Raw genomic sequence first — 115,354 nt, forward strand, 5'->3', positions numbered from 1 at the left:
TTGGGAATTAAGTTCAAGATTTAAAAATAAACTAGGACCCCCAAAATCAGGCTCTTCAATAAATACTTTTTTCAAGTTCTTAGAGGGATTTCAGTGCTGAGAAGAAATCATAGGAAGCTAGATGCCTCATTTGTTTAGATGTTCTGGAAAACATCACTAGGCTTCCAGCTGAAATAAAAGGCTTTTAGAAATTTCACCCTAAATTGCAATGAAGAAAGAATTGCAACATCAGCCGTAAGGAACCCATTAGCTCTCTTGACATCTTCAGAGAAATAAAGCAGTTGTCAGAAACAGTTTACCTTCCACAACCTCTTTAGAGAAAACCAACAACTAAAAAGCCTGTGAAATACAAATGCAGTGTATCTTACACCTGCTTATGCTTGTGGCTTTGTAGGAGTCAAAGCAGCAGAAAGTTAATGTAAAGTAGGGGAAGATTCTGAGTTGAAGCAAGGGCTTCCTTCCAATGACTGCAGTGCTCCCATCCAACTCAGGGCACCACTGTATTCCAAGGAGTCAGGGAAGAGTGGTCCCTTCATTGGATTGTGCATTATCTACATAGGTCCTGCCATGAACAGAGCAGAGAAATGTCAGCCTGTGCCCAACCAAGATCCACTTACTGTAAATGTGTGGTTTTATCAATTTCTATTGCACAAATGTTTAATAGATCCATTTGAGTATGCAGGGATAATTAAGAAAAAAAGGGGGATTTTATTTGGTGCTAATTCACCACATGCAAATTCCAGCTGTTTACTGTAGACCTACCACCAAGCATACACTTCTTCCCACAGCTCATCAGAAAGCCTCTTGCTGGTGAAAGTGGTTAATCCACAACATTTTTGTTGCTGAAGCCAAGACTCCCAAATGGGGGGTTTAAGTTACTAATGACAAAAAACTTGCATTCTTTAACTAGTGAATACTGTAAGCGTTTGTCCATTTACAGAAAACCACCCTAGAAGTGGTTGCTGGCAGAAAAATTGGACCAGAATAGAAGAAGCTGTTACTAGGCAGGACAGAGATGCATGAAGCAAAGCAGCAGCAAACAACAGGCTAGGAAAAAATCCTGTTATCTGGCAGCATGGGACAGCCAAAGTAAGCGACAAGTTCCTTAGTGCCCGCCAAGCAAAAGCCTTGTGCTAAAATATCCTCCTGTGCCTTGGCCAACTTGCTGCATCTGACCCCAGGCTGGAAACAAAGCCTGGCCTTACGCCTCAGTGTGATGCCTCATGCCACCACACCACAAAAGAAATGGCTCCTTTAATAACTAGGCTTGAGGTTTTGTATTATTCCTGCCCCAGAAGCAACCAAAACTTCCAGCCAGCATTAGAGCTTTATGGTGCTGGTTTCTCTGCAAAGAATGCACTGCCGTGAGTTATTTGCAATTTATGGAAAACCAAATAGAAAAACTCCAGGGGAAAAAAAGAGAAGAGTGAATTGAGCAAGTGCAAAGCTGCTCTATGGGCATACAAACCTGAATCTGACTAATATATTATCAGTAAGATCTGACATCATCATAGACTGTTCTGTGATCTCATTTAATTTAAGACTCTGCATAGCATTGCATTTATGAACTAGTTTACTGGATAGTAAATGGTATATAAAGAGTGATTTCAGTTTTGACGTGAACTTTTGAGAAGATGATAAAGCTCAGGGCAGATCAGTCTACAAATCATCTTTACAGTTACCAGATTGTGGCTCTACTTAACCCTTCTCTATCACAATTCAGTAGAAGCACATTCCTCTGGCTGTGAACAACAGGAAAAGCTACTGAAGGAACATATAACATGAAAAGATCTAGCTCTCAAAAGAATCACAGCATCTGCTTTTGCTCCTGGTCTCAGCTCGTCCAAAAAGCACACGGAAAAGGCATTATTCAGGTCAGTTTTATAATTGCTCACATGGCTACAAACTGTAGTGAATGAAAATACTGAGACGTGGGTCACTGCTGTGGTACTAGTTGGTAAAATAAGAGTGTGCCTCTACAGGTGCAGCTACAGGCGCCTCTCTTGAAAAAATGAGCTCCAAAACTGTCAGCAGTAAATTTCTAGGGAAAGCTGGTCTCTACAAACTACAGAAGCTGCTTCTGGTTTGCCCACATCTTTAAAGTCACTTGGTACTGTAAAGCTTTCTCTAGATGCAAGAATAACAATGCATTAAACAACATAGATTGTCTGCCAGTACCTCCGTCCTCTAGCACTCGCCTTCTAGCACCACACCTGGCCACAGGAATACACTGCATTGCATTAGCTTACACCTAACTCACAGCCTTTACTGACCAAAGCTTGGCACAAAGTCAGGAACACACAGGACCTTTTCACACCAAAATCACCTTTTGGGCAGGCAAACGAAACACCTCTTTTTCAGATGCCCTCCTCTTTCTAGTAACAGATACAGATTTAACAAGACAATCATATCTCACTACACTTTATACATCAAATTTCTTATTTTTTGCTTCTTCACCCTGATAAACATTCACTAATTTATAGTAAGTGGATCTCCAGAAGAGATTGACTGATGAATCTCAAAAGTTTCACAGATACCTGGAGGTGTGTAAAAGTCCTATCCACAAAACAAGCCACCAAATATGGCATTAAGAAAACAAACCCAAATCACAACCAAATCTCATTCAGAAGTCTTCCACTACCTTGCTTTTCAGAGACCTGATTCACTGCTGGAATACAGGGCTGGTAGTACCTGATCTCATGGCTCTGAAGAGCCAATGTTATATGCTGGAGTTAACTCCTGTTAATCGGTTTTTGAAGGACATTTGCATTGTCACCTCAAAACCCCTGGGTTAGATGGCTTGGGGGACAAATCCAACTCATCCATGAAAGAAAAAAAGATAAATTTCCAAGTTATTTTATGCAATTGCTCAGTCAGTCATTCTTTCTACTTTGTAAAATAAGGCATTGGTTCACAAAACTCTCATCTGGATAGAGCTGAGCGATTCACTTCAAGACAGCTATTCATTTTCAGGGGATAAACTTCCATCAACAGACAATCACTATAATTAAATAATCAGGCAGTGCTACTTCCCCAAATAAGCTCCTACCAAGGTGATGCTCTGCAAGGAACAAACTCCACTTTCCATTCCAGATTCAAATCCATACTGCAAGCTGGTACCTGTATCTTCCAAGAAAACTAGTCTCCTACAGTAGTATACTGGAAAAGCTCAATGACTTGCAAACACAGATGCAGATTTAGAACTTCAGGACATCTGCACTTGACCCACATATAAGTAGTATTGTGTTCAGTGCCATTAATGAAGAATATTTTGTTTGTTAAAACAACGCCAAATTTCAACTTCTACACTCTTCAGATCAAACTTCACTGCCACCTCTTGCACTTTATACTCCATAAGCCACTCCTGCAGAGCACCCTCCTCTGTCCAATTAAGATTCTGCTTTCAAGTCCCTGTTTAAAATTTGCTGTGCTCCCGTTTTTTCCCCCGCCATGTCAGCAGCTAGGTTGACCACAGATGGAGCACATTTGGCAGCTGAAATGACCCAGATGCTGAATCTGGAGCCATCTTCCCAGCTGCAGTCTCTGGGCTCACGTCCGACTCCTCAGCTGTTGGCTGTAAAGCTGCCCTTGAGCTGTGCCAAGCATACATCCCAAAGCTTTGACCAAAGTGGGGCAAATGCTCTAAATCTGTGAGGCCTGCTGACAGAAAGGATAACAAAGACTAAAGGTTTTAAAAGTAGGCAGTGAGGGAAACTAGACACCCTTCCCCCCTTTCTCTTCTATCCCTCATATTTTTCCACAATCTCTTTTCCACTATTAATAAAAATTCAAGGAGAGCTGGATGGTGAGAACAGGTCTAATGTACCACATCCTAGTCTAGCAGGAATCTCTAGCAGGAGATTCCCCTTCATCAACACTATGTGCAGTGGAAGGTGGCTCGTGTACCTCTGCTTCAAGTCACAGCCACAGCCAGGGCTGGGAAATAATCTTTACTGAGGAAAAGGTGGCAATAGACAATTCCTTTATTTCATTACGTATTCTTTAAGCTCTCTAGAAATCTTTAAACTATCAACGCCATGGAAATTCTTGTAAAGTTCAGGAGTATTTAATATCCTACCTCTGGCTAATTTCCTCATGACCCTGAACCTTAAAAGGGACTTCTACATCCTCCATGCCTCCCACTGATGAGCAAAAGAAAAGGCTTACCTTGTTTCAATGGCTACAGTCATTCAATTACCACTACGCATTCTGATCTAGATTTAAGAGGGAGTATTTGAAGTTTTCACCCTTTGCCTCATCTCTACTCATCCTGGCACAGCACTCCACATGCTGATAAAATAAACTATCCCCACCCACCATTAAAGTACCTTCACAGGGCCTATTCTGCTAAAAAAAGAAGTTTCTTCTCAAATAGCAAGTTCAACTTAAAATGCCTCTTTTTCAGGTTTCTTCTATTTATTACTTATACACATACTGTACCTGTTAGAGTTCCTGAAAGGAAAACACTGTTTTAGAGAAAGTTTATTTTTCTAAAATATCACATTTAATAGTGAATATTATTTTGCACATTTTACATTAAGTAGCCTATGCCTTGCTATAAACCTACCCCTCTCCAAATCAAATCATCCAAGTAAAGGGAGCAGTAGCAAATTACTTCTACCTAATGTTTTTGTAAAAAACAAATTGCATTTTTTAAGACACAAGAGTAATACACATTCCCACTTTTAATTACGACTGAAAACAGTAGTACTGAAGCTAACTTCACCCTGCAGTACTTAAAAGTCACTAAACTGAGCTATGAGCATTAAGAACCTTCAATGAAACAGACTTCATATGTAAGAAGTGGACTGTATTTTAGTAAAACCAAGTCAATTTAACAATATATTAGTAAAGGAAAGAGACTGTCTATAGTACTGTTTCTTTCCTTTAACCCTTTCCTTTCAAGACAAGTGGCCCAAAATCAGATGACAAGTAATTAAGAACCAGGATCCAATAAACCAAGAATTTTGTTCCCTACTCAGAGATTTCTTGTGTGATTGTGTACAAGGAAATTAACATCTGTCATCCTCAGTTTCTTTATATGCAATCTGAATTAATGATGGAAGAAGGAGGAAGAGGCAACTTGGCATTAAATAACTATTCATAATTTCTGTACTTAAAAATATACATATAAGCACTTAGTACAGAAAGTAAAGGAACACTACTACCGAGTTGAACTGGAACACCAATCCTCACACCCACTTGCTCTGCAATACTAGGAGAAAAGGTAGGATTTGATGCACTCCCACCATGGACAAATTCAACTCTGCTAAAACCCAAGGAAATCAAGTTGCAAAACAGAAGTTGCCTCACACAGCCAGACACACTTATTTATTTACACAGCACAAACTCCCAACTGCAATCCTGAAAGTACTCAACTACAGTAGTAGTGTATTGTGTAAAAATGACACTTTAAATAGAGTCAATTTACAGGACTCTAGAAAACATTCAGAAGCGTTCACCAGTGTCCTAGTTTATGCCCTGAGAACATAAATCACCTAGAAATCTTCATTATGTTCCTACAGCACCTAGCAAAAGTAGGCCCCCAACCACTAATTGAAAATGCTAGAAAACCCCAAGACAAATCATGAGCTCTGCTTTTAAATGCTTTATTGGGAACTTTCTGCTATGGGAAACAGCCTGCCATTGTGGGATTCTTTATTTATTTTTAAATATGTCCTTCAAAACATTATTGTTCAAGGCACTGTAATTTACACCTACAGATTAGCGGTGCACTTAAGAAAAATCCTAACAAAACATCCAACTGCCTGTCCAGGCTGCGTTTGCCAGCGTGGGAAGAGACTGCCACCCTGTGGGCTCCATCCAAGACACAACTGCAAGCCCTCAGACTCAATACAGAATTGCTGAAAATTTTATTTTTAAGAAAGGGAGGTTATTTTTAGGATTTTCCCCATCAATATAATAATGTTTCAAATACGTAAATTCACTTGTCATTCTGTACTGCACCTGAGAAAAATCAACATTTCATGAAGGCACTGTACATAGAAAGATTTTCGGAATTACAAGAAATAAACAATCTACCAAATCAAGCTTTGACCATAGTTAACTAGTGCAATCACTCAGTTCACAAGTGAGTTATGTTCTAAACGCAGCTTGTGCCACCCTTGGGAAGGTTTAAACACCTGTATTATGGCAACACTGAATAGCATATACAGATAGTTTAACACCTCTTGAGGTCTGGAGTTCATTTGTATTTGTAAAATCCTTCTCCAGTCTTTTTACCCAGCTTCTTTTCTTCTACCAGTTTATTCAGGAGTGGGCTGGGTGCAAAAAGAGGATTGTTGGGCTCTAATGAATGCCATCCTGGAAAGGAAGGGAAGTGGATGAATTAGTAACAGTTCTGTTTATATGCAAAGACAACAGAGATCTGCATCTCCTTAGAAAACCATTAGAAGGTCAGAAAAGTGAAGAAAGAATGGAACTTATTCTAGGCTCTCTGAGACCCTTCAGTACAGCTTCATAAAGCCCAGATCAGTATTGACAATTATGCACAAATCTAACAATTAGTCTTCAAGCTCAGTGTTCTCCAAACACCTTATAATCTCCACCACTGAGGATTTTTTGAAAGAATTAAGGAGAACTTTTGAAACATATTTAAGTACAAAGAAATAAAATAAAGGCTCTGCTGAGAAGAAATTCAAGTGCAAAGAAATTCCAAATTGAGTTTCTACCTTTGAAACACACAGTTACTTAGAACAATGTAACACTACTCCACAGTACTGACTAAAAGCAAAAGAAGTTCCACTGAAAATGCCATCTTCAAAGTGACATTCTGCCTCAGAGGATGTTTAAGCTGCTCATTCAAAAAAACACAACAACCATCAATGAGCTGTCACCAATTATGTATGTTTTTGTTACTGTACTGACATTTACCCACTTACTAAATGAAGTGAGAGGGAGATGGTTCACTTATGTCTTTTGAAGTATTTACTGGGTTTCTTATTAATTAAGAATGAAAATATATGGCTGGTAGAAAAAGGATAGGGGGTTTCAACATTTGCTGCTTTTCAACAGAATTTCCCACCTCCAGTAGATGTCACTGATCCTTTTTAGTTATATAAAGTACCATTAACGTTAATACTATTACTTTCCAGGAGCACCTGATGAAGTCAGCAAAGCCACCACTGTTCTGTCCCCATGTACAAAGGGTACAGGCATGCAGTACAAATGCTGCACTCACACAGCATTCTGAGCTGAATTCTAACTCCTTTCTCCTCAACAGTTCAAAGGCTATACCATAAACATTCCGTTTAAATAATTAAGAGTCACATTTGCATTAGAACATCTACAATTTAGCTAAAAAGGGGAAAAGCAGAAAAAAATAAGCATGCAGTACCATCTATAATGTATTTACTGGTATCCAACCCAACATAGTCCAGCAGTTCAAATGGACCCATGGGATAGCCAGCCCCAAGCTTCATAGCAACATCAATATCTTCCTTTGATGCATCTCCTAGAGAAAAGATTGACAGTTTGATGAACAGAGAAGATTCCACATCTCCTTGGCACCACTTATAAATAATTAACAGGGTGTTATTTCACCCTGGTGCAGCTCTTCACAGAAATCTCTGCTTGTTTCACAGCCACAAAAACTGGAGTCAGCATACACATGCTGAAGCATAAAGCTGAACCTCTCACAAAAGAAAATTTTAAAAAAAGCAAGCCCTGCAGGCCTGCTTTCCATTTTCCTGGCTTCCTCTTGCATTTAAATACAGAGCACTGCACTACTGATGGAGCCACAGCTACTGTGCTGAACCTATCAGAATGACTAAAGGAAGGACTGGTCACTGAAGAAACAAGAGCTTCTTTTAGAGGCAGCAGAACAGAGTAAGTAAGGAAACAACTCAATTTCAGCTTCGTCAGATCAGCAGCAGCTTTTGAATGATGCACAGGATGGAGCTACCCTTACATTACAACTTCCAGAACACAAGTGATATCCAGCTGATGGGTAAGGCAGGCACGGAGAGGGGAGCTGGAGCAGCTGAGTAACATGTTTAGCTACAGCACCTATCACCAGGGGATATCTGTTGGGATCAGAGATGGCAGATAGGAAAGACCTGAAATGACTGTGCAAGTGCAGTTGAATTCATTAATTCCAACATTATTTAAAAAGAAATAATCAAAATTATCAGAAATTTGTTACTTCTACTTCAGTCTGTGCCTATAAAAATACAAATCCTGCATTGCCACATTGTCACAGTTAACTGTAACCTCATTCTTTAGCTGCATACATATTTTAGACTGTCATCAAAGCAGATGCACCTCTACTACATACTTCTAACTCATATTTTGATAAAGGCAGTGCATTTTCTCTGCAGATCCTATAAAAAGGATGAAGTTATACAAACCCCAGAGGTACTTGTTAAGTAACCTCCGTGCTCAATGTGTACAGGTATTCAGGGTGTCCGGCAGCTTGGCAGACATAGCCTGTGCAATTTATACACCTAAGATCAGAGAACCTTAGAAATAAATTTACAAAATCTCTTGTAAAGGTAACAACTTCAGTGACAGTTCTGTATGAACTAATAATTTATCTATACCTCCCTTTACTCTTTAAAGCCGACAATGGTTTTTTCAAGCCTCATTTTATTTCTGAGAAGCTGCGGAGAGTAGCCTTACCTAATTCTAACATAATTTCAGCTTCCCAAATTCAAACACAGCTAAATCCTCAGCTCATCTGCAGTTGATGTCAGTATACATACTTGTTCTATCAACAGATTTGTCCCACATTGTTAAACTTGGGACTTGGCCACACTAAAGTTTCATTATAATACAATAAAAAATAATAAAAGGGCAAACAAGGGCTATATCCCTAGTTCATTCTAGTCTCTCCTAGTATAAAGCAGACTTCCACAGAAACTTAGCTGACTGCTTTTTAGTTTTTCCACTAAGAACAGAGAAGTACAGACCACTAGACATTAATATTTACAATATGTCCCCTGTTTAAGTCATTGTTAATATACTAAAGGTATTTTGCATATGCAAAAGCACACACTTAACAGAATGAGATTTTGTATAAATAAAAACTCAAGGACTAGCCCAATAAAATGGCATTTCAGTGCTTGGGATTACCAGGAAAGAGACACAATTTCATTCTGATGTAGATGACAATCTGGCTCAAGTGTCTACTCTGAGAATAAACACAAAGGATATGATAAAAATTTAACCTGATTCACTGGAACATATGAATTAAAAGACAGCCATCAGCCTTCTCAAGACATCAACCAGCTTTTTAAATAGATTTCATTAGAGTTAAAAATTCACAAATTAACTTTAACAAGTTTGGAAATATCATACTGTGGGACAAAATACACAAAGAATAAAGATTACATCAAAATATTGCTTTGCTTAGGCAGAAAGCAGTCAGTTTTAACATACAAACTCAGTGACTGTTTTCTTCTGCATTTAATTAAAAGTTCTGTTGTCTCCTGAAATATGCACAACGATACATGTCACTTAACAAAGGCACCTCTTTTAAACACACTGAAACACCCACACACTTTATTTAAAACTGTGACTTTTTCTAAAAGAATAATGCCCCCTTGCATTCATGCCTTTGCCTTTCAAGTCATTAAATTTGCTCTTTTCTTCCTTTGAGATGTAATTAGGTACATCTGTTGATGGATAAACAAGTAGTGGTGTTGATTTTTTTTTTTTTTTGGGGAGATCAAACCATCCCTTCCATGTGCTTTAAAAGAGATTTTTAATATTTAAAGCATATCTGGTGGAATCCTGAAAATGGAGTGCTTTCATCTGTAATAAAGCAGTGATTTCAAAAACAAAATGTTTCAAATGACATTCTTAGTACCACGAAGCTATGAGCAGAGCACTTGAAATAAAAGCAATTATAGTCTGTAATTTCATCTTTATCTACTACATTCATTATTGGCTTCTTTTCAAAACAAGCATCAATGCTTTGAAAAATTCAGTGGTTCTTTGGGGATTCATGATTATTTCTACCTATGTATTAATGTAAAAGAGACCAGCAGTGAGACTGGAGTTCCTGAAGAACCTATGTCTAAAAAAAGTACACAGAAGGGGAACAGGAAGTTTTACGTGGCAGTAGCTGAGCCCAAATCACTTCTGTGCCAGTAGTGTGACACTATTATACCACTTACCTCAAAACTGGTGGCTTCTTTCACAAGCCCCGTATAAATGAACTCAGGAGAACTTTACTAATAGTCCCATTATGGGATTTTCAATCACTTTTATCAACATCTCCTGGGAGAGAGAGGGAAGTTCCTGAATAGCTGGCAGAGGATATTTTTACAATGGCACTACACTCACCTTGTCACCTCCAAGCCAGAAATATTTTCCACCACCAGGAATTTCACACACAAGTAACTAGTACCTTCCAACTCTGCATAACCTGACATTTCAAAGTGAAGGGAAGGCCTTTCCAGTCGCATATGTTGGCTCATATTTAACATTCTCTATTCACTTCCAGCCTTTAATGTCTGAAAATTTTGAGGGAATCCCAAGACTTTTCTGAAGCAATGTAACATTTAGCAGTGTTAAATGTCAACATTCCCTGAATCCAATATCCCACCAAGTACCTCTCTCAAAAAGTCGAACAGCTTCCATCATATACGGCACTAACAGACGGTTTACAATAAACCCTGGAGTATCCTAGGAAAAATAAAATAGGAATCCTAAGTAAACACGCTTTACCAGAACTATACTCAAAAGCTACATGACAAATGAAACAGGAGGATGAAGACACTTATTGTAGCATTACTTAAGAGACTCTCTGAACTGCATTTTTCATGTCACTTATCCGGTCAGTATTAAAGCATAAAACATTGCGAAATTCAAATAAGGAATGGCACATAAGCAGTCATCATGACTGAGCACAATAAGACTACTACAAGCCCAAAGCAATTAATCTTAAAACAATTTAATGTGGACAGTCTTTTCTTTATCAAGATTCTAATGATACAATTTCCTGAAGGATAGGAGAGAAGCAGTTCTTCCCTAGCAGGTTTTTTTGTGTGTGTGTCCACAGCCAGAAACACTCCTGACTAAATAGTCTACTTCTCCCCCTCACTGCTCACTGGTGACCCATACTTTTGAAAGTTAGGATCATTTTTACAGCAAACATCAACACTAACAATGAAAAGATAAGACACATGCTATCAGAAGGTAACAAATGAATACAAAACTTCTTTTGCACAAGCATTTATCAAAAGCAATAGTACAAACACAAGAGAAAGAGCTTTGCAAATATAGCGTTGTTTTGTATACTACTACTGTTTCAGATGTTTATTATTCATTCCATTTTATCTCAATATTTAATCCAGAGAATTCCAAGCAATGTTTCTTCTATAAGCAAGAATTTAAAGAAAAAAAGTTCAGGAGTGAATACTGCATTATTCTCTATCCAAGCTAATTTATAACAATTCATCCTATATTCTACACATTGCATACTGCAAAACTGTGACAGAAACAGGATAAAAGTCAACTGGGACCACAGAACAATTTAGCCAGAATTTAGAGAATATAGCCAGAATTAAAGAATACAACCAGAATTAGAGTCCAGCATCCAGATGTTGAACACTGGTAACTATCAGATTGCAGGCCCTTCTTCTTATGAGCAAATGTCTCCTGGGAGCTGTGAATCTCAAGGCAGTAGCTTGCATAAAGCTATCCAGACCACAGCTTAATGGATTCAGAAAAAGTGTGCTTTGGCAGTAGGGTATTCCTCTAGAGAAGAAAACCCAAAGCTGAGAAGCAATGAAGATTAATATGCTCCTAGTTAGTGTAGTTTTAAGAAAAACTTGCAATGAGTACACACCATGGAAGATTCATGCAACTGTCTCACAGTACAAGAGGCAGCAGTCTTGTCTCTGGCATGGCTAAAGATGAGCTCCTGCTCATGCTCTCCAGTCTAAGTTTTTGCAGAACTTGAAAAAAAAGACTCCATAACAGTAAACCCTGATGCTTGTGAGTTTTGCTGCTCCAGACAAGTTGTCTAAAGTCACTGAACTTTGAAGACTTTGTGGTAAATGTGGGTGTTTTGTCAAACTGCTTTTAAAAGAGATGACAAACCGGACAAGAAACAGCCTGGAAAGTTTTGAAGTGCTCTTACAGCTATTCAAACCCACCTCATTAAAATTACCAGTCTACAAGAACAGACCCTCCAAACACTATACAGTCAAAACCTACTCACCTTACAACTGACAGGACTCTTTCCTACTGCTTTACTGAAATCCACTAGTGATTCAAAAGTCTTTTGGCTGGTCATTGGAGTCTTGATGACCTGGGTAGAGGGAAGGCAGAGAAAGCATAAGCATATTTATGAGCAGAATCTCATTTCCCCATTACAGCAATGTAATCCAGAACACTCTTCCAGACATTCAAAGAACGTTTTGCAAAAAAACCAACTTCAATGGATATATATGTAACAGACACAGAACACTATTTTAACAGCAATTCACAATTACGTGTTTCTTTAAGACACTTTCCCACTCAGCCACTATGGATGGATGGTAAAAGGGACCATTCTTTGTGAGCACACTTAAGAGATTACAGTGTATCAAAACAACTTTAAAAGCTACATAGTCTCTGTTGTCTTGGGAAACACAAAGACATCACTCTAGAGAACCATTTGAACAGATGTAGTTCCTGATATAACAGGTTGCAACAGCTACCCCACCTCACTACAACCTCCTCTCAGGAAATTTTAGGGAGTGATAAGGTTTCCCCTGGGCCTTCTTTTCTCAGGCTAAACACTCCCAGCTCCCTCAGCTGCTCCTCATGTGAGTTACTCTCCAGACTTGTCACCAGCTCTGTTTCCCTTCTCTGAACATGCTCCAGCACCTCAGTGTCTTTCTTGTAGTGAGGGGCCCAGAACTGGACACAAATCTTAAGGTCACCAGTGCCATGTACAGGGAACAATCACTGCCCTTGTCCTGCTGGCCACACTATTTTTGACATAAGCCAGGATGCCATTGGCCTTCTTGGCCACCTGGGCACAGCTGGCTCATGTTCAGCTGCTGTCAGCCAGTACTCCCAGATCCTTTTCCTCTGGTCAGATTTCAGCCGCTCTGTTCCCAGCCTGTAGCACTGGAAACATTGAAACAAACACGATTGACTTTGCTTCAAAAGTCACAAGGCAGTAAGATTTCATCTCCTGGCATTTTCTATTGATTCCTACACTAGTAGCAGCAGTTCTTATGAATAAGCCTGCCTGCCTGAAATGACGGCTATAAACAGCACCTCTGTTGGCAGTTCAGTGGAGAATTCTGGAGCCTTGAGACTGAAGAAGTTACCTCTGTCTCTTAAACTTGCCCCTCAACAGAGACTGCAGCACCCTCTAATCACTAGAGGTAGCTAATTCCAAATCAGAACAGCTGCAAACTGAGATCAGCTCTGTCGATCTAACAGAAATCCTACTGCTGACAATTGCACTGCTGGGCTGCAGTTGTTGCTATGATGGAAGGTGATCATAATATCCCCTGTAAGGTGTGCTCACAAGACACTCACCTCCACAAGCTTCATCATAGGCACAGGATTGAAGAAATGGAGACCACCGAATCGGTCCTGCCTGGTGGTTGCGTTTGCCATCTCTGTGATTTGCAAGGATGAAGTGTTGCTTGCAAATATCGTGTGCCTGGAAATAAGAAATATATAGACTGCATCAAGGACAGTAGGAGACTGAGGCACTAAACAGAAATATTGGTTAACCATCCAAGAATTCTCAGAAATACCCCAGCAGTTTATCATGGTCCTTTTGCTGAGGTCTAAGCACAGGAATGACTAAACAACCACTGCAAAGACCGTGTGAGTTTCTGATTCCCGAGGAATTATATTGAATACTTTTATTAGGTGCAAGAAAAAAAGACTGCACAAGTAGAAAATTTTATTTAACTCCCCAGATCCATTCCAGGTAATTCCTTCAGCAATCCTGGAAACCTAAAGGTATTTTTATTTGTTGTTAAACACATTTACACAGTTATTGAAACCCAATCATATGCCATGTCAAAAATGCACTTCGGAGTCTTACGGGAAATTTGCAATCTACTTTGTTTTAAAATGACCAGTGATAGACATGATGAGCAAACCTACCAACAGAGCAAAGATTTGATGGGAAAAAAATAGAGAAAAGGTAAAATCTGCCATGCATAGGACACTGCAAAGGATACACAAAATGCCAAGAATTTTAAGACATATATGAAGTCTTTTTCCAGACTTAAACCAGATTTACTAACTGCAATTTATAATGGTTTGGGTATTTTGTTTGTTAGGATTTTTCTTCCCAAAAATATCTCAAAACCTCAACAGCTCCACTATAGTGACATCACACCAAAAACTTACAGAAATGGCTTTTTCTTCAAATCACAAAAATCAGAAACTAAATAAGAGATGAATACCCACCTTCCATTCTGGGCTGCATCCTACTATCCCTTCAAAAAGTGATCCTACTAGACTCAACAAATGTTTATCTACATTGATATTTTGCTTACATTGTACTAAGATGTAACTGAGCTTTACAACAGAGCTTTCAGAAAAATTATGTCCAAGCCATGGGGACATCTTATAGTGGCATTAAAAGAAAACATTTCAGGACAAAAACACCCACTTTGTTTTCCATTTTTTATTATGTTTTCTTTTTCATTATAGTGAAGGAAATAAAAAATCCTGAAAATTCCTGTTTACTCTTCTTACAAATACTCTTTTGTTATCTCTCCAGCATAAAGTGGCTTTACATTGCTCTGAGGTGAGGTACTAGAAGGAGCAGTCTGAGTTTCATAGTTTTGACCTTGCAAGGTCAGTGCATACAGAAGTCACTTATCCTCACCAAAAAATTGCCACTGTATATAAATATTAAAATAGTCATATAAAAATTAAGCACATTGATTTGTGAAATATAATCATTGCTAGGTTTATATCTGAGTTCAGTAAGAGATATTGCCTCAGTAGCTCTTCTGTGGGTGAATACTTGCAGCCTCATACAACATAAAGCCTTGGAAAAAAGAACAGCATTGAATTTGCACTGTGAAGAAGTGCATTTGAGTTACACTTTCTTCTCTGACCAACCAGCTGATTTCAGTTGAGTTTAAAATAGAATTTTCATGCCTCTGTGACTTAGAATTACACAATCCATGCTTCAGGTGACAGCCGAGTTAGGAGGCTTTGGAAAGCCAGTACTAGCGAAGCCATAGCGATGGCTTTCCCAGCACCAGTGTGCTTTCTCTTGGTGCCATCTAGTGGCTCAGAGGAAGACGTCAGAAACAGAGCCCAACACAAGAGAAATCGACCATTCCAGTAAACCCGACTCATACAGTCCAGCTGCCTTACACAGCAAACACTGAACAACGCTTCATTGTGGAACAGTTTTATAACATATTCATTCTAACACAGTGAACAGCTGAAAAAATCTGGCCAGGTCCAAGCTGAGTTTCCACATCTAAAGGTAAATCCTAGACCAAGAAATACTGATGGGTATTCCCACATCCCACAAAAGAACAGAAAGCAAGTACCAAAAAGTTCTTAAAGTGGATACCCAAAAGTTCTTTTGTCATATTTGTTATGACCCTGTTCAGAAAAGTGCTGCAGTGTCTACAAAATCCTTGCCTGACCTTTTCAAAATGAAAATGCAAGACTGACTCCATTCAAGAAAAGGAAAACAAAACTGAAGAGAGGGTAGCAATGCTTTAGTCTGCTCCAAAGATGATGACCATGTAACACAGTAATATATATCAAATATGGTGAGTATAACACTGAGAAGAATAGAACATACACAAGGAATTTTGCAATGCTCCAAGAACATAAACCTGTATGCTCTCAGACTGATGGCACCCGAGAAACAGCATCCACTATTTCACCTGGACAGTTACCCAGATGAAAAATACCCTGAGTTTCCAAAGTGCTCTGGGGTTGCCAAATGCTCCTGGCTTATTATATTTGTCTTAAACACTTAAGAGAAATTCTCCCCCCACTCACAAATACAACTTCTCTCAATAAAAAAATAGCTTTCCCATCCCCTACATTTATAGATCCACTTTCAGAGGAATTACAGTTATTTTATAAGAAAAGGAAGAGGAATTAAGTTAACTGTGCTCTGTTTTTTCAATGTAATATTTTAGTTTTTTGCACTCGCCAGGCTTATTTATTTTCCCTGGAGATGTATTCATAGTGCAAAAATGGGAGATGAACAAGTACATGTTGCAGCTGAGGAAAAGCATGAGCCATGAAATACAGCACGAAAGAAGAAAAATGCAGGGTTTCACAAAGCTTATGTTTCACAGGCAGAATTCATCATCTTGTCAGAACACCTGTCATACCTAGCCCCTCACATTTCCAGCTGCTATCATCCACCTCTGTGGTAAGTCCTGAGATTTGAATGAAGCCAAGTCCTCCTTCCACAGCAGCCTGGTCTTTCCTGGTGTCTGCCTGTAACCCACACTTCAGAGGGCCATCAATGCCCAGAGCCCCTCAGAAGCAAAGCTCCTCCTGAGCCTCAAAGCTGTCTTTAAACAAATCCTGTCTTTGTTACCAATTAACCACAAGTCTACCACCCCCTACTGAGCTGACAGAACTGTTAGTCCATATAATAGGTTTGTAAATTTTGAACTATTCAGTCTTAGAAAAGGCTGTAGAATGCTTGCACTGACATGGAGAGCTTTCCATTCTAGCACAGTGCCATGTGGGATGACTAAAGCCTACAGCTTTCTTCTAACACATGGAAAAACACTAGACGTTTCTGTCTTTCCCCATATTACTCACGTGATCTGCAACTCTATATTCTCTCACAATTACAAGTTCCTTTTTATATCCAATAGCTAATATTTTAAACATCTGACTACTAAGTTCCACTATTTTACAGGTTTTTCATCTAGACCTTCTACACTGCAACCCATTTTCTTCGCCATTCACTTCACTTTCCTTTATCCTATACATAAGTTACCTGTATGTTTATAATAATTTCCAAATATCCTCTTAAAAGGAAGGCTTCTTGTCTTAGTCATTTTTCCCAACCCTGCAAAATCAACCCTTTTGCAATGGGCAGGAGCATATTCGAACAATTTCCAGTATCTTTTAACACTGTAATGTAAAATTCAATGTTTTACAGCAGCTATGCTGACAAACAGCTCAGACTTCTGAAAAATAGCCTCAGGTGTTCCAAACACACATATTTTCAAATGAGTCCCTATGTCCAAGTCTCTATGCCCACATTTCCTTGCTGACTGGTTTTAGACAGTTTGCCAGTTACTACAGTCTAATTTGCTCATTAAATACTCGAACAACCAATGGTCTGTTTGCACAAAATAAGCACAATCCAACCATAACAAGGTACTCTCTTAAATGTGAAAGGCAGCTACTTTCTTTTGTGTGTCAGGGCAATGGCAAGTTACCCTGTGCTCAGTACATGGCTGCTTGTGATCATTTATTGTTTTCAAAAACACCAGGTAATTTTAATTACTGACAGTATGAGAAAGCCTGAAAATCTCCCCAGGCTGAAGTCAACTAATGATAACATCGTTTCTCCCCTGACATGATATTCAAGGCACAGCTTGCCCAGTTGACAGGCTAGACAGTCTAGAATACCTCTTAGCCAATACCCCAGACTTACTTGCACTAGTTAAAATCTCAACCTGCAAGCAGTCAAGGTCCTGTGGTCCTGACTCATCAGTTACAAGGCTCAACTTCCTGAGTCTGCACGCTCACCTTAACAGCATTTTTGGGTTTGGATAGAATTCAACAGTAGCTTCCAACAGTTACCAAATACAGTTCAAAGACATTTCCAGGGACTTTAAGTAACTGAATGAGTGTTTACTAAAATACTATTTACCCTTTTACACCACACACAATAACCAGCAATGAGCAGTTTCCAAACTCTTGTAATACAAAGTAAACTTAGTTCATTTAAGACACTATTGAGCTGAGACTTCTTAAAACCTGATTATGTCAGGTGTGCTGAAAAGAAATTCTTTATCACCCCAATTCCCTATTTAAGTATGGGAACACAACATTAACCATAACCCACAACAAGTATTGTACTGGAACAAGTTCATTTTACTGTTCTGCATTTGCAGTTGGATTTAGATTTGAACTTGCCAAGTAGATGGGCAACCTTAATGACTAAACACACCTGGAACAACAAATGAAGCAATGCAACAAGCAAATGAAGCAATGCAACACACCTGAGAGTGTTTGGAACTGCACCTAGCACAACAAGTATTCCACACCAACATGACAGTCTGGAGCTAGTCTAAGAGAGAAAAACTCATTTTTAAATAAAGCAGCTAAGAAAATAGAGAACTAACTGCAAGTATAAAAACAGAAAATAAAATAGTCTGAGTTTCAAAATGTAACAGGAAAAATACACATACTCTGGGGCAAACTTATCCAGACTCTTGAAGAGTTGATTTTTAACTTCCAGGTTCTCCACAATGGCTTCTATCACCAGATCCGTGCTGTGGACCACTGATGCTGCATCTGTGCTTGTTGTGAGGTTCTTCAAGGTCTTCTTAATGAACTCAGCACCAGCCTGAAACATTTTCAAGATGCTGTAATGTCTGTTTACAGTGATTTAATTTACTTTTACATGAAAATCCCCTTATGTGCTCGGGTGCTTTTGACCCCCCAAAAATGCAAGCAGTCTGTCACATTTCCAAACCAATGAGAAAGTTCTAAGTGTGTACAGGTACGATGCTTTCCACTGAGAAAATTTTCCTAGCCAATCAAATCTGGTTTTGAAGCAAATACAATACTTTTAAACACATTCTTTTAGGAAGACCATTTGCTGCAGTCCAACCTTCAGCACAAGAGGCTGAGTGATCACCTGGTTGGTCAATCAGTAGCTACAGTTTCAGTGCAAAAGTGGGGAAAAAAATGTTTTCTCACTAGTAAATCTGTTGACATAGTTTATGAGGGCAGAACTCAAACAGAAATGCAAGACTTTCAGCCAAGGGTAAATGGAAACATAGTACCAATAAAAAAACTCTACATGGTAGAATATCATGTCATACAAAAAGTGCAAGTATTATATGGACAGTTTTCTTTTTGATTAAAAGACTCCCCATAATTATATACGTACACTCTACTTACCCTGGCATTTCCATACTCCTGAAAACAAGCCCTTTTCACTCCCTTTGCCTGCTGCACCATTTCTCTGTGAGTCATCAATATCAGTATACATTGTATATGTTAATATGTATCAAAAGAAGAAATGAAACTGCTGTGGAGTTTAGAGAAACAAGCACAGCAACAAGTAACCCTTAGGACACAATGTTAGACACATCAACAGCTCCTCAGTGGCTCGCTGTATGCAAGTCTTACTCGGCAATGCAAATGCAAAGTTATACATCTAACATGTGTCACTTGAAATGCACTCTCATTTCCTTTGCAGTAATCCTGTACCCAAGTGTTAGGAGGAAAAAAAATAAAATAAAGAAAGACTCCTTACTCAGGTATTAAGATAATATTGTTACTATTTGCTTTTGGACAAAATGGGTGCATTCCCAGGGAACCACTCAAAAACTGCTTGCTATCAAGTTAGGATGAATAATTTGACTCCATTTCACACTTAGCATCTGTTTTAAAAGATCACTAAGTTGGTTTAAATCTTTATATCAAAGCTGGAGTTTACTAAAGAAAGGAAACGAGGTAAAACATCTTTCAACCTCCCTGAATTAAAAAAAACCAAACTGAAAATCCAAGTTCTTTAGCACACAGTGAAGAATGTTTTCTTTTTAAGCATGCTCTATAATGCATAACTGCAATATCAGAACTTCAATATGGCAGTTTTTATTCTCCCAAGTTTTCCTAGAGGAATAAAGAAGATGTCAACCTCAGGCTTATCTGCAAACTTCTTCTTTGTCACTCTCTTCAAACTCTCTTCAATTCCTTTTGTGGACTTTTTAAGGATTTCATCTGACTGGTCTACTAATACCACAGTGTGACCACTGGCTGCTGCAACCTGAAAGTTAAAAAAAAAAAAAAAATTCAACATCAATGTCATAAAACAACCAACCATATTGACTTGTGTTGACAGACAAACGCCAGGCAATAATTAGGCAAAAGAGAGCTAAAGAACGTTGAACTAAATGCACTTTACTAGAAAAATCATAAAAACCTGTACACAGCTGGGGTGAAGCTGAAGGGATAAAGGTCTCAAACAGCTTGAGGGAAAAGGAAAAAGAAATCCCTCTTTCCCTCACAATGTCTGCAGAATCTTGTGTCTCAAGGCATCTAAATTATGTGGCCATGACTACAGAACAAACAGCTGTCTTGAAAGGAACAAGCAGCTTAGCTGAGATCCTTGGATCTTGTAAAGAAAAAGGGCTGTGGAAACCAAAACTGGAACGCAGGCAGGGTGAGCAGGTGGCACAAGGGATGACCAACCCTGGGTCCCCAGAACACAGCTCTGCTGTCAGGCCATGAGCATGTCCCTGCAACAACAGGAAGGTGACAGTGGAGCTGGGGAGCAGCAGTGAACATTTGGCACTCCAGAACTCTGCACAGACCGGAGTGGCTGCAAAGCCTCCTTACTACACACCTGGTGCAAACACTGGCTCAGCTACAGACAGCCCTATTGGATTGCCTTTTTGGTTGGTATTTAAATTAATTTCAAACGTCTAATATCACTTTCTCACACTGCATCAGCATATTAAAAATCAGCTGTTCATTATCTGTTACTTCACTATTAATTTAATTATGTTCCTCTTGTTAGTGAGCAACAGCCTACCTCCACTTTCAGAATCCCTGAACTAACAGGGTTGTAATTTAGTAACTGTGTAAAACAGATGTTAAAACATGGTTCCACTGATGATTTTAAAGTCACTCAACTTCAGAGCAATCTTTTACCTTGCATTTAACCTTACACCTGGCAACTAAAAACCCTCATGCACCCACAAGACCTACTCCAACAAAGCTAGCTGAAATGGAAAGTACAGATATCTCACGAAGAAAAGCATGGTGATATTCTCATCCAATTTGCCTACTAATCCAGCAAATAAAGAAATGCCAGATTGCCTCTGGAGAGCAGCAATAGAGCTTTAACAAGTGGTCAGTCTGCACATGGGCATTTCTTTATCCAACTTGGTTTTTTATTTTCACTATGGTTATCCCATAAAAACACCTGAATCATAAAAAAACCACTTAAACCAAGCTTGTATTTCTACTCCTAACACTTCATCTGCTGCTGATTATTTGTAACAGTGAAGCAAGACCCTTCAATGTTCAGATGAAAAATCATTACCAAGCACGTTTATAAGAGATGCTTCACTGAGGATCCATTTATGACATCATCACTGACCAGCTGGTGAAAAATCCTAGAAAAATTAACACCCGCTTTCCCAACCATATTTACATGGACAGGAAGGAAGAAAATGAGACAAGATCATACCATCTCCTTGCAACTCAAACAACACTTGCCTAGACTCTACCATCCAATGATCTTAAGAATGCTAAAAACATGAGTGCTGAGGAGTCAATTAATGCTTTTCTCATACAGAAAAGCTTTTCACAGGGCAGAATCAAAAATTACAGCTTTCAGCCATACATTTTAGCAGAGGTTTGCTTCACCTGACGGTATGAAAAAGCAAGCAGAGACACAGTTTCTTAAGTGTTCAAAAAGGGATGAAAAGCAGCTTTATCAGCAGGGTGCAGGGGAGACACCACTCAGTGTTACAATGACCTCTGCTTTGAGATAATTTTGGATTGATAAATTGGAGGCAGATGGTCAGCAAAACAATCCTGGGTCCTTAACAGTATAGAGGCCTGCAACCCCTGTTACTGTCAAATAGCAGACATGTTTCTCTTGACAAGCTGCTCTCTGAAAAAGTGCAGTCTAACAGAACATGAAGATCAGCTCACTTTCCATGGAAAACTATAAGCTTTGCATAGTGTGCATCTTCCTCAAACATGAGAACAACTTTTCAAAGTTGTTCTTTGATGCTTCCTTCAGTAGAAGCCTCAAGCTCTACTATCAAGATACAGAGGAGTGTTTTTATCAGATAAGAATAAACAGCTAGTTATTTCCTTAGAAAATAAAATAAAAAAAAAACAACTCTATATTCCTCGTGCTAGAGATTTGCCAGATATGCAGGAAATCTTCAGTTCTGAGAAGGAAACCTATTAATTCATTAAAATGAAGAACTGCTATTCATGAGCTGCAGCTCCAGTCTCACTATCCGTTTCCACTTGGGGATGTCTGCCTACTTCCCTTACTCTTGTGAAGTTTGTGAACTACGCTGGTACCCTGGGCAACAGGCTCTTTCTCTGAATTAACTAAGTACCTAAATTTTAGATCACTGAAAGGACTGTCCAGTTTCATGTCCCAAAGCTATCAAGTTAAAGGTGAACTTGAAAGCCAAAGGCCTGAGATCAAACTTGCAATGGAAAATAAGTCCTATTTAAATATTAACCACTTCATAATTCTGAATATATGATAGATATATGCTCATTTTAGTGCTGCATTCTACTGGGAAAGTGTCACTTGATCTGCTCCCTTGGCAAGTTAGAAGAAGCTTCTTTCTGGACCAACATTTTCCAAATATTATTACACACTGTTTACAACTAGTCCACGCACTGTCTTAAGAACCACCTTAAACAAATTAAACAATCAGCCTTGGTTCCTCTCGCCAACCCGTCTGAAGACGTGCGGATTAGCAAGAGGAGGAGAAGTGTGCAAGCTGAGCAAGCAGAGAGCAGCAGTACTTTGTACCCCGCCTCGGCAGCAGTCGAGCCCAAACGCGCCGCAGTCCGGCAGCGGAGCGCAGGGGCGCGTCCCGGCCACGGCCGAGCGCCAGCGCAGCCACTGCTTCGCACACGAACACAGCCTGGAAAGGCACAGCGCGGAGGAGTTTGAACACGGACTATAACACATTCAGAGAAGCGCTGGGAGGGTTGTTTTGATTTGTTGTGGGTTTTATTAACGTTGGTCCGCCGGCAGACCGCTCGCCCTCCCTTGCCTCGCCCCTTCCCGCCCGCGGACAGCGCGGAGCGCAGCAGCACGGCCGGGCTCGGCTCCGAGCGAAGAGGCCGAGCGGAGCGCAGGACGCGCAGGAGCAGCAGCTCGGGAGGGGCCCGCGCTGGCCGCAGGGCTCGCACCGCGGTCCCGAGCACTCGCCGGGCCTCGGCCGCCCCGCGGCCGCCATGGCGCCTCCGCTCCCCCCCGCCCCGCGGCCGGGCGGCCGCACCGCACTCACCTGGGCGATGCCCGCGCCCATGAGGCCGCCGCCGATGATCGTGACATGCTTGATGAGCAGCTTCTTGGCGGCCGCCGTGGCGGCGTCGGAAGAGACGGCGCGCACGAAGTGGCGGGTGGCGAAGGCCATGGCGAAGGCGCGGAGCGAGCGGCGCGGCCGGGCCGGGAGGGGCGAGGGCCGCGCTCCGCCCCGGGGGGGAGGCGGCAGGTCCCAGCTGCCCGCCGAGGGGAGAAGCGCGTTAGGTCTTTCACCTTCGCTACCTCTGATTCCTTAAGAGCCAAGCAGCAAGGCCAAGGTCAGCACTGCCCACAAGCCGGCGCTGGGCCGGCGGCCGAGGCTCCGCTGATGCCCGCCCTTTGTCTCAGAGGTCACCGCGCTGCCCTCAGCGCTCACCTTCCTGCTGCCGCCGCTCATGCTCACAGAATCGCAGAATTATTGAGGCTGGAAAGACCTCCGAGACCATCGAGTCCAACCCATGACCAGACACCACCATGTCAACTGGACCATGGCACCAAATGCCACATCCAGGCTTTCCTTAAACACCTTCAGTGATGGTAACTCCACCACCTCCCTGGGCAGCCCCTTCCAATGTCAATGTCAAATCACCCTCTCTGTGAGGAGTTCAACCTAAACTTCTCCTGATACAGCTTAAGATTCTGTCCTCTCATCCTGTCACTGGCTGCCTGGGAGAAGAGGCCGACCCCACCTGGCTACACCCTCCTGTCAGGGAGCTGTAGGGAGTGATAAGGTCTCCCCTGAGCCTCCCTTCCTCCAGGCTGAACACCCCCAGCTCCCTCAGGCTCTCCTCGCAGGACTTGTGCTCCAGACCCTTCCCCAGCCTCTTTGCCCTTCTCTGGATACTCTCTAGCACCACGATGTTCTTCCTGTTCACATCATTAGAAGCTCTCTCTCCACAACAAACGTTTCTTGACTAGAAGAGGACATTATTTCCAGTCTAGCACAAGATATATAATAAAACAACAACAACAAAAATTCTTCTGTTACAAACGCTAACAGCTGAATCATATCAGATGCAGACTGCCCTGATTTTCCATCTAATTTGTTTATCACCAGAAAGACCTGCACTTCAAGTCAGCAACAGCAGCAGCTGACAACACAGCAATTACTACTTGAGTTAGCATCAGGGTAAACATTAAGCAGCTTGTTTTATTCAAATAAAGTAAGTGTTGTATTCTCATATCTCTGCACTTTGTACCACAAACCTACCTCAAAAAAATTCACTTGGATTAGGCAGGAGCAGGAAGTGGCTGTGGAAACAGCTTTACCCAGAGACTCACCCTTACTGAACTTTGTGTATACAAATGACAGCTGAGTGGTAATTAATTAATTTTCCTAAAAAAAAAAAAAAAACAATACCACAAAAAACCAAACAAACCCAAAAAAAATAAACAAAACCAGCAGTATGCCAAGTAACCTGCAACCTGAAGCCAGGGCATAAGACACAAGATTTCCACCTACAGCTGTTGCTCCCGAGTGCCCAGCTCCTGGTTAACACCAATGTTGATACCCATCTCTTCCCCAAAAGCACTTCAGTTGACTCCTGCTCAGCCCACCCCCTTCCATGAGGAAGAATCTCCTGCTTTCCCCTGAGGCCTCTCGGAGGCTCTTTGCCCTCTACTTCAGGCTCCCCCTGGGCACCCCTTTCCCCCTCTGCCCTCCACCTCCCTCTACGCCAGGAGTCCAAAAAATACTACACCTCAACTTCTGCCCAAGATTTTCTTTCCTGCAGACTGCACATCTCCTGCTGACAATTCATATGCTCTTTATCTTCCTGATCTCTACCCTTCCCTCTTCTTTTATTCTGGGTAACAGTGTTTTTAAAACATAATCTATCATTTGATCATAACATGCCTGGCAGTGTTATTTTCCTAATTTCACTTTATTTCCCCACCTCCTTCCTCCTCATCCAAAGCATTTTTAACATTTTCTTGCTCAAAAGCTTTTTCTGCAAGATGTAAGATGCCAAACACCACAAGTTCAGTAAGTGGAACTCATTGAAATGACTACGCAAAGCTCTGAAACACTCACTTGGGAATTACTTTATTCAAAATAAAAACACATTGAAGCAAAGTAATTTTAGAAATAAAGTTAGTTATTTACAGCATTCAGAAACAGTCACTCACTTACATGGACATATATTTTTCAACAAGGAATTTGAGATGCTTCCTCTGCTAAAAAAAGACAGGGGGAGGATACATTTACAAACACAAACCAAATCTGCTACCGCTTTACAGTTTGCCAAAGATGGCAACACACTTTGAAAACCACAGAGATTTTGTTGCCTTTATGCTATTGTTTAGCTATTTTTATGGTATCCTGTGAAAATTTCAGTGCACCTGGAAGGTATGAAAGGCAGGTCTTTATTGTCATTTCCAACAGCATCCTGTATTCTAGCAGACCTTGACATGGTTAGAACTTCTCACCAGTAATTTCAGCTTGTCGCACGATGCAGCATTTGATTACAGGTATCACCAAAAAACACATTCTCAAAGTAGTTTTTGTAGAAGGCTAATTTTTAAAGGATAGTTTTCAAAGGTGACATTTTAAACTAAACTCAGCAGGCAAAACAAGCACTAATATGTACAGTTTCACATACCAAGGGATTATGTGAATAGCATCTTCTTTGGAATCTGTAAAAAAATACTAAAGTGCTTTTCAAATGTGTCCTCATTGATTAAAAGGACAGGTATTTTGTACAAGTCATCAGTTGCACACCAACATCATTATGTTGTTTAAGGAGGCATTTCAACAGAAAGATAAATATTATCAGCACTTAATTTTAGCTTCTCAATTAAGCATAATTTTAGGATTTCCAGACAAAAATCCTAACTCTATAGAATGTACTTCTTCATTGGAAAATACAAAATTAAATTAAAGAAAGTGCTTAATTCTCCAGTACTGTGACGTTTCAGAGCAAGTTCACTAGCATTGGTATGAAACTCAACTTTATATTGTACTAATTTTTCAAAAATTTCATACCAAAAAACCCCAAACCCATAAGCCTATACAGTCCAAAGCTAACCTATCTAAGAACTGAAAGTTCTCACACAAACAGTGGGAGAACAACCAAGTACATAATTCTGAAATTAAGGCACTCTGTTATTCAAAACAGGTAACAGAAAACCTTAATTTAAATGCAAAATAACTATCTTACAGTCTTTGTTAGGCACTACCTGGATTTTAAAACTTCAAGGTTAAAAGTGACAAAACCAGACATTAAAGCTGAAAAGTTGTCTCTTCTTTCACAATTTAGGTTTAGTTTCTGCTATGGAATACCCAATTCTAAATGACATTCAAATTCACATTCCAGTCTTGTAAACCTGACATTAGCAGGGCTCCTGGTATTCTCTAGATCTCCAGTGAGGGGAAAAAACATCTTTAGAAGAGTATGTAAGAACTTAATTTATGTGATACGAAATTCTGATAGATCAAAAGGAGTGCAAAGAGATTTAAGAATGATTAAGAACATCCATTTAAAGGTTAATTGTTACATATTCCCCCCAAAAGATCTCTTTCCATGTTTGAAATACAAGGCAAGACTGAATGCCCTGCTCTGAAACAATTTACATGAGGTTTCCTTGGCAGCTGGTTTGACAGTGGTTACCAGCACTAAGATTCTGCATGTGAAAAGAGTAAGGTACTGATACACTAATACTATATGAACTACAGATATTTTTACTCTATAGGGAAGATAACAGAGAGAGCCATTATATTCAAACCTCAAGTTTGTCAGCTTCCTTCCGTTCATGGTAAATGTGTAAGGCCTTCACCTGTACTGCTGGAGTGACGCCGTATTTGAAGACTCCAGTTCCCAAAGCCAGAGGTTGTGGCAGTACTGTCCACACTGCCTGTGGATGAAAAACCTGAGTGCAAGCCTTGACTTCAGGACTACACATGTAGCGTTGTCCCCAGTGAGCAGCTGCTGGCCTCGTCCAGCCTGCAGCCACTGCTGCCATGAGGGAAACACTGAATGCCAAGAGGCAGCACAGATGTCTTGAATATGTTTGGCACCAGAGAGAACAAACTTCTGCTGTTTCTTGTTAGAGAATTCCACTCTAGTTTATATTCTGAGATAAAACATCTGCATCCAGATACTGCATACTCATTTCCTGTTGAGAATATGGCATATCCAAGGATTCATTTGGCCTTAAATCCTGGGTTTTCAGAGTTGGTACCTGCTTTTTTATAGTGAGCCCTGAATGTCAAGGATGCTTGGATCCAGGAATCCAGACTGATTTGATCCAACCTAGTACAACTATGAGTTACTCGCAAAAAAGAACCCTCCAAGGTTAAAAGTAATGTCATTCATTAATTTCCAAAAAGTATATGTAATTATTTAAGCTCAGTTACAATGTTTCTTTCCACAGAAAATGCTAACAATCTCTCATTCATTAATACTCTTAATATTACATGATGTGCTTCATTCTTTTGGTAAATGAAATGTTTATGTGCTGCTTTCACAATTTTTTACAATTACCATTTTCTAGATATAAATGTTATAAATGTATATTGTTATAAATGTAACAAATGTTTTGGACCATTCTTTCAAATCAACATTTGACTAACTGATAGTAATAGACAAAGCTTAAGCCCACCAAGTTTTAATATCAAATTAAAAACTATGCTGTCAGTTCATTTGTGGAATGCAACAGTTGACAAAAAAAATCTTCTCTTTCCAGAAGTCTAAATGGATCATTCTCACTGGCTAGGAAAGCCTACGCAGTTGGGGGTTTTTTCTGGAAAGAAAGTAACAAAATGAGCTGGAAATAAAAAAAAAAGAGCTGCATTTTAAAAGTGCAGTATTTCTGTGCTTAATCTTTGTTGACGTCGCATCATTTCTTCAAAGCTATTATGTTGAATGGACATGGAGCTAAAGTTAGACCAAACCTTCCCTCCATGGATGGTTTTGCAGCATTTTCAGGGTACAGAAAGGTAAAACTTTGCATTAGACTTGCAAAAATCAAGAACAGCTCCATTTTTGCCAACTGCTCTCCCATGCACACACGTTTACCTACAGAACAGTTAGAAGAGATGTATTACTGGCTTTATACAGTTGACCTGTTTGTTAACACACATGTAATTCCTGTGCTACCATAGTCCAAAACAGGCTCAAACTACTATTAAGCTATGAACTCTGAAGCTCTGGCCTCCTGCATTTGAGTCTAAGCTTTGCTCAGCTGTACTACTTCATATTAAGAGTATTTACATCCGCAGCAAAAGCAGTATCAAAGGACAATTTATAATTTCTGTCTGGTGACTAGCTATTTAGGAACCCAAACCATTTTGCGAAGCCACCAACTGTGATAATAAATCTACTTCTGTAATTGCTCCTATGTGCAACTTTTACATCTCCTACCCCCAAGGCCCTATGCTTGAAACACCACCACCCACCCACCCACCCACCCAACTAACGACTTCACGTGGATTGTCTTACCCATTCCAAAAGGAATGAATGACTCTTTTTTTATTAGCTGGCCATTTTCATCCAGAAATCTTGATGGTTGAAATTCATCCGGCTTCTCCCAAATGTTAGGATCTCTGTGTACTGACCACAGGTTGGGCACAATCACACTCCCCTTAGGAATAGTATATCCCTGGAGCACTTTAAACAAAAGCAGAGACAGAGATGTGACAAGTTGCTAGAAGGAAACATGGGAAACATACCATTAAAAAGACAACTAGAAGATGTCACAAAAAATTATATTGATCCCTAGCTGTGGGCTGCAAATCTAGCAAAAGCTTAAGGCAAAGGTGATCTCTGCTACCCTGCTTGAGTCAGAATCACGCCGGCCTGAGGAGCTGGAAAGACATCAAGTTACACCAACAGCTTCTGCAGAGAGAAAGAAGCAGCAATTGTCAGAAATGCACTCTGCAACATGTCAATGCAGTGACCCACTTTCCTCCTGCTCCTGTGCTGTCACAGAGCCCCACCACAGTCAAAGGATGGATTTTGAATTGTTGTCACACAAGGGTTTCAAAATGATTAGTTTCATTTCAGCTTGTTGCACCTCACTGTCCTGCAAAACAAAACATTTTAAAAAGCAGATCAATTCAGTAATGGGTTTAAAAGACAAGTATTGCTATTTCACACTGACTCTAGCCAGTGCTCAGCAATATTTAGAAATCACATTGATGAATTGGAAGAGAATATTTCTTAATGTTTTCTGTACATGTGGAGGTCAACGGTATAAGCCTTTAGCAAACCAACTACTCTAAAGTGATGTTGTCAGACCTCTGTGTCAGAATGCCAAAAACAACTCTGCTGTTTCAGGTACAAAGGTGGAGTCTCAGTTGCCAACTGTGACTAAGCACATTAGTCAGTACCAGCTGACCCCCACAGAAGAAATCACTCAAGATTAGAAAAATCCTGCTGGATGTCAGGTCAGACATGCTTCTTACACAGAGGAGTATGTCAAGGCCACCTACTCCCTATACAGAGCATTTTACATATTTGTTTTACAGATATAATATGTAAATGAGATCTTCGTAAGTTATCACTAGCTGTCCCATCAGATCTGCATCCCCAGAGGAAATGGTGTAGTAACAAGTCTCTAGAAAAGCTTACCAGCAGTTTCTGAGGCCATTCGAGGAATTGAAAGGGGAACAACCGCAGTCATTCTCTGCACTTCCATAATGGTTGCCTCTGTGAAGGGCATTTGAGCCTTGTGAGCAAGAGAGGGGACTTTGTCACGTCCTAGAACTGCTTCAATTTCTGCATGAACCTTTTCTATTCAAAGGAAGCAAGGAAAATAAAGAAGTCAAAAGACATAATACACGAGAAGACATCATCTCAATTTCATCTGACTATGTTTGCTTCATTGTTTACAAAGATTTCTCAAAGATTACTTCAAGATGTCATTCCCAGTTGAAACAGCTATGCCAACATTAGCCTTAGGAACAGACTCAGTTAAGATAAAAATGACCAAGCACAATCTTGACAACTGTCAAGAGTAAAGGTACTGAAATGACAGACATTGCTAGCCCTTTAGTATTGGAGAAGTACAGGAAAAGTCCTGCTGCTACTCCAAATGTATTCATAATCTTACTGCAGCAGTTTACCTACATAGTAATTTGAATGATGAAAGCATCAAGCTTTCTGCTCTGCAATTAAAAACTTCAACAGTAAGAGAACTGCATGCAGTGTGTGCCTGAGTGTCAGGTGATGGGAAAGTTTTTCACGAAGCTGCTTTAGATACTTCATTCTGGAGCAGGAATTCTGGTGCTGTTACTGCAAGCATTGAAGCTATTTAACTCATTCTTGCCATCTCCTACTTTCCATTTACAGAACCTAAACTCAGCTACATCCCATTTACCCCAAAGACAGCAGCAGATGCTCCTTTCCCACAAAGCCCTTCTGCAAAGTCAGAAATGTTCATGAGCTTATCTACTTTCTCATTCATGGAAAGCAAAAAATACCAAACTATTTACTTGCCCCTTTCACTTCACTGAAGGCTCAGCATGCAAGTAATTCTCTTCATAGAAGTTTCCAAATTTCAGGATTTGCTTCACCTATGTATATACAGGATGATGTGCCTTTTCTTGCAGGTAACTTGCAATCTGGCTACACCACAAAAGACAATCTTGAAAGAGGAGACCTTGGAACTAACCTTTAATCAAAAATAATAAAAGTCAGTTTTCATTTTCTACCCTTTATATCCTGCATGCGTTGTGGTTGTCCTGCTTGCCTTTTCCAACCAAGCAGCTGATACTCTGAGTTTTTGGTCTTTTCTCCTCTCAGCAGTGATACAAGATTAAATAAAAGCTCAATGAAAAAAACTGTCCCCACTTCCCGAGCAGCATCCACAAGTGCTTCCTGAACTGTGTCTAACGAGCCGCTGCTGCCGCCTACTGGGTTTGCCAGAAGAAAAGCTCATGCATTAGGAACATTATAAAATACAAAAAATACAGCAAGGGATGTGCTGACAGCATGGCTCTCCAGTACCTTCTTTGTGGAGGTTTGCTACTTTTATTAGGGAGATACTATAGCCCTATATTCAGGCATGCATGTCCACAGTAATCTAAAAAAATAAATAAAGTTTTCAATAGATAACAAAAAATGAAAAAATTAAGCTGTCTCATGCTGAATGTCACACCAATGCTTTAACCCGAACAACTCATTTCTATACGCTATAATAGAACTGTACAGAGAACTATGCAGAGGAACTATACAGAGAGCAGCCAAACTGCTGCTCACATTACCAGCCGCAAAATGTAGACTTCAGCAGTCTCTGCAACAGCATGTTATTTGAACTGCTCCACTACTTTTCACATATTTAAAAATCTCACACATCTTCAGAAGCCAAGGACCAAAACAAAGTCAGGGAACAGAACAAACTAAATACGTGCCATGACTTCACCATATTGTCCATACACATCACTCTCTATTTCCCTGTAAAAAGCAAAACTATTTTATAAAGAGAAAAAGACTTTTTTTTTCCTCTGATAGCCCTTAGTTTGCCTTTCCATGTCTGCAAGCAACTTTTGCTACTTCTAAAAGATACATGATTCAGGTATTTTCTCTAGGGAGGAAATACATTTAAGAGAAATGTGTTACTAGAAATAAACAAAAAAGAGGCCCATACGTAACTCCAAGGTAATCAGGATGTAAGGAATGGGATACTAAAGGTGATACACTCTGGACTACTGAGCATATTTAGATTACTTGACAAGAGCCACAACATAAGGAAAGGGGAAATCAGACAGAGGTAATGAAACTGTTAAGAGGTCAGCAGAAAAGTGAAAACTGACCAGCACATACACATACAGTACCAGGCAGAAGAAAAAGAGGTTAAAAAACCACAAAACTCTTCTAGATTCCATTTGTTATCTAATCCATGTAACTGCATATCAAGTCAAGCAGTGATAACACACAACATCAAAACCAGAAGAATAAGCCTATGCAATAAAAGTTTACTTTACATTTGTCCCCAGTGAACTCTCTCTCCCATGTACAGTACTGGTGCCCTGTTTTGCAATCTTTTGTCAACAGTTTGGTTGACTTTGTGCAATAAACCATGATCTTGACCTATTTAAAGAGATTTTTCCAGGCAGATCCAACTGAGTAGATGAGACTACTCAGGGTCATGTCCCACTTAGCTTTGAACCAAAGACAGAGATTCTGTTAACTCTCAGGGCAATCTGTGTCACTCCTTTGCCATGTTCACAGGGCAATTTGTTTTCCGAGTATCTGATTGGAATTTTCTTGTTGTCTCCACTGCCTCCCTTCCCTCCACTGCACACCTCAGGGGAGACTGCCTCCATCTTCTTAGCATCTTTTGATCAGATAGCTGTAGACAGCATAAGGTTTCCCCTCAGTCATCCTTCCCTAACACTGAACAAGACCATTTTGCTCTGCCTCTGTTTTGTGGTCACATGTTCCATGTGTCTTCCCCCCCTGCCCCTCATCATGCCCCTCATCATCAGCAACCTACCCAACTACCATGACCACTCAAGACTGATGGGGAGAGGCCCTCTAATGACACTGGCAGATGGTGCTGTGCATTTGTGCAAGTCCAGTTTGCTTAAGCTGTCTCTGATTTGATCTTCCTCTACAATAGGTAGTGTTTCACTTCCCCAGACTCTGTCACTAGACTCAAGAACCTCCCTGCTCAGGGAGGCATAAAAGCAGACCTTACCACTCCGGTCTTCACACATCTTCTATCACTACTATATGCCTGGAATGCCACAACTGCCAAAGTTTTTCAAACGTGCTAAAGTTTTTCTGGAACTGCTTGGGAAAGATAAAATTGTCCAAAGACAGAAGAAATTCACAGATTAAAGGGCCATTTAGCACTTAATATATAGCACTAACCTAGAAACCATGCTAGCACAGCAGGACAGAAGATGTCTGATTACACACCAGCCTTCAAATTATACGTACACACAAACCATTGGCACTCCAAATGATTTCTTCACTGCCACTGCTTGCTTCTGTTTCTGAGAATCCATCTGGAGCTTTACAGTCTGGAATAAATCACCTAGAATAAAATAATCTTACCTTGCACTTCAGGGTAAAGAGACATGTAGAGCAGGCACCACAGCAACGTGTTGGAAGTAGTATCTGTGCCTGCGATGAAGAGGTCACCAATGATAAAAAACAGATAATCATCATTAAAACTGCTCTCCTTGTTGTTCTTCTCCTCTTCCGCATGGATGAAGTACATATCAATGAAGTCCCTGGGATTTGCTGCATCCAGTGTATCCCTGTGCTGGGCAATTATTCTCTTCAGAAAAGCAGTAATATCTAACTCAGTTTGCCGAAGCTCCCGGAAAGGCCCAAAGGGAAGGTAGTAGAGCCAAGGGAAGATGTTGACCAGGATCATGTAGCTGTTCACGCTCAGCTCCAGGGCGCGGGCCATGTTCTTCAGCATCGTCTTGAACTCATCATCTTCGTAGTTAAAACGCTTGCCAAAGGCCATGGAACAGATAACATTGGACACTGCATTGCGAATGATTGGGAAGGGATTAAATGAATCCTTTCCATGCTTCAGCATTTCCTCCTTTATAAAGTTCAGCTCCTCAATGATTTTAGGCTCTAAGCTGTGTCTCCCTACTCCAAAATGACGCAGTGTTGAGAGAGAGAATTTCCTCTGTTGCTTCCAGACAGGGCCATAAGGTGCAAAAATAACACCTGAAAGGAAAAGGGAGAGTCTGAAACCAAAATGCCCAGTTTTCAATAAGAAATAGACAGGCCTGCAACCCAAGAGCCAGAAGAGAGGGAAATGGTAACAGCAAATCTCCCCCAAGCACTTGGCTAGGAGCTAAAGGAAGAACACAAGGTTCTTTATAATAGCTTTTGGAAACACTGTCTCTCCTTTTCCTAATCAGTGAAATGAATATCCAAGTTACATCACTAGTTCATTACACTTTGCAAGACACAAATAGATCGAGAAGAGGGAAATGTTAGTCTGGGACATATGTTAGATATAGTCTTTTCTCCTCCACATCCTGAGACATGAACTCCTTCAGCAAGGCACAACAGAAGACATTAAAACACAAACTGATTTGCATTTTTTTCCCCTTCATGTTATACAAACTTCTCAATACTTTTTTCACGTGTTTCTATTACAAGCAAGCTTTTTCTTTATAATAAAAATACAGGATACTCACACTGGGAGAAATACACTGTGAGAAAACTGGGAAGGTGAAGACAGGTTCAGAGACACTTGGCAAAAACCTGCTTGATTTGCATCCCAACAGTTTTGATGGCCCTAGGCAATTGCTCTGCATAATTGTGTCATTATGAAACACCGTTTAAATTAAATCCCTATTACTCACTTACAAACAGAAACATCTCTTTTGTTGAATCAAAAGACCACACCAAAGACACCACAGGGTAACAAATACACAACCTGCTATTTCTAATGTACTCCATGGTTAACCTGAGAAAGTTTAGTCATCAAACATGACCTAGTTCTGGATTTGTTCTTCTAGTAAAGTGACACTACATTGGTTTTTTTCTGAAAACAAAAAGTTACTTTATAAAAGCAACATCAATTCTTCTGTCAACTGCAAATCTTAATGTTGAATTTAATAGGAGAAATGGCCATAAGAAAACAGAAGTAGTACGTAAGTACTGGAAGATGCACCATGTTTCAATATTTAACATTACCTACATTTCTATTACAAGTTAATGTTCCTAGCCCCTAATGCTAAAAGGACACAACACATGACCCAGCTTCAAACATCCTAAACAAGAACATTAGGAAGAGTCAAGACAAGCCCAGAATCAGCTGAATTTCATCTCCTCTACATGAAGACATTCCTTAGGCAATCTATTCAAACGCCCACTTCCTGGTCCTTCAAAAACAGAACCAAAAACTTTCCAGATTTCCTCTCTCAACTGTTTCCTGTTAGCACTGGTGTCCTCAAGTAGGTTAAGTGAAAAAACAGGTGTATTTAAGGCTGAATTTGCCCATGAACCAACTTGAGTTTCCAGGGTTTGTAGCTGGGTTGTGAAAGAAACATGGATTTCTTGGAACAAAGCCATTTCTATCCCTAAACAAATATTTCCAAAACACGCTATGCATCCACAACCTCTTCCCTTTTTTGTTGTTAGGAAAATGAGGTTTAGGATCCAAATACTTTCATAAAGAAAACAGACCTATTGTCTTGAAGGTAAAAGAGACTCCCCTAGCCCCACAGAAAAGCTAACACCAACAACACACCTCCCCCCACCCAGTGAGCCTCTCCAGCAGCCCTGCAGAGAGCGTGGGTGTTTTCTGATGTCCCCAAGCCCCAAACTGCTGCACAATACTAATAACTGATTTGTAAACTGGGAAAGAATAACACAGGAGAGAGATTAAGGAAGAAGAAGAGCATAAAGATAGAATAACATAGGTAAGAGAAGAAAGCAAACTCTCAACTGCATCACTACCAAGCTATAATAATGGAACAGTCCTTTGCTGATTTCAGAGAAAATCTGCCTGCCCTAAAAGGTCACATTAGTCAGCACAGACATCTCTACTTTTAAACCACCCCCCCCCAAACAACAAAAAAAACCTCCCCTGCAAACAAACTAAAGCAAAGCAAAACAAACAAACAAAACCAACAAAAAACCCAGAAGGAAATACAATAATAAATTCTCAAGCAACAATAACCAGGACTTCATGCTCACTATAGGGGCCTAATTTCTACGAGCTGATAATGAAACCCTTTCAATACAACCAACAAACTCACATAACCAGAGAGTTCATTTTATTCCCCATTTTAGATGGAAAAGATTAAAATCCTTACAAGACACACATTCTGGCAAAGGCTTACTTCCTCTCCTCCCTCTCCCCCCGTTTTTTACTGCTAGCTCTAGTGTTGCTACAATACTGGGAACATTGACAAATACAGCAGTCATGACACTTAATAACATTCAACTTCTGTATTGTGAGACATCCACATCTGGATATGCACAGGGCAGGGCTATACAGGCAGACAACCACACAGACTCCATCTACTCTGCAGAGTCAGTCTTTGTTGCCTTTCGTAGCTATAAAATACAAAAAACTAAAAATACTAAAACCAAACCACAGAAATCTCTTTTCTCTCCTCAGTCTACTATTTCTCTTCCTGCAGACATATGTGCAGAAGACTTCAATTAAGAATTGACCTCTACCTTCTCCCTTAAGTTCTTATGGCTCTTTTTATCCAGCCAAGAAGGCCTCCCTCCTTTGCTAATCAAGTTGCTGAAATGTAGTATTTGCCATTTCTGATACTTCTACCTGCTCTCCCCCAGGCACAACCCATCTACCTCCTTCATGAACCACACACGAAAAAAGCAACACTCATTAGCACCAACGCAGCATCGCAGAGGTTCAGTCATCTCCTCATGCCACCACTAAACCCAAGCCAGCACCTGACAGCATCTGTAACTTCCACTGGCTTTTGGAGAACCAGCCTGCGGGGGCGGTGGCCCTCCACTGCCCATATTCACCGACTCTTCCCTTTGTGCACTCAGAGCACACCATCTCTGAGGTGCACTCTACAGTACTCCTGCATCTGTGGCAATTCAGCATGCTGCACCAGCTAACACAAGCACTACAGAACAGCTAGGGATGTTTTATGGACAACTGGGCAGAGCACAGCTATGGTGACTTTCCAGATAAAACCAAACCAAGAAGCAACACAGTGTCCCTGCCACAGCGCAACACAGACAGGCACCGTCCATGGGCTTGGTTGCAGCACGCTCTGGCTGTGGACAACACGCTCCTGGTACTTTCAGCTCTCCTGGAGCACCCACTGGTGGAAGCTGCCAACTGCCCGGGCTACTCTGCTTCACCATATTCAAAAAAGTCTGACAGAGAACAAGAAACAGATGAAATTCATGGCATTTAAGGAAAAAGAAATCTGCCATGAGCCTGAACATGAGGTTTTACAGCACTGCTAAAATTATCTAACTCCTCTACCCCTTTCCTCCTCCAGTGCTTGCTAAAGTACTGTACCTAAAAATACACATGATAACAATGTGCCAGTAAGATCTGTCTTGGACCAATATCATTAAACCAAGATAATTCATCTTTTTTTTTTTTATTCTTTACACTTATTTCAGCAATGGTACCTGACAGCATTTTAATAAACATGACCTAGGTCCCTCACTTTCTTCTCCTCTTTACTAAAGCAATTCTGGTACAGGGAAAAAAAAAAAAAAAGGAAGACAAATGTTTCAGGTACTTAAAAAATAGATTTATCTAGCCTTAGAAAAAACAAAAGTTTCACAACAAGCTAGCACACTAATAAGCCTTCTCTTACCTCCTAAACTGAAAAACACCTCCTAAACTGAAAAAGAGTGAGTAGATTTCCATAAACACTGAGATCCATAATGACCTAAGAACTAAACATGAAGAAATTCTACCTGCAGTATTGCAATCATGTGTTTAAACTCTTCGTGCCTTTTTTTTGGCAAAAGCTAGTAACTCTCCTTTGACCTCTTAAAAAAACCAACCAAAAAAAAAAAAAACCAAAAAAAACCCAAAAAAACCCAAATCCAAATACGCTCAGTAAGCTTTGACAAGCAGAATAACACATTCGCAAACATCACAGCAGCAGTAGTTTGCAAGCAGGCAGCCGTATCAAGCAGACCATGGCACCAAGTGCCATGTCTAGTCTTTCCTTAAACACCTCCAGGGATGCTGATTCCACCATCTCCCTGTGCAGTTCACTCCATCGTCAAATCACCCTTTCTTTGAAGAAATTCCTCCTAATGCCCAACCTAAAATTCACCTGGGGCTGTTTAAGGCCATTTCCTCTCGTCCTATCGCTTGTTACCCAGGAGACCGACCCCCTCCTGGCTGCACCCCCTTTACAGGCAGTTGTAGAGAGCGAGAAGGTCTCCCCTGAGCCTCGTCTCCAACAGTCTAAACCACCCCAGCTCTCTCCGCCGCTCCTCAGTCCCTTTACTGTACACAGATCTAAAGGGATCAGGCATTTCAGCCACCCAAAGGTGCTCTGTGGCGCACAGTACAGCACCGCCAACTTCACGGGGATGCTGCACGTCCACCTCGAGCCAGGGCGAGTTTCTCTCTGAGTGCCTTCTGTCAGCAGCAGGGCGAGGGACACAAGCGAGGAGCAAAAAGCAAGTAAATGGTTCAGTCCACAATTCGCGGGAGTTATTTATAAATTTCGGGAGAGCAGCCACGGTCCCGAGCAGCTCCCGCTCCGTACCGCTCCTAAGCATCACCGTGGACATCGCCGGGTGTGCGGCAGCTCCCGAGCGGGGCTCGGGGCGCCCCCGGGCGCTTACCCTTGTGGTGGGTGATCATGAGGACGATGGGCACAGAGGGCCGGTCGCTGAACACGTCCGCCTTCTGCACCAGCGCCTCCCGCACCGCCCCGAAGGTGTTGAGGATTATGATGGGGCGGTTGCCCACGAAGAGCCGGAAGACGCTGCCGTACATGAGGCCGGTGAGGAAGACATGGGCGAGAAGGCGGGGAGAGCCGGTCGCCCTGCACCTCCACCGCCCACCTGCGCAGCAGCGGAGGCGGCAGAAGGCGAAGGCGAAGTTGCCCACGAGCGGCCAGGGCGCGGGGCCCGGCGGCAGCCCCGACAGCTCCCGCGGCCGCCGCCGCAGCAGCCAGTAGCAGCCGAGCCAGCACAGGGCCACCAGCAGCAGCTCGGTGGCCGTGGGCGGCCGCAGCAGCCACGTCCAAGCTGCCGAGCTCGGCACCGCCATCTCCCAGGGCTGCGGGAACAGCGGCCTCGCCTCGCTACCGGCGCGTAGCGGTTTAAGATGGCGGGGGCGGCGGGAGGCGAGGCCGGCGGCGCCCTGACCCCGGCCTGCCGGGCCTGGGGCGGGAGCGGGGCCACGCCCCGACACCGCCCCGCAACAGGGGACAGAGCCGAAGTTTATGGAGGATGAAAGATAAGCACGTATGTCGAGCTCGTGCAAAAAAACCACCAAGAATAAAAAACAACAAAAAAAGTGAGCACTCCCCTCCTTGCCCCCAGGACTTGCTTTGAAATGCTCCTTACGCAACAGCTATTTTTTCAGCGGTTTAGAAGGGAAGGAAATACAGATGATCCTTCTTCCCCCTTCCCGAACACAAAAAACTGGCAGTTCGAGGTAATACACCGAAAGTCTCTGTTTTCAGACCCAAGGAAGAACCTAGAACCATGTCCCAGCTCTAGGTTCCATAACTGCTTGGCAAATGCAGAATAGCACAGAGACACTTCGAAGAGGGCTACTTACATTTCAGAGGAAAAAGCCGTGCAGCTCTCCTCCTTTGCCCCAAATAAAAAAATAAAAACCCCCAAACACAAAACACACCCAAACACCTCAATCCCCCCGACCCACCCACAAGTGGTTTTGAGGGTAACTTTCCACACCCTACAGTACACACCTTAGTGCACTTTTTCCAGCTGATCAGCAATAAAAAATTTAGGCCCTACGAGAGGTAATTAGATGTTGAAAAACACCACTGTATGGTCTTCCCAATAATTTGCTGCAGCATCAGTGGGTTTAGTAAGTGCTCTTGATATCCCCTTGGTAACAGAAAGGGTATTCATGCTTTACCCACAATGCTCCTTCTTTAAAGTGATCCCCCAAAATAAAAAATGCACAGAATAAAGTGCTTATCCATTAAATAGGGTGGTGTTAAAAAAATTATTATTTTAAACAGTTGAACATTCAGTAACGATACTGACAAGTTGCTCGTAAAATAATGGCTGAACTGTATTAAAAACGTTTTATTGCAATTATACAGAAGTTACAGCAATTTCAGAAATACATAAAGCTTCAAATGGTCACAGTCAGTTTTCCTCTAAGCAATTAAGGCAACTGTCTCTTTAATCTAAACAGCAAATAGACATTTCCTCAGCCATGAATTAAACAAAAGAGAAAAACTAAGAACAGATTTAAACTGGCAGAACAGAATCCAGCTTTTATTTTGTCCATATTTGGCAGAAATTCAGTGGTTAATTACAATGTGCACCAATAAAATGCATCTATTAGAAAAAATATATAAAACCAGGTGAAAATTTAGCTGAACTAAAGACATTTTAAATCTGAGTCTCAAAAAAAAATTAAATTCTGTACTGTGAAAATAAGAAGCTAAACTATTCAGCACAGCTGAAACACATTACTGTTTTTGCCTGTTTTCTTTGTACAAGAGTAATTTAGCCTCACTTCCTTCTCAGTCTAGTCAAGAACTAGATTAAAAAAATGCCTTCCTTCCCTATGTATGCAGTTGAAATATTGGTTTCAGTGGCATATAGCCAATTCTAGGGTGTCCAGAGATTAAATTCCACATAAAATGAGATTAATTAAAAAATTTTATCGAAATTAATGTGATAAAATGCAACTTTTGCTCTAAGATACCAGTACATAAGTGGATGTTTCAAATTAAAATAATAGTTGTTGCAACATTAAAATCAGTTTCTCCAATTTAAATTATAACCAAATAGCCTCTTTTTAAAGCATGAAATTAACAGCAAAATATATCCAAGTACTTTACTAATATTCTGCATACCCCAAAAAACTACATATACAAGTTTTAGCACTACAGTGCTTTCCATGGAAATTATTCCTCCTCAGTCCTAGCATCAGTGTAATAAAATGCACACTCCCTTTAATTCTGCACTTAACAAAAAACTCTATTGTGCCAAACTGAGGAATCAAAGCATTTGGGTACTCCACTTTTAACAGGTCAAAAAACAACTCTATGTAACAAGCAAACAAAAATCCCCACCAGAGAAGAGACTGGCATAAAAATAAGCATAAAAATAGAATAGTTCAAATGAACTAATTTTTCTTTAAAGATAGCCAAGTTACAGAGTTAAGGCCCAAGCAGAAGCATTGGAAGTTTAATGAACACAGTAAACTCTTGAAAGCAACATAATATTCTTCTCTCAAAATTTATCTTAGTCTTTGAATCCTGTCAATGCTTAGGACTGTTGACTAGCTGTTCTCTGCAGCTGCTGACTTAGCACCCATTCTCTTCAAGTACGGGCTGTGGTTTTATATGCTTTATTTGAGCTTGCAGGCAACTTTTGGAGTTTTATTTCCACAGGCACTTCATTCATAAAAAAACACTCTTCTTGTCAAAAGCACGTTGAAAATAGCTGAAAGTTCTGAGTTACACTAGTGTACTGAAACATGTTTCTGTAACACAGCAGATACTAAAGCTAAAAAAAACCTACTTTTGGTCAAGTGCATGTCACATGCTTGCAAAGGTTTTGTTTTTGCAGGGCATTGAAACATGCAGCCATTTGCCTCAGTATTTCCATAAATATTGCACTTTTTTTGTAAATGAAAAAAATACAGTCCATTTTCTCTGAAGCATCTAGTAATCAAGATAGGAAAGTTATATTTCAATGTGGCTTAGGACTACTATGGATGACTTTGTTCAATCTTTGGCTTTTCCAAGTGTCCTACTCTTAAAGCAGGCACTGAGACAAGTAGGAAGACAATCCAGACTATTGTTACTAGACTATCCACCTTCACTCAAAAACCCCACCCAGCCCTGGTTTTATCCTAGATGGTGGGCTTGTTTCTGCCTTTAATTAAGTTACTCTAAACATGGAATATTCTTTGCACTGACACACAGGTTCCATCAAATAGATCTTAGAGAAGCCCGTTTATTTCTTGAAGTACTAGGTGCAAGTGATTGAAGAGAATTTATTCTAGCATATGAAGGACAGCAGTTTAGCGACCAAAGCCTCAGGGTGCAACCACTTCAGAGCAGACAAGTGTGTTGCAGTGTCACCAGTGTACCTGGACATGGCACCCGCTCCACACATTCACGTGTCTGGATGAATTAAGGGCATCATGCTCATTTAAGAGCCAGCTACAGCAGGATTGCCATACCTGTCACAGGCAGATACTTTCACAACTGCAAGCTGGGAAGGAAGGGGCCTTTAACAAGAACTAAAGGCTCGGTATTCTCTGTGGATAGGAAGTCCCAAAAATGCCTCTCTGCAAGATCTGGAAGTGCGCTGTCTTTCATTATCTACAATAAAATCATAACCAAAGACAGGAGGGAAGGCAACAATAGCTTCTGCAACAGAAGGCACAAGATAGTTTTTCATCTTAAGAAAAAGTTGCATGTGAAGCTTTCAAACAAAGCTAGAAAGTTACTTTGCTCTTTCACAATATAAACAGTCTAGTTTAAGGTTCTTTCATGTGTTTTTATCATGTCCTACTATGAACTGCCTTGAGAATTATGTTTTCACTTCTGTTCTTTAGATACAGTTACATGGTCATGTTCATCACAAGTTGTTTGAGTTTTTTTAAAGTGTCAGCATCTACACTGCATAATCAATGTCCTCCTAATACAGCTTTGTCCATTTCACATCCTTTCCTCATTCTACAAGCCTTCAACAGTGATGAAGCCAGAGAATGATTTTCTTTAAACTAGCCTGTCCCTTAATCCCACCTAGCACAATTCTTACATTTTAGACTGAGTTTCAGAAGATTAGCTATCCTAAAGTGTATGAAAACTTAGAATTGGACATGTAATTTAGAATACTATACACTCCTAATGTTTTCCTGCATTAAAATACTGTTTTTTGCAGTTTTTATATAAAACAGAAATAGAAAAGGGTTGTATTTATATAAAAAGCATTTGGAACAGGCTTAAAATGTAGAGAAATTTAGCTTTATTGAAAAGGTGTCATAACAGCTTTCCTTAGTGTTCATGTGTAATAAGAGAATACCAGCTCTTAACAGTATCTGAGATTATTAGCACCATAAATGGATAGAAGGTTTTTGATTTTTAAAGATCTGGGTGGTCATGTAAATAGTCCAACTGTATTCATTAGTACACAGGCTGACCATAAAAAATTTCAACTTCTATGTGCCAAGTAAACTACGTAGGACAATTTCTTTAACATGTTTTTACCAAATTCACAGTCAACATTGAAGTGATCATGACAGACAGCACCTTTGAAGAGAAAAGCTACAAGATGCTCCCATTATTGCTTTTTTTAAAGTACAGCTAGTGCAATAGCTGGTTTTGGTTTGGGTTTAACACAGTGAACAGATTGCAACACAAATCACAGCCTAGCTCTAGTATCTCTTGCACGTATACAGCACACCATAACACTCAGTTACCTAACAAAGTATCAGCTATAAAGTGTCATCCTGGAAGTTTTACAACATGAAAGCCAACTCTTGCTAATTGTGAACAATTCATATGAAATTTGCAGTTTGCAAAGATCAGCAGAAACTACAGCACCGAAGGTCTCTCAATTTGTTATTGTTATCTGCTGCACAGTGTTTGCAGAACTGGATCCTAAAGCTACAGAACAATGCCATCTTACCAGCTTCTCATCATGCATGTATTACAGCGTTCTTATATTACCATGTAGGGTTCCTCAGCAGCCAAACACCCTTTCTTGCCTAGTTCTTCCCCAGTTGAATATACAACTCCAACTGACATACAGAGCTATGGATACACAGGATCCAACCTAGGAGAAGTCATGCAAGAAAAGCTGTCAGCTGATAAGGATGAAACCATGTTGCAGCCAAAGTGAGGTCTTGTGCTGTTTTTGGGGAAGTCTTGAGAGTTCTCAAAGTCCTATGGAAAGCACAAGAATCACAGCCATCAAACTATTATTTCTGCTTTTACTTTCACGTTCCTTGGTACAAACTCTAACCTAAAAACCTACCAGAACCTTTTTCACATCTCACACATGTTCTCCTGAATCACAAAAATAAACACAAACGAAAATGTGCTAAACGTTTAAGGAGCAAGAATTGATTCCTGAGGGGAAAAAAAATGTATGTCCTAGCATGTTAGGTTCTGAAACTAGAAATTATTTTCAAGTACAAATTGTGCAAAGATGTGTCTGACAAGAATGCCTTTCGGCTTTAGGGTTAATTATGAGGCCTTTTCAAATGTTAATCCTACTCTTCCCGTACTGAGCCATTTAGAAAAGACAATTAGCAGGCGTAGTTAGACAGGAGTCCAAAGCAGCACAGGCTTCAGCATAAGCAGCATTTTGAATAGCAACAAACTGTAAAAAAAGTGGAATGCCAACCCAGTTTTACAGAAGTAACAAAGCACTGCTAAGTTCCTCAAAATGTAAGAGGGGTTGGAGTTTAACAGTATTGCTTAAGGCTTACACACAAAGACTTCAATGGTAGAGGTAAAAGTAAGCAGAGATAAATCTCCTCTTGATATTCTCAGCGCTCCAGCCATCTTCAATGAAAAAAATAACAATTTAGAAAGCAAACAGGCCCACTCATCTTAAATGTGACTCTCACTCGAAGTAACACCCAATTGTATGTTCTGTTGAATTAGAAGGCACCTCTCTGACGACTGATTTTACAGAGATCTGCCTTTTCAGCCCCATTTATAATTTTGGTTTGTAAGTGACCTTCACGTTTTAGGTACTGCCACCTTTAGTACTACGCTGTCAGTCTGAAAGAAGCTCAAAAGGACAGGTAAAGATGGCTTACAGCTGTCTGTACTGTATAAGTACAATGCGGTTTGCCTTCCTAGAGAAGCCACTGTGTACTGAATCCAGTATTGCTTATGCCACAGAGACCCCTCTCCACACACATGTGCCTGCATCATGCCTGGACCCCAACTGTTTGAGATGCTTTTATTTCAGACTCATTTCTGACCACCTTTTCTCTTAATTAAAAAGCAACCACCCCCCCTCCCCCCAGTCATCTTCAAACATATTTCAGCAAAGATGCTTTGTGAAAATTGATCTCAATTGGCACAAAGGAGATTTTTCTTCAGTAATTCTTTGCAGTGTCACAAATGCTAACCTCCTAAAGACCATATTATGCTGAGAGAAAATGCAAGAGCTGACATTAATATTATTTAGGCACAGCTTGAAAGAAGAGTATTTCTCCTAGAAGAAACCCATGCACAGACACCTTAGGTACTGTATCCAAGGGATCTGCATTTTTCCCATTGACATTTACCAGAACTAAAACCAGTTATGTTTAACCATACAGACAGCAAGTAAAGGACAAAAACATTCACTCTTCATCTAGCAGAAGGACTGGGTCAACAACTACATAATCATTTGAAAAAGTGCAAACATTAACTATAATAGCATAATACAGCATCTTCTTTCAACTATAATACAGATAAGACTGCATGTAGGATGCAGCCAATATAATAATTCAAAAAGCCACACACTGCTCCTCCCAGTAAGAAGTGGTCTGCCCTCTCCTTCCACCTAGTTTGCATCTTAAAAGGTTTGTACACAGCCAAGAGCCACAGAAAAACTGCTACCTATTGGCTAAACTCCAAGTCCTTTGCAATTAAAACATTTTCACTGAAAACAAGTCAAACCTCTCTGAGTTTTTAATCCCTGATTTACAGTAGAAGAGAAGGAATCCTCAACACCAGTATTTCAGACACACAGACTGCACAGTATCGTTACTTCATATTTAAACATCATTCAGGCATTGAGTGTTTTGCTAGGAAAGATGAGTTCAGAACTGAAATATGCAATACATAAGCTACCTGTATCTAGCCTGACATTCTTACATTCTACTTTCTAGGTTAATAAGATTTAAACATATGGTTAAATCCATGGAAACTTAAGCCAGTTAGAAAAAAGCTTCAGTATGTTTCAAGCATTGCAGCACTTTGTTACTGTTATAGAAACTATTAGTGACAGCTTGAAGTAACAACTTACAAAAAACTGCTAATAATATTTAAGTACTTTAATCCCCAAGCACCTCTCACTGAGCTGGGTTTTGTTTTTATATTGTAAGTTATGGATGAGAACCAGCACAGATACACAGCTATACTGTTGAATGACGTGCTTAGTACTGCTGCTTCCTTGTAAGTCTGGGGTTTTCTCTGCAGAACTGTTACATAAACAACTCAATTCTACATTTCTTAGAAGTTAGGTGTAGCTTTAGCTCAATTTTATGTAAAATCATCTATTTCAGTGTTTTCATCTTCCTTCCTTTTCCTTATAAATACTAGAACAAGAGCCTTTGTCTCCATTCTGTTTCACAGCACTTCTCTTTGGATTCTAAGAAGCATCATAAAGTAGCACATGCAGGCTTACTTATAAGCAAAGTTACTTCACTAGCATGGTAGGATATTTTTCTCATGAGCACTTAAGCAGCAAAATTCATTTGAATGATGCCTAACAGGAATATTTACTTTTAAGATCCCTCTTCTCAGTAACTGAATTTAAGACATTGATTTTACAATGCCTGGAATAGAACACTTCAATACAGAAGTGTTCAATCTTATAGTATCACTCTAATTTTGTGTGCCCATATAAGAGTTCTAGGTAAATCCAAAACATGTATATTGTAAAAGTATCACGATGAGAATGGAGGTTTATAACTATTAGATCTGCCAGTAAGGAAAAATGGTTCCAGTTCATCTGACAGCTTGGACCCATTTTCAAAATTACCCCAGGAATCTTTAAGATTCAAGGTTTATGAGTTTAAAAAAAGAAAACAACCCCAAAACAAAACAAAAAAAAACCTCCAAAACCCCACTAACAAACAAAAAAAACCAACACAGAGCAATGGGAAAGTTCATTTAAAGTTAATGGAAAGACTTCACCTTGCACTGAAGTTAATGGATCTGTTTCTAGAACAGTAAATCATATTTCACATCTACTGCAACAAGAAAAAGAATTTGGGTTAATACCAAACAATTTAGGATAAACTGTCTAGCCAGAGGCTACTGATAGGAGAAAGCCAGAGATTGAACAGATTCCAATTTAAGAGCCTGGTAAATGGATTTGCAATAATCCAATTAAGAGAATGGTCTCTCATCTCTGTAAAAGACTTTCCAGTTCTGTCTCTGTTGCTGAGCTTTATTTCTCTATTACATGAAGGTAATGTGTTTTAACATAAGTATTTTTTTTTTTTTTAGTTTCCTTCTCTCCCAACTGTTTTTTTGAGGAGGGCAGCAAATACAGTAGTAGAGTTCATAGCAATGTTCAGCACAGTTATTTTTGCTACTACCCCACCTGTGGCGATCTTTCCAAGAAGAACGCAATGAAAGATGACTAACATTTAGTACCATTTACATCCACATGGGAGTGCTAAGCACGTACCAAAAAAAGTGTCCATTTACTGTGCTTTCAAGTAGACATTCATCATTTCTGGCATTAGAAGTAGGCATCTGTAGCATGACCACTTAGCAGCACCCTTCTTTAAATGCTCAAATTAACATTTTTAAATCCAGATTTAAATGTACATTAGCCATTTTCAGAAAGCCCATCACCATTTAAGTCATACTGATAGGTCAGGTGTACAAGTGTAGTGCTTTTTTTCAGTGTCTGTAAAGTTCAACATGTACATGCTCTTCAGTAGAGAGGAGCACATTATAGTCACAGTAAAGGGGCAGCTCATGTGACATCTGTAAGAAATATTACTGTAACTAGGAAGAAATAATTAGTGACATACTGCAAAAAATTGGGCATATACAGACCAAATAATATACTGATCTCTTGACTGTAAGCCTAAGCAAAAGTCCAAGTTTCTCCTTTTTACCTACTGCAATCTTTTGCCTCTTAGGATGAAACGATAAGCTTCATGGTATTTGTATACAATGATCACCAAGATCTTTAAATTAGTAAGTTTTATGTAGCAGTTTTGGTTTGTATTGGATAAACTACTAGAACAGTAAGAACTAGAATATACCATTACTTACCCATTTTATCACCTTACATATAGGTCTAAATAGTCTTCAAATACAGCTATACCATCCAAGTTTGTAAAAGCAATTAAAAGCTATTGAGAGCATAGAGAATTGGGGCTTTCTGCTAATTAAACACACACACCCCTTTGAGAGCTTTCATACAATGGATAAATATTAAGCAGTTAAGGGAGGACTGAGCCAGAAGAGGAATCAAGTATTTTGAGCTAGAGCTGCTACTTAAACTTTCCTTTTGTATTACAATGGGAATCTCTATCAAATTCAGCAGCAGAATGAAAGCTCACACAGCCCAACAAAAGCAGAGACTTTACTTAGTTCTATTTCATCACTTCCACATTTTTTTCTTTCAGAAACAGGAATAAATGTAAAAAACCCCAAACACCTCATCCTGAATGAGGAAAGCCTGCTTTGCAGATCTATTATAGAAATCCCACTGAGACATGGTGGTGGTTATGCAGATAATTAGATATCTAGGCTATCAAAATGTTTGTTTTTCAGCCACCAGATGAAAACCACTGCTTAAGCTCCTTAGGTAATGCTTTTCATCATGCGATTTTCAAGGCACGGTGACCACTAATGAAATTCATTCGTAACTCCTAAAAGATAGTATTACTACAAGTGGCTTAACATGGCCATATTTAAGGTATCTCAAAGCTTAGGTTTTAGCTTAAAAAATTATGATCTATGAAGTAGTACTGATATAACAAGTATCTTGCGAGATTTACTGACTGGTGTTGAACAGATTAATTTATATGATTAAGGATTCAAAAATGTTTTGATACTGGCTTTTTAGCTGTTCAAGGTCTGCTAGAAGCAAGCAAATGAAAGCACAGATATGCCCATAAACACACAACTTCAGGGGCACATTATCAGAGTCTACTAAGCTTATTTTAAGTAACAAAACCAAACATTAGCAGAATTTCTTTCTTAGCTAAGTTTTTCCAAGGATGTACTGAAAGGAACATTTTTTATTGTATTATTTTGATAATGCACAAAAATATTTGAAACGCACATCAAAAATATTCTCATGTACAACTCAGAGCAATGATCCCCTTAACTGAAGAAAGATTATATTTGAGTACTCTGTATTTAATTTTAAAAAACAAGTTGTCATTATTTAAATTGCGTTCACACTTGTCACTCAGTTCAACACATTCTTAAAATACGCAGCATTTCCTTTATATTAGTATCACCTCAACACTTAATGCAGTTTTATCTTTTCATTAGGTTTTACTGATCATCTGAAAATAATATTAACTGCAGAAATTAATACAGAATATAAATAGCTAAACATGGTGTGCTAATTTTCTACTTTGCTTTCACAACAATACAAAAAACAAACCAACAACAAACAGGTAGCTGTTAATCTATGGTTTTGTTACATGTTTACCCCATGGTAATATCCCACATTCTCAGCCAACTTGTTTAAATAGCCATTTTAGCTGGACTGAAGCCCTGGGTAAAAAAGGGAATCTACATGTGAGTTCTACCACAGTGTCATTTAATATGAAATTATTTTAGGTTGCAATTGAAGAAATGCTGCTGTTGTAGGTATTTCAACCTTAGCGTTTTTGTTTGGTTGTCTTTTTCAAAGTAAGTCACAGAAACATGTGTCCAGAGGTAAAAGAAAAAAAAAAGAAATTCAATGAAGAACTATGGCTCCCAAGCAAGCCTGCTACATAGCTTCAGCAAAAGATTGCTACTACAATTAAAATGTTTATTTTAAATGTAGCCTCATTTTGGACCTGGCCTTGCATTCCTCAAGCAGGTGAGAGCTGTAGAACTTTTGCCTGCATCAAGAACTTTATGATCACTCTTCCCAGTAAATAATTTTGTTTAAGGTGTGTGCTTTTGTGTATATATGCATCTATATACACTGACAGGCACTATATAGCTATATACACAAGGCCAGCTGCAATTCAAGATTGACATTGAAACTGTGTCCCTTATTAAAAATAAAATTCTAGGCTCCTTGAGCTCTGATGTTAGCAGCTATTTCTAATTTGCAAATTCATCAAGTAGCACAACTGTTTAAATATAAAATTACTAATAAAAATGTAAAAATTGGTATGTAGTAGAATACATGGGAGTTAATGGTGGTAAGTAGTATTTTAGAGTCATAAGATATCCAAGCCCACAGTGTATTAAAAAGTCAGACTCGCTTCCAGCTGCACCAGTCACACAAAGGCCTTACCTTCATTAGCAAGAATAATGCAACAAACCACTTCCCACAATTGTGTTATTTTTTTTATACACCTCAATACACCAGTATCGTGCTTTTACATTTTAGGATGTTTTTGCCCTTATGCACTCCAGAGCTCTGAAGACGAGACTTTTGGGTGCTTCTGTGGATGAGTGAGAGTTAGTAATGGAAATGTTACTGTGGTCTTTGGCACCTCTATCTCATTAATAAAGCAAAGTCCTGCTCCATTTTTTCTTTAATAAAAAAATCCCATCAGTGGTGCATTTCATTAGCACTGAAGAGTAGAATAGGTCTGTACAGCCTCATGAGAGGAAAACATCTGAAATAGCAATATATGAATCTACAATTGTCTTTCCAATCAATTGCACAGAAGCTTGGTCCACTTCTTCAGTTACAGTCCTCTTAAGAACTTTGGTTACAGCATTGATGTTTTGGTAAAAAAAAAAAAAAAAAAAAAGAAAAATCAAAACCGAAAAAACCAGAGCAGATGCTTTCCTTCTTTTCTTCAGGTAGATTTTTCATTGTCCTCTCCTGTCTTCTGAACCCGTGAATACTTTTTACATGAAGATTTGAAGCAGCTGGGAGGCCAAGATATTGGCCAGGAAAAACTGCAAGGAACAGAGCCTTGAACATTCTTCTCAAAGAAATAAAATATTGGATACCACCATGCTCGAGAGAGAAAATTCGTCTGCGAAGAGACCTTTAAAGTCTGTATTGGAACAAGCATGTAAAGGGGAAAAGGCAACTGTCAGTTTAAAGGCTTATAATCAATTACATTTGAATCAAGAAAACAGAAAAAATGCAATGCATTTGCATGCATTTCTGCAAAGACTGAGTATTTAGCCTAGAAAACACAGAATTTTCCATTGGAATAGTCCAAATGCATACTACAAACTCAGCATCTTTAACACAAAGGGCTGCTTTGTTGCTGTACAAAATTTGGGGCAACAAAGCACTCAAGTCTTTTTCAATATGAGTGCTTTCAGGCATGTTGTCTTTCCATTGATGACTAATAGTTGAGAATTAGATTAAATGGGCCTGAGAGCTATGCTGCTACTTCAATGTGTTGTTGAAACAACTGCAGCAGATACCTTCTGAACAGCATACCTTTAATGACATTTACAGAATAATTGTCACTAGAATTTTAGTATTGTCCAGGTAATTTCAGTTGGCCAGAAATTTTATTACTCAAGTACTGTTTATTCATAAGCTGAGACAAAGAAGGGCTATTCTATACATAAACTACAGCATTAAAACCTCAAAGTTCAAAAAATATTAAGACAAATTAATATTATTTACAAATAACAATGAAGTGAAACTCCTTGCCCATTCTGTTTAAACTTCAATATGGAACCTCTATTTTTATGCTGAAATTAAGAACTAAGTTTAAGCTTTAACAAATGCAGGCTATACATTGATTCTGAAGGTATTTGCCACTCACCTTTTCATTAGCCATTGAGTGGTACCACCAGAAGAGCCGCGTGGTGATATAGTAGGCAATGATGACATCTACGGTATAGTGTTCATGAGCAACCAGGATACAAATGATGCCAGCAGCACTCATTAGCCAGCAAATTAAGTGATACCACCAAAAATGACGTGGTGAATCTGTGAAACAGGGAGGTGATGGGGAAAAAACACAGCAAAAAGCCATCCATATTATTATAGCAATCCACAAAAGGAAGGAGAAAAAAATTAATTTAAGGTTACTAAATTTGAAAGCATAATTCATATCATGCTGGTATAAACCCCCTGCTTTGACACAGAAAACAAGACTAATAAATGACGCAACCTTACTGAAGTGTTCTTACTTTTTAAACTGAACGCAAGATGAGTTAGTAAGAAAACACAGCCACCCATTTTCTAGTCAAATTAAGTTCTCCAGTTAAATAGTTGCTAGGATTTGGGGGGCAGAGGAAGAGACAGAATTGAGGCAAAACATACACCCAAGTTAAATAACCAAAGTGTATTTAATTTTTTCTTTTTACAGCCTATACTCGATTGAATTCAAGTGTCTAGAATTGATACAACCTGAGCAGAGATGACAGATTCAACCGAAAAAGACACTCATTTTAATTCTTAAGCTTTAATTAATTTGCATGAAGCCTCAGATCTGTGAAACAAAATACACTGTACAGAAAAGAACAGTATGTGAATTTATATCCTTTAATGAAAGATTTAACAAATGGGAGTGAAGCTATTCAAAATGCATTTAAGCCACTTCAGTGGAAAAGTTCTCCTGTATTTCTTTCCCACTGAAAAATGCCTTGAGTGTCACAATGACCATTCATAACTTCTGACAGGCTAACTGGCTTCATTTCACTCACAGTGGGAGGTTTTGGCACCTCTTGCCTTGTCGGGCAATGGCCAGCCTTTACTTCCACACAATACCAGCAGAAAAGTTACTGATCTCAACAAGCCTGCCCAGTAGGCTCTCAGAGGCCTGTGCAAAATAATAACTGTAGGACCACTTTTTGGTGAAAGTGTCAAAACAATAAATTATCTTAACTCTCCCCAAAACACTGCAGATAAAAAAAATCAGTAGGTGGAGATCTTTTTTTTAAAATAAGAAGCCAAGTAATCTCAAGAAGCTGATGAAAACAGCACTGAGCAAGACAGACATACCAAGGCTAAAAATACTAAAAATATGCATAACTGTTCTGGTGAAAAAGGTGGAGTGCAGAGGAGTAAGTGAAAAAATGGCAGAGTATGAAAGGAAGAACAGAGCAAAAACTCCCCTAAGCCAGACATAAAAATCCCAGAATGCATCTTATACCAAAGACAGTTATCAAAAGAGCAAAAAAGCAGCCTCTAATTCAGAGCAATTATAGGGCTTATGTCTTGGTTCAGATAACATTTTGATAATTATATGGGAGGCAAAAAACAAAGCTATGCATTTCTCACTTATGGAGCACTGAAATGTTCACAACTTCACTGAAATACATGCCTAACAACTGGGCAGCAGTCAAAGGGCTTATTACAAAAAATTGTATGAAGCAATTTTCCCAATCCCTTGTAGTATAAAATACAGGAGTAAAACTAGCCCAGAGAATACTGCGTTGTCTTCATCTTTCCTGGTACAATTGAGTAGTATGTGAATAGCATTAAAATGCAATGTAACAGACAAAACAAGGCAAACAGTAACTATTATTAGGCTATTTTCCTGATATTGCTCTGGTAATTTTGATGAGTTACAAATGCCATTCCCCCAGTAGCATTCAATTCACAGGAAAGACCTAGGTCTAAGAATCATCAGACTATAATCAGCATCTTAAATCCCTGTTCAAAGAACATCTCAAATCTACAGATTTGGAGTCTATCATATTCAAGAGGCCCTTTCATATTATGTTTTTTGTTTAAGGCAGAATGCAGCACTGCAGCACCTTGTTCCCTCAGCATTTTAATAAAAGGAAGGCATCCAACTAATGCTGGTTAGTCTTATTTTTGTTTCAGTGCGAATTACACATTCCCATCAGCCAAACTAGCATTTGCATAGTTTGGGACACAACAGTAGGAGGGAAGATTCCAACTCCAAACATGTGAACTGAAAAGGGAACTCCCCACTACATATTCATGAGCAGCCAAGCTCCCAGGATAGAAGCACTGCTTACCATGTATTAGATTTAGAAGTCAGTCCTCAGTTCTCTAACACTTTAAGAGATACTCTGGGTGCAGCACAGAAGATTTTTTCCTCCCATACCCCAGAGCAATGTAAAGCAAAGGGGGAAACCATAACTGCATCTTCTGCATGCTTGCCAAATTCTTATCAACTACAAGAAGCATTAAGTAGAAGACTCAAGCACAAGACATCCAAAGAGCATGAATTAACTATTCATTGCTTGCAGTAACTAATGTACAGCACACCTGAGAAAAGTAACTTTGCTTTTGGATGCAGTGTAACTGTGCAATGATACTGTGTTCAAGCCACAAAATTCCCTACAGTCCCCTGCAGCTAACCTGCACAGAGCTAGTGTGCATAATTAACTACAGTATGTTTTATCCAAAATTTGAATAACCTGTCAACAAACGATGAAAAGCTATTTTGTTTAATCAACCAATAAACACTTACATAGAGATGACATGTTTAGCCACATTAAGCCCTTAATTAAAGCCCACAGCACTTTTAGTCAGCCTTACCCACAATCCCTGAGAAGGTGATGGAACAGCTCACCCTTGAGGCCACCACTTAGCATGTGGAAGACAAGGTGATCAGGAGTAGTTAGCATAGAGTCACCATAGGGAAATCATGCTTAACCAGCCTGATTGCCTTCAAAATCTGGACAACTGGCTGGATAAATAACAGGAGAGAACTGCATGTTGTCTATGTGAACTTCAGAAAGGCTTTGACACTGTCTCTCCCATGATGTCCTCACAAGCAAAGCTGGAAAACTAGTGAGGTGGACTGAGAACTGGCTGAATGGCAGGGCTTGGAGGGTTTTTAATCAGTGGCACAGAGTGTAGTTCAACCCAAAGGTTCATACTGCACCCAGTATTAACTTACTCATCAACAACTTAGTTGAAGGGATAGAGTGCACCCTCAGCAAGTCTGCTGAGGATACAAAGCTCAGAGGAGTGGTGCTGTGCTGCCCTTCAGAAGATCTCAGACACTGAAGAGATGGGCGGAGCAGAACTTTTTGAAACTCAGCAAGGGCAAGTTCAGGGTCCTGCACCTAGAAAGGAAGAACCTGGTGCACCAGTACAGTGTGGGAGCCAACCTGCTGGAAAGCAGCTCTGCTGAGAGGGTCCTGGGGGTCCTGGTGGCCAAGCTGTCCATGAGCAGTGCCCTCATGGCCAAGAAGGGCAGAGCATCCTGGGGTGTATTAGTAAGATCATTGCCAGCAGGTTGAAGGAGGTGGTCCTGATCCTCTGCTCAGCCCTGGTGAGGCCACATCTGGAGTTCCAGGCTCCCTAGTACAAGACAGATGTGGAACAAGTCCATTGGAGGGCTAAGAGGATGATTAGGAAACTGGAGCACCTCTCTTATGAGGAATGACTGAAGAAAATAGGCCTGTTTAGCCTGCAGAAGCGTGAGAGGGGACCTCATCAGTATCTCTAAGTATCTGAAGGAAGTGTGCCAAGATGACAGAACCAGGCTCTTCTCAGTGATGCCAAGCAATAGGACAAGAAGCATCAGGCAGGAAACAATGCACAGGAAGTTCTACCTAACTGTAGGGAAGAACCTGTTTACTGTGCAGGTGACCAGGCACTGGAACAGACTGCCCAGAGAGGCTGTGAAGTCTCCCCCACTGGAAACACTCAAGAACTGTCTGGACAAAATCCTGTGCAATGTGCTCTAGGGAACTCTGCTTGAGCAGAAAGGTTGGGCTAGATAACCTACAGTGGCCCCTTCAAACCTTAACCATTTTATGATTTTACTACAGCCATGGTTCCATTTACCACTCAATTTGTGTTTCAAACCCATATAAATACAGTGTGTGTACAAGTTGATAAATAACTTTTGGAGGGCAGTAGTTTTACATGTACTTTTGTCATTTGTTTTCCCAGTACAACAAATATGAACAAGGAAGTGCATTGAAATAGAACCACTTACACTCTTTGATGAACAGATAGACCAGCGTTAGTACTACAGTGTGTCCACTAAACAGGAAGTCTCCACACAGGATGTGTGATCCAGTTATGGATAGACCACCACCAGAAATCAGTCGCAGGATTCTCTGAACCTTTGCCTGAGAGTCTCCATTCAACTAGAACACCAGAAAGAAATATAAATTTTAAGATACACCATAAGTGACTCAAGTACACTTCTTGCCCAAACACATGTAGAGTCAGGAAGACAGGGATAAAAGGACAAATTATTTTCATTTTCACTGGCCTTCTTCCACATATTCTTAAACAAATAAACATGCATTTCAAAATTGACAGGCAATAAAGATCAGTTTGGTAACACTAGCATTCTGTCTATGTTTTCCCAGGTTATTCTAAAATATGCATTGTATGAGAATGAGAAGCAGAATATACTGAAAAGTTAAAAATTAAAAATCTGTAAGGTCAGATCTCTCATGACAGCAGTTGACAGAATGTATGAAACCAATTCAAAACCAGTACAACCTTGGATACCAATTCTGTTACTCTGTTCAGAGCTGACCAGTGTTTCTAATGAGTAAAAACTTCAAACTCACTTCATCTGAGATTTAGTTACAAGCTCAGGACATACTCGTATTTGGAGGATGTACATTTTTAAAGCATGCATTAGGACCAGCTCTTTATTTCTCACAGATAGCAGGCAAACACTCAGTTTTACCTAGCTGTTAAAAATTAACTCTAGGAAAAAAAACCACAAGAAAAACAGATGACTATGTTTTCCATAATCAGAAAAATATTCATGTGACAAAAGTAATCCAGAAGAATTATCATCAAGTGTCTTCCCACAGTTCAAGTAATTCATCCTGGTTTAATGCTAGCAAAATGAACTTTCAGCAGAGACATTTGCATTTTCGTTTGATTACCTCTTCTCACTCCTCAATACACAGTCTACTACATAGTCATTCCCCAAGCTATTAGAAGAAAACCATAAAATCTTTACAGTAGTGACCATTAAATAAAGCATTTTCAAATAGACACTGATTCATAAGAAGTAATTCATCCACTATATCCCTAAGTTGTCTCAAAGTAGTAGACAACAGCCATGTTGCTGGAATTCAAGACTAGAAATCCTATCAAAGAGGTGACAAATTTATCCTCCCACTAAACTGGCAATACTTTTTTTCAGTACAGCCAACATGATAGTTTGTTCCAAGGAATTTCAAGTCTACGACTTTTTATTAGTAATCGAAAGTGGGAGTAACAACTCTTATGTCACCACTTAACTCCAGTGTCATTAAATGTTTAAAATATTTTTGTAACACTATTAGCACATCCATGTTTCTATACATATCAGTTCATTTACACAGCTGAACTCGTTTAAGTCACATTCCTGTACATTTTGCAGGTTGGAAGCAGAGACAGGTAGCTGACTTCAGGTATCGTGATAGCTCTTGACCAAATAGAAACTCAACAAAGCACATGACAGTTTGGGTTTCTAAAGGGATACAGCAACATAAGCTTGTATATCAGCCTATAAATTACAATATTGAACTTGGGTATCCCACCATATAAGAAAAAATACTGATGCAGTATTAAGAGTGATTAGCTTGAGCCTCAGAAGCAAGTTGATTGATTTAGTAGCAGCACTATTTCAACCTAAGATGTTCTGCAAGGGAGCACTCAACTGCATCAACAACTTGAGGCTCTTTCCGTATCACACAAGTTTTGGTTTATCACTACCTATGTTTCTGAAGACATCAACTGAAAGTAATTTGTGTTATTAAGTAATACCTGAAACACTACCTTCAATTTGTTCTAAGGAGCCATCAGGACTGATGCAGAGACTAGGGCAAGATGCAAGAGGCAAAGGCTCTTACCTTAGGCGCACACTGAAAATGCATTCCAGGCACAGGTAAGGTGGTAACGTACATGGTAATACAGCGGTACAGATACAAAGTTCCTATTATAAAAAAGAACCTGCGTCCCACTATTGATCTGAAAGTAAGGAAAGGGGGAAAATGATTGAGTACAAAGTTTACGTGCAGGATATTTAACTTTTATGGAGCTCTAGCTTCACTAGGTAGCTAAATCCTTAGAATGAAAGAGCAGCTCCACCCCAGCTCTTCACCATACACTTCTCTGAATCAATACTAAAAAGTCCTTTGTCAGCTTTTAGTCTTGTTAGCTCCTTATAGTGCAAAGCTACCACCAATTTAACATGGCCTCAATCTAACTTACAGGTGCAGTCAGGCAGTTTTCCTCAACTCAATGACCTTCTCTTTTTAGTACCATACTATAACCACATTCTTGACTTAAATATACATAGCTTAAGCAAATGAAGACACAGGAGAAAACTTCTATTTACCCATAGAGGACAGTGGGTTCTTCCTCAAATTTGGAAGAGATTCTTACATCATCACAATTTCCTCAGTTTAAACACCTCCACATCAGTAAACAAGCTTTGAAAGGCCCAATTTCAGAATAAAGTTGACTAGTACAACATAGGTGTCAGAAATCCAGAATTAAGAAACATTATTCAATAATCAGAAAACCTGTATTTCCATATCTGTCATAGACACTAGAACGTTTTGTAAACAAGCCATCCCTTTGTTATTTTCCTGCCAGCCCTATTCTACAACATTGTTATAGATTTTACTGTACAGAATCACAGAATAATGAAGTTGGACGAGACCTCCAAGGTCGAGTCCAAACCATGCCCTAACATGTCAACTAGACCATGGTACCAAGTGCTATGTCTAATCTTTCTGTAAACCTTTTACCACCCTCCCTGGGCAGACCATTCCAGTACTTTATTATTCCTTCCATGAAAAACTTTTTCCTAATATCCAACCTATACCTTCCTTGACGCAGCTTGAGACAGTGTGCTCTTGTTCAGTCAGTTGCTGCCTGGTGGAAGAGACCAACCCCCACCTGTCTACAATCCCCTTTCAGGAAGTTGTAGAGAGTGATATGGTCACCTCTAAGTCTCCTTTTCTCCAGGCTAAACAACCCTAGTTCCCTCAATCTCTCCTCACAGGGCTTGTGTTCCAAGCCCCTCACCAACCTTGTTGCCCTCCTCTGGACACGCTAAAGCATCTCAACATCCTTCCTAAACGGAGGGGCCCAGAACTGTGCAGTTTCTTGTCTCCAAAGTGAGCAATAAAAATATACAGCAGAGAAAAGAAAATACTGCTAACTTACTTGTATCTAAGAAACAACCACTGGAATATCCATAATCCAAGTAGTATCATTCCATTTATTTCTGATACAGAAAAAGCCCATTTCACACGATCAATGTAATCAAAAAATTTGTCAGGTAAGGGAGGGCTTAGCTCCTTTGGAGGTACTCTCTCATGGACCACAGTGATCATGACAGTTGTTAAAATCAAGTTGAAGAGAGCATAGACAAAGGCAATGCCTGTTTTCCACCATTCCAGAGGAAATTTGTTCCTAGATTCAGCAGGCATAGCAATCTGGATGTAATCAGGATACTTCTTTGCTGTTTTTCGCAAGCCATTAGACAAGCCCTTTGGTTTGCTAGTGCCATTTTTGTTCTCTTCACTGACTGAGAGAGTAGGTCGTGAGTAGCCAGTAGAAGTGTCATTTGGTTGACCCTCCATATGCTCTTCAAGCTTTGCTGTCTCAATGGTATTCATTTCCAAGCTGTATGGCCAAAGTGTGTTTGTTAGTGACCAATTTCTGGGCTCTCTGAACTCTGTTCTTCCTCAAAGTCCAATGTTCTTGTTCCTAGATGACTTCTGTAGAACACTAAAATGCGTCCATTGTGCTTTCAAAGGAATTTGTGAAGACAAATCTTTCTTCTAGAGCTGAATCATCTGCAAAAAAAACCCCAAAACACTGAGGACCTTCATAACTAGTAATGTGACAGTGAACAAAATCTTATTCTCAGAATAGGCATTTTTTAAGTATTTAAGTTCCATCCAAATCTACTTACAGTCAAAAGGCAAAGTAGAGGTAGATCATTACTGTGAAATAATTCAAACTGACTCCTGCTGAGTAATTTGATATATCTCATATCAGTTTAAGAACTAGTACCAACTTAGGCTTGGTTTTTTTTTAAAGGACAAGATCCACAGACTTTAATGATCATGACATCACTTGCTTTATCAGTTGTCAGAACTAAGACTAATCCATATTTGCAGCAACATTGAATTTTACTGCTTAGAGATATTCCATGCAAAATATCCTGGTTTTGACCACAGGGTTGCTACAGATATTAATATGGGTTGTCCATAAAGATCAGACAAATTTTGTTAGTTCAGGTGATGGGACAAAAAACAGAAGGGCATTACAGAATTTGATTTTGCAAGGTATAAATTAATTTAGATTCATCTAGAAAATCTACTCAATAGATAGCTCCATCAAATTTCATTAGATCTAAATGAGGATTCCATCAAGTCAAAAATGTGTTTATATAGCCACTGTAATACCCACTAAATGTCTGAAATTTCAGATAACTGAGAAATATACCCCTGGATTAGATTCTTAGTTATGGTACACTATACACAGAATAGATGACAAACGAACCTGTGTTTGTCCTTTAGCTACTTAAAAAAAAAAAATCTATTTAGATAGTTTTTAAACAGGAACAAATAGAAGGAGTCATTATTACTCAGGATTTATTTCAGGCTACATTTGTTAATTCATAAAAGTTTTGTAAGATAAAACAGGTAAGTGTGTATGTTTTATAACAACATTTTCACAAAGGAGAAAAGAATGAAGTTCATTTCCAGAGAACAGACATTGCTCTAGCAAAAATAAAGGTCATTTCCCCATCTTTAAAGTTCCTTGAAACCACTTACTCACCATAGTTGTGATGTACATATTTTTCTTACTCTTCAGCTCCTATGGCAAAAATAGTATTACCATGTAAAAATTGCTTCCTATCTACCAGTAAACTGTAATTCTCTTATTTTAGTAGTTCCTCTAAGAGAAGTTCAGCACTGCTACCCCTCACATCTCTGCATGCCAACACAGGCTGCCAGTTTACCATACTTTACGTAAAATTAAGTCATCATGATGGCAGCTAGAGCTGCCAGTCTCCCTAACCACACACCACAGAATTTGTCTTAAGAACATGCAACCTGCTTAGAGGACAATCTAAACCCAAAAGAGCCTGGAAAGTTAAGTGATTGTGTTTTGGTCCCTCCAGCCTTATCCCACCCAAACAGAGAAGACATTTAACATGGTCAGCACATAAATGCCACTGATTTCCTGGGTGCTGCTCCAACCACTGAAAAAGAGAAGGGGTAACAGTTCAGATCCTTAACACATGAGATTCATACAAATAATACTGAAATAGCTAAGAAGCATTTCTAAATTTATCCCTCAGCATTGTTTCTGAAATCCACTGTCATTTGTTGACCTTCTCTAAATTCCTGATCAACAAGTGTATGATAACTATTCACACACAGCACATACAAACAAACACTCAAGAAAACAAGTGGTGATTTTGGATGTTTTTTCTCCCTCTTAGCAATGATATTGTGATGATCTCTGCATCTCTAAGTAAAGGGCATGTTTAACCCATCAGCCAGGCAACAGCCTCTCTGATGCTTCCTACAACTAAAAATACTCTTTTAGAGCATCTACAAAACCAACAGCCTTACTCAAAGCTACAGCAGAATAACATTTTAAGTTTCACAAGTCTTTTTCTTAACACACACACTCTTCTATTCCTTCTGTCTACTAAAGCTAAGCATATAACAGAACACTTTAGTGACAGTATAGAAAATATCTGAACCTGTCTACTTGCTTATGCTTTGGAATCCATGTACCTAACATTCATCTACTAAGTCAAGACCCCACTTCTCACCATTGTTACATATAGAAGTCACTGAGGCAGCAGTCAGCAAAACCTGGTAAATTTTACATCCCACGCAGTTGAAACATTATTAGAATTACACATTTACTGAGAGCGAACTACCTTAGTTATTTCTTTCTCTTCCCCACATATACCTAACACCACTAGTGACATAAGCAAAAGAAAGATTTTACTTTCAGATGTTTAACGACATCCAACTAAGCCTTAAAGATCAAAGGGTATCTGACGTGCAGATGAACAATAACCTAAAAAGTAGAGTGGTGCTCATGTTCTCATATTAACTTATTAAGTGAAACAATTATAGCTACAGCATGCAGGAGAAAGTTGTGTTCCTTTCTGGTACTTTTAAAAGGATTTCAAGGCATATTGATCTACCATTTCTGATGGCTCATCAAGATTATTTCAAGCAGAGTGCATACTGTGGTCAAAAGTTTGTTTACATTGATAATTAAAGGTGCTACATATCATCTAATGAGGGATCTGTAAGAAGGTAAGTGCTTCCCTTTATAGTACCTTTTCAACCTCTTTCTCCCATAGCCTAAAAGAAATTAGCAAGCCTATTGATGAAAAAGACAAAAGCCACTCTTGAAGCTTTCAATCCCTTGCTGCCAATCTGACTGGCCAGAGAAGTGACAGATACAGAACACCAACATCCTAATCATCCTCTGCTACTGGGCTGTAAAAGGAACTCCCCAGAAGTACACACGTTTTTCTGCCAAGTTCCAGTCCCCAATTCAAATATCCATTCACATCCTCATAAGAGGTGTGGTTCCTTCTAGCTTCATGTTGTCCTTATGTTTAGTTAGATAAAATATCCATTTGATTTTTTAGTCAAATCCAAAACATCCCCATATCTAAACCAGAAGGTGCCCATAAACTTGCTGGTGGAAGGCCTTAGAATTCTTCAGCAACCAGGCAGCAATGCTTAGATCTAGCCATCTTGCCAACACCTAGGTATGAAAAGCACACCAAATTGCTCTGAAGGAGTAACTACTGGGGAAGTCTCAAACTCACACAAAACTGGCCAAGTACCCCAAAAGGATAAATAAAATTCCTATAAGGGATACATCTAGGTTTTAGGAACAATTTTTATTTTTGGAACCACTTTTATACCTTCTAAAAATAAATGTTACCTCATCAAGAAGCAGAACTTCTTAACCAGCAACTTTACGGCAGAAATCATAATTGCCTCAAGGAACAACCTATTTCAAAGAAAATCTTCGGAATTAAAAAGATGCTAAAAGAGGAAGGGTCCTAACTTTTTATTCTGAGCTCCTACTCACTCCCATGCAAATAGCTCCCTTAGTTTTCTGCACCCCCATTTGACTGTCATGTGAAAGAAAACAGTTGACAGGGGGCACAGCTTTGAGAAAAGCATAGGAAAGCCTGTCTGCATTTGGCTCTTTATGCTAGAACTTAAGAATAACATGGAGTTTTATTTAGCTTGTTAGTCATCCAATTTTTATGTAAAGGTCATTTTCACAAAGTTAGCTCACAACTGGTATTTCTCATCCAGTATTGGAGCTTCAACATTTCTCAATATATGTTTATTTCTGTAATTTAAGAAGGAAGGACTGAATAGTCACAATTTACACAGGGTTTTCAAATAAACAGTTCTTAACCTGCTGTTTCAATACTATTGGAAAAAGAGTATCCAAAACAGTGAGACTGATCTGTTCTGACAGTAAGAGAAGCTATACTTTACTTTCATATACAAGATGGGAAAGATTTTTTAGGCAGTACTATTTTTAAGCATCATTCACTTTTGTTAAGACTGGCTTAAACATTTAATACAGCTGTATTCTTGTATTTGGTAGCTGCAGAAAAAGGGTGTTTAAAAAAGTACAATTTGAAGTAACATGAGAGAATATTTTCATATATTTTTATCTACAATTACTGGGAAACAATTGTTAGTGAGACTGTATTTCAGTCAGTCAAATTTTTAGGACTACCCATGGAACTAGAACTAAAAAAGAAGCCAGGATACTGCTGTTATCTAGACAGCAATGCATAAACACTTGTTTTTAGGGGTTTCTCCTTAATTTTTATTTTTGAGAGTATTCCAGGTCTCAGTTAATTTCTATAGTATCCCTTCTCCTAAGCTATATGTACATCTCACAGCACACAGACCACTGGGAGGAATAAAAAAGAAACCTATCACCACCCAAAACCTCCAAAAGAAAACTGCTGTGATGCTGAAGAACTGCAAGTAGAACAAAGCTGGATTACTGAAGAACAGTTCATTATCATCACATTAACTTTTTAATAAAAAGCATTAACTACTTACTACATATAAAATTCTTTTCAGCAGTAGAAATAGAGCAGTTACTCCCTCTACCTTGAGAGGGAGATTTTGCAAGTCCCTCATTTAGGATTATTAATGTACCAACAGAAGACATCTTTTAAGGACTAAATCCCTACACTTGTCTAAATAGAGGAGAAAAACGTCAAGGTTACATGTTATCTATTTATACAAACCAAGTTTTATCACACCTCTTAATAGTAAAAAGTATGTTAGATTCCATTTTCCTAGTAATTCATTATCCAGTGTGTTCTACAGAAGGCCAGGTTTCTAAAACTGTATGTCCCAAGAAACATAAAAAACATTCACAGCATCACAGAATGGTGTGGGTTGAAAATGACCTTAAAGACTAGCCCTCCTGCCATGAGCAGGGATGCCCTCCGCTAGACCAAGTCCTCAAAGCCCCATCCAACCTGGCCCCACTAACTAAGCAAGCAAGGGGAAAAAAAAAAGTATCTTTAAGCTCTTTTATAATTTTGAACACTGATGAGTAGGTTTCCCTTAACTGCATGAAGGCATCTTCAAACTCTTGAACCATTTGGTCCCCAGACTCCAAAGGACTGTATTTGGTAAGTAACAGTCTGATGTCCTTTAAGGGTGTCACCATGACATGCCTAGATTTTCCTTGTGATTATTACTACCCTTATCTTTCAAGAAAGAAGATCACAATAGTTGTCAAATATTTGCTATCTTTTAGTACTACTGTAACTCATTCTGGAAATAATCCACATATATATGACAAAGTTGGTTTTATTTGCAGGTTAACAGTCTTTCCAAAACACGTGTTTTCAGAATCATCAGTCATACATTTTTAGAACCAGCAGAACAAACAGAACCATTCAAGCTAGAAGAAACCTCAGGAGGTCTCTGGGCCTCTGGCCAGGATCAGCAATGACTCAGGGTTTCAATCCAGCTGTACTTTTTAATGCTTACAAAGATTCACAACCACCCCACGCAGCCAGTTCCACCGCATGGCTGTTCTCACAGTGAAAGTTTGATGGGTTATTTTTGTTGTTTTAGTGTTTTGGGTTTTTTTAATTGTTAAATCTACTGTATCTACTTCTTATTAGAAGCTACAGCCTTTGTACCTCATTTTCCCACTACTGTGAAGAGCCTGGCCCCAGTGTTCCTGACAGCATCCTTGCAGGTATGAAGGGGCTGCAGTCAGGTACCTCTGAGACTGCTCTTCTTCAGGCTGAAGTAACTCAGGCTCCCCCAGCCTCCCCTCACAGGGCCTGTGCTCCAGCCTCCTGACCACCCTGATGGTCCCTCTGCTGGGCTTGCTGCCAGTTCATGCTTTTCCTGGATCAAGGACCAAAAAACAGATACAGTATTCCAGACACAGCTAGGTAATACTGAACAGAGAGAAATAATCACTTCTGTACAAATAATGACTATGTTCCTATTAAATACAGCTCAGGACAGTGTTGGCTGCCTTAACTGTCAATGCACATTGCTAAATCTTTTTTCAAAAGAGCCAAAAGAAATATTAACATTATTCCAACATTAAAGTCTAAAACCTAAAGACTCCCTCACAACTTCTTCACTCCAGAAAAATCAGATTAGGTCTTCTTCCTGCTTAACCCATACTCTCTAAAATGAGACTGTTTCAGTATTTCAGAGCTGCACAAAAAAGTCTGCTAACCTGAAGTAGTATTTAACCTCTGAATCAGCTGCTTTTGAATAAAGGCAAGAAAGGTGCTCTACCACTGCATATTTTGTAACATTACAAGAAGTGTCTGGCTCATAACCTCCTTCTACTCATTAGAAAAGACGATAAACACTGTACAAAGTGTGGAAGTCACTGTACTACCTCAGTCTCACCAGGCAAAAGAATGCCAAAAACAAGTGCCAAAATAAGCCTCTGGATCATGCTTTTATGTGCAGGCTGGCTTCTCATTGCTATGCTTGCATTCTGCTAGAGCTTCACAGACACTGCTGAAAAGCCACTATCCAAAGCAAAGTTCTTCTCAAAGAGACAGCAAGGTCTAAAGATTTGTTAAGAGCCTAGCAGCACATCTGATGCCTCACATCTTTCCTAGCTGACACGGAGTTGCAGACACTGGCTGTGGAGGGGGGGGGGGACCCAGCACAGAAGGCAGGAACGTTTTAGTCTGTTTTGTAAAATCCTCCACCTAGTTACCAAGGGTAAAGGTTGCACTTCATAATGGAAAGTCAGACCCAGAGATTAGTCACCACTTTCAGTACAGGGCAGTGAGGAGTCACAGTGACTAATGCGTGCTTTAAAGTGACTGTGCTACAGCTTATCAGCCATCAGGCAGCTAGAAGAGGAAGTCACATACTCAGTAAATTTATCAGTGATATACCCTCAAAATACTTGAGTAATTATTAAGAAGATAATGCCTGTCAAATTTTTCCCCTATGCTACTTCCAAAAAGCAGTCCTGCCAACTCCAAAATAAGATATCACATTTATGAGAACATTCTAGTGTGTTTTCTGCAGCAACAAGAACCCTCCTCCTAAAAGTTTAAAGCGAGATGACAGTAATTGCTTAAATCTGCAGAGCATTTACAGTATCAGCAGTAATACATGTGCAAGTTGCACAATCCAGAGAAAAGCTACTTTAGCACAGAGGTGTACACAAAGGCTCATACCTCACAACTCACGTTTAAACAGCCTGAAACAGACAATAGTCCTTGCAAAGCACATGACTGTAATGCTCACCCCACATGAGTTCTTAGGACAGAGCATATTTAAAACTATGTAGTATCATACTATAAGCTGGTTTCACATATCCCTCAGTTCATCCGGCACATTACAAATTGTGACTCTGTACATAGCAGCAACACTTGCTGTATTCAGAGGCTCAAGGAGTGAAAACATCCCCTTTCAGAAACACCAATATCTGCACACCCACACACCCCCTTATCTTAAGGTATTCTGACCAATGTTTTGCCCCCTATACCAACAACAGAAGTCTAGCACACCTCACACTGCAAAACCGGTCAGGAAAGAATCAATGACTAGCTTCCCCTCTCTTCTCCAGAAGAACAGCTTGCTCAATTCTGTGTTGATGCAGTTCCCTGGAAAGCTTTATGAATATTAGTTAAGGTGGATGATGCTGACATAATACATCATCTACTGCTCACAATACACAGAGTGACTAAAACTCATCAAGAAACATGATGTAGTCCCTATTTTGGTCTTCCCCTCTACCTTCTTGCCACGCCTACCACCAAGCAGCAACAGCCTAAGGCTCTCGCATCACAAACAGCACCCCCAGTCAAATAGAGATGGGAATACACAGATCTCTCATTCAAGCCGTTTGTTTACAGGCTCAGACATCCAAATCTATATCCAGCTCATACCCTAGATGCTTCCTTCCCACTTCCCCCCCCCACCCCAGCTTTTCTTGACACACTTTCAGAACTAAAACCTGGTAAATTTAATTCTAACACCAAGAAGTTAAGAGTACTGACCAATTTCAGCACCTACCATGATCAATCCAGACGTTTACTTAGGGGATTAGCAGAGCAGCAAAGAACCCTTTCATAATATACTCTTCAAGCTTCCAGTTTGCAATAAGCAAAATTGTATCAAGCTTCCTATATGTAACTGGGTTTTTCACTGAAGTTCTACACATCAGCTTGAAGCACTACACAGTTAAAAAAAGGCATCACAACCTAAGCTTCCAATGCAGTCCCATGGTTTTCTTTAAACTCGAACAAGTATTCCATTAGCTCAAAGCTTTCTATTAATAGAAGAAAATACTTTCCACATTATGCTGACAAGAAAAAACATTTCCTTTTTATATTATTTAATTCAGGAAAGACACTGTTTAACTTTAACTTTAAATACTAAATACTTAAGTACTACGCACTTCAACACTTCCTTCTTCATTTTTGTTTCTGCCACAGACTGACAAAAGAACACTCACTTCCCTGGGATAATCACTTCTCTTGCCTGGCAAACTATCTCCCCACAACACAAGGTATCACTGTTAAACAAATTTTCTGAGAGGATGGTAACAGTGGGACAGCAGTGGAAAATAATAATTATAATCTAAAACCTTTCTGTAATACCTTTCCCAGATATTTTGCTATCTCCATTTCAGCCTCACCCTAGAGGTCAGAAAAAGAGGCCAAGAATCCTATTAATGTGTTTTTACTGCCCCTCACAGAGCTACTATTTAAGAACCTAACTAAACATCTCCAAAATAATTCAAACCTCCCTTCATTATTCCCTGCTGAACTGCAGCCTTCGGTAAGAACAACCCTGCATTGAACACCAGGGCAATAACAAAATTTCTTTATGCCAAGCCGCTCATGAGACTCAGCATAGAGGCTTTCACCATTCACAGCAATGCTTTCGTTTATTTGCCTTCCCCTTTTCACCTAATAGTTTGAGAATTCTATTGCTTCTTAAAAAGCTTTTAAGAAGGATTTAAAGAACCAAGTTAGAAAAGAAGGAAGTTGGTGATGTTCAAGTTCCCAGTTACTAAAACTGCAGAACTAGAACTATTTCTGCAAGAAAACAGCTGAATAGCATCTTTAGCATTGCTCCTAAAAAGCCATCATTAAGAGTCTTACACTAAGATCACACAACTGCTTTATAACATCTACATCTTGCCCATGCACACACAACATAACTAAAAAGGTACAAATTAAATTAATGACTGAAATTACATTGATCTTATCCTACCAATTGGTAAAACCTGTCATGAAAGTACTGAGGTGACTCTCAATCTACACAGAATGATTTATATTACACTGTACCATCACATACCTCAAGGAGCAACTTCCACACCTTAAGCTACGTGTTGTGCTCAAGGAAGGCTTCCGATCATCACTGAACCTGTTATCTTTAGAAGTATAAGCAAGCAAATGATGACTCAAACCAAATAAGCCTGAATGTGAAGTGGAAATACAAGCTGGCCAATCAAACTGCCTGCTAAATGGCATTCATACTAGCTGCACAGTGTGCTGCACTGAACATAATTTATTTTCCATTTCTTTGTTTAAGTAACACTACTGTCACTTTAAATTTTGAGTCAAGATACTATTGCCACAGAAAAAAAAACACAAGCTGGAAACCAGGACCACCTCTGACCTTTGTCTTACTGTCCATGAAAATTTTTGGGACAGAAGTAGTAAGGAGTGTGTGATCGAAAAAGACATTTCAGGAAGGACATTTGGAAAAATTGATTTCCAAACGTATATCATAATTCTTGGTCACATTTTCATGGGAGGTTCTAGAACTAAAGCTTACATAAAAATAGAAAGCATTTTATTAAAATTATCCAAAAAGCATTTTATGGTATTCTTATCCTGATGTCCAGCAGAATCTACATACACACTGATTTGGGAAGAAGAAGGGAGGCCAAAGAGGTGCCACATCGACTAGCTGAAATGTGGAGGGAAAAACAAATTCTATAAACCATTCCCCAGTCAGAACTGCAGCCAACAGAACTGTTTAAGACAAAGTTAAGTCTCATCTCTAGACTCCCTGAGACCAGAGATGTGAATGGGTGCTAAGTAACCACGGTGTAAAGTAAATAAGTGGTGAATCAACCAATTCCACGTGATCAGTTACAGAAGTCTAAGGACAGAACTAAGTGTTCAGATGGAAATAGTACCAATCAGTTTTAAAAGAAGAGAATGCAGAATGTGGCAAAATTAGGGTACAGTAATAACAATTATTCTGGTCTACCAACTGTTTTTTCCATGAAGGAGGGCACTATCTTACTACATACTGCTATTTCTGCTGCCCTCCTGCATAAGTTTTCCTCAAAAATACCAAATATGTCAAGAGATCTGCATCTATCAGCAAGGACAGATCACATTCTGGCTTTAGAAGTAACCTTCTAAATTTAGGACAAATTGGCATAATCTAGAAAAATTGTTGTCTAGAGCATAACTTGAAATCTAGACACAATAGTGGCTTCAATTTCAAGAGCTTTCATTAACATAGCACTATAGCAACTAAGGCCACTCTTTAAGGTACTTACCTAGCTAAATACAGGCTAGCACAAGGGATTGCACAACACAGCCTCTGCTAAAATCAGCTGTTCCAGGAACTGCTCCTGCATGGTCATTTTGCAGCTAGAGCTACCAGGCCTTTGCTCTCAGCTACTCTCCTCTGAGTATCATCTTGCCAGGAGTAAGACAGCACATCGAAGTAGCAGTGGCACCAAGACGGCCCTAAATTCAAATCTGTTCTAGAGAGGCAGCAAAGGGAATGAAGAGAAGTCTCACAGGGATTTATCCTAGAAGGTCCCCATGTCAGTTGTACTTGAGCACTACTTTAAAAGGTGGGTAAGTTCACCATTTCAAAGGTGCACAACTGAAGCACAGAACAGTCACATGACAAGGACAATATTAAACACGTGAATACCACGCCTCACATGACAGACACTGTATAACAAGAAACACCTCCACAGGAGCAGTCACAGGTATGCCGAGGAGGGAGGCAGCTGCCTTCTAGACTAATGCAAGCCAATTAAGAAGAAATCAAAAAATCCACATTACATTAGGCTACAACCACAACACATGAGGTGTGCTAAGATGTTAATGACAGCTGGAGCAGACCAGGAAGATGGCCTGAAACATTCCATACCAATCCCAGCTCAGGGAACCTCTTAACACTCCTTTATCAAGACAACATACAAAGATGGGGATGGTTCAGGACTAGCCATAAAAGCTGCCACCCAGAAAGGCATATTTTATTTATCTGGAAGCAGAAGCCAAGCTGAGATACTAGCATAGTCCAGCCCATGTTAAGCTGCTCCACTCCGAGTGCAGAAGTATTAACTAGTCAGTTCATGCCAATAGTCTAGGCCATGCATTTGTAACTTATGAAAGGTCAGTGTTAATTTTATTTAACCACATGAAGTGCAGTTATCTGTATTGTAAATCCATATAAACAAAGACAGTGGATCACAAGTTACCCATGCATTGGGTTTCGTTGGTAAAGAACAGAAGAAATTTATCTGAAATCCCAGAGCAGATCTATTTTCTCTCCCTCCTAATACTTTAACTTGAAAAAAGTAAAAAAAACTGACAAAAAAGAAGTCTTTTAACACAAGGAATGAAAAATGCTGTTCTAGTATAAGACACAAATTGAGTTAGAATTTCACAGTTTAAGACCTTCAGACAAGAATCTATGCCCTACAGCACGTATATTATTCCTCCCCGAAACTTTCCAGATGAGCTCCGTATCTCATGCAAAACAAAGAACACAAAAGAAACACTGCTGTGTTACATTACAGCAAAGACTGCAAACAAGTCAGCCCCAAAAACAGGTCCAACCTCTGAACAAATCTGATCGCCTTTTCAGGTAATGCACATTGTGAGCTGCCTTAAGTATTGAATACTCAGATGTGTGGGTCTTATGCAGAAAAGAAGTGCCACATCTTTAGAATGAAGGCATCTGCCAAAGCCTACATTTTCCTACATTCCTGAGACAGCTTTACAGACTACACTCAAACAAATTATGAATTGAAGTTTAATAGTTCAATTCCAACAGAGTAACTACCCTAATCTAAAAAGGATTGTTCAGAAAATGTTCTCAGCTTCCCAGAGCTTCCTCATGTCTGACAGCAAGATTTATAAAACAGATTTAAACAGAATTGACACTTGTTCAATTCTGCTTCTATGGGACAGGAGCATAAACCGATCTCTTTCTGCAAGGAGTCAGTCAGGACAATCACCTGAAATGTCCAGGATAAAAATTTGCAGTAAAATTCCTTAAGCATATTCAGACACCAGAACACTGAATATTCATACACACATACTGAGACACTTTCCAGGAAGAACCTGAATTGCCTCTAAACCCTCAACATTTGATCTAAGGTGCAGACTTCACAGTAGGCAATTGAAAAAAACAAACACGAAACAATAAAGAACAAAAAAACCTTCCAACAAACACCAAATAAAAAACCCTACTGGAACAGGTACTGTTCAGTCTAACTATATAACTATACAAACCACTTTCTTAACATATACAGGAAACAGAACACAAGATAAGGGGCTCACACACCCACAGACTCTTAGAGCTTTAACTGTTAGGTAAAAAGCTACACATTCTTTGACAGGCACTAGCATGAAAATCTGACATACAGCTTGGTTATCTGCAAACGTATCTCATGTGCAATCACTCTATGGGTGCTGCCTGGCTAAGAGGCAGACCCATCTAAACAGACACAAAGGTCCTCTCAGACAAGGCTAGACTTAACATTTTATCAGGCTGTATATTAAGTATCAGGCCAAAACTGATTGACTAGTTTTGGTGCCTTGACATCCACAGGAAGAAGGAGAAGGATCTGCTGAGCTAAGGTATGTGTCAGTTCCTGGGTACATCTGGTTTACATACCTTCAGTTCCCCAAACAGACTTGCTTCAGGTGAAACATCTTTATCTGTTCCCTCACGCTAACTCCGACATTTCGCTCATAATGACTTTGTGTCAAAGATGATGAGACTTAGAAGATATCAATCAGCAGCCACTCTATAGCTCAAACAATGCCTAAGAAATTGTAAGTGGACTTTCTCTGTACATGTACTTCCACTTCACATAGCCGGAAGTTTAAAATGACACAGAACTGGGGTGGGCAAGGAGAGAAGTAGAGGCTGCCTTTGCTCTTTAACTCAACCTTTGAAACCGTCCTAGACCTACAGGACTCACAAAAAAAGGAGGTAAGAGGTGTGGAAACAGTGTTTTAAAACTGTCATAATAGGGACAAGACAAAAACATCATCCTAAATAACAATACATTTTCTGTCCACCAAGACTGTCTTTTACTGCATTGAATCACACTACTACAGATACACAACACCAAACATACTGTCCTGCAGTTTACAAGCCTCTTGATGAAAGAAGAAAGCCTTTTTCTCTAATTGAAAACACTATAGAATATCACTATAAATACATGTCAGTACCTTTTTCACGTTACATTCTCATCAATGCATGACCAAATCATAAGCTATGTAGTATCAGTCTAAAACCTGCTGACCAATACAAACCATTAAAATCAGAAGCACCTTCACAACAGCATTATGGAAGATTAATCAAGATAATGGTTCTTTGAGCAAATTATGGAAGCCTAAATACAATATTCCTCCTGTAGCCGGCCTTGTAACTGCAATAGAGACTTTGCTAATAAAGAACTTTTTCTGCATGTTACACACATCACAGTCAAATTAAGCTGTGTTGCCTCTATCACATGTTCTATAAAGGCTTGCAGTGCTAAAAGCTTTGTGCCTGATTCTACTACCACAGGATGCAGAGGGAGAACAGGAAGAAAGCACATGTGCGTGCACACTCAAAAGGAGTTATGGGTAAGGTAAAAGAACATGGTTCTAGTGTTTGCCCTTAATGCAGCATAACAGAACAGAAAGCTTCTGCTTTCTTGTCACTCTTCTCTGCCCTCCCAGCCTTTGAAGGGGAATAGGATCCCATTTTAAATTCAGTCACTCAGTTCTGAGCTCCTCAAACATAAGAGAGCGAAAGAGTTTAGTCAAACTGTATGATGTTTAAGAGTTCATATTAAACTTTCTCTTAGTACAAATTAAGGAAAAAACCCAAACCAGAAACTTTTTATGGGAACATTCATTCTGCATAGTAAAACTGACCCATGCAGCTTACCTTGTTCAGATTGTCCAGCGACTAGGAAGTAATGTACACAAGAAAGCATAAACTGCCTGCAATCTGTAAAATTATGCTTTTAAAAAAATCCAAACACTTCATATCAAAGAAAAATACTTTTAGAGCAATAAGTATAATTATTTAGCCAAACTACTTGAGCTTTACTATTTGACAGGTATTGTGCCTTGTGATGTTGTTGGTCAGCTAAGACTTATTTCGTCCATCTTAATTTTTAAAAGTCAGTACAAGCTACTGACTTTATCAGAGAGAAACACATTATTCTACCCTACTTCACATAATTTGTTCCCAACAGAAGAATGAAAAAATGTTACTTATCATAACACTTATGCCTGTTTGCACATATGGAAATAGATGAGCCATTTTTTTAAGACCCGCATAGAGGAAGGTGATGGTGATGACCATGGTTACTGCAGAGGACAAAACAAAGGCCAGTAAGAAAATCATTCTCACTGGAAAGCACTTGCCATTCAGCTGTGTAGCATTCAGTTTCCAGGTCATAGTTATTGCTAAGAAGATGAATTCTGAATAATCTGAAAATTCAGGATACTATCACTGCACTGGACAGAAGTTTAAACCCATAGCGCTAAACTTTTCAGTACGTTGCCTTAATATTAACTTCCAAATTAACTTCTAAGTTCACTATGGCACCTTGGAAGGAGCAACATCTTTAACACTTTTTGCGCCAGAGCCAAATAGGATGCTACAGCCCTTCCTCTCAAGACTGAAGTCCATCATGAAAGTTAAAAGACTTCTAGGAAAACAAGCACCGGAATGCTGTTTTTCTATGTTAGTGCAGGAGTACTTTTAATAGTCAATAGTAGGATTCAAACCATTTCAGCCAATGTGCTCTCTCGCAGAATGGAAATAGACAGTTTCACTTCGGAGGACGGACCACCTTTAGCTTTCTGGCACATTTTCCACATCAAGTAGAGTTGATTTTTTTTCCCCCCCCAAAAATTTCAAGATCATTCCCATAGCTGTGTGCAAAGTATACACATGCTTTTAAAGCAATTTGCAACAATTCTGTGAAAAATTCTGCATTTCAGTAGCTGCAGCTTAAGCAAGCGTATTAATTGTTAATAAAAGGCTAATTTTAGAGGCCAAGTTTTGGCCTCTAAAAGACCAAGATGGTATGCCAGAAGACAAGAATGAGCTCTTGTCAAGTGACACTCAAACTAATATACAAAATCTGAGTAAAATCAAATGAAGACAAGCTCATGGTTCTGAGAGTGGCATTGTAAGGAACTCTTACCTTGCATCCTTACAGATCAGTACAGTATTATAAAAACGGGAAAAACCACAAGCTTTGGTAGCACTTTTGTCAAGCTCCAAATACAAAGGAACTAAAAGTAACATGAGTTAACTTTTTAAGCCACAACATATTGATAGTTTCTATACAAGCCTGAAAAAGTTAACTTACCAGAAAAAAACGGCACTTATGAACTAATACAAACTAGAGTCATAAGAATTAATTTCTCTCAGTATTACACAAAAAAATGCCACCAAAACAAAAGAGTGCTTTCAGAATTTCAGTTTAAATGCTTTTGGTTTTTTACTGAAATTGTAATAACTGGAATAACCAGAATAACTGGCAGAAGATGAAATAGAATTCTACATTAAGCATTGTCTTAGCACTGTTAAGACAGTAACACAGCACTACAGTTTCTAAGATGTCCTTTTGAAGCAACTGCAGTGATGGGAGCAGTCTGCTCCAATATAGTCTGTGTTCAGTCTCAAACCAAGACATGGGCAGTGGTATTTGGCATAAAGCATTTACAGAGAGGGAGTGCAGTTTCCCATCTACAAGGCTGATTTGGGGAAGTAAAAAAGAAATTAAAAAATAATCAAATAAACTGTAATTACTGTAGAAGCATACTAGAACTATCAACAAGCCATAGGATTATATCATGCCCTCCAGATGAAAGACCAAATTAATGACTATGAGGCATGACCTTCTCTACTGCTGCTTCTCTTCAGCAAATTATGTCACCTAAATAAGCAGGCTGTCTCATTATTTCTGATTTAACAGTAGTCTGGAATATTAAATGGAGCATACAGAGTTGAATTTAGTTTCTTGGATAGGACATAAGCATAACATGGCTGAAACTGGGGAAAAAAAGTCTGGAGACTCTGTCTCCTTATTTAGCTCTGCTCCACTAACCAATTCTCCAGCACTAGAGTGGACATAAGCAGGAACTTGGGTGTGTGCATAAGTAAACATTTTGTCACTGTTATGTACATTTCACATGACTGAAACAAACTGTAAGAAGTCATTCAACACTCATCACACAACAGTTTAAGATCTCAGGAGGCTAAGCAGAATACATACTCCAAGAACAGAAAAATGAGAAAATGCAAACATATTTCAACATTAGAAAAACAAGTAGTGAAAGCAGGTGACTTCTTAATAAAGGACTTTTACACATGCAAGTGTTCTATTAAAGATTTTCTGGGGAGGTAACATATGCCAAAATACTTGTAATAATACTTCAAGAAATGAAAACCATTCCCATTTGCTTAGGGCTTTAAGCTAGGTCTTAAAAGATCCAGGTTCTAGACAAGCTGTGCCAGAGGCCTGTTCTTTGAGGCTGGACAGATTTCTGCACTCTGATAGGATTAAAGACTCCCATTTATTTTATAGTTAACTCAAATTAAAAAAAAAAAAAAAAAAAAAAGAATAACTAAAACCAACCAACCAAAATAAAAATCATTGATGTATGGTCTAGCAAAACAAAAACCCCTCCTTCTCTAAGTTAGACACTACAAATGCAAACTCCAGTAAGTTTTGATGCTCATAGTGACACTTTTCTATCAGAACTTGCATAAAGACAGAAACTGAATAAATGTACTAATACTGGGCTTTTTTATTTATATGGATTTAGTCCATATTAGTACTTGAACTTCACCCTTGGAATATTTAAATTTACAGTAGCAGCAAGACTGACACAGGCCTAAGATATCAACAAGCAGTCTAGGCAAAAAGATTTTCTTTCCCAAATGCATGGAAGTTACAGAACTTTACATGGGCCATACTGGTTTATGAAACTAACAGGTAAACCTGCCTCTGAAACATATTTCACTAAGAACATTACTAATTGCCTGGGGACCTTTTGAAAACCACTGATCATAAATTGCTGCAGGCAGTTTGTAAATTCTCAGATGGGGGATTAGAAAAAACACCTTAAATATTCCTGGGGTTTGTAGCTCACTTTCGTTGATTTCTTTTTTGATATCCATCTCTTCCACCATCAAAGTAATCTTAGTGTAGTTGAAATCATTATTTGTACTCCAAACTTTTTTCCCAGTTTCAGCCACGATACACTTACATCTTATCTGAAAAACTGAATCCAACTCTGTATGTTCCATTTAAGATTTCAGATTACTGCTAAATCAAAAGTAATCCCAAAGGAATTTAGTTTAAATTTAGCCATTCTTAAGCAAACATATTCCTAAGTGCTCTGCATCAGTTCATCTTAAATCACCCAAATTAAGCTGATGCAACTTTTGAAAACATCCAGTGCTGAGCCCAAGAGGCTCAGCATTTCCCCAGGGAAGAACAGGTATACAACCCTAACCCAAATCGCATCAGCAACCATAGACACAATAACACTGCAAAGCTTAGTGCGAAGCTTATTGCATGGCACAGAATCCTAGTAAGATTCAGCCTGAGGAAATCTCTACATATAAAGAAAAGGAAACAGAAGACTACAGAACAGCGCAGAAAGAGATGAATTCTGAAGGCCAGACGAAAAGCCAGGAACAGGAAGACATTGCAATGTGTGACCGCAAAGCTCAGACTTTGGCACCCTCACAGGGCCACAATATCAGCAACTTTATTTTTGTATACAAACTTTAAAAAAAGTGAGATGTCCTTGAAATTTATACATGGCAGTTGAAAGTTAACCTGTTATCAGCTGGAGAGGGTAAGCAACAGCAGGGCTAAGTGACACCTGATTTTTTTGTTCAGGTACCTTCAAATGAACTGGACATTCTCCCATTCTAGCGTTACATATTGGAGAAACTATTTTTCTGAAAAAATTAAGTAATTAAATACTGAATACATGCTTTTTTGCTATACAATTCTCTTGTCAGAATGAATGCAGTGAAGTTTTCCTGATAAATCATGCTCATTACCTTCTCTGAGGATCTAGACCTGAACATTGTTTCATTAAGAACCGTTCTATTGGCAATGATCACCTCAACAGCCTCAGATACTCTGACAACTGTTTCTTCATCTGTACAACAGACTAGATTCCAACATTTTTTAATGCCACCAGATTGCAGACAAGAGGACCCACCTGACACAGTGAAGCAGGAAGTTTTACTCAGCAACCACAAGCACCACCTCAACACACAATAGTCTGCTTATTTTACAGATACTGCATATATGTTAGCTAGAGGGTAAGTACCATGTTTCCCTAAAGCTGATTCACTTTCACTATATATTTTGGTCGTATTAAAATTCCTATCAACAGCTATAGACTTCCAATACCAATTACATTGGTAAGAAGTACTTCATTCTTTGTATTACTCATATCCCCACAAGATTTTAGGGAAGAGAAACAGTGGTAACTGTTAGTGTTAACTTAAGCAAGCATCCTCATACAGGAGACACTTGTGGTTATTAACATTCTTGAGCCTCACCAGAACAGCTGAGTTTCAGTATAGTTAAGAAATGTCCAGAATAGACCTTCTGTTTGAAAGATAAGACAGAGCTATTTGTGTTACATAAAACTTTTCCATTAGCAGCTCTTAAGGTCTTCAGCATCTGCTGGGACAGTGGTGCCTGGATGCCCGACGTTCTTAGTGTGCACAGCATCTTTGGGGACAGTGGTGTCCATGGTACAAACAATTCTCCCAGCAGAGAGAGATCTCTGAAGACAGTGGACGTAGTGTTACATTAATCTTCCCAGCATCTGGCGGGACTAGTGCAATACCATAGCCATACTAAATAATATGTCACAGCATCTATATTGTCCACTCGCCACAAACAGTATCAAGTAACACCGCAGGCCAACAGCCCACCAAAATTAGAAAAAATAATTCAAACAAAAGATTAATGCAATTTTATTACAAAATTCATATCTTCAAAGTCTACCTCTGTTCCAGGAGATTTAAGTGCAATGAGCTACTTCTTCAAAAACCTTCTTTTACATTTTCTGTTCCTTAAAAAAGGCTACTGATTTTTTAAAACCATCGCTTGTTTCAATACTTATTTTGTTCATCCTTAAAAAAAAAAAAATCAATACACTATTTTTCAGTCTTCATACCTTTAGTATGCTATATTCATACACTGTAAATAAAGAACTCCAGTTTTTAGAATTAAAAATACTTGAGATTAAGTCTCTTATGCAGCTCTTCCAGAGATAGGGAGGTATGTGTGTAGGCTGGGGTTTTTTGCATTGATATGGAAATCTTCAGTTTTTCACAATACTGCATCCCCGATATAACACTTCTGATGTCTACTTGAAACATTAAGTTTTGAATTAATTTCTGTCTTACAATATCACAATTACAACACACTTTTATAATGCAGAAAAGTAGATGCTTATCAACATACCAACCATGGCTCAATATTTAAAATTCAGGGGTAGAGGCATTCTAGATTGAGATTACCAACCCATGATTAAAAAACAATCTACTTTTGCTCTCTTCAAGCTGTCATTTCTCAATTGTATAAATTCACTTCAAGGACAGCACAGAAATCTACCTCATTAGGGGCCTTTATCAGCTTACTATTATTGTCCCCTTAGATTTTCACCTAAAGTTTCTCCTGATCACCACTTGATTTGTCCAATACCCTCTAAGACTGACATACTACAGAGGGTACACCGGAATATTTCTCTGGAGGATAGAGACAAGTATGTTTTTCAGTAGAATGTGATAATCCATGTCTGACTTTGAACTAACAACCTAAAAAGAAATAAATATGGAAGCAAGCTCATTGACCTTTCTAGTAGATTAAGACCTGGACTATTTAAGATAGGGCAAAATAAGGAATAAAAGCTACTGGTTTCACAGCAAGAAAGTATTTAAGGCTACAGAGCCTCAAAAAACCTGCCTTGTCAAATATAATACACCTAAGCAACTACATTAAATATAATGAAAAAAAGCAAATTGATTTTGGACAAACCATTTAATAAATGTGATTTAAAGTGAAGATTGCCAGAAGTCCTGTAAGGCCTGCTGTCTCAGATGAAGTACCATGCACCTGCTCAGTTTATGCTAATACTTCTATGGAACCATTCACTGGTATAATTAACTGTGCATAAATTAATAGTTGTCAAGTGATTTGAGGACAGATAGATATTTAATTTTCTAAGGTCTTCAAAGGAAATAAAATGTTTATAAATGGATAAAACTGAACAACAGCTATTCTACATTGTATCCTAGTCTTATTACCTTGCCAGAAGATTAAGCATTAAGTACTTTTCACAAGGATTTTAAGCTAAATTTATGCCAGAAACATAACATTAATAGAAATGCACCCTGCCACTAAGGCAAGAAGTTTAGTTCAGCAGCACTTCAGGGAGTTTAAGAGTGGCTTCAACAGAGCACATATGCAATAAGGAAAAAGCCACCTATAACAAAACACCTTTACAACACCCTTATGATCCTTACAACAACACTTTATCTTCCTGAGCTGAAATCCCACATTCTGAAGTCCCCTCCTGAGCAGCTAGGTATGCGGAACTGCTCTAAGGGGTACGTACACATTGCCCACACCAAAAACATACAATTTAACTCAAAAACTAGGTATGTTCCATAAATTACATATTGGCAAGAGAAATTAAAACAGCAGGCGCCCTCCCTAGTTAGAGGGGCCTCAAACTCTAGAAATTGAAGAGAGCACAAGCGTGGGATTGCTCTTCCCAGTCTCTATCCAGTTGACACGTGTAGGTCTTCTGTGAAAACGGTTCTCCAAGTGCGTACCTGTGGTATGCCACACTTTTAATCCACCTGTGCCGTTCCCAACTTACCTACTCAGCTGTACATGCAAAAGCTTGCACCGCTGGCAGTTCCCCCTCCAAAGACAGTCTTTTTTGGAGCCTCAGGGCTCTGAGGTTTGGGCTTTGCAGTTCCTTATGGCCAGACACTCCCACCAGTGAGGTAGCAGCAGGCAGAAGCAGCTAGAAAGTTTGCCACAATCTCTATCTTCCCCTGCAATTTGCTCCTCTCCCAGCCTCAGCCTCTTCTCCTTCCTGGCGAAAGGGACCGGCTTTAAGGGCGTCGGCGGAGGCGACACTTCTCGCAGAGGTTTCCTGCCTCAGCAGTGCCGCAGCTGGAAGGGCTCTCCCGCTGGAGGGCGGCTCCGGGCCGGGGGGCGCCGGGGGCAGCGCTCGTTCGGGGCTGCGGCCGCCGCCGTGTTTGCCGCGAGCCTCACGCTCGCCGCGGTGCTCCCTGACATCATTCATTCTGCTACGCGCACGCCCGCCCACTCCATTTCCAAGCAGTGACTCACCCCGGCGCCACCGCCGCCGCCGCTGTCCGGGGCAGGGCCGGCCGGACCGGCCGGACCTCTCGGAACCCCCGCCCGCCGCACAAGGTGCCGGCCCCGCCCGCCCGCGCGCCCCTCCCTCCCCCCGCCCGCCCGCGCGCCTCTGCGCGCGCGCGCACCGCGCGCCGCCCCCTCCCGGCGGGGCCGCGCGCCCGGAGCGCCCCGGCGCGCGCCTGTGCCAGGGCCGCGGGGGTTCGGCGGGGCCGCCACAGCCCCGGGCGGGCGCATCCCCCCGGGCCCCTCTGCCGTGCCCGCCTGCTCCTCGCTCAGCCCCGGCTCTCCCGGGGAACGGCTCAGCGCCGCTGCCGCCGGGCAAGGGACGGGTTAGTCTGCAAAAGGGGACACCCACACCTGCACTGCCCCCCGGAAACGCCTGGTGCGGGAGGGGCGCGGCCCGCCCCCGCAGCCAGCGCGAGGGCAGGTGCCGAGGCCGCCCCCGCAGCCAGGCCACAGCCGAGCGCCGCTTCCCTCCGCAGCCACGGGCTTCCCGGTTTTGCCGGGGGATTTGATTTCCCCAACTCTGCTCACGTGACCGATGACTGTCACTGAAACCCCCTGCTTCTCAATTACCCCTGCTTCTCAATTCACCCCCGCCTCTGGACTTGGCGTTCCTTGGGGTTCCTTGGGGTTTTGTTTGGGGGGGGGCTTTGTTTGGTTTTGTTGGTTTTTTTCTTTTTTCTTTCTTTTTTTTGCGGTGGGTGGAGGGGTATTCCCCCCCCCCTTGTTTTCAAAAAGAGTTCCCCCATCATTACGTAGCAGCCAGATTTTGTTGGGAGTTTTCCAGTGTAAGAAACACGTGATTGGCGGGGGAGGAAGGGAGGGGGAAGAAGGTGTCACCTCATCCTCACCGAAACACACCTGTCCTGCCTTAGTCACCCGGCTCCAGCGCCGAGCGCGCACATGACAGAGCGGCGGCCCGGCACACAGCACTGGATTCGAGGAAGGCACCTGACCCTCTGTTCATCACACCCCTGGAAAGCCCCCTTCACCCAGCTATTGGCTATTCTGCTTGGGTTGCTCACACTTTGTTTTTTTCCACAAAAGCTTGGGGGAAGGGAAGAGAGAATCTCCTTTATTCCAGCACAGAGTGGAAAAATTTTCCGCACTCTCAGATTTCTGTGGGACAGGGAAACTACTCTAGTCCAACAGTGACAGCCAGAGCACTGCTACAGACAGAGTGCCAGGATTTCCAAGTTTTATCTCCTGCAGGCTTAATGCAAACAGTCTCTTATAACCAGATAAACAATTCAAGGCTACTGCTGTTCCTGTTGCTAAGTGAATGCACATACACACCTGTAGTGCTGAACCAAAGAAGTCTGCTGGAACCTCACAGCTCTCTTTACTGCCACTGTGATCCCCCTGCCACCCCTCCAATTCTCCTAAGTGGGTAATGGCTTTTTTAAAATGAAATCTGAAAAAAACCCAAAAGTACCATGGGCAGGCGATTTGTTTTTAACTGATTACAAAGATATCTACATGTGCCTTATTGCGTACACAATCACATGCATGCCTTTGCAGAACCATATCTTACTTCAAGCTGTTATAAAGAGAGGATAATAACTGACAGAGTGATAGACCAAGAGTAGAGATAGCAATGCAAGTGAAAAAAAGAAGCATCTATAGGAAAACATACATATACATACAACAAAGGCTAAACAGAGGCCTCCCCTAGTTTTCCTTAATAAAAAAAAAAAAGAGCCACTTAAATAAGGTTGAAAGCAAAGACTGGAAACTTTACTAGCATTTTTCCAAATTTAGATAGATCAGTAAGCTGAAACACTGGCATTACTCTTAAATAATATTCTCTGAAGCACTACATTTGAGTAAGTAAAAAATAGCAGTACATTTTCTCACTCTGCTCAAGGCTACTCTTCACACCCAACCCCACAAGCCCATCCATGCAGATAAGAGGCTGAAGTGAAGAGCTCAGAGGTGGATCTGTGTGGAGCAGCTTGCAGGAGAGGGTCTTTAACTAATCTGGTAACAACTGTTTGCAAGTCCTGCATAACAACAAACCTTTGAAAGCAAGCAGCATATTTGTAAAGTCACAAAACTCGCCAGAGGAATTAGCAGCACATCTCTTGATCTTTACTTTAAACTAGATTAACTTCAGAAGATTGTTTTCAGACCGGAATTACATGAGAGAGAACACTTGCAAAATGATAACTTATTTTGAGGAAAAATAAGCCTTGCACACACATACACAATTCCATGGGGAGATTCACATACAAGCCACATTCCCCTTCACCTCCCAGGGAGGCAGATGAGAGGGAGAGAGTGCAGAAACAGAGTTTTGAGGGGAAAAAATAAAATTACTGTTCCTTTCACTTGGAACAAACCCAGCATCTTTTTCATTACTGTTTACTTTTTTTCCCCTTTCATGAGATCAGCAGGGATATTATTGGAAACAGTAATTCTATAAACGAACACAGACAGCCTGTGCATTAAAATTCTGACAATTTCCAAAGAGACACTTGAGCAGTTTTCAAAAGCAGCTACCACCAGAATCCTATTTAGTTCTGCCATGGGAGAACTGAAGCTGAAAGATTAGGTTTGTGGTGGGGGGAAGCAAGAACCATATAGAAATTTCTAGTTCAAGCTGACTTTACAGTTTATAGACAGAATAAACAGTACTACTACCAAAAAAAACCCAAACAAAACAACAACAACAAAAAACCTCCAAGCTTGTTTGTGTAGCCAAGCCATAGCAGAATTCTGTGCAGAAATTTGATAGGGAAAAGATATGTACCTGTGCTCACCCTAAGTTTCAGAACTAATTTACTGTATAAGTACACATGTTCTAATGAGACTCACATGTATTTGTAGCCTTTACTGCAGCTGTGTTAATGGCAGATGAAAAGATACATAATTTATATTGAAGCATGCCATACACTCCCATAATTACACTCACAATTCTTCCTTGCCTTTTCTTCAAGTAGCATATAAATCAGGGTAATCATGCAAACTACTTCTATTCAGGTCTAACATTATATTCTGTACCCTGGTTCTCATGGCAGCCCTGTTATATCTGTAAAGGTGCTAGTTGATACTTCTACCTTAAAACAGATGAAGTAACTCCAGAATGATTTATTATTCCCACTCAAGTATGAAAGAGTAAAACACACTAAAGCCCAGTGTAAGTAGATTATACCACAAAGAGATTCTTCGTCAGCATACACACTTGCTAAATCCTTAAACACTACCTAACAAAAATAAGTTCCACAGATTTGGAATTAGATGCATTTCAGCAATGACATGAATTCTAGATCTCCAGGTTATTACTTTTGATTCATTCACTAGTTCTTTTTCACCATCAATGGCTTTGGAACAAGGAGAAAGCTTACCTTGTAAGTTCACCATTAATGTCACTATTTTTTGGCAACTGAACAAGTGGATGAAAAGATAAGCCACAACAGAAATCATAAGACAAGTTTTTCCATCATAAGCACCAGTTCCAAAGTACACAGTCTCACCCTGCTACTGGAAAGGCTGGGGCCTTAAGAAACATGTTTATAAATCATCACAGATTGATCAAGCACAAGTTCAGCTGCTTAGATAGCAACCCTACCTTAACAGGTCAATTCCCCAAAAAATAATTAAAAAAACAAAACAAACGAAAACCAAACTACTACTTACTATAAAGCACTAAGCTGCCAAGCCAAGCACTGCCATCCTAAGCACACAAACGTCGCTTAGCGCTACCACCTTGCACGAAGAGCCCGCGAGCAAAGCAAGCCCAATGACGCTCACTGAACTCACTGGAGTCCGCCCCGTCCCCACGTGGGAAAGCCCGGAGAAAGCGCTCCCCGCCGGCTGCGCGAGGTTACCTGCGGCCTCCTGCGCTGACCCAGCGCTCCCGTCCCGGCCTGGCCCGGCCCTGCTGCCCGACTGGCGAGGCACGGCTGCCGCCCGCCCTTCCCGAGCTTTCAAAGGAGGCGGGAAGCGGCGCCAGGCCAATGGCAGCGGGAGCCCGCCCGCCCCGCAGGTGCCCGGCTGGGCTCGGGAGGGAGCGGCCGCCGCCTCCGGCTGCTCTCCTAGCGGTGTCCAGCTTGGAGGCATCTCTGGAGACAGCAGATGCTTCCTCCAGCCACTCTCTTTCAACTCCCCGAGACTTACAAATCCGTGATTATTGTCTCCCGTTTGCCCAACCTTGCTGCTTTACACAGTTTACGTTCCTCAGAAATTGCTATATTAGCTGTTTTCATAACCAACAGCTAGGCAAAGATACTGAGTTTTTGAAACTATTTTTTCAAGGGCTTATGTGTTACTGAGAATGTCCCTGGATAGTTTCAGAGAAAAAAAAATCTGAAGGTTTGTACAATTATACTCCCTGATAAAGCTCATGAGAAAGAAAAAAAATCCAACTGGATTTAGACTACAGATTTTTTTTTTTTTAACAAAGCAGTAAGTTAAAACAAACTTTGTACTTTCCCTCACTATTTCACTTTCATAAACAGAAAAAGCTGTACCTCGAAGTTATCCTATTTTTTCCTTTGGATATATTGTGGGATCATGGAATCATAAAATCATAGAATGGTTTTGGTTGGAAGGGGACCTTGAAGATCAAAGTCCAACCCCCCTGCTGTGGACCTTCCACTAGACCAGGGTGCCCAAATCCCCATTCAGGGATGGGGCGTCCAGAACTTCCCTGGGCAACCTGTTCCAGTGCTTCACCACCCTCACAGGGAAGAATTTTTTTCCTAATATAATTAGGAATGGGACAGAGCAGAGGGGTGTCTGTTTTCTTGTTTGATTTTGGTAATTCTTTAACTATTCAAACTATCTGAAATCAGACACTCTTTAGAAGCTGTGAAATAAGAGATCTGGTTCCGTTTCTTTCAACCAGTTTCCTTTAAGACTGAAGCCAAAAATTGATTTTCTCTCTAAAAATATATGCATCCAAAATCACTGTCTCCAGCTTCAGAGAGCTTTCTATACACAACAGTGGCATTTCAATAAATGCTTTTCTTGTATGAAGCAAGGCTTTGGCAGATACAGGAAGAGTGCAGGTACTTACTTGACAGAGGCTGTAGGGGGGAAATGGAAGATTAGGGAACAATGAAAATAAATTCTAATTTATCATCTCTATGCGTGCAAGGTGATTCTAGGAAACTAGATGCAGGTAATACCAATCTGAGCAATGCTGGTGACAGACCTGAAGGACAGGATACCAACCAGAGGGACCTAGACAAGCTCCAGAACTGGGCCCATGGGAATCTCATGATGTTTAGCAAGGCCAAGTGCAAGGTGCTGCACCTGGGTCAGGGCAACCCCCAGTACCAACGCAGGCTGGGAATGAACAGACTGAGAGCAGTCCTGCTGAGAAGGACTTCGGGGTGCTGGTGGGTGAGAGGTTGGACATGACCCAGCAAGGGGCACTCAGCCCGGAGAGCCAGACGTGTCCTGGGCTGCATCCAAAGCAGTGTGGGCAGCAGGGCCAGGGAGGGGATTCTGCCCCTCTGCTCTGCTCTGGTGAGACCCCACCTGCAGTGCTGCATCCAGCTCTGGGGTTCCCAGCACAGGAAGGACATGGACCTGTTGGAGTGAGTCCAGAGAAGGCCACCAAGTTATCAGAGGAATGGAGCACCTCTCCAGTGAGGAAAGGCTGAGAGAACTGGGATTCTTCAGCCTGGAAAAGAGAAGGCTTCAGGAAGACCTAATTGTTGCCTTCTTGAAGGAAACTTACAGAAAAGATGAGGCAAGATTATTTACAAGGGCATGTAGTGACAGGACAAGGGGGAATGGGTTTAAATTGAAAGACAATAGGTTAGATTAGATATTAGGAAAAAAAATCTTTACTGTGAGGGTGGTGAAGCACTGGAACAGGTTATCCAGGGAACTTGTGGATGTCCCATCCCTGGAGGTGTTCAAGGCCAGATTGGATGGGGCTCTGAGCAACCTGGTCTAATTGAAAGTGTCCCTGCCCACAGGGATCTTTGAGATTCCCTTCCAAGCCAAACCATTTTGTGGTTCTGTGAAACTGCATCAAGCAGAAGTATGGGAAATGTTCTCAGTCTCTTTTGGAAAACAGGTAACATTTTTGGAAACAACTAGAAGATCAGAAGAATGATGCTAGGCAGCTAAAAAGGCTTATTAAAGCTTTTCTGTAACATCATAAGGATTTCTGGATATGATATTAAATGCATAAAAAATAAGACTGCTGTGCTGTAACAATTGTCACAGTCAACTGACAGGTGAATTAGCCCGTTTTCTTTGCTATTCAGCCTTATCTACTATATCTTCTCTTCATGCTCCTGAATAGTTTTCCTCTCTAACTCCTCTGATCCCATCTTTCCTATGTAGCTTTCTTTTAATTTCTCAGCCTTGGATTTTTTTTGCAGCAGACCCATATTCTGAAACAGAAGAGTTGGGCTAAACCTCTGACTACTAGACAGCAACCTCTTCAACAAAAAGTTTATAGGGCTTTCCCCCAGTAATGCAAAACAGAAACCCCTAAATTTTAATATAAACTGAACAGTAGCTGAACAGATCAATAGATGATCTCCATGTGTCTCTCTGTGTGTGAGCTGGGAAAGGAGAAGAAAACAGAGGGAAAAGGAAGAAAGACTGGAACATGAATGAGCAATACAAAACTGCTAAGATTTACCCCTCCCCACTGAAGTTTAGGAGCAATATAATTTTTGTATCATTATCTTACATTTGAGGATTCTATTAATATGAGAACTTTTTTTTAGAAAAAATTATTTTTAAACCTAAGCAGCTGACACAATTGCATGAGGGACAGGTGGCCTACTTTAAAAAAAAGTGACTGCTGTTATCATCTGAATGTAAATTCAGTATGAAACACATGGAGAGATCTATTGTACTAGGGTAACCTCCTGTCTAATCTGCTGTCCTGGCTCTAGTAGCAGGCAGTGCAAGATGCTTCAAAAGAGGCACAGAAGCAACATCAGTAAAACCTGGGAAAAGGACAGAAAGGAACAAAGCATCCTTCTGTCCTAGCTGCTTATCTACTTACCCTTCCAAAGGAGATGAATAGATAAATTAAAAGTGGAAAAGACCTCTAAGATCACCAAGTCCAATGGTCCACCTACCACCACCACCATGTTCACCATTAAACCATGTCCTCAAGCACCACATCCACACATTTTTGGAACACTTCCAGGGTTGGTTCCTCCACCACTTTCCTGGGAAGTCTATTCCAATGCTTTACAACCATTCCATGAAAAAATTTTTCTTAATATCTAAGATAAACCTCCTCTTGTGCAACTTGAGGCCATTTCCTTTTGTTTCCTTTCTGCCTAGCATAACAGGAGATGCATTTTCTCCTTTTACATAAAAAGACCAGCAACCAACAAGTAGATTTTAATGAAGTTATGCACTTAACACCAAAAGACTGCTGCTTTTGGTGCATTTTTCTTGCTCACAAGTTGTGATGCTCCTCAATTATGTAATACCTTAACACAATCCCATGCCTATTTCTCTAAGGGTTTAAGAAAGTTTGAGGAAAAATACCAGAAGGTATACAAAATAATCTCAAATGAAATTTCGCTATTATTTTGTGCAAGACCGTAGAATAAAGTCTGACTGTGAAATAATGGCTAAAGACATTCTGACAGATATCCTTCAAGTAAGCGAATGAATCATGAACCTAAAAGGTAAAGAAGCTAAAGACAGAACTGACTCATATATCAATTCTGAATTTCAAATAGGACATGTTTCTTTGATATGCTGTGTATTAGCAGGGCTTTAACATGTCTTCTTTTTCACAGGACCCAAAAGATAAGTGAGTTTGGTAAAAAGATGTATGTAGACTTTTGTTCCACTGTATTTAAAATGTATTCAGAAGTATTTGGGGCTTATTCTTACTTGGGAGCAAAATGCCCTGGTGCCACTTAATAAAGTCATGGCTAAGAGATTTAGTGCAAAGGCCACAGTCAAGAAAATGTTGTTTAATGGATACCTTTTTAGACTGAAAAGCCTAAGTCTTTATGCCAGTTTCTATGTATCATCACACAGATATTATTAGATGGCTTCTGATGGCATGAAGCCAAGGGATCCAGGTATTGTTATGTCCTGACAAATGTACATTTACTGTCATAAAAACATGTTCTAAAGTGTCTTTTCCTTTGATTCATATTTTTTAATTGATTTGGAGGAGGATGCAGAAAGGGTGAGTCAATACAGGGAGAAGGGTTCTTCCTATCTGATAAGAAAAAGGATGAAGCATCTTCTCAAGTGTCTAGCTTGAGAAGAGGGGCAGATCTCAGAACAGATGAGGAAGCTGATAGTTTTCCATGAAATATCTCAATGGCAAACACAATAGCATAATCTGGACTTTCGGTGATACAAGTTTATACATAAGCAGACCTCTGAGACGTCTTCATTGTCAAGAGTCTAGATTCTTGTTCTGCTCTTATAAATAAATCACAAGGAGTCGTAAATATAGATATCTACAAGCTTGCACACACTAGGAAAGGCAATAGAAAGTAAGATGGAAATGGAAGTATGTTTGGTAATCTGATGTTAATGGGAAGCTTGTATCTAGTATGAATATAATTGATACTGATTAATTATGCACCAAGCTGATTTAGCATTGTGCCAGTTCAGGGATAGGCATAAAAAGTATGAAAGCATTAAAAATCCACAGTGTAATAGGCTTTGAAGAAGGAACTGTACTGAAACCAGAAATATGAGGATCCTTAGCTTCCTTTCATAGTATGAAGAAAAGCAAGGCATGTATTATACTCTGGAGAGTAGTACTTCTTTCTGACTCAGGAGTAACTCTGTGACTTGTGGAAATACTGTAACAACTATGAGAAAGTGGTGGCAGCCACTGCTCTGACAATAACATCCCTCGTAAGTTACTGACCAAATGTAATTATTGTAAAGAAGAAGCTTTTTAACTTCTGCCTGAACCAAAAGCAGCCTTTGTTGATCACCTCAGAGAAATAACTCCAGACAAGTATTTTTCTAGTCCATCTGGAAAAACTGCAGTACCTGTGGTCTTTTCTAAGGCAAAAAAACCCCCAATAAACGAAAACCAAGAAAAAAAACCCTCTGCAAATATCCAGTATGCATTCTCACTCAAATACCTTATTTCTACTCTCCTTGATACTTGTATTTTCTAAATATTATTTTATAACTTTGTTGATTTCTTCACAAAAATGGGAAAGGCTAATGAGAATACCAGAAAAATATTGCAACAAGAGAGACCTGTGCCACAGTAGGCAGTCCTGGCTAAACATGGTACTGTGGTCACTGGGACCACAGTTAATTAGCACCTCTTTCTTTACCTTTCTGCTGGGGCCTGGGACACGTCGGCTGGAAATAGCACAATCCACAGCACTAGAAAAGTATTTTCACATCACCCAAGAGTTGTAAGTGGAGTCTATGTACTGATTTCTGACGATTTCATGCTGCAGTGGTTATACAAGTTGATTAAACATCGTATTTAGAGGTACTGAGAATTTTTTTTTTATTCTCTTTTTAAAACCTATTGCTACTTAAATTTGAAATGCCTTACTTTACATCTTAAGGACTTGTTATTTTGCTATCATATGGAGACAAGTAGAAGGACAAACTAGAAACAGTCCTTTATATACATGTCCTTGTTTGTGATTCTGACTTGTGTTACAGACAGAAAGAGAGGGAAACCAGATTTTTAGAGTAGGCACAGGATACCTCCAGCAGCAAAAAATATTGAATCTGGGATGTAAGGTAGAATACAAGTGTCTTATACTCCTTCTATCTCTGGAATCATCTGGGGATTAACAGCCTTTGAAACAGAGAGTCCTTGGCTAAGAGATCATGATCTAACTCACACTGGGCATCCTGGGAACAGAAGAAGAACTGGAGCCCACCAGTGGCCAGTGTCAACCACTTCCATTCCACTCTTTTCCTACACATCACAACAGTTCATATGCTGATGCTAACAGGTTTATGATCATGCAGTCCTTTATGCAGACATCAGCTCCTGGGGTAATTTTTGTTTCCTGTATATTTGTCTTAAAACAGTTGCATTATTTACTGGTCATTTGCACACTTACATTTTACTTCTTATAATGGATTTGTGGCAATAACTCTGAGACGGAGGTTTTAAGCCACTATCCTTTAAAAATTGCCAGGCAGGCTAGGGCACAAATGGGATGAATGCAAATACTGCTGACTGTGACTGCCCAACAAAGCTTAAAGGAAATGCATTTGTTCTACTTAGCTAAATTTTCCTTGAGACTATCAGAGCTACATCTCACTTTCTGTCCTTTCAACCTCCTCCTCAAAGTCACCTCAACACTCAGTTCAGACCAGACTGCCCAGAACTTTGTCCAGTTGGGTCTTGAAAACCTCTGAGACCTTGAAGTCTCTCTGGGAAGCCTGCTCCAATACTAAAGTATCATCATACTGAAATACATTTTCTTTGCATCTAGCTGGAACTCCCTTTCTCCATATCTGATTGCTGTTTTTCATTCTCTTTTCTTGTCCCTCTGTAGAGCCTGGCATCAGACTTTTGGTTGGTAACTTTCTTCTGAGCACTGGAAGGCTGCTCTAGGCCTTCACTAGGGCTTCTCTTCTGACAAACTTATTGTCTAATTTAACTGAATGTCTGCTAAATCTGTAAAGTGTTTAGGGAGGTACTGGATAAAACAATCCATGCAAATCCATAAAGTTCTACAGGTCACTGATAGTATTCTTGAAATCCTACTAAATTTCTACATTATAAAATATTTAGAAATATGTGTGTGGACTTAAAATTTTTTAAGAGAAATCAAACATTTTAAAGAGAAATACAGGATCATATTTTATGATACTTAGCAACCAAGTAGGTGGTGTGTCATAATTGCCAGCTCTTTGTTGACCTAGGAGGGAGTTTCCAAAATAAAATGGAAGAAAGCCCCGTATCTCTCTTACTGTATTTTGGGATAATGTGGAAAAGGCTGAGAAAAACAATTTATCTTCTGCAGGATTCAAAATGACTACTTAAATTTTCTTAATCAAGAATAGAAGCTGTAGTATGAGAATAATAGTTATAAATACTTCATTTTCACACTGACTATCCAGTTATAAAAACTTTAATTCTTACTGATGGTAGAATCCAAGTCAGTCATTAATGTGCAAACTCAAAGTCTTGAGGGATATACATTGTGACTGCTTCTCCTCCGCCTAAATTTACTATAATTTTCCCTGTTCATTATTATTTTCATCATCCTCCTCTGCTATTCCTTCCCTGTGCTCTGCAGATTTTTGAATGGCTGAGGTGCTTTCTGTATATTCTCGCTTTAATTCAAGGTTTGTATGACCTGCCTTCTTTTCTTTATACGACTCTCGAAGTGACAAAAAGTTGAGATTTTGTTCAATAACTTAAAGACTTAAGTCAGTAGGAAAATGAAGATATGGTTATTTTTTTCCATATTTTAAGGGTGTCTTCTTTAAGTGTTAACTTAATTTTCACATAATTTTAATGTTTCCAATCTTTCTTTGAATATCAATATGTAATTGATTTTTCTAATTTTTTAGAAATTATTCAGTTGATTTTTCTAATAATTTCTTATTAGTAATAAAATATTCAGGCTTTTTATCTTTAGGCATCCAGGCTTTTGTAGAAAGGAAAATATGTACGATTTTCCCAGTTATTAGATAAAAATGGGATTGTCCAGTAGTGACTTCTCCAAGGTTCAGCTGCGTATCAGAAAGAGGATGAGGTTTTCTGACTTCAGCTCACTCATCTATGTACCACAAGCAAACATCACACTATTTTTTATCAGTGGGAAATCTAGTGCATCTAGAATAAATAAATCTTGGAAATTTGAAATAAGCTCAGAATGAAAACATACTAGGATAGGGGGAGTACCTGTGTGTGTGCTTGCAGAGATGTGAGACAGATCAGGCCTCTGGTGTTTGGAGTACGAGAAGAAACTTCAGAATCAGAAAGTGCTGGAATAATCCATTTAACACAACTATATTATAATATTATTCCAAGAATATTTCAGAGGGAAAGAAGGCCACATAAGCCCACAGTGTTATGCTAAACTTTTTTAGCCTGCCAAAAAAGTAAAATACCAAACTTCATAGAAGACAGGGAACACTGTAGATCTAGTATTTGTCTTAGGATTTTTAAATATAAGACTGGAATTCCATTTCTAGGTCTGCTTTGCAATGTTGGGCAAGTTGCTTCTAATTATAGTTTATATATTTTTTCACTGGTTTTTGACAGCCCAGTTACCAGGGGCCTGTGACCAGCCTCCTCTATCCAAGATTTTGATGGGTTGTGACTGTATTTGGAAACTCTCAAATAAGTTTATACATATTTTTTGGGGGGGAACCCATCCCCTAATTTTTCTTCCCATTGATCTGTCCATTTTAAAAAATACTTTTGAGATGCTTGCCTGAAAGTGAAGACCTGGAAAACTGACTGTATGTCTGTACTTGTGTTTCTGACTAGGAGGAAAAAGTTTATATAATTTTTTGACTTCCCAGGCTATTTCATGAGTATATACTAAACAGGTTGGTTGTTTTTTTAATATACAAAGTATATACAAAATATATATTTAATATACAAAGTACATTGCTTGTGTTGTATGTACTGCTAATGTTTGCTCAGCTAAGACATGGACCATAGCATCCTAAGCCCTAATGGATGGACACTTGTATTAGTTGCAATCATTACAGCTTTTAGAAAACCCCTTCACAGTTCACAGAAATTAACTTTATAAGGGAAACTGCAGGGATCTCTATGTTTCAACAATATATCCTGTATGGTTTCTAAATAAATAAATAATAATTGAAAAAACACCTTGACATCCCTTATACCAAATACAAACATCAATAACAGCAATGGAAAAAACTTGGATTAAAATAATGCTTCTTTCCATCTGAAAACTTGTACAGCAGTTGTGGATATTTCCTGAAATTACATTGACAGCAGCACTGAAAAAAAAGAGATTCACCTTGCTAATGACCTCTGTTTTGGCAAGATAATAAGTACGAGAAAAAGAGGAGATCATTCTTACCATAAACAGGAAAAGAGGCTTTATAGCAGCAGCCTTTGCTAACACCTCTAAAATTAACTCTGGGTCAAGCTTTCCATGAGAAATGCTTTTTTTAGAATTAATACAGAGCAGCTTAACTACAGACACATTAGAGAATATATTTTAAACAAGTCAGTCTGGAAACCAGGTTTTAAAATAGTACACATGGAAACAAAAACATAAATTTGTATGGAGTATCCATTTTCTCTTATAAATTTTCTGGCCTAAAGTTCTTCCCATCTTTCCCTGTGAGTGGAACATAAGGTAATTTAGGCCACAGTTCTCTTTAAATTGTAGCAGAGGTTAGGTTAGAAGGCATCTCTGGAGGTCATGCAATCCAACCCATTGTCAAAGCTGGGCTAGTCAAATATTTATTTTCTCTGAACTTTAAAAAAAATTATGTATTTCATGCTATTTTTGGAACAAGGCAAATCTTTACTATATTATCTTACAGCGATGGGTGGTAAACTGCATATACGTGTTCTAGAAAAAGGTTGTGAGTCTTCACAATAAAAAACATGAATGTGTGTGGTAAATGTAATCTGTCTTAAGATGTTGCTCTTTACAGCAACTAATCACTTACACTGGTTTCCGTCCATTTTTTAAGATTGATCAGTTAGATTCCAGATAGATATTAATGTCAGTTAAATTTTCAGATTAAATGCTAGGGCATCACTGTATTCTAGGTTCTCCTGTTTTCTGTTTGGGTGAGCTGCTTCAGTTGTAAAACTTAAATCTCATATGTAGAACTTCAAATCCAAATAATTCTAGACAGAGCCAGCTATCATATTTCATATCAATATTAAATTTTGAAGTCTAATTATAACAGTATAAAGACTAATCTAAGTACTTTGTAGAACTTGAATATTCACAGACAAAGGCCTTCCTATGCATTTTTCTGCCTGTTTGTAACCAAATAAGCCATTTGAGCCAAATAAGTGTAGGCCATCTAAATAACTGCATTTCCTCATGCCCAATTTTCTTTTGTGCATAATTACATAAAAGCATATATATGAAAAAGTATGTATCAAACATCTTGCTACCCTCATTATGAAAATACAGGTTTTAACTATTAGCATATTTACACAGATTTAAAATAGAAAAAAACCCTGAAAAATGAATAGCCATTATTTTTCCCTAAGCAGAGCACTGAAAAGCAATTTTTTCTTTTCTTCTTGTATCTAACTTTGTAATTAGAAGAAAAATAAAAGAACAAAAAATCAGTATTAACTATTCAATTAATGGATAGCTTGTATGAGTTATAGAAAATAATCTGTATTGAAGTGGTGCATATGTTTGCAATTTGTTCTCCAAAAGGAACACTATGGCATTTTGCAGTAGCTGGCATATACAGCATATGTTTTATATCTGCATTGATCCTTTGTGGTATCTTGCAAAAGAGGTCTTTAAATTATTCATGTCTAAACCAAATTAGATTCTAGAAAAATACCTTTAGTGAAATCCATTTTAAGGGCAGTATAATGGTAAGGTCAGCTGGCTTAACTATAGTGATTTCTAACAATCATTCAGTTGCTAATAATACCTCAGTCACCATGTAAAAAACACCCTAAGCCACTGAATATAAAAGCAGTGGTGCAAAATAAGTTTAGATAACAGGCCTCAGAAGGCACCTTAATGGTCTATCTCTTTGTCCAAGAAGTACGAGCCTATTATGTTCTTTCAGGGCAGGAAAGAAAACCATGTGGATAATAAATGACCAGTCCTAGAGCCTTGAGACTAACACTCTCCAACACAGTGAACAGTGTCATACAACATGTCTATTTCCCTGAATAGGGGCTGCACTATAAAGCAATTTAATGAAATGATCCAGGTTTGCAATTTTTTAAAGGAATGGAATTAGGCCTTCAATGGGCATTCTGAAACAGTACTGGCCAAAGTCAATAGTCTTCTGGGGCTCCTCAGTTTAACAGTGCAGAAACAAAACCAAGTTTGTAAAGTGCTCATCTGAATGGTTAAATGAATATGTAAACACATTGTTTATAGAAAATATATACATACAAGAACTGGTAATATTATTTGAATACACCAGTAATTGTTATCACTTCCTCTGTAATGGAGGATACTTGAAGTACTGGGGAGGGAAAAGGTACTGACAGCTCAAGAGTAGGAGTAAGCATCTGTTAGTCTCTCTTGGCCAAGAGATTGCTACACAGATACTCATAAAGAACTGCTACAGTTTTAATTTGTTTTTCTTTTCATGAGTGTATCCAAGCCTATTGTGCAAGGCGTTGAGCTGCCAGCAGGTATAACTATGCTGTCTCCTCAGGCTGAGGTCATCCTGAGTGGCACATAAAATAGCTGAAGTAGTGTAGCTGTTGTAGCACAAGAACTCTCTGCCAGCGAGTTGTCCAAATATTTACCTACCTTTACAGGCAGCTTTTACAGCTGACATGAACTGCTTGCTGCCATGACTACGCTGTTTCCAGTGGCTGAGCTAGTTCATTTGAATCTAGTTTGAGTTTCTCTTTAAAAAACTCTCCATATCTCTACAAGGTTTGTGACCTTAGTTACCAACATGCAAATTTTTTCTGTTCACTTTCTACAGCATGTAAAACATTGGATTAGGATTAAGTTAGATATATCAATGAGAAAAAATCTTACATATAAAACACTATTACTCTGTGACAACGGTAAAGGGATTACATGATAAAACTGTAAAACCAGCTGAATTTAAAGGTGCTTCTCAAGATGTCTTAACACCATTACCTTTTCAGGAAACACTCAAGGCATTCCAGGATTTCAATTTGTGCTATGGAGAGTCTTAAAGTGTTTAGAATCTGCAAGTAAAGTCTGCACTGTTCCATTTTGTTGGTGCTTTGTTTTGTTTTTACTTTCCTGTTATGTATTGCTCCAGATCTAACATAACCCTTTCTACTGCTTTAGCATAACACAATTCATGTTACTATAATTAAAGCTGCACTGTTGAACTGGTGAATGGGTTAGATGCTGGATGTAGAATGCTTGATTTCAGTTCTCTACTCTGTACCAAACTCAGCTGTCTTTACTCACCCTCCATTTTAGTGAAGCATGTCTGGAAAGACCTGTAAGGAGGGAAGAGACCAATAAAACGTATATTAATTACTACAATACAAAGCACCCTATTTTTCAGTTACTTCATAAACTCCTATGTAACTTGCCTTTAGATAGATCACATTTATAAACATAAAAATAGATCAACCTTGTTCAAATTGTTATGGTTTATTATTTGACTTAAATGCCCTATTGCAAACTTCCCTTGGATTGCCTGGTTCTACATATTCTTCACTATAAACTCCTAAACATTTATATATTATATATTTGTTATTTATTGTTAAATATCTATATATACACAGACTGACATTCATGCAGCTAACTCTTGAAGTATTAAAGCCATGTTCCAAAGTTGTTAATTTTCATATGAAGGAGATGCAGTCAAATTGCAGATTATGAAATTCATCTTGTCTGGTCTGGCTTTTGAAAATGTTGGTATTTACTGTAAGTCATGTAGGCTTTCTTTACCCAATGTAAAAGGACTGAAATTAAAACATGCCATTCAAAAGCAGCTCAGATAAATAGTTTTCTCCTCTCTTTCTTATAACTATAGCAGAAGAGCAGGCAACTATCTTAGTTCTGATACATTCTCAACCGAAGTTAAATGAGATGAAACTTACCCTATCAGACAGATCTGGCTATTCTGAAGAACATGTCAAAAGTAGTTTATTTTCTTTGTCCTAAAAGAGGCAATGAGGTACAGCTTCAAATTAAAATAATCTGGCACTGAAATTAGTGAACAGCAAACAGTCTCTCACTTCGAATTCAGTCTTATTTTTTCCTCATAGTCCAGAGAACCCACTCAATTTTTGGTATTGAGAGGGAACTCTTACGATCTGGATTGCTGTCAGTGGTGTTCTCCAACAGAAAACTTCTTTTGACTGTTTTTAAAGTGGTTCAGTGTGCACGCACATAATGTTTTGGCTGCACCAGTTACCAAGTTGAGAAGTTTTCAGGCAGGATCAGTATTTGGAGGTGTATTACGTTCCAAAACATACCTTCTTCAGACATCTAATAAGGAACATTGGAAGACATAAGGACAGTATTGTTCCTGAAGTCTTTCTTTGAGCTCCATAGAGGGTCATCTTTGTTTCACCTTCACTGCTACATTTATTAAAGTTCAAATATTCTCAATAATTTTAGGTGGTGAGCTGATATGCAGTATTAGTAGCATGCCAAGTGTTGAGTTTAAAATATACATGGTATAGGGAAAGCCATACTATTGGAAAATTCTACTCTCTTCCTTGGCAACTGAGAGCTGAGAACTCCTGATGGGTATGATAAATCCTAGGGCACATTCACAAGTACCCACACTTATGCTCTTGAATAATTTCAGTAAATTATTTAAGTAATTGCAGTTGGCTTAGTGGTTTAACTGGTTTAGAATTACTCCCTTCTTTTCTAAAATTGCAGAAGAGACAATTTGTGTGCTCTTTGCTAGCTGCAACTTTCCATTGCAGAAACACTAAATTTCAGGTGTGCTTCCCTATAAATACCTCCTTTTAAAAATTCCCATGACATACGGGGATGTCTGCAGGACATATCTATCAGTGCTGCCACACACCTATGCACATTGCACTACAATTTTATTAATTTTTAGATTCATAGTACAAATTTTACCTGCAGGGAAAAGAGAATAATTGTCAGAATTGCTTGAAATGCAGCAACAAAACTTCTACTAATATTAGGAAGAAGTCATATAATACAGTAGAATTATTTGCACTAAGAACTCCATTCAACCCATCGTAGCCTTCTGATGGAAACATTTGAAATTTACTGTTAGTGTGTTTCTGCAGACACAAGGCTTCAAACAGGCATCACAAACTCAGTGAGGTTTCTTCTGTAATTAAAAATATTTTCGTTTAATAGCAAAATATTTTTGTTCTTGTTCCAAGAACATACCACTGCAATCCAGTGTTTAAGCCGAACATTTTCTTTTAGCTTTCCTCAAATCCTTAGCAGCCAAGCTACACATGAGTTCACTGGATTCTACTCAAGCTTTCCATTATAAACCAAAAAGCTTTCTTATAAATGTAGCAAAGAAGAAAAGTTGTGTTACACAGTAAATATCAAGTCTTCTCTGCTGGAAAAATTTACCGTTTGTATGAGAAATAATCCTCCAGCCAACACCTTGCTGAGATAATTCAGATTCATTAAGGTGTTTCCATAAACTGCAGTAGAACAAAGTATACTGGAACAGCTCTGAGATTTGACTCATATTGAGTTAAATATGCTGATAATTTTCTGAAGTGAAATCACAACATAGGATGTTTATCTTAACCAAGAGTGCCAGTTTGCTTAGGTTGAGAACATCACAGAGAACTGCAAATGTGATACACTGTGGAAAAAAACAGATTAGAACACAAAGTAGGCAACCTGACAAATTCCTAACACAGCAACAACAGAAATCTGCTCTGCAAATATAATTCTATCAGCTGCAATATTAGAATCTGGTTTTGGAAGACATGAGGTGCTACAGTCTGGATCCTAGAGAATTAAAACAGGAAAAGGAAAGGAAATCTTCCTAATTCTCAGTTTTGCTTTGTTACATCATTTGGTTAAATTAGATCATCTGTATCAGCTGCTGCCTTCAATGTGCCACCAAATAAGCAGAAGCACTACTAGTCTATCTTTTTTGTGTTTTGAATTGTTTATTTAATGGGACCTGAGGTCAAAATTACTTTTAAAATTTGCTAGAGTCATAGGAATAACATTCAGTGTCAGGAAAAAAGGAGAAAATAGGTGTATCAAATCAAAGGCTTCCTTCTCCTCACCAAAAAAAAAAAAAATTAGATTAAAAGCATATTTTGATTTTATCATGCAAGTACAAGTCAAAAACAATCGTTAGCATGAATTTGCTTTTGGTTACTGTTTTTGTAATCCAAATAACTTGAAAATACAATGCCCCTTAATACTATTTTTCTATGTAGCAAACAAATGGATTTGAAAACTTGGTGAGGGAGTGGCAGGTGGCTAAATAAATACATAGAAATCCCAGTGTTTTGTCATATAATAAACTATAATAGCACTTCAAAGTTTTGGACAGATTTCCTTATATTATGGGTTTAGGGTGTAGCTGTGTGGAAAATTGTAAATGTTGTCTTTTGGTATTTACTTTACAACCCTTTGTAATCTTCAGCTATATTTATAGCTTCAAGTGGGAAGAAATCAAAATTAAAGAGGCCAGCTTGAGCATCCTTTGTAATCAAATACTTTTCCCATTTCTCCTTAAAATAAATGTGCAGCCTGCACATTTGGCTGCCTGAGGAGACCACCCAAAGAGTTTACAAGCCGTGACCTTGCAGTGAAATCGTTTTGTGGAAAAGCACAAGTTGCAGGAACACACAGAGAGAAGTGGATAAACTGGCTGATTTTTTGAGGGGAGAACCAGTAACTTGGCTTTGAGTTGGAGGGTTTAACTAGCGATATGAGGGAAGGCGTGAGGTTCTCATTCCTGAGGCGCTGGCATCGCCACTCACTCTGGCTCAGCGGCGCAGGCCGCCCCAGCAGCCGCCGCGGGGCCGCCCAGGGCGCGTCGGGAGCGGTGGGGTTGGGCCGGCAGCAGAACCAGGCGAGGCCGCCGAGCCCCGAGTTCGGCCAGAGCTGCCCCTTATGGGCTGCTGCCCGAGCCAGGCACCGACCCAAAGGAGTTCTGCGTATCCTGGACTGGGGAGACGGGCGGAAAGGCCGCCCGAGGGGAAGTCACTGCTGCGAGGGCATGGCTGCTGCAAGGGGATGAATCCAGCGCAACTGTGCCGGCTGCCGACAGCCAGCGACGAGCACCCAGGCAAATAAGGGCACCAAAATGCAGAGCCCAAGGCCGAGGGTGAAAATTTGGCCAGGAGTTACTTGAAAATTGCTTCTGTCGTAAAAAAAGGGGTATTTGAGAGCTGCTTTTAGATCTCGACTTTGCCCTGTTGCTTACTCAATGCTTAAGGCAAGGTTTATAAAGAGAATTGTTTTTTCTTGGAGTAACTGCACTTCTTGGCAAAAACAGCTAAGCTTTAGGGCAAACAAAACCTTCAGATTTGTGCAGCTGTGGAAGGGTGTCATGGGTACATAAATTACAGGATCTCCTCTCCATGCTGCCAAACACTCTTGGTTTAAGACTTGAAAACTGTTGCTACATAGGGAATATCCCTGGGGAGCAAACTGGGGGAGTTAGAGGTATACAGGAGCCTTACCAAGAGAAGTTTTGGCTCTGGACTGTCAGTATAGTGAAAACAGGCCCTCATTTCCTATAACTGAAACAAAAGACAAAAATCTATCTCTCTTAGCTGCTTTGGAAACATCCCAGGACTGTAGTTGGAAGGGCAGCAGGGTAGGCTGTAGAGGAAACTGAATAGCAACATTTTCCAAAATTCCAAGTAAGACAGTTTGCCTTTTTGCCAGCTAACCTAGGTCCAGGTGATCAGATCACAGCTACATTTCATTTAAATTTTGTTCCTTTCTGATGGGACTGAATGTCCGTTTTGCCTTTTGCTTCCTTCATTGCTTAAGCCTTCTCATCTGCTTTATTTCTAAACAGAATACAGGATCAGAAAAGATTTCGTGGACTATGGAGCCTAGTTCCTCTCTGCAGCAGTTAAACAGGTCATACAATCCCATTTGTAAATTTACCATGCTTTCATCTTAAAACAGGTTTGGGGTTTTTGCCCCCATACTCCTTTTGGGAAGCTGTTGGAGCACTTTATGTCCCCAACAGCTGGAAGCTTTTTGAATCTCCATGATGAATTTCCATGGCAATTTTCTCAGGTGAGTTCATGCTGTGACAAAGTTCTACTTCAAGTATCTTTCCTTTTGGTGTTTCTCTTATCCTCCTTTGTCCCCAGTATAACTGGAGAGACGTAATAAACATTTTCTCAGATTTTCATTAAATAAGCTAAATAATGTAATGAAATTAAGGTAGCAAGCTAACTGAAATAAAGTAATAAACTAAATAAAATAAATCCTTTTATATGTGTACTACCATCTCCCTGGTAGTACATCGTTTTGCTGCAACACATGTATATACTAGGTTTTTTACCTAATTATCTTTTCTAAACTATGAACTTTCATCTGGTAAGAGAAAATTCCTGTTATTAATTCCAAGTCTGCAACCTTGCACTTTGTACACTCTAACCTCATCTCCTTTCAGTAACTGAAGTTCAGTGACCTGTATGATATTCCAAGCCTTTTCTAGTTTGAGACTGCCTCCAGACTTTGTCATCAGAAAATGTCATAAGCACACGCTTACGCTATACCAGAATTAGCCATGATACTATCTGCTATTTTTAGTCTCCAAGCTAATCCTAGAAAATTCTGCTGGTAACTTTCTTCCAAACATACAGTTTCCCTTTCAACAAAAGATTGAATCTTTAAATTTGTGAAGACAGTACAATCAGTCCAACACCAAGGAATTTGTGGTTTTCTCTGTAATTTTGATCTGATTTCAGTTAACATGCTTTCTCTAAATTCTTTTTTTTTTCTCACAGTGAAGCCTTTCTCCCATTGTGGGCTAATTTTTGATGGGCTAATGTAGAAATGGTTTACTAAGGTAAGCTAGAAAAAGAAGGAATTGTTTTTATCTGGTAAAAGGCCACTAGGTAGATCTGTCATAATCTGTTTGACATAAAATTATTTTTTTTCACTGTTTCAAATTTCCATTTACATGGATGTGTTAATTGTTCTTTCCCATGTTGTGTGTTTTTAAACCTTTCATACTATAAACGTCATCTTAATAGGTTTGTAGTTTATTTAGTTACTTCCTCTCCTCTTCCATACTCCATTTGCTAATCTTTAGTAATATGATACAATACTTGCCTTATTCATTTAGCTAACCCTCTGCTTTTCAGTTCACCATTTCAGGCAAAGGAATAGATTTTTACAAAATTTTGTCATTACAAAAATAAGCTTGGTAAGAGGTAATGTGCCATTAGGAGCAGAACTGGGGTGCCTGAAGGAACAACTATACAGAACTCACTTGGCTGTGTGCCTAATGGTCAGCAAATTCACAGGGCTTGTATCTAAACTGGGGAATAGAAGGAGGAGCCTCGCTGTGACTATATTTCACTTCAGTTAATTGCTGAAATGCCTGTTTTTCCTTGTCTTTGTTACTAGAAGGCACTGTGCCTTACCATAACAATTACTATCAGTTTGGTCTGAATCATTCTTCACTATCATATGCTTTGTTCTTAAAAAGTAATACTTTTTTCCGTTGTTTATATTATCTTAATCTTCTCAAATATATTTCCTAATTAACATGTGATATTTGGTGTATCTACACCAAAATGGGAAAGATGTGCAGTGTTCTGACTGACCAGCATTCTGGAAAATGTTGTCAGAATTTCCAAAGAGCACAAGCAAAAATGAAGCTCAGGGTATTCTCATCAGTTATAGTACATATGGTACAAATCTTACTGCATAGCAGATATTTCAAATTAAATTTTTCTGTGTTGACAGACCACTGCAGAGCTCAGACATCTGAAACTGCCATCCTTATACCCTTTATTTAATGTGAACAGCAAAACTTTTCATTTAGATTCTTACATGTATCTCAAACTTATATAAACAAGCCATTCTAGGAAGAAACAATAATTTCGTTGTTTGCCGTATGCTGTAGAAAGGAATGAAAAAGGAGAACTGCAAAATTTTCAAGAAGGGATCTGAACTCCTGCTCCTTGCAGAGAGAATTGGATTTTTCTTTGTGATATCCACTGTAAATGAAGCCAGTGATTCCTAGTTGATGACTCCAGAGAAATCTGACTTTTGCTTAGTAAAGAAACCACTTCAATTTAGAATTTCTAAAAATCATGAGTTTAAAGTTTGAACATTATCTGATAATATGGAAGGGCTTAATATTTTCTGCTGGGTTCTGACTCTCACATATGTTTGTCCATCTTACTCTATTAACACCATCAGTACAAAGTCTTAGCCACAGATTTGGAGCTGTCTCTCTTGAAGCCAGAGAATCTGAAGAGAAAGCTCTCCTGGTCTGACGCCTTCCTTTCTTAACAATTCAAGGAGATGCAGTACATCTCTCATCCTACATCATCTTTGAACACCATGTCTCCTGATGGTTGGTTTCTTTGGTTAATGTCCTGAAATATAAATAGGAGGTCAGTGTGTACCGTGTCTGCTATTTCAGGGACATAGCTATTAAGATGGAGGAAGGCCTCTGCTTTGCTAGGCACCAGACAGATGGATCAAAAGGGCCCGAAGCCTGTGGGCTTCCTCATTGCCAAAGAATGCAGTTTGCTTCAAAGTTTCATTTTAAATCACAGTGAATCAAGGGCTTCAAATATGAGCTCTGAAGAGAGAGATTACAGATTCGGAAGAGAGGACTGGCTTGTATAGACATATCACGCGAGTTGCTATAAATGTTAGGTCTACAACAGAGCCTTTCAAGCCAGTGGCCTGAAAATTATAGTTTTAGATGGAAAGGGTGAGGCTGAAGTGGGGAGCAAAGGACGTTATCCAAATCTGCCAAACTGTACAGACTCTGACAAGCATGGATTGTGGAGGAGGGTTTGAGTTACATTGTATGGAGACTGTTGATCTCATGTTTTACTTTAGTCAAAAGATACATCACTGGGTCATCTCAGTACAAGATGCTTGCTCTTTTTGTTCTTTGAGCTGTGAATCTTATGTGGTGTGAGGCCATGGAAAACCACCTGCTGGATCTCAACTACCTTTTTCAGAGTAAATAACCTGAAAAGCTTGCATTGTTTAAAGTGCAGGGGAAAGTCTGTGAGAAGTTTGTGCTCTACATGTCGAACAAATTATTCTTCTTTATGAAAGATTTTCCAGCCAAGATTGTGGCCTGAGCCCTCTCATGACACAGTGTCTGTGGAGAATAAATGACTGGTTTTATAGTTTGGTTTAATGCAAAGTTCAGGTTTTACACTTCCTGGATACACATAGACACAGGGATTGTTTAAAGACAGGTGTGTAAGTTGCTTTTCCTTGCTTTTCCTTTCTTTTCCTTTCTTCTGTTCTGTTTTTGACAGGTTAACCCATGCCTCCTTAGTTATAACACTGGGAAATTTCCAAGGAAACCAAAAAAACTCTCGGAGAAGTATGTGTTCTCTGAGCTAAAAAAGATAATGTTAAACTGTACTTCTGTGCTTTCAAATTATACAGGAAGATTATGAAGGTCATACTCATATTTCAGATCTGAAAAAAATTTTATAGGCTGCTGTGTAAATATACACAGAGTAGTTCTTATGTGGTTTCCCATAATAGTTGGTCTAGGCTTTCATCTGGTGCAATTTTCACTGAGTGCCATAATGACAGGTTTCACAAAGGCTCCCTCATTCATTTTTAGCTCTACCAATCCAAAACAGAAAAAAAAATTCAGAACAGAGCAGCCAGTATGTAAACCAGATGCAGAAAAAGAACTTCTGCTGGTAAATCCTGTCTCCCCACACTGGGACCTGGTCACTAACTCTATTGAAAAGCTGTATGTACAGACAAATATTTAGAATGCGACTGAATGGAGATGGTTCCAGGCACATTAGGCAAGGTGAATGTCAAGCAGCAGCAAGAAATGAATTAATTTTATGGTACAGGTCAGTTTAACCAGATCAAAGGGACTAAACACAAAGGCTAAGGATCAAATGGAGCTTCCCCCACAGCAGGTAGCCAGCTGTTCATGTGCAGCTTTGAGATAGTGTTCTGGATGAAGTCAAGTAACACCTTTAGCCAGCTAAGCAACTAAAATCAGTGTGAGTTGAAACTAAGTCTTAATGAGTTTGCTTGGAAGATACTATTCTTAAATAAAAGAATTTTAATAGAGCAGTAAAGATGCTTTAGAGGATAAAGAAAAGCTTCTTAAGTAAAATTAGAATGATTCAGTTGGAAGGAACTTCATCCCTGTCTGAGCTGTATTTTTGGTTAATTGGAGGAGATTGATATCATAAACAGTAACATAAACAAGAAACGTGGATTTCCTGTCACGATCCTTCCCCTGATCATTGCAGGTTACCTTCATATGACAAAATTCTTCAAACCTTCCCCGCTGCTGACTCAAAAAGAAAAAAAAGTTTGTTGAAATATGCATAAAACAGTCCTGTGGCAATATTCCACCTTTTTCTGTCTAGTAAGATCATGCTCTCCACTCTGCTATGCTGACCAGTTCCTACAGAGAAAGCTTTTAAAGCCACCTTACCTCAAGGTGTAATTATTCAGGTAAGTTATTGAAATCAAAACTACGCAGAAGCCTTTTGGCTTAGAACTTAACCAACTAATCCTCATGCTTTTGCCACTCTGTACAGCAGATTGAATTTAGGTAGCACTCTCTTAACTGCCAATTGAGATATATCGATGGTGTTTACATGTAGCAAGCTAAACCTCGATGGTACTTTTTTCCAAGTCAAAACAACCATGGTGTTTAATCATCAGTGAATATGTAAGCAGTGGAAGTGTTGAGATGATGTTTATGGAACACTGCTGTTTTTCTCTAAAATTAGCTCAGGAAGAACAATTTTCTTGAAAGGATGATTCTGCATATGAATGTCTGTATTTCAAGTAATTTAATATTGATCATCTGCTTTTATTTACAGATTAACAACATGAGAGGCCTTTTCTAAAGGAAAATTTGGATATGAATACAAATGTGATTCTGCCAGAGGTATACCTTGCTTTCCAAATTCAAAGCTTTCTTTGTTTTCTACTTATTTAACTTCTTCCATTTTGCTTCCTATTCAAATGTTCCTCCTATTCAAAAGTTCTCTTTTTTTTTCAAGTTACTGTGAGCTTTATTTTTTACTCTCCTGTAACATCTTGAAAAATTGTTCTGCAGCACAGTTTTCTAGAGAACAAAAGCACACTGTTGAAACATTCTTTTCCTGCATGACTGTATTTTATATCATTAAAGCCAACTCTGGGTAATAATGTTAGTATGATAAATTATTCATCACAATAAATAAATCTCATAAGATTTCTCTAATTACTATTAGGCATTCTGTTGAACATTACTGGAGTCCTTTGTGGGAATTAACTTGTAAGTGAATACATATTAAACCATGGATTTCAAAGGCCATATACAGACATAACCTTTATAAAAATTTAGAAATGTCAAACAAACTGGAGTCTCACCTGTCATGACCAAATGAAGCACAGTGTAACACATGAGTTCACGCTGCCACAAACCAGGTCAGCCTGTCCCTTGGACGCTTACCAGATTGATCTGTTTGCTCCCTGTCCACTGGGCCTGGTATGCGTTAAGCTTCTGGAGTCTGAAAAGAGTCCAGGTCCTTCATTTGTGTTTGTATTGTGAGGTACAAACTTTAGTGCTCCCCTCTGAAACTGAACATACAGTTCAACAATCTGACTCCCATGCCTGTTGTTGGCTCTCCAGGCTTCTTTTTTTTTGTTTGTTTGTTTGTTTAAGCACACTTTCAAGAAGAAATTGATATTTGGGGCTATGTTTCAGTTCTTTGGGCATACACAGATGTGAAGGCAAAGACTTAGTGAGTCACAAAAGAGCTAAAATACGAACTCTACTTACAAGGTAGCAGATTTATTTGTTAAAAACCAGAATCTAAATGCAATGCACTTTTTAATTTCAAGTCATTAGAAGTCTATCTGTTCAATGTGACAGGACTCCTTCCTGCAATTCCTCTCCTGCTTTGGGTGAAAATGCCCTTGTAGGTTAGTTCTTATTATTCTTTAAGTTCTCAGCCCCTCTTCCGTAAGACTTCTTTATCTTAGTCATCACCTTATGCAACAAGGTAATTTGTATCTTAAATCCCCATCATTTTCTCCTGCTGCAGACCAGAAAGGGTGCGTTATAAAACAAGTATCTCCTTGTATAAAAGACGAGTAAAAATGTTACAATCTTAGGCCAACTTCCCTTGGAATTCTGCTTCAAAATGCAGTTATAAAAATGATATATGGGCTTGCAATCAATGTTTTAAGTTTGAGATAACACAGTTCATAATCAGATTACTCTAATCCTTATAACAGATCCATGAGTACAAATGTGTTCCACACAGACACAGTATATTCATAACAATTTTTAACAGTCATCCAACTTATCTGATTGGATTCTATATTAAATGAACTATTTGATATTGGGAGGAAGCCTGATATGATTAGAACTGTTTAAGGCAGAAAGATATTACAAGAAAGATTCATGATAAGGACACCTGATTACAGTACTCATGAAGTAATGATTCATTTTTACTGAGACATTTTACAGACTGAAATTTCAGTAAAACTTTCCTGCCAGGTATATATCTTCTCTCCTAATTTTTTGCCTCCTTTTCTCTCCATTCTTCACATGATAATGAAAGGACCTCTTTTTATTCTTCTCCTGCCTCAGTATATCCTGTTCTGAATGCCTCCAAGACATCATTCTTGGTATTATATTTTTTCAGGATTTCTTCCCTCAATTCAAAATTTAAGCTTTTCTGAACAGACAGGTACTAGCCTGGAACCATTAGCTGCTGTTGATGAATTAAATGTTAGATTCTGGATGCAATCCCATCTGGTCTACTCATTGAAGAGTTTGTCTAAGATACCGCAGTCTTTTTCAGACAGTACAATAATCCCAGATCTTTTTCCACGAGTGTCCCTTGACATCTCATTTAGCTCTACAGTTAGGAAATACTAGTGACTCAGAACATTACTCCACTGAGTTTTTAAAGTTGAAAAGGTTTGAAAGGTCTGTTTCCAAGACCTTTATAAGACTATTTCTCCATTTTTTTCATATTGTCTATAGTCACAAGAGAGAATTTTTAAGGAGTCAGAGAGGAGTCGAGGTGACCACACAAATGGGTCTAATCAAAACTGACTGTGCTGACAGAAAAGAACAGTTAAACCGTCAGCCCTTTTTTGTTGTCTTTCTTCTATTTCAATTTTGCAGGTCAGCATAGCAAAGAGTATTGTTTTTGGACATCAAAAGGAATAAAAGGAAATAAATTATTACTCTAGCATTTAGAGATTGATCCTGTTAGCTACTGGGCTGAAAGCCTCTTAAAAAGGGCTAAAACCTTCAGCTCCTTTTGATTTGATTAAGTGCACTAATCATCTGCTCAGCTTGAGTCAGTGCAAGATCCAAGTACAGGCACTTCACAAGCTGTTCCCTGTGTTGCTCTGACCCATGCCACAGTAAAGTCAGGCTGAGATGAGCACCTGCCCAAGGCACCAAGGTGAGAAACTGCTCCTTGGGAACCAAGTCAGCTGTTAGTTAACAAACCAGCCAAACAACTGCTGCTGCTGCCACCTTTAACCAGAAGAGGGGACACAGGAAGTGACCAGCTCTAGGGTTGAGGTATCACCAAGACAATGTGCAGCAGCTCTGCTCTAAACTGTGGTTGGTTATGTATCCCACTGGGGACTGAAGCAGTTATTCTTGCAAAACATGAATTTCAAGTTCCTTAGAGATGACTCAAGAAAAGTATTTCAGTTGAAGTTGCTTCAGAGTTGCATATCTGACAAATAAGTCAATAATTTTACCTTTTAGGAAAATGTCTGTAGTTTAATTAAATATTTTAGATTAGAGAAGGGTTTTTTCTGCTCTTGAGTTGCTGTATTTAAGCATCTTTTGAACTGAATTAGAAATGTGTTTTGAGTCTCTGGTAACTTTGGCCCTTGGGTGTTCTCCACCAAAATACATTTTATAATTCTGTACTAGTAAATGCCACCAAGGTAGAATAACTTTATTTAATGTATATGACATAGTGATATTTTGGGTATATAAAAATTCTTTGGTTGTAAAGCATTTTCCTCAAGTAGCTACAGTAAAAAGAATGAATATTCATATGTTACAGAAGGAGAAATTGAAACACAGAATGACAAGCCGAAAAACATTAATCATGTAGTAATTTTGCAGACCTGTGTAAAGCATTCATTTTTCAAGGATGTTTGGCATCTACATGGCTTTAGTAGTTCTGCGTAGTCCTCCAAAACTTATGTCAACAGATACTGAACAACAAACAGTGGAAGTATAATGTATAAATTACTTTTTCCCTCCCAGTACACATTTCATGATCCTAGTCCTGTTTTCTAACAAGCAGACGATTCTTTTCTGGAAACCTTCAATGTTTCACGTTTTCAGTGGTGATTCTTACAAACCTACCTTTCAAACTTTAGTGGTTCTGCAGCAACTCACCACCCTATCTTTTAGCATCCACCAGGACAACACTTTTAACTCTTTTATACAGAATGTTTTTGCCATCTTTTCAAGTTGTAGTGGGCAACATTCTACTTAAAAATTATCTTGGAACTTGCTAACTCTATTTAGAAAAAAACCCAAAACTTTCTGGGTATTTTTTTTCAAAACTGCTAAAGCCAACTAAAGCAACCTTTCTGAAAATTTCTTTAGAAGAAATAATTCTTGGGGTAAACATCCGTTAGATTCTCAAAATATGCCACGGTTGCATTGGCAATCAGACAGTGAGGCTCCTACAGCTCTTTCCAACAGGTGGGTGTTCATATGATACAGTCCTCTATTTAGCAGTCCAAAGATATTTTCAAGACAAAACAGATATTTTTTGTCCCAAACATGTTATTCTTAGGAGGTGGATTTGCATGTTGAGAGCAATAAATTATTGAAAAGCACTCTAATGGTTCACTTTCCATTTGTAACAAATCAAAAGACTGAAGAAGAAATTGTATTACAAATATTTCTGAGAAGGGGTCTTCTTCACTAAAGAAAATTTATTTGAATTCTAATGATAAAAACTATCAGTAAGTTAAATGATGTATGAAGTGAGTAGCAAACAAAGTGGTAGAATACTTGTAGCTGGTGAGAAAGCAATTCAATAACAGAATGACATTAGAAATCACTTTGCAAATATTTATGTACAATATATTTACTTAAATTGTAAACCATCTACTCTTGGAAGGAACTTCCTTTTCAACAGTTGTGATTTGGCAAACACAGCAATAGGGACATTATGTCCTGACATTGCTGACAAGTGTGAAAGTCCTCTGTATGTTCTCATTCCTAAGAAAACAAACTGGCAGTTCACATTCGCTTTCATTCTCAGCTTGTGTCTTCTACTAGGATCATAGCTAAAACATGCTGGTCCTCTTTGGCTTTAGGATAAGAACTGTTGCATGTAACTTCTTCATCTTTAGTCATCTGACAGGACTTGTAACTGCTCATCGTTCTCCCAGCTGTCTTCCTGCCTAATAACCTTTTTCTGTTCCATTCCTATTTCAGAGCTTTAAACTTCAGGTTTAGCTTATTTACAGAATTTGCCACAAGACTTTCCCCCCCCACCTAATATCCTGTGCAGACATGGAAAAAGAAAGGAAAAAAAAGAAGTGGTTTTCTTCAAATGTTGAACAAAGGCTTTAATAGGAATAGAGAGAAAAAAACCACCTTCAAAGCTATACTATCTTTAGCTCTGCTTCACTAGAGGTCCCTCTGTCTAGAGTTTATCAGTTTTACTCCTAATGTTTAAGTAAACCTGTCCTTACTCGTATCTGCCAAAGACAGGGTGACTATATAGTACATAAATTCAGAATAGAGAAAGTCATATGGAAAAAAGACATCTGTCATACAGATAAATATTTTTGAAGTTTTGAACATGGGAATTAGGATTTTTTGAGTGTTAATTACCTAAATACACAGAAAAGCACAAAGCAAAGTATTCGGGTTTCTAGGTGTACGTGTAGTTCCCAATCAAATTCAATAGCACTTGTGAAAATGCCAGCAGTGACACAGGGCTACCCAAAATCCCAGTGTACCTACGGAGCACATGGATAGTCAGTTATCTTCAGAAATGTAGTGCTTAGCTCTCTTGTAAAGTTAACTCTCTATGTTATTAATGACAAAGAATAAAATAAAACAAATACACCCCAAGTAAGAAAATCACCCAAGAGAAAGCCTGAATTATTTCTTATTCATTGAATGACCTCTAGTGGTCATTCATCGCAGCTTTTACAGCAATTGAAACGCCACTTCGGAACATGATAGAGGAAATGCGCATTTTTTGCGAAATATAGAACATGAGAATCAATTTTTCTCAGAATTGTGCACTATGAATCTTTACCTCTGCCAATGTTAAAATCATATTTTATTTCACTTTATAAAGTGAGCCTTGGGAACTCTGCAGGAGTTTTAAGCCAGAGTTCTGCATTGCCACTTGCTGTTTTCTCTTTGCTAGCCAGTACCTCCCTCAATCTTTGAAATCTCCCTCAACCTCTCTGAAATTTGTCAGACACACCCTTTTGTCATCCAACACAGCCTTGAGTGTATTCTGTTACCTTGATAACTTCTACTCAGCTTCTCATAACCTCATTGTATTACCTGAAAAGGGCCACCAACCATCATCTCTCACTGCTGGCCAAAGGAGACCACTTCATTCTGAACACAGATGGCACACGGAGTGAGCGTATCTGTCTAAAGAGCAAACTCAGCAGATGTAATACTTGCAATATAATTGGGAAGAGAGCTCTAATCCTCAGCATTGTGGGACATGAAAAGAAGTCTGAGTTAAACATTCAGCAATATGTCAGAAAACAAATGGTATTCTCATCGCTCAGGGGTTTTATCAGCATTTCTGCTGATCTTTTTGTGGCTTCTTTAAACAGTTGGGCCAGATTGTTCTGCTGGACATGCATATCAGTCCAGATATTAAAGGCTTTTGCTAAATACAGAAAATAGGTTCTGAGAAATACCTCCTCTATTCCTATCTTTCTCAGCTATGGGTGTTATACAGGACTTCTTATATTTATTTGTATGTAAATGAGCATATCATATCTGCAACTCAAGCTGCATTACAGGTGAAGTATCCACATGATAATTTTGTTAATCTCAGATAGCTTTTGGTAGTCATCTTTTCTGCTACACAAACCTGGTAACAGAGGCAGAATGGCTCCTCCAACAGGAGGCCAGTGAATAAGGAACTTATGGTTAAAAGCCTTTAGAGATTGCTTTATAGCCCTACTTCCAGTATTGAGAGATACTTCAGAGGAACTTGAACAAAATGTTTAATCTCTTTAAAAGGCATTCTGACATTCTTGCTTACTAGAATAGTGTCAAAAGAAGTATGATTTATGTGAGAAATAAAGTTTGGAAACTATGCTGACAGAACAGTTATGAGCCTTTTCTATGTAGGCACCATAGTGTACATTGAAGATATTTTTTTAATCAAGAAAAAGAAAAAAAAGAGCAAAAATGTAGACAGTCTGTATGACTACCTGAGTTACACTGCTCTGGGTATTTTGTAAGGAAAAAAAAAAGAGAACAGATGCATCTGTACATGAGCATGAAATGTCATCACAATTTGATCAGAATGCTTACCAAATGAGCAATTCCAGTATTAAAGGAATTTCTCCCCTAATTTCTCATTCATTTTATTGTAAGATACAACAGTAGGTGGATTCTACAGAATGCTTCATTAATACTTTTTTTCTTCCTAGACATAAGAGGACATGCATCTTAAAGGTAATAGTTATAGCTAAAGCATTTCTGGGCTTGTGTATCAGTCGTATACAAGTGGATGATCAGTCTTTAACCATTAAACCAAAATATTAGAGAATACTTTGTCTCTAGTTTGTAGTCAAGTCTAATTCAGACATTCTTTTTATCTTAAAATTGATGTCTAGAAGCCACTCAAAATAATCTTATAGAATCACAGAATCCGTGAGGTTGGAGAAGACCTGTAAGATCATCAAGTCCAACTGTTAACCCAACACTGCCATGCCATATAGCACCACTAAACCAAGTGGCCAAGTGCCACATCTCTGTGTTATTTGAACACTTCCAGGGATGGTGATTCCACCACATGTCTGAGCAGGTTGTTACAATGCCTGAGCAGCTTTTTGGTGAAGAATTTTTTCCTAATATCCGGTATTTTTTAACATCCTAAAGCTTGATTTATCTCTGTTGAAACAGCTTGATTTATCTCTGTTGTTTGGTGAAACACTGTAGTAAAAAGTAAATATCAGACATAATAATTTTTTAGTATTATAATTAAATATCTTTTTCTTTGAAATGCTGATTTTTCCACTGAAATTTTCCACATTTCTTTGGAATATAACCAAGAAGAAATCTTCTTGTCTTGTTCCTAGTATGACCAGGTGCTCAGATTTTACTGGAGATTGAAACTGTATGGTACCATGTGTCTCTCTGCTCAGTAATTTTAAATAACACACATTGGTACTCTTACTGTATGTTTGGGATTGATTGGTATTAGATAGTATAACTGGTGATGCAAAAGCTAATTCAGCAGAAAATTATTTTCTATGTAACTATCCCTATGTAGAATTGACAGGACTTCCCTGAGTTGGTCTGGTCAGCGTGTCCATATGTACAATTTGCTCTGGGCTGAGAGTCCTTCTTCAGGAGTATTATGTGGCTGTAGAGTGCTTTGCCTAAAACTTCATCTGTGCTCAAGGACTGTTTTTTCCCCAATCTTCATATCAGAATCTGACACAGCTTCTTTAACTAGTCCCTGTGCTGCCTAGTACTAGATTCTAGTACTTCCTTTTTAACAAAAACCTCCATTTTTATGTAATTTCCCTTTTTGAAGACAATCCTGAAATTCGTGGATATTTTGGAGTTGTTGCTCCTGCAAGGCATTAAATCCAAATATATTATTGTCATTTTAGAGAGTAACTCTTTGACAGCTCCTAGACATAACTGAATAGTCAACAGGGGGAAACTCAATTCACTGTTCCACGGCAGTGTGCTGGTTCTCTTTCCGTGCTTGGGAGAGCATTGCATGGGAGATTTTGCCCTGGTTCTGTCACTCCAGGGAGTCCTGCTGGGAGATTGCTCAATCTCCTTATCTCAGCAGACATCCCTCCAGGGCAGTGGCTGGGCATATCCCACAGTTTGTCATGATCAGAATACAGCCAGGGGCCATCTGTTGAACAGTTACTTGGAGGGCAACATGTGGTATAACTATCAGTCAAGCCTAAATAAATAACTGCAATTTTTGAATTTCTTAGTTATGTTGTATTAATTCCATCAGACCTTCACATTGGCTGAGAGCATTTCTAACTATTTTTCTTGATTTCAGAGACATCTTCTACTTCACATAAGGATTTTAAGCTTTTAATCAGAATATCAATACATGCTTTTAAGCCAACACCTTTGTTTCTTGGGGAGGATGTCTTTCTGATATAGCAGGAGTAAACATTGATCCACACCTTTTTATTTCCTGTTTAAACTGTCAGTGAACAAACACGCTCCAGACTTTGAACAGCCTAACGTTTTTACAGTAAATGCAATTCCTGTGATTACGGCACCATTTCCACCTATAACACTTAAGTGCTAAAGTACTTCCTTTCTTTAACTATTGTAAATGGACTAATATTTATATAGTAAACGCCACTCCTGTTAGCATGGCATCATCTCCACCTTAAGATTAGCACCCTACTGCTAAAGCAGTTCCGTTCTGGAAATAAGAACCCAAGAACTTCTGGTTCTAGATCCGCAGTAAGAGACATTTCCTAGAGCGCAGCACGGGATGAACTTTGTTTGTTGGGGAAATCTGTGTCACAGAATAATGCGACAGCCACCTCACACCTTCCCCCGGCCCCAGCTTTTCCCGAGGGGCGTAGCAGCCTGTCCTCTG

General features: G+C 39.3%; 3 protein-coding genes across 5 annotated transcripts; all 3 read right to left on the reverse strand.

The window, feature by feature from the left end:
- Positions 1 to 5,593: 5,593 nt before the first annotated feature.
- Positions 5,594 to 23,326, reverse strand: HADH (hydroxyacyl-CoA dehydrogenase). Its single transcript, XM_039551408.1, has 8 exons — positions 23,178 to 23,326; positions 19,817 to 19,945; positions 18,357 to 18,514; positions 13,507 to 13,633; positions 12,191 to 12,280; positions 10,578 to 10,650; positions 7,358 to 7,474; positions 5,594 to 6,324 (listed from the first exon to the last, which is right to left on the reverse strand). Exons 1-8 carry the CDS (start codon positions 23,304 to 23,306, stop codon positions 6,206 to 6,208), a joined length of 942 nt encoding a protein of 313 aa, XP_039407342.1. The 5' UTR covers positions 23,307 to 23,326; the 3' UTR covers positions 5,594 to 6,205.
- A 1,888-nt stretch (positions 23,327 to 25,214) lies between these two features.
- On the reverse strand, positions 25,215 to 38,927 carry LOC104697291 (cytochrome P450 2U1). The gene is given in 7 exon segments (XM_010412113.4): positions 25,215 to 28,209; positions 28,633 to 28,800; positions 29,764 to 29,925; positions 33,196 to 33,828; positions 38,428 to 38,612; positions 38,614 to 38,677; positions 38,680 to 38,927. Coding segments are annotated over 7 exon segments (1,569 nt in total). The 5' UTR covers positions 38,858 to 38,927; the 3' UTR covers positions 25,215 to 28,030.
- A 908-nt stretch (positions 38,928 to 39,835) lies between these two features.
- On the reverse strand, positions 39,836 to 84,656 carry SGMS2 (sphingomyelin synthase 2). 3 transcript variants are annotated; one of them, XM_019293415.3, is made up of 6 exons: positions 84,624 to 84,656; positions 58,732 to 59,366; positions 57,408 to 57,525; positions 55,538 to 55,691; positions 51,428 to 51,594; positions 39,836 to 50,695 (listed from the first exon to the last, which is right to left on the reverse strand). In XM_019293415.3, the coding sequence occupies exons 2-6, from the start codon at positions 59,184 to 59,186 to the stop codon at positions 50,492 to 50,494; spliced, it is 1,098 nt and encodes a 365-aa protein (XP_019148960.1). In that variant the 5' UTR covers positions 59,187 to 59,366; positions 84,624 to 84,656; the 3' UTR covers positions 39,836 to 50,491. The 3 variants fall into 3 exon arrangements, with proteins under 3 accessions (XP_019148960.1, XP_010410015.1, XP_039406998.1); XM_010411713.3 differs by lacking the exon at positions 84,624 to 84,656 and adding an exon at positions 80,279 to 80,845; XM_039551064.1 differs by lacking the exon at positions 84,624 to 84,656 and adding an exon at positions 80,761 to 80,837.
- Positions 84,657 to 115,354: the final 30,698 nt, after the last annotated feature.

The sequence above is a fragment of the Corvus cornix genome, chromosome 4 (genome assembly GCF_000738735.6).
Source record: "Corvus cornix cornix isolate S_Up_H32 chromosome 4, ASM73873v5, whole genome shotgun sequence".
Classification (NCBI taxonomy): Eukaryota; Metazoa; Chordata; class Aves; order Passeriformes; family Corvidae; genus Corvus; species Corvus cornix.

Bases quoted from the DNA above. Each gene is read 5' to 3' on its own strand.
- HADH (XM_039551408.1), bottom strand. From the start codon at position 23,306: ATGGCCTTCGCCACCCGCCACTTCGTGCGCGCCGTCTCTTCCGACGCC. The intron at 19,946-23,177 runs GTGAGTGCGGTG...TTTAACTTTCAG, and splicing joins TGGGCGCGGGCATCGCCCAG to GTTGCAGCAGCCAGTGGTCA. The intron at 7,475-10,577 runs GTACTTGGTGGG...TCTTTTCTCTAG, and splicing joins TGTTCGACTTTTTGAGAGAG to GAGATGCATCAAAGGAAGAT.
- SGMS2 (XM_019293415.3), bottom strand. From the start codon at position 59,186: ATGAATACCATTGAGACAGCAAAGCTTGAAGAGCATATGGAGGGTCAA. The intron at 55,692-57,407 runs GTAAGAGCCTTT...CTGGTGTTCTAG, and splicing joins ATTTTCAGTGTGCGCCTAAG to TTGAATGGAGACTCTCAGGC. The intron at 51,595-55,537 runs GTAAGTGGTTCT...CCTGTTTCACAG, and splicing joins CTATCTGTTCATCAAAGAGT to ATTCACCACGTCATTTTTGG.